We start from the raw sequence: 142,032 nt of genomic DNA on the forward strand, positions 1-142,032 counted from the left end.
TAATAGCAGCAAGTATCATTTGTTTTTTGTTTTTCTTTTTTATGCTCTTAACATTGTTTTATTGGAGTCCTGTCAGCTAGCAATCTAATGCCACTTGGCTACCTGAGGTCGTGGGGTATCGTGCTAAGGTGCAGAGCTTCAAAAGATTGTTCCAAGTTTTAGCTTGCATTTTAATGAAGTGGTCCAGACCTGTAGTAAACTGTTGCACCTTCACGCAAGGCAATGGTGATAAGCTGATCATCATCTAGAACTGTGGCCCTGGACAGAAAATAATTGTGTGTGTATGTGCATGCAGTATGTCTGCATATATACTTCATTATCTCATCACTGTTTAAGGGAAAAATTGATATCTTAATTGTTACATGGCAATGCAGACAGCTGACTTCCCCTTATGTCCTTTATTTTCAACATCTTTAAACAGAGAGGAGATCAGCAGTGCCCAGAAGCCATTTGCATCTGACTGACCGATAGCCCACGCATGCTGCATTAGGGCACAGCTCTGGCACCTGAGTATCCACCAGGGTCTTCCCCGCCTCCCCCTCCACCCCTGATAAACATCATAGCTGCTGGAGGAGAGGTAGGCGTGCAGGAGCTAGTGTGGAGGGTCAACTCTGGGGTCCTCCGGGACTGGCTGGCGCTTGTGCTGGCTGGCCAGAGGGGCTGTGGGGCTGTCTAATTCACAAAATAATCTGAATCTAGACGGACTCCTTCCTGCAACTTTCCTTTATCCCAGAGACGGAACCTCAGTGGGAATAAGCCTATGAGAACGTTTCCATCTTGGCCCTCCCCTAGAAATATTAACCCTTCTGGACAGTAACAAGATACCCCCTTTGCTGGGTGCCAACAGGGAGCCAGCGGGTGCAGACTAGCCCTACAACCCAGGCACAGTAGGACAGCTCTAGCTGTCTCACTGGCACCTTGGGAGACAGATCAAGCAGTCACAAAGGAGACAAAATTTTGAACTGTTGACACCTTTTTTTCCGGTATCCTGCATCGAATCTAGTCTTAGTATGGTTTGCCCTTGCCTGCTTTTTATATGAAGATAGCTGCTTGTTTGCCTCGAGGTGGCGTTGCTGGAGCAGGCATTCCCGCTCAATTTGCTCAAACGCTCGCTGCAAAGGCAAAGCATACTGTTTCCTAAGGTGCTTGCTAGAAAGCAGACTACCAAAACCATGCCACCTTGCCATCTGCGTTAAGTACTCTTACATAGACGCAGACACCTAACTGATAGAATTAGGATACAGCGAGCAAGCTCACAGGGATTTGATTACAAAGAACAACAGTAAAGGGCACAGTTGACTGACAGGTTGTTTTCCTTTTTTCACTATGACTTGTAATTTGAACTGCCTTTCTTTTTCATCTTGCTGATGTAGGGCAACGTTTGCAAAAGCCGAATTTAGCAGTAGCCTAGTTGCCTCATGACATGTCTTTTATTTACTTGTCCAATGAAGTAAGAAGCAGGCATGTGATTGCTCTGTGTATGAGCAAAATTAGTAGAAGAGAGAAACTAGACAGGGTTTCAGAACATGTACAGATCTCCTCCCACCTTGGCTGTAATGCAGTACAAACCCTACAAGCGCTTTCAGGAAAACGCTATTTCTTGTCCCCTTCCCATCAGCTCAAAGCTTCTTATCAAAGGCAGGGAAGCCACACTGTTATTTTCAGCCTTTTAATTTGTTTCTGACCAAGTTGCACAGTAGACATTAGGACTGCGAGTTGCATCATTTAATTGTAGACCTCTACAGCATAGGTATACCTGAGTGTACACATCATTGAGTGTGCACATAGTCAGATGAGTCCCTCCTGTGGTGTCTTCTCCCTGCTTAAAGTGAAAATTTTAAGTGAAATTCACTTATGCTTTCAACTAGCTGTTTACAAACTTTGGACGAGGTTAGTCAACGCAGCAACCTGCAATTTCTAGCATGTTACCCACACATTTGTGAACCACATGCCAAATTACCCATAAATAGACTGCAGAAGTGTATTCCGAATTAGGCATCCTCTTTGGTTATTGCTTAATAGATTTGCAAATCACGCAAGACTCTCCACAGAGGAAATATAACAAGAAACGTCTCTGTTGGGTCCCTGGAGGTGACTATCACACTTCTGAGTGCTGAGTAATGATAGTAATGATGACAATTAATGAAAAGCCATAGCTATGCCCTGAAAAACTCAAAATCCCGCTTCCACCCTGATTTCATCAAACAAGTAGAAAAGAAAATGGACTGTGAAGAGAGTGGTATTGTGGGAAATGCAGACACTCCACTTTCAATGTGTGGTTTGGTTAATTCTTCAAAATTAATAAACCTTTCTTGCTCATGCTTAATAAAGGCTTGATCCTGCCACTTTCCTGTTCAACGGAGCCAGTGAATAGTCCCACAGACCCAGTGGCATACATTCTGACCAAGGTACTATGCACTGTGGTGAGCTTCCTGCAGGTCCTATTAGATTCTCAGACTCTGTTATCCCATGTATAGTGGATCAATCAGATACTTGGGGGTTGCTGGCCAACATCTGGAGTGGCATACCCGCAAGGTATAAAGGTCAGTCTAAACTAGCGTTCCCCCAAAAAACTTTTGTGCCCTCTATTACAGTTCAGCTGGAGAAAAACTTGCTTAAAGTAATGGTGATGCTTTTTTTTTGAAAAGGGAAACATAATTTCACGTTATTTTGTCAGTTAGGTCAGGTATCTACAGGAGCCAAAATCTATAACTAACCTGCAACATTGCATAATACACTATTTTTCAAAATGGAATTTTTTTTCTAGACCATAAGATTTTAAAAAGCCTGTATCAGAGTCCAATACTCTCTGACCAGGTTCTTTTAGATATTCCACACACAGAGTGTGTAATGTTTAATATAAAAGTTTACTCTGAAGGTATTTGATGTTACACGGGATTTTTGATTTAGCAGAGTGACACAGAACACACTGAAACCACAATATAAGTGTATACGCTTAGCAGAATATATCAATTGCAATATACAGTTCAATCACAATACCAACGTGATCCCCGTTGCCGGCCTCTGTAACATGCTCACCGTCACGATGTTGGGCGTCCCCAGTCGCCAGGAAGGAATACGTGGGTTGAAGCCAGCTCGAGCCCGTTCTCTTCCGAATTCTTTTTCTAGTTGTTCAAGTTTTGTACTCTGTGTCGGGCTGAGACGCATATACGCTTCCCCCGTGCTGATCTGGCTAAGTCAGGGAGACGTTCACACTCTTTTGATAAATTCAGGAAGAAACATGTACATCAGTCAATCCACTCCACTGACGTAGCTGTTCACCTAAAACAAAGGCCACCCTCTAGTCCCCTTTGTGTTGAAATAAAGTTAGCTTTCTGTGCAACAGCTGTGGTTAATGAGCCACATCCTACACTATCGCTGGACTTCATGGGGCACCTTACCCTCTGAGCCTTCTCCCGCTGTAGGGGTTATTGGTCAGTCACAGCCTGCTGTCATTAGATAGCAAAACATCAGATTCAAATGTTGCATTCTCATTGGTGGGAATCTTCCCTTTCCATTATGACCATGTCTGTGTATTTAAGTTTAATGGAAAAAATCTCCATCAAGCCTATCAGACTGTGCGTCTCAAGTTCGTGTGGGAAAACTGCAGGATGCAGTGCATTTTATGCTGAGGACACTTGTTGCTAGAGGCAAAACTAACGTGAGTCCCTAGAGAAGGCCTTTTTCCAGAGAACTGCAGAGAGAATGGAGCTCAAGGAGAAAAAGGAGACTAGATAAAACAAACTTAGAAAAAACTCTGACTCCTTGCCCTGTTCCCCTGTGTGCACGCAGCCAGGAACAGACATCTCCAGAAAGTGAGTCATCTCACCTGCATATTTAGGAAGGATTAATTCTGGAAAATACCTGATATTAATGGGAGGTCCTCCTGATGGTGATTCAGTCTCTTCACTGGCATTGATGTTTCCCCCATCATGCTGGGGAAGTGTGAGCCCTTTTATGGTATTTTTCAGAACAGAGGACAAAGCTGTGCCTTATCCCTCCTGGTCACCGCTTTCCACTTTACAATCTAGGCAAGATTTATGGAGGAGAATATGGTCTCTCCTACTCGTTTGGCCGCAAGGCGTTTCCATTTAGATAGTGGCACTTAAGATGATGAGTTTATTTGAGCTAAATCCTGTTCAGCCCACAGTGGTGATTGGGGGCATGCATAATTTTCTCCTGAGAGATCATCAGCTAGAAAATTGCCCCATCTAGCTGATATGGCTATTGTATCCCTGTAGGCAGGAGAAGACAGTAGACTGAGTAGACTGCAGGCCTAAGGGTTAGCCTCTTCTGCCCCAAGTCTCTGTGCAGCAAAGCAGGTTAGCAGCTTGCAGGAGTGGAGTCCACTGCGCTGCTGAGCAGAGATGGCTCTTCTGAGGCTTCCCAGGGGAAAAGAGTTGTAGTTAATACCCTCTTCATGCAACCTCTTTACATGTAATGTTTGAGCAAACAAGGCTAACTCCTTTCACGCACAAGTGGGATTTCTTTCAGCCGTAAAGTGTTACTTAAAGCAATCGCACAAAAATGAGGCATAAGGTGAATGCAATCAATGCTAAATGGGCAGGCTAAGTGCTGCCTCTGTCTTTGTTAGGTCCTTTTCTCTGTTTTACTACTCTGTTCCTCCCATGCAGGTAATCGTGCATCATTCCCATCATTTAGAAAACTTCATTCCCAACTTAAAGTATTTAAAGGTCTATATTATTCCTCTTTTTTAAAATAAGTTGAAGGTTTTCAGTACAGAGCATTTACGGGGGTCAGAAGGGCGTGACTTGCTTCTTAGCCAGTACAGAAGGATGAGGGAAAGTAAGTGTTGCTTGCCAGCAGGTAGATTCACAGCAGGACTCGCTAATGGGGCACGTCAAACAAGTTTGCCAAGGGAATCCCATATTTCTTATCTCATGAATTTAATGTTAATTGCTCATTAAGGGAACAAAAAGACTTTCTCAAACTGTTAGGAAATGCTTCTGTGAAAGGGCTTTTGAATATTCTGAAGCTGTGAGGTGCAGACAAGATGCAATTATCCGCTCTGTAGTGGACCCCTATATTTTTGATGAGAGAAATTTGCTCAGAGTAGGGTTAGTCCCATGTCAGATTGGAGCGAACAAACAAACAGAACCCCAGAACCGCAGCACTCATGATGGAGAACCTGCAAATGTGCTATTTCCTGAGACTATGCAGTCTTTTGCTGGCAACCCTACAAGAGGCAGTTGGCCTATCTAAATTAAGTACTGCATATAATGGAACATAAATTATTCTTGTTAACTTCAATGCGATAATATGGTCAGGGAGAACCAATTGCTTTGAAGCATTTTTTTTTTTTCTTGCTCTCAGAGGGTTCCCTCAGTGAAGGAACCTGTGGAGCTAATATTACATCTGGGAATTTCAAAGGCACTAATAGCATGAGGCACATGATTTCCTTTTCATTCTAATGGGACTCAAGTGTTTAATTCCTTTGGGCTCCCAGCATGGATTCAGAAGTGGCCAAGATGTTGGTACACCCAAATGTACCTCTCTAGCTGGCCCTAGAGAAGACTATATTTACTAAACCACCTATGAGAAGGGTAAGCAGCTCTTTTTCACTTGCAAGAGAAAACCTGTACTTATTTACCAACATCTCATTTATGGGTTTTTTTTTTCCAAGCTTACTCTTAGCTCAGTTCCAGTGTGGTGTTTAGGGTAAGGTTCGTAGTGCCTTTCCGTTTTACACAAGCTACAGAGCACAGCTGAAAATGAGTATAGTCTTTCATAGTCCTGTAGAATATAGTTATATTATATTATAGTAGAATACAGTATGGTAAAGGTAGTGCACGTTTGTTTGCGGTGCTGCTAGAGGACTCCGGATATAAGTAGCATCATCCTTTAGATACATTTACAGACTTATTATCTGGGGAGGGAAGGGGGAGTTCACAGCAAGAATGAATTACAGATCTCTGTGTCCTTTCTCAGCGGTCAATGGTCTCTCTTGTTTCACAGCTGTTGTGGTAACTTTATTAATAACAGCACCGATGTCTATAGGACCAGATTCCGAAACAGAAACCTGTGGGCAGAAAAAGCCCATGCTGCCTGACTGTCTTTGTGAACTCAAAACCTATGGCACTGTTGTGTCCCTCCTTGCTTAGTCTTCCTTCTTCTCTGCAAAGTCCCCTATGCATTCAGATTAAAAGGTGGCAAGTTTCAATTTAGTACCTCTGCGTGGGGTACTGCTATCACTGAGTTTAAGGTAGCAGGCATTTTCTTCAAAAGCGAAGGCTAGTGCAAACAGCACATCTTACCATGTGATGGTGTTGCAAGAAAAAAGTCTCCTCCCGGTAGGATACAAATGCTTGGGATACCAAAAAACATACAGCTTCTGGGCTGCCATACAATACTAACTTTACTTTGCCTTTCCCATGCAGCAAAGGGTTAAACCAAAAACCACCTGACTCGTGGAGCGAGAGCGAGCCGGAGTTCATACCTTCTCCTAATTTGGGGAAGCTACTACCATACTAATATGGATAAAGCCAGACGTATGGGTTTGAGTGGCATTGCCGTCTACCAGGAGAGAGAGCAGTAAAACACGAGGGGTAGCATAGCTCCTGTGCATCACCTGCTTATGGCACTGTCAAGTTACGAGACTAGAACAGACGTCTGCATACCGTAGCTAAAAGTAGCTATTTTACACCTGTTCTGCAGGGTACTGCCCTCCCCTACCAGCTAGGGAATGTTTGGGGGGAAACGTTCAGAATCACAGGATTAGAAGAAAAAGGCAAGACCACGTATCATACTCTTGAAATCAGAGCAGTAAGCTTGTTTGCAGTATTTTCAAAATTAAGTCCAAAGACATAACCATCTCTCCATGCTCTGTTTCTGTTTTTGCCACTTTGGGGCTTATTTTACTTCATGCCTACTCCCACACAAAAGCACATTTGACATCTACAAAACTAGATTCCAGTGCACTTTTAAACACTGTCCTTTCTCTGCCCAAACTTCACCCAAGGATGCCTCATTTGATCATATCTGTCAGGTCACTGCAGAATACAGTTCTACTGATCCAGAGCAGGAAAAAAAATTAGGACTTTAAGGTGAAAGGTTCTTACCTGATTATTGACTTCTAGGTGTATTCCGATGGCTTTCTAGGCCTCTTCTTCAGACTTGGTTACTCTAGCACTACATCCATCTTGCCACCCAGGGAGGACCTGCCTAAGGTAAGCTTGCAAGGGAATCTAATTTCTAATTAATATTGCATTTTAATTTAATAACTAATTGCTTTTGACATGTTAATTTTAAAATGAGCTTTCCCTTGATGAGCTCAGAGAAGAGTATTTAAATAACGGTATAACTCAATTTAAGATCCCCTCCTTTCTTCTTCCCATCAATTTTTAATTATAACTGGGACCCGTGAGCTCTTCCCCAGACTGGCGTGATGGATGAACAGAAACATTATTGCCTAGAAAATCAAATTAAACATTTTATGGACTAGCTCATAGCAACTTCACCTGTACTCTTTAGAAGCCAGGCCCAAGCCGGAGGCTAAATGAAGAGCAGCAATAACATAACTACAGTGTTACTATGTTTGTGCAAAAACATAATTAGCTGGCATACCTTTACTTTGTGAATCTCTCTTTTAATACTTTTTCTGAAGTGACTTCTAGAGATGTTGGCACATCTACTTTTATAATGGTTTGTTAGGCGAAAATGAATAGAGTCATGAATATATACTGAAAGAAAGGGTTGTCTCTGTCCTGTCTGTACAGTACTTAGCTGAAGAAGTACAGGTGCCTGGACCAGACTGAATAGCTGTTCAATTTAACACAATTTAAGTAACAGTGATTTACCTCTTGAGTTGTGACCTGGATTCTCTCTGTTTGCAACACAGGTTAAATAAACCACTGTCTCTTTGAACCTTCATTTCAAGTTCTTCATATCTGGCAGTGCAGTCATCCCTTGCTAGAGGTGATACCAAAGCTCCTGTACGTAAGAGCTGAGCAAGGCAACATCCTGGGCTGGTGCCTTACCCTCCCCTGTTCCAAGGGATGGCCAGCACTCAAATTTCTATGTTTCAAATCCTTCTCTCAGAAGAGTTTAGCTTTCCAGATAAACAAGAAATAAGCCCTTTTCTTCTGAGGCTTTTAAGCCCCAAGAAGAAGTCCAAAATCACTTTGGGGTGCGACTGCTCTGGGAGTCTGCCCCGGACTCTCTCCCACTTATACTCTTGGCATAAATGGAAATGAAACTCCTCAACCCTTTTCTCTTTTAATACAAGCCTTCTCTCTCTTGGGCTAGTACACCTGTTTTTGATTTTCATGTTGTGATAGCTGGCTCTCTAGCAATGACTGCACACTCAGCTGGGCTGGATAATTCGAGAGGCTGCTAATGGAGCAGGTACAGGCAGATTCAGAGTGGCAGCGACAAAATGCTGGACAGAGTGGTGGATGCTACTAGTTTGAAGCTTGACATTCAAGACCATCTAATTAACTCTAGCACTCATCTGTTGGCAGCTGAAGTGCTTCTTGTTTGCAGCTTAGGTCCAAGATTGACATGCTGAAAATATTCTAGAACTGCATAAATTCCTGGGGTTGAGGGACCTTCTCTTTGTGCTAGGAACTGAATATTTTTCTGCCAGTGGTACAAGCTTGCTAACTGAAAAGTTGTTTGGATTTCAGCTGAGCTATAAAAGGCTCTAAGATCATTACAGTATTGTTAGTTAGTTTCTAAATAAGTTTGACTGACTCAGGAAATGGGTATGAATGACCCGCTGGGTGAGAAGAAAAGGAGGCAGAGATAAGGATGGCTCAACTGCAAACCTAACCAGGTTGAATTTCTTTGATCTTCGGAGTTAGCTCAGAGTAAAAGAGGTTGCGTCTACTTTTCCTCTTCTTATCTTTCCTCTTCCTCTTCTTTTATCTTGTTAATGTGGTATAAAGGAAGAAAGACACAGGTGTTTGCACCTTTGGATACCTATTATTGTCTCCCTGAATATACTTGGAATTTGTTCATTTTTACCACACTAGGATAAATATACTTGTAACATACTCAATATTTATCTGTCAGTTCAAACGCTCTTTTCTTCCTGCCTGCAAAGTGAGTCTGCCTCAATAACTCATATAAGCTACCTTTTTGTGGCATCTTCCCCTGATGAGTAGGATTTTTTTGAGAGCTATTTAAAGCAAGCTGCCTGGGAGAGGAGGAAAGTTTATCATAACGAGTGCTACCAAGAGAAGCATTTCCAGGAAAGGAGATCCAGGTTTCTCTGAGTCCCAAAAGGTGAAGACTGAGGTTGAAAAGATGGAGATTATAATGCACATACCAGAGAAGTAGCATGCTACGGCTCCTCCCTTCCAGGTGAGACAGCATCTCCTGCTCCTTGCTCCAGCTGCTCCGCCCTGGCTTGCTAGCAAATTTTTCTGGATTCCTTCTTCCTTAGGTGATTTTTCTTTTTTTTTTTTTTTTTTCCCTCTCCGCTTCTTCAGGCTGTAACTTCTCCTGAACCTTCTCAGAGGTCTTTCATGTCTCTCTCCTTTCAGTTCAACCCTGTAACTAGAGTTTGCCTTGGCAAGCATTTAAGGGCTCCAGAGGAAGGAAACACACAGCTCTCCAGCAAATAGTTACTATCACTTCCTCCCCTGTCTCCGTATCTTCGTAACTTTCTGGTGATGTGTAGGCAGTTCACATAACACATCATTTTGTGCTGCAGAAACACAAGGCATCTGTGGATGGAGTGAAAATGCTGCTGGACAGAAGGCAAATGGATTTCCCAAACTGCTTTTGTTGCTATTAGACAAATTTCAATCAACCATTTTTCTTCTAACAATTTGAAATAAAAAGCTAAAATTCTAGTTATTGTTTCTCGTTAAATGATTCTTGCCTAACTGACATTAATTTTAAAAGACAGGGTGTTTTTTAAAGCTTTCAGTCTAAACAAGAATTCACGTTAGAATATTATAAAGGCATTTTCCCCCCAAATGTCAAAATCTTAACAATTTTCCTACAGTTGTTGTTAGTTGCTTTGAATTTGTGAAAATAGTTAAGTCAAAACAGAATTTTCTATTGCAAAGTCATTCAATTAAAAATAATCAACTGACTGCATGCAGAAGTGTTTTAGCAGTTATGATCCAGAGATGACAAAAAGTTAAGAATGCCTCCAGTGTAAGCGCTTTCATATGCAAATTCATGAATTACACAGAGAAGGCACCATATTTTCTGCTCTTGTAGTAAAATAATGTGAAAAGCCATCGCTAAACAGGTATCAAATGGATATATCTGTAACCTCTGGTTTCAATGTTATCCTAACCTTAAATCTCAAAGTCTAGACCAAGAGATGCACGTTCTCCATGTGTAGAAGCATGACTGCATTTATTTAATGAGATGCATTGCATCTCTTTTCTACAGTATTTCAATTAACAGGAATTATCTGAAAATATAGACAAAACTAACACCTGTTGACTGGGTTTGCATTTATTTGAAAGAGCGCTATACACTGATGAGCCACAAGCTGGCAGCACGAGACTACGCTGTTTGGGTGTCAATATCTTGATTTGCTTCTGCCAACTGAAGAGACGTAAAACTATACACCTACTTCTTTATCGGACTCCTTAAGTAATTCTTCCTTTAGGATAAGGTTTCCTTCAGTACTTGTATAAAATATATTTACCGTTAATAAGCAGACCTTTTAATTCCAAACACTCTAGAGGGAATCAGAGCAGCAACCACACTGCATTTGACTGGAAGCGCATCAAATCCAGTATGTGTTTCTTCCACATTGTTTACTACCAAATCACTCAGAGGAGAAAGTGAGAAACCCCTACAAGCAAGGATTTCTCTTCTAACCTGCTCATTGGAAAGGTTTCTTTAAACTTTTCCCATAGGCAGATGATGATGTTCATCTTGAAAAAAGAGCCTTTCTATAGAAATTCCTTCTGAACTTTTCTTTTCAAACCTTACTGCTGCCCAGATAACGATGAATTTAGACATTCAAATATCCATTCTACCTAAGAAGTCTCTGTACGCATCTTTTCATCATCGATAAGAACAAATATGACCACAGAACAGCATCAAATGCAGCATGCAGACTTTTGGTGGAGAAGCTTTTAAATTCTGTATGACTCCTTATAAATCCTACTGCAGAGAGAAGACGTAAAATCAGGGGAAAGTAACCTGTCTGCAAGATCAGATATAAAAAGTAAAAGTAGGAAGAATAAACGTTAGCTATTGAGATGGTTGATGAAAAGTGGTTAAACAAAGTTAGCACAAAGAACACAGTTTAAATTTTCAAAAGTTACTAGTGTATTTGTGTGCCCTTTTTTGGGGGGAGATAGCTATCCAGCTCTTTTTTTTTTTCCCCCCCCCAATGTGTGTTCTCATGCACCCAGAGCCCTCATGCTGTATACAGTCCCCGTTCACAGGCCCCCAGCTGCCTTTGCTTAGAAATCAGATTGCTGAGTGAGGAGGAAAGGAAGGACTGGTGCATACCTCCATGTGCACCACTATGAAATTCAGAGGAAGCAGAGATGCAGGCAGACTTGGAATCTAAAAATCTCTTCTTGATCTGGTAACATATATGCAGCCTTTTCATCCAGTCATATAGATGTCTCCTGGATGAATTTACCCCTTTACAACGCACCTCAAGATCCATTACAGCATTGAGCCTATCGCTGTAATAGAAATGATAATACTGATATTCAGGAGAAACATTTGCACAGGCTCTGGCTAGCTATAAACTACTCCCAATTCAGCTCCTCCTCCATTACTGTTTCATCATTTAAAGTGCAGGTATAGTTCTGCTCTGCTAATGGGATTAGGGAAAAGGTTCCGGCATCTGAGATCCAGCAAACTGAAATGATGAAGAGTTTATGCTAATTGCTTTTCTACAGATCACAACAAAGAATGTTTTGTAGGTGTGAATGTCATTTTATTTTGCCAGACATAGCCGAATAATAAATTAGAGAGCACTGTAGCTAATCCTAATGGCCTAGTATCTATACCATGATTGCTTTTGTAGGTGCAAAATTAATGCTCACTTAAAGCATGTATGGTTTCCAATAAAGGTATATTTTTCAGACATCATTGGTAGAAAGGAAGGAGGAAAAGTAAAATTCCAATTGCAATTCAGGGGATCCCTTTTACCTTCTCCCACTTTTTTCCCAAAAGGAAAATCTCATCCCTTCATTTCAAAATGCAAGGTAAAGGCATGATGTTGTCCAAGTCCCTATTTCCAAATGCTTTAATTATTCTCTAAAAAGTTTGCTATAAAATAGCATTTTTCATTAGAGATCAGTCAACAAATTCACTTTCAAATATTGTTTTGCAGTTAAACACCTAGGAACACATTGAACAGTTATTGTCTCTGTCTCTCTTTTGTCTCTTTTTTTCGGGTAGAGTGGGAAGGTGTGGGAATAATTCACAAGTGCAGAAGCATTTGCTTCACTTGCTATCAAACAGCAGCTAGCAAAGCTAAGTCACTTTCCGTTTAACGGAAACCACTATACTGTAACTACAAAAACCAAAGAGAGGAGGAAATTTAACATATATGAAATTCTATGGTCATTAAAACTTCAGTCCTAAAGAGCTATTCACTTTAGTTCTAATCTTTGAAAAACAGAGAACCACTCTTTACTAGGGGGGGTTGCTGGCACAGATTCATACTTATTTAATGTGGTTTTGCCTGTCTTCGCACCTGCATTGTTTAGGACTGTGCATGACGCTCTATTTAATAGGGTGCTGTAAGCATGAAATAAGTTACTTTAGAGCTAACTGGCAGGAATTCATCATTTTCTGCACGTGTATATAACAACCTTTTTTCTTTTCTCAGTAAATCACAAGTTTGCTGCATTTAGTACTAATATTGTAAAATTATATAAAAATGCAGCAATTTTCTTAAAGAAAATTTTAAGCGTCTCTATATATCTTGACACTCATAGCAAAAAAAAAAAAATTAGTTGTTGAATTACTGCCACTTTATGTTTCTTCCCAAGAAAGTAGAACCATAGCAAGTATCAACCCATGTGATGGAATTCATCTGCCAAAGATAGATGTGTTTATCACAGGTAGCTGTCTTGCCATTCTTGTCACCACAGAACAACAGACACTTTCAGAGCTGGAGACTCCTCTCACTCAAAAGTGAACGTTTACTGCAGAGCTGAGGCACGAGTACCTGGAAGAGCTTTTATCTATTATCTGTCAAAGGAGCTAAGGACAATGGCAGAGACATAGTTGTCTACAGTCAGGTTCATTCCACCCAAAGGGAGAACTGATTTTAATACATCTATGTAATGAAAAAGTATTAGTGACCAGCTAGCTGCTCATGTGAAAATGAAGATCAGCTCCAACATTTTATGTAAACATCTATGTAAGATTTTAAGTTTAGGGCCTGTAAAGAGTTTTGTATCTGACTGTTCTGTAGAAATAATTCTTGTCATAACTAAGGAGGGAGAGAAGTTTGGGGCAAATGCTAATAAAATATTTAAAGCATGTGAAACAGTAATTAATCCCCAGACCAAAAGTATATTAAATCCCCAGACCAGTATATTAAAGACAGAGATAAGACTGGATAAAACTGAAACACAGCATAGGAACGCTGTAGTTATTTCCAAAACAAATGTTATAAGCCCAGGAAGTAAGCAGTTAACATTGCACTGAAAAAAAAATTCTTATCAAAGGGATTTCTGGAAATACTTGAATACCCAAAACAACCCTGACACCATGTCACTGTGCAATAAACGTACAGTTATGATTAACATATGCTTATAGTCCTGCCTTTGAGTACATTTGCTTTTATACATGAATGCAGTGTTTTTCATTTTTACCCATTGTGGTAGAATAGTTTGAGCACACTCTTCTGTATCTCAAATAATGTAATGAATTCTCTAAGTTTAGTATTTTTGATTCTGAAGAAATTGCACATTCCCAAGATGAACAGTAGGCTTCATTAAAAGTAAAAGGACTCCGACTACAGTAAAATAGAGTCAATTTTACGAGTAGTGAAGTCTAATACATAGTAATCAGACCCAACAGAAGTGTGACAGCCTATTATTTCCATGCATTTAATAACCTGCAGTGTAAATCTTTAAGCTTTTAGGGCAATATTCACTGATACACTCTAGCTGCTATTCATTGCTCTGGAACTGAAATAAACTTACGGTTATGCACTTCCATCCCATTTCATGTATATCCCCTCCACTCATTCACCTGCCCAAACATTTTGCTTTCTTTTCTGTTCCCTGTACTCTTCTTTCTGGCCTCACGCTCCATACACATCCCCCTCTCCCTTTCTTCGTGGTTTCCATGCTCCAAGAATGCAACTAGGGAATTATAAAGCCAGCCATCTGCTGCCTGAATCACTATGATACGCAAAGCACATCTTCAAGGTGACCTACGACACTGCTTAAAGCATTTGAGGCCAACGAAGAATACGATCCCTAATGCTCTTACTCCCACTCAACTAGCTGAGCAGTAGGCTCCCAACAACCATGGTTTAGGCTCCAAAATACGAAGGACGTGTGCTACACGCTTCTGCAGATACGTTCCTTCCTTTTTCTTATTAACACCAAAACCAGACAAACAGCAGTTCTCCATGTGGTGATGCGAGGCTTAAATCCACTTGGGAAACTGGTGGCATCTCTCACACAAAACCCAGTTTCTTCTCGGCCCAGAACATCTGACCGCCCCTTCTCCCTGTGGCGCCGAGAGCCCAGCCCTGACGCAGCCTGTCGGGTCGGTCTCCCTGCCTCTTCTCCAACAGGGCAACTGTAGGGAAGACTCCCATCTTTTACGTCAAACCGCAGCGAGCCCCGACGCGCAGCGCCGCCAGCCTCAGGGCAGGGCGGCAGAGCACGGCCACCGCCTCACCGCCCTCCCACCCTCCGCGAGGGGCGGGGCGCAGCAGGGCGGGGCTAACGGCCCCGCAACGGCCGCGCGGGCCCGCGCCCCGCGCCCCGCGCCCCCCGCCGCTCTGCGCAGGCGCGCCGCGCACCTTCCCCCCCCCCCCGCTCCCATCCCCACCTCACCTCACCTCACCCTCTCCACTCCCCAGCGCTTCCCCTCCTCCTTCCTCCCCTTTTCTGTCGGCCGAGCGCCGCCGCCGCCACCCCCTCCCTCCCCTTTAAGGCGCGGCCCCGCCCCCGCGGCGCTCCCCGGAAGCGGTAATGCTCAGCGGGTGATCCAGGAAGCGGATGAGCTCGCGCGCCTTCCTCTCCGGAGCGGCGCTGCGGGGAAGGGGCGGGGGGAACCGTAACGGCGGCGGCGTGAGAAGATCCTGAGGCGGAGCGCCCGGCCCGGCTCGGCCCCCCCGGCGGTGGGGGTGGGGGGGGGGAGTGTGTGCGCGCGGGAGGAGGGAGGGAGGGAGGGGGAGCAGCGCCATCGTTTCCATGGCGCCGAGCGGGCGGGGGAGCCGGGGCTGAGGACCCCGCCCGCTCATGGACCCCGCCGCGGCGGAGGAGGAGGGCGGGGAGAAGCCGCCGGTGATCTACACCATGGAGAACAAGCCCATCGTCACCTGTGAGTGCCTCCCGCCAGGCTCCTCCCCTTCACCCCCCCACCTTCCCCCCCCCCCCCCCCCGGCCGCCGCCTCCGGGGCGGCCGTTAACGGCTCGAGCCGGGACAGTAACGTGCGGCGGGAACGTTTTGAGGGGGGGAGGGGGGGAGGAGCGCGCCCGGCCTCGCTCACCGTGTCCCGCCCGGCGCCGGGGGGCGGCAGCGGAGCAGCTCGGCTGGGGGTGCTTGGCGGGCGGGGGGAAGGCGGTGATCTCGCCAGGGGGGTGGTGTGCCCGGCGGGGGGGGGGGGGGGGGTTGGAGTGTGGCGGCTCTGCCGGGAGCGGCTGGAATACCGGGGGCGGTTGGGCCGAGGTGCGGTTGGAGCCGGGCAGCGGCCCTTTTTAAAAGGGGGCTTCGGTGGGGAGCCGTGGCTGTGTGTTGTTTTTATGGCTAGTGCTTTGGCTGGAGAAAATGGCACTTCCAAGGTGGTCTGATGGTGGGTTTTGCCTTTTTTGTACGTGTTTTTTGTTTTTTGTTTTTTTTTCTTACTGATCTTCCTCTTTATGGCCACAGACTAAATTTGAGTTTGTTTCTGTGTGTTTCAGGATTATAGTAACAGAAACTAATTTTTTGCTTAGAAATTTGAATATCACAATAAAACTTAAGCACAAACTTTTTTGCCAGTGAGTTTTGTGTAGGTTCAACCTCCATAAAAGGTGTATGACCAGAAGTATGATATCGTTCCTGAGGAGGAGGGATTCTCACTGACAGTTTCCCAGTGGCATTATAATTTAATCTTTAATTACTATGTTTTAGTTTAATCTCTGAAAATGAGACAGCTTATTTAATAAACTGTATTGCATGGTTCCAGTGATGAATTCTTACAGGTATCAGAAGCAGGCTGCTGGAGCATGTGGATATTGATCCTGATCTAAAGTTTGAGTTCCTATGCTGTTATAGCTATAGAGGGTTGCACACAAAGTTCCTTTAAAACAAACACATGAACTACTGCTACTATCTGGCCATGGAGGTTTATTCATATGTGGCCTCAATCCCTGCAAGCATTTTCATCCTTCAGATTTTAAGAACTAGTTCCATTCAGATTGCAGGGAGAGGGCACAGGAAAAAAAAAACATATTTTTATTGTATTTGTCATCTGCCCTTTCAAGTAGTGTTGAAACCTTGTGGACAGACTGATTCAGCAAGCCCCAGTATTCTGGGCTGTGAAGTGCAGGTGTGCAGCTTTTAATAAACTTCTGGAATGTTATTGATGTGTTTGGAGATGACAATTTTAAAATGGGTTGCGGTACAGTGAACTGCTTCTTGGACAAATAAAAAGACAGGAGATAACTTGGTCCCTGGTCAGTTAGCAATATCTCCTAATCTTGGAATGGAAAAGAGGATCAGAAGTTAGAGAACAGGACTTAACTAATAACTTAAAATTTAGTCGAAAAATAAGGAAACAATTTTAATACACTCTGCTGTTTTAAGACACTTAAACAGAAGCTTCTAATAATGAACTTGAATAGCGGAGAAAAATCATTTTTCTCTTTCAGATATTGCATGAATTTATGCTTTTTGAAACATACCTCTAAGGCATAATCATACTCCAAACTATAGAGTTATATATATGTGTGTATGTATATTATATACTTAAATCTATAATGCTTTTAATATAAAAAAAAAAAAAAGTGACTGAGTTCAATTTAGGAAAATCTACTTGTTTTATCCAAAGGTAACCAACTTTAGTTGAAAGTAACTCTATCAGCAGCGTATGAAACTCCATACTTGTGCTTTATCAGTAAAACACAGTGAATGCTTCATGGTATGTGTTATATGAATTTATGTACTGCATGTAAATAGGAAATATTTCCCAGCTGTGTATTGTCATGTTACAGAGTAAGCATCTGTTGTTATGACGCATGATGCAGACGTTGTCTGCATACCATTATCGATCTGCTAATTGTAGCACCCCCTTCCCTCCCCCACCCCGCCCCAGCCACATAATTCTGGAATTGTATGGTTTTTTTCATATTGTATTTTATAAATATGCTTTTTTCCTGCCTCCTCTTTTGAATATGCTTGATGCGGTTCATAAGCTAACATCAGTGCTATCTTTATTGATTCCTTGGTCCTCACCTACTTCAAGACTCTCCTGAAATCCATTTTCCTTCAGGTTAAACACGGGAAATATACATATTGGAAACATCTGAAGAATGTTGTTGCCTCCCTTGTAGGTGCTATGCTTGTGTTCAGACTATGGTGGAATGATTTTTAGGTTTGCTGTTTTTACCTTGTTTTTAGAACTGAAGTGTTTGTGTTTGGGGTGTGGTGTGGTGTCAGTCTTTACCACTCCTGTATGATTTGTATCTGTAAAACTAACTTTCAAACTGTCAAAGTGCATGGAATTTTATCTCAGGCTTGCTTTTTTGTTGATAACCGCAATAAAGGATTCTGGCCTCTTTCTTTTTGAATTCTGCCAAGAATTCAAAATTCTAAACATTAAATTTCATCAGGTTTTACTCGAGCCCAATTATCGGATGTTAAAAATAATTATTAATTTCATATAGTGAATCTACTTTGTGTTTACAAAAGGTTTTGGAATCATTACAATATGATATGATAGCAGCATATCTAGAAATGGGGTATGAGGTGAACGTTATGTTAATCATTTGCATGCCTCACTACTGGACTAAAGAAATCATTTCTGGAGCTATGAACAAGCATGACAGTAGTATCATTACTGATGGGGATTGAACTGAGACAACTGAATTCATAATATAAAGCTGATAGAGCAAAAGAGATGACTTCTCTGTTGAATGTAGTAATGGTGACTTGCTACTCCTCCCTCCCCCTGACTAAAAACTCTGCTTTTAGTGGTGGCAACACATTTTACTTCCTTCCTCCTTCATCCAGAGGAGAGGAGTGTTTAGAGGCTATGGAATTTCAAAAAATGCATTCCACAAAATTATGACTTTTATTTGAGGGAATTTTCTGACAATTATACTGCAGGCAATTTATAAACAGTTGAAGCTTGGTCTTCCAGGAAAAGAATTGTTGGTTCAATGTTGATTTCTTGGAAGACGCATTCAAAACCTCAGCATTAGGAGCTGCTTGACAAATACAGCTTTGCTTTTGTTTTGTTGTCCTGGTTTCAAGCAGTCTGGGATGACTGTCCCACCTAGCAGGTGTACGTGAGGGGAAAACCAGAGTTGCAAGGAGAGACCAGTTTTTAACTATATGAAAGAAGAATGAAGGTCAAGTGAGGCTGTATCTCAAACTATAAGTATTTCCTTTTACTACCAGTTTTAGGTTTGCTTCTATCAAGTAAAAATTCATACCATTATGTACTTCTCTTAACTTTTAGTTACTTTTAATAATTGAAAACTGTTAAGAGTTGTTTTTTTTTTTTTTGAATGAATGAAACTTATTTTCAACCTCATGCATATCTGAGTGATATTCTGTAAACAAATGCTTTTACTGTACGTTGTAACTCATGAACCTCCAATAAATTTGAGAATACTCTGAAAACAGTGCTTCTGTTTAGGACAAAACTGGCGCAGGAAGCCATGCTTTCAAAGCTGTGAGTTAGTCTGTATTGTAAAATAAGTAATTAATTGCTATATTGGTAAGATCCTGAATTCAGCATTATTTGTTCCTTAATGTTGATAATTCTCTTACTAAGTTTATGCTGGTCTATGGATACTTCAGTATATTTTCAAGTGAACTTCCCCTGTAGACTTTTGCAGATGTACTCTATGCTTAACATGGAGATGTATTTAGATTAGAACAGTTATCTTTTTCTGGATAGGTAAGTAGGTCTTGGCCCACAGGTATGTTCAAAACTTTAAGCTTGAATTTCTAATCCCCTAGTCCTTAGGGGTAGAAGGAGGGTCGGACTTCCAAGGCGCTAATGCGTTTCATTGCTCCTATTCAGAATTGGAGCGTTTGAGTAGTGTTTCTGTAATTCACTTACAAAAACCCACATCAGAATGGAAGATGAGTGTATCTGGACACCTGCTATTTAACAGTTGTAAAATTTTCTCCTTAACAGAACTGCAGCTCTCTGCTGGACAAAAAGGCAGCAACTGTTGGAATAAGCTTGCAAAACAGTTTAAGAAAGAATTCAAATCTGTTCCCTGAAATATAAATTTCAAGGGGAGTGTAGGTAGGATAATGTAGATACCTATTCTTAGCATCTTGACTGCCAAGTGAAGAATAGAAATCTTCTCAAACTTGTTAGATTAGTAATGTACTTAATACGGAGGTAAATTTTTTTTTCTTTACCTCAAAGATTTTTTTTTTTTAGTGTTTTATAAAAAAATATGTTTAGGAGCAAATGCTAACTTATAAGATAAAATACCTTGCAAGATGAGATGATTGCTCAGAAACGCTAACAAGCAAGAAAGATGAAAATAAACTTTATAACTGACAACTAATACTTATGTTTAGAATTTTTTTTTTTCTTTGTAAAGGCAGTCTTTATTTGTCTGTTCTTTCCATCTGTAATATGCTTCTATAGACTCTAAAGACTAGGACTGATATTCTGTAGACTCAGTATCCTATACTGAAATACAGCAAAAATATTTTTTCTGATGTTTAAGAATGGTGGGCTGTCGGTGTATGTTTGTAAAAGATATCACTGGCATGGCAACTCCATCAAAACAGTCTTAAGTTTCCCTGTATGTACTGGCTTGGGACTGCAGAAATTAAAATGGCAACCTCAGTACAGCTTGTGTATTTGACAATTGTGAATGCAGTTTTTGTCACTACATTCTTATGTAAGTACTGCAATGTAATAATTTTGGCCTAAGGCTTTGTATGTAGGTGTATTAGCCTTATATTTATGGTGTCTGTATTATTGGCGAAAAAATAGCTTTTAATAAAGTTTAGATTAATGGATTTCAGTTAGGAAAATTGCCTAACTAAAAACTTTTAGGAAAATTTTCTTTGGGCATACCATATTTTGTAAGTGTGAAAAACTAATATATTCACAGAAGGATGCAGTTCCTTTATCTTTTCTCCCTTTTCTCAAAATGGCAGTACCCCATTCTTCTCAGTTAGGTCTGAAGGCCATGATGACTCCTTTCCAAATTAGTTTGAATTTTTATACAGTCAGTCTTTACTACATTGTGAACCCAGTGGGGAGCCTCACTGTCCAGCTGTGGTCACGCTCACTCTGGCATGTTGCCTTTCAAACTGTCGTTTCAAGTTGGTACCAATTTATCTTCATTGCTACAAGAACCTGTATGTTTACTAAGTGATTTGAGTCAGTTTTGAGCTTTCCTATTGCTGTAGAAGTATTATTTTTTAGCATCATTAATGGTGTGGGGTTTGTTTTGTTTGTTTTTTGGGAAAAGGCAACTTGAGCAATTGCATCAGATGTCACAAACTGAGGTATTTTCTCTGAAATGATGAGCTGGCAATCTTTTAAACAATGCAAATTACCTTCCTTGAAAATCTAAACAGTGTTAGTTCTCATGAATCGTGTCTGAAACTTAATATTTCAAAGACTTTCTGAGATTATATGAATGAATGTTTCTTGCAAATAGGTATCGGCCAAGGGTGTGAATGAAATAGTGTGTCCTTACCTGGTTGATTTGTGTTTAAGTTATTAGCTCTGTCTTTTATCCATACAAAGAGCAGGTTGAAGGCTCAGATGATCCTGCTAAATGAAGTAATTTAATAGGTTTTCAGAGGTTCCCTACCAAGTTACTCTTTTTGCAATTATTTTCATGTAGTCCTTACAATTTCCATATTGGTTTGTAGTATCTGTTTATATGTTGTATGTGCCAAATATATATTTATTCTCACTGTCAGTAAGTACTCTGTCCAAGTAGAAAGAAATGTTTGTATCCCTTAATATGTCTCTTTGTAGAGAGAGTAGGATGTACCACTTTCATCTAATCCTTCTTGTTGAGAGGATGCTGTGATACATACAGCAGGAGCAAAGCCATCAGAAGAGTTGTTACAGGCCTGAGAATGGAAACCCTTTGCCAATATCTATAAGATGAGCATAAACAGAAAAGATGAATTCGATTAAAGGGGAAGTAGGAAGAGTTTTATGTCGTTTTGCAGGCAAAATAAACGTTCACCATTAAAAGATCCTGTTCTATTACTGGAAGATCTTGTTTCAAAGTTCTTCTGTTATTAGTAGACAGAGGTAATAGAAGGTGGGCTACATGTTACTTCTTGTTTGGTACAAGTGCTTGGAATGGTTTGCAGCTGGTAAGACCCTTAAAACAAACCAACCTATATCGTATGTATATCTGTATTTTCCGTCTTCGCAAACATGACTCCTGTATACCTGTAGGTCAGTTTTGTTTTCTAGTTGATACAATGTTATTCTGTAGGTATAGATCTGATTACATATGTCATAAGAAGAAGAAACATGCTCCTTATTTCTAGATTTAGTGATGTAGTAGGAAGTAAGGATTTAAAGATTTATGAAAGATTTTTCGTTTGCGGGCTCCTAGTGAATCAAGTGAGACTTCACACTGCAATCTAGCTGTCGCCTGCTTCAATTTTTAGACCTTTTTTTGAAAAATGAACCTTAAAGGGGAGGGGCAGCAGGGGAAGAAACACTAAAAAAAAATCCCTTCCAAACCCTCAGGTGAATCTGCTTATAATAGGCTAGTGAATTTGAAGCATTCATAGCAGAACTTTTTACCAAAAGGAAAATACGTCTCATCAGAAAAGATAACCCTGAGTGATGTTTGGCAATAAGAACAAAATAAGCCTGTGCCAAAGTGTAATCTTGGATTGAGCTTGTTTAGAGGTGCTTGGAGCCTTTTATCTTAGTCCATAGGATTTGTTGTTGTTATCAAAGTAAAATGTTTGCCTGCCTTAGTCATCTGACATCAAGAGTCTGTTCTTCTCACACTGCCTGTATTGTTAGTGGGTTAGAATAATTTCTTCCAGAGGAAGATATTAAATTGTGGTATATTCAGATACTGAATAGGTGACAAAGCCTGCACACATCTAGAATTTATGGAGAGTTAGAAAAAAACAATGGCTTCTTGATAAATGCCTAAAACCACCAAAATCCTCAAACTAAGAAGTGCCAGTATTTTATTGTTGTTTTATATCAGACAGCTGTCACAAAGTGAATGCTTGTTTTTGGGGGGGAATCCTGGCGAGATTGTCATTCTGGTTCTTGCCTCATTCCCATATAGATTTCCATCAGATCAGGTGTATTGGACTGAGGTGGAGGGATGGGAGGATGGCTGCTTTGACTCCATCTGCCAGAACATCAAGGAGAAAGATAAAAGGGGAAGAATGGAGAAAAGGGAAAGGTGGGGCTGGTGGCATATGAGTTTAATGGGCAGTTTGAACCTTCACCTGGTCTTCTGGAGCTATATTGACTAGGGTGCTCACTCACCTTGGCATTATGCTATAACCTAAACTGCAGGTACTTTCATACTAATTAAATGGATGTTAGTTGCCCATTTCGCTTTTTGGCTTAACATAGTTTTTAAAATTTTTCCATAGCAGAGGTTTATGGTTATGAGCTGCTCTATAGAGATACAGCCTGCTCTGGACAGTAGATTTAGATAATTTTTACTGAGTTTATGTAATGAATTTTTACGGTCAGGTTCACAATCAAGACTCACGTGGGTAAGTTTTGTTCCTTTTTTGCCTGTCCTGGCCATCTTAACGTTTTGGACTTCGATTTGATGGATGTCAAGTGTTTGAAGGCCATATAAGTGTTTTTAAATTATGCTGTCTGACTTGGTGTTTGAAAAAGGCTTATGGTAAAACCCTTTAAGGTTCCACCATGCTTCATTTGTTTGTTTTTTGGACAGATACCCGTTTGTCTTGATTTGTTTGCTAAGTGTTTTCATACACGGTGAAGGCATGCCTTCTAAAGCTTAATATGGTGGAAAGAAAGGAATCCTGCATGCTCTCTCCTTTCTTCCCATTCTCCAGAAGTGTTTGTCTAAGCTGTATCATTTGAATATTATTGCTTTCTATTATTTACTTAGTGAATTTAAGGGTTAACACTTTGCTTCACTTGAAGTAATTCTGTAATTGATGCCACTTCAAGTATGGGATAATTCTGTGCTTCCTTGTGTTGTATGCGCATTGATATCCAGATGGGGAGTGGATGGATTGAGACATACCTGCTACAAAAGCTGAGATGGTGATCTGTAACCCAGAGGCTATGGATTGACAGATTTTTCTACTGTAAACAAAAAAATAAAAGAAAACAAATTAAAAAAAACAAAGAAAAACTGAAAAGATGTGTTCATTTATATTACAAATTAGAAAAACTATAAAATATTTTTAAAATGTGTAAATGAGTAGGGATGAAATAGATGAAATATTACATAGTTATATCTGATATTATTTTATTTATAAAATACTTATATTAGTCAAACTTGGAAGAATATAGTAAAACCAAAGATGTGCCCTTCCAATCTTGTTTTCAGTGGTAAAGGATGACTCCTTCATGTTACCCCCCCAGTTATCATTTCTATTGGGAAACTGAGGTCTGGTGTTTTGTTCTTTCAATTCTAAAATAAGAAAACCCTTTTGTAGTAGGCTTCTCTGTTTTAGCCATGAAAGGATTCCAGAATTACTTTTCTTTCTCATGTATACACATCTTCCATCCTCCTCAACAATATTTGGTCTTCCTTTGTACTTTGGCTAGGAGTGACTTTCCTCCATTACTGAAAATTCCTCAAATGAGGACTGAGTGTTGAGACCCATCCACTGACATGAACTTGCTTTGATAGCATGGTGCTTAGGCATCCTGCCACATTATTCTTTCTTAAAAAGAAAAAAAAAAAAAAAAAACCTTTGAAGCAATTCTGAGTTTTCTGCAGGCTTTTGGATTTACTATAAATTTGAAGTCCAGGATTAGTTGTGTTTTCAGAGCATTGTCTCCAAAATTCAGTTACACGCAAGAAAACTTTTACATTTTTCGCATTACTAACTAGTCGTCTTGATGTTTGTCCTGTGTCAATACTGTGTTAATCTTGTCTAGTGATAACTTCGTTTTTAATGCTTTTCGAGGTGAGTTGGCTCAATTTTACTGATTACAGTAGATATAGGATCCAGTTGAGCAGAACTTCAAATCTTGTAATTCTTTGGATGTTTTGTAATATTTTATAGAAATATTTGTTCTGTGTTCAGAGATATCCAATGTACTTTGAATTGTAGGTCCATTCTTCCTTTTCCTCTAATTCTTGAGGACAGTCTTGCCTTGATCATAAGAGATGTTCTTTTGTGTGTTTTATATCTTGAAAGCCAGCTCAGGAGGAAAAAAACAACCTAACTGGTTTTAAAACTAATTTATTTTTTCTTAAATTGATAATCTGATGTGGTTATCTGTAATAGCAGGATGCTTAAACATCACTATTTAGTAGTTCCTCTGTATTCTGGATCAACCCTTTTCACTCGAGATGTTGAATTCTGGAACCTTTTTTTTGTGGCACCTGTTGGATTTTTAGGGGCAGTATAGAAAGAGTATTTTGTTAAGCTCCAGAGGTAAAATATAAACTGCTGCTTCAGTTTGGGTTCCAAGCTTCATGGATTATCATTTGATCTGGTCAGCATGCTGTTGCTAAACCACTGAGCTGTATTTCACTTTCTACAGGCAGTAATAAGTTGCAAATCAATAGACTGTTCTCCAGGCCTAGCTCACTGCGATATTGTAACTTGGTATAAGGTAACAGAACGATTAACATTTGTTTCACTATTTATTTTAGACATTTGTTTATAGTCTTAAATTTAAGATTTGGTATGGTAATTTGGAATAAGATGCAGGTGAAGAGCCGAGAATAAAACGTTTGTTTTGAACCTCTCTGGAGACTTAAGACTAAAGCACTAATAGTAGAGGGTTTTTTTTAAGCTATTTTAGGAAACTGTATCACTGAATAATAGATTTTGTGTGCAGAGGTTTAAAAAAAATCTGGCTTTGCTTATTGTAGCTTTTAAACTCAGACTGTGTTTTTTTATTATTATTATTATGCAGTGATAATTATACTAATGGCCAGTAATCAAAATAGTATATGTAAGAAGATTAGGAAAAGGTGAGTGGTCTAGAAGAGGGTTTCTAAAACAAATTAAGACTTCCTAAGCTCCTGCACAAGTAGTTCTGGCTCTGTGCCAGGATATGTGATTGTGTGATGGGAAGGAGAAGAAGGGAAGTCAGGTACCTCTCCAGTCATAGTGCCCTGTTTCACAGAAAGATAAGAGCATCTGTCTGTTCAGGTTGAGCTATGCAACAGAGAATGACTACAAAAGGAAACAGAAGGACAAATGCCAGGAATTAGCAGAGTTGCTTGTATACCTGTTTAAAGTCTTAACTGGAAAATATAACTCTTCAGCTCCAGAGATCCTGGGGGAAGGAAAAGAAGGGAGAGTGGAATGAATGCAGCCTCTCTAGGAGGAAATAAAAGGTTTCTATTAATTTGTGGTCTGGGGTAGAGGGAGTGCAGCCAGGCAAAGATGAAAAAGGCAGTGAGGAGGAAGTATGGGGAAGAGAGCAATAGCTATGATAACTTCAGAGCAACATGCAGATGAGAGATCTAATAAGTGATACTGCTAAACTAGTGGGCCAGATCATTACCCCAGCTTTAGACAGTGCACATGACATAACAGATTTTAGAGCTATGCTGGAGTGGAGTGGAAAACATGTTTCTGACCTTAACTTCTTTCTCATTTGGATGCATCTGTTGGCCAGTAGTCAAATGCCACTTCTTCCCCTGTTAAGGATCGTGAAAGACTGTTTGCTGGTGTGTTGAACTAGTCAGCTTGTTTTCAAATATGTCTGACAAAGCACTTTGTTCCTCAGACTACTATCCCTCTACTCAGGGATACTGGTACCGGTACCCATCATAAGTTGGAAGACTTATTTTGAACCTATCTCCCTATCATTTTCTTTCAGCACTTTAAAGAAAAGAACAGAATTTAAGAGTTGGTATCGGTAGGCTCCTGATAATACATATTTTTGTGTGGTGGACTATACTTTTTGTTCTATTTCTTTTTTTATACATAGAACATCACTGGAGTAACTGATTTAATGCAGTTGCTCACAACCTGTGAGTTGTCTCAGTGCTCAAGTGTGGCACAAAGCCCAAGTGATTAAAGCTTAGCCAGATCTGTTGCTGCATCTGTGTAGGACCAGCTCAAGGGGACCTGCATATTGTTAATGGACCTGACCTTTCTGAAGGCAGCAAGCACAGGCCTACAGCGGGCAAGGAGCCACTCTGTTATTTACAGCGTCCCCAGAATAGTGGGGAGAGAGGGAGAAGAGTAGTTGAATCTGGTAAGGCACAGAATTTTGCTAATTTTCTCATGGTAGGCACAGCTACAAAGATGTGAACCACTGTCTAACCAGCTTTCTGGGTTTTTTTAAAACTAAAATCTTGAGGTCTTTAAATGTACTGTGTTTAGCTACTGACTCTGACTGAAGAGTTATTTGTTTGTTTTTTTTTAGCGTTGGACCAGCTATATGGGTGATATTCTCGCTTCCTAAGAGTGCACTTTTCTCATTGGTATATGGTTATGTAATAACGTGGAAAATTGTAATAGGAATTATAAAACAGTATATTTATTATGTATCTTGTTAGTGTGCTGTATTAGTCTTGTTGTAAAGTGTTGTATGCTGTGTGAGCATGTGACTTTAAAAAAAAAAAAAAGTCTCGGTGCTAGGCTTTGGTTTCCACGTAGCTGACCAAATAACATCTTGTTTATTGAAAACAACTATAGCATAATTTATTAATATTTTCTGTAATTTGTACATAGTGTAATGAATGAATGTCTTTAACTCTTAGGTGCTGGAGATCAGAATTTATTTACCTCCCTATATCCTACGCTTTCTCAGCAGCTTCCAAGAGAACCGATGGAATGGAGGAGGTAAATTAAAATTTTCTTCCTTAATACTCAATGTGTGTTACTAGACTTTGGAAAGTGTGTATTTGTAGTGCCCTAAGAAGTTCTTACCATGAATTGAGTAGAATATGGCAACTTAGTTGAGGAAAGATGACCTTAGTCATGGTTATCAAATGTGGAGCACCTGAGGGCAGTGATTTACACGTTTCAGTTATGCTGAGCTTCAACTTTTCTTTAAGTGAAGTTTTGTTTGTTTGTTTTGGTATATGGCTTGTTGTGCTTCAGACGGTCGTGTTCTGAAAGTAACAGGCTGTTTCTTTTATGAGAATTTAGACAGAATTTAAATGAAATCAGATATAACTTCCTGCCAACAGTTCACTGTGGCTCACTTTTCTGGTGGGAAAAACTATTTTGGGAATTTGATTATTTTGGAACTTTTCTATTTTTGGAGGACCTAGAGGTATAGAACATTCTTTTAATTAAATTGGAAAGCTTTTAGCTCCTGTTCTTGTTAAGAGTCTCTCCTGTATTTCAGGTGGTATCTAATTTTAGTTAACTTTGTACAAGTCAGGTGGCAGTAAGCATAGTTAGTGAGTTTCCAATGCCAGCACATTTCAGTTTATTCTTCACCAAAATTCGTTTTCATTTTTGTGTTCTGCTACATAAATGTCTCGTTCACTAACTCCACTTTAAAAATTCTTCAGGTCTTATGGCCGTGCTCCAAAGATGATTCATCTAGAATCTAACTTTGTTCAATTTAAAGAGGAGCTACTACCCAAAGAGGGGAATAAGGCTCTTTTGACCTTTCCCTTTCTTCATATTTATTGGACAGAATGTTGTGTAAGTATTAGGAAAATATCATGAAAGACGGAGTACTTGGATTTAAAAATGAAATTGTTTTGACTTTCTGCTTGCCCTCTGTGGTATTTTTCATTTGCTTTTCATGCTTGTTTGAACAATGAAGTCCATGTTGCATAAGCATGTGTACTCAGTGTGTATGAAACTTTGTCAACTGGAGTACTTTTTACCATAAGTGGTGTTTGTTGGTAACAGTGCTTGACACTGAGAGGACATGCTTTTGAATAACCAGTTTTCAGTACTTTGGTACAAAACCCCTGAGATCTAACAGTGTTACTGCAGTAGCCTAGCACACATGCTTCATAGTATGAAAATGTGACCAGATTATTTCAGTTACGATCTACTGACTAGGTTAAACCTAAATATATATATTTTTACTTTGTCTTCTCTATGTATCTGGTGTTAGTACTGGTCAGCAATCTAAACTGGGCAAGATTTGGAATGTCTTAATCCTGTTTATCTGCAGTTCACTGCTTGGTGGTTGTCCTCTGTTGTGAATTAGTTGCACAATTAAAGGACAAAGGTGACACCTCTGTAGGACCAACCCAAGCTATTGAGGACAGCCTTAAGAGTTTTCTGAATTGAACTATTTAAAAACAACCTGAATGTCAAAAAAGCGCTAAGCAATAAGGAAGACTTGTGTGGGGTTTTTTGATTGTAATAACTTTAAATGGTTTAAGATTTGAGTGCTGTTAGAAGGCTCAAATGTCACAGTTCTGTTGGAATGTGAGAACAGAATGGTTAAGCTTTCTAATGTCAAAGTAGGTTATGTTGTAAAGTTTAAGAACATATCAAGTAAAAGAATTTAAGAGTTTTAGACTCTTAATTTCAGTAATCTAAAGAATTATACTATGCCAAATACCAAGATACATATGCTATTAACCAAAATACTTGGAATAAAAGAAACTAAAAGCCTGTAACGAGGCTTACCATACTTAGACTCATTTGATTTCTCATTTTCACTAATTCCATATGATATTCCTCTATATTTTTCTTCTATTGGAACAAAATTTACCTTTTGGAATTGTTCAGAGTGTTTGTTTTGATGATTCACTGCTGCTTATCCTAGGACACGGAAGTGTACAAAGCTACTGTCAAGGATGACATCACCAAGTGGCAGAACGTTCTCAAAGCTAACAGCTCAGTGGACTGGCTAATTGTAGTAGTTGAGAGTGATGCCAAGAAGAAGAACAAAACAAATATCCTTCCCCGAACCTCTATAGTCGATAAAATAAGAAATGACTTCTGTAACAAACAAAGTGACAGGTAAGGATTCTTTTACTTGCAGACACTTTAACCTTTGACTAGCTTGCTGATTGATTAAAAGTGCGGGTTCCTGTATAACAGGCTCCTAGGTCACTTAAAGACCTTCCTTGATGTCCAGCATTCAAACTGATGCTACCGTTAAACCTATGCTTTGGAGAAGATGAATACAAGCAATAAAGGGGAATTTTTATTTTCAATTGCTCTTGGAGTAGTGATTGCTTTGAATCTGTTTCAAAAACCTTTTGAGTATACTGAAACCTCTGTCTCGTTAAGAGAGTTAAGACGATAAGGGTAGTAACAATTTGTTTTTAGAGCTTCAGATTTTCTTGTATGTTTAGGCGCTTGTAAAAAAAAAAAAAAGAAAAAAAATGTTACCAGAACTACGGGTAGTTGGAATGAGACGGGAGGGGAATATGAAGCCAATAAGGGCTTATTTTTTACTACTATTCTTTCTACCTCTTACTTAGTCAACTCTCGACCACAAAGTGGAAAATCCAGCTTCAAGTCCTGTTTCTTAAGTCTTTTTTTATTCAAAGGAAAATAACTATGAAACCATTCCTACTTTTATTATAAGTCAACAGAATACCGAAATCTTAATCTGAAACCAACTCTAATAAATACTTTCTTCCTTATTCCAAAATATTGTACAGAATGGATTCTGCATTATGTTTTCCTTTTTTATCTCAAAAATTAACTTTAAATGGAAGATTTTCCTCACAAGAATGAATGACAGGATAAATATTTGAAGTTAAAAGGGTAGATGAAAGCACTCGTTGTACCTTAGTGTAAGCTGACAGTGATTGGCAAGTCATCATGTTGGAACATGCTGTACCTTGGCAGCACTTTCTTTGTATCTAGATGGTATTGGTATGTTACAGTATTATTTTGGCAAATAGTATGAACAACGTTTGTTCGATTTGCTTTGATTTCTAACTGATTGGCTTGGATTAAACATTTTGCAATAGGATAGGATGATTTTTCTAACTAGGAATGGAGTTCTGCCTGGGTGAGGGATTTTCCTGTCTCTGGAGACATTCATTCTTCCTTTTTGTGTGTGTTTGTGTGTGCAGTAGTAGGAAAAACTAAGGAAGGGAAATATTCTGAGTAAACTTTAGCCTTATCTAGCATACAGAATGTGTAAAATAAGTTGGTGTCTTGCAAGAATATGCTATGAAGAATAATTTTAAATGACATAGGAAAAGCTGGCTATATGTGGTCTAATGGATCTTGATTTCCATCTAGTATAATCCTTGCCAAGAGTAACTATAGTTACTGTTCTGCTAATTGCATTTCTAAGCAAATATTTTTTTCCTTGCATAGCTGTAGCCTTACCTTTGTTTAAGTAATTAAAATAATGTAGCCATTATTTACTTAAAAAAAAAAAAAAAAAAAGTAAACATAACATCCGTTTTGTGGAAAGCACGTAAAGCTTGTTCTCATCTGAGTATGTTAAGGCTGCGATAGCATTTATGGAGAAGAAAAAAGTTACTGACCTTGTTTCTTGTTCTTTTCTCTTTCTTTTTTTTATCAGTTAATGTTGCATGAAAATCCCCATTTTTGTCCACTGAATACAGTCAGGTGTGCAGAGTATTTGGATGTGTATTTATATATGATTTTTATATGTGAATTTTATGTCTTATACCTCCCCCAAAATAATTTTAATCAATCTCTTTACAGATGTGTGGTACTTTCTGACCCTTTGAAAGACTCTTCCCGTTCTCAGGAATCTTGGAATGCCTTCCTGACCAAACTCAGGACGTTGCTTCTCATGTCTTTCACCAAAAACTTAGGCAAGTTTGAAGATGACATGAGAACTCTGAGAGAGAAAAGAACTGAGCCAGGCTGGAGCTTCTGCGAGTATTTCATGGTCCAGGTAAGAGTCTCCCTTTGAAGAACAAAGCGCTTGAGTCCTAGTTTGAATAATGGCTTTTTTGTAATTGTTGGCTATTTTTCTGTGTGCGTTTTTTATGTTCTGTTTATTGTTTGGGGGGAGGAGAAAAAAAAGATGGACTAGTATAAAAGCGGCATTTTTCAGATCTTCTTTGCAGCAGGTTTCTGTTTCATTGTAACTCTGTACAGAATCTTTTCAGACGTGTCAACTTTTATGAACCTAGACTAGCAAACTCAAGGAGTGTCTATAAAGTGTTTTAGTAGTTGCTCTTGAATATTAGATTTATATTCTATTTTTGTGACTGTGCAAAGACGCTCAAACTTGTTATGGCTATATAATGGGAATATTACTATGCTTTCTTTGATTAGATTAATATCAGTATGCCTGGAGATTGTTTTCAGAGAAAAGTCTATTTTGAAGTAATTCTGTGTAGAGAATGTCCTTGAGTCTCAGATTTTTATGCTTCTAAATATGTCTTATTTTAGCTGATGTAGAGAAAAGCAAGATATTCTTGAGCAGTGGAACTGAAAATCTTGATTCCTTTGAATTTGTCCGGTGCCTGTACGGTTTTTCGCCTCACTAGTTCTATCTCACCTTCCTATCTCCTTTGACTTCACGCACTGCCTCTTGCATGTGAGATATCCATACCCCTCAAACATTTTACACCAGCAACTTCAGCTCCCTTCTCTGTACTTAACTGAACTTTTGTTGATGCTGCAGCTGCTTCCCTCACAGTGTAATCGGAAAGAACAAGTTTTAACTATTATGGAAGATGAGGCTTCAGCATTTTTTTGAAACTCAAACTTTTAATAGCTTTATCAACAGTATCTTGCAGTGACTCAGGATCTGGATACACAGTAGAATTAGGTTTGAGGTGTGTAACTGTAGCTTCCTTTGAACCGTTTTGTGTTAGGAGGAAATGATGCATCAGTTAAAATGGCAAATTATCCTTTGTGTGTGAGCCCTGGAAGGGGATGAAAAATGGAAAATACGGTTCCTGCATCTCTGTGTGGATGGAGGCAGGTTTTAATACAAAACATAACTAATATTTAGCATGCTGTTTGTATTACTTGCTTGTCAAAAGGAAGAACTGGCCTTTGTCTTTGAGATGCTGCAGCAATTTGAGGATGCGCTAGTGCAGTACGATGAACTGGATGCCTTGTTTTCTCAGTATGTTGTCAACTTTGGGGCTGGTGGTAAGTGTCCGAAACCGGTAAGTATTAACTGTGTTAGTTTCTTCACTATACTCCTACTAAAACAAGCCAGTGCTTTGGATACCACCTACGTGAGAGTAGGAAGATCGTAAGTTACAGTGAATTACTGCTCTTGCGTTATGCAGTATACAAACTCATGTGGACATCAGTTTTACTCACTTAAAGTTTTATTTTTCATCTCTGAGGCTTAAAAGTAATTTTTAATGAAAACTCGCCTTTTGTTCTTACTCGGTAACTGTTACAAAAGGGACCCTGAACCTGTAATTATCTAAGGATTGATTTGGCTGGGATACAGTTGCTGTTCTCACAGCTCACTGCTAAGTTATTTAATAAAAAGCTTCCTGAGTAAGTGCATCTGGGTTTTATTTAGGTTACATGAGAAGTTTCATTCAGTCTCATAGTGATTACCAACTGTGTGCTTATCTGAACTACAGAAGATTTCATTTAGCTTCAAGAAAAATTATTGTGCAAGAAGTATCAAATAATTAGAAACTGTATTTTACTGAACTAAAGCATGTGTTGTTAAGTAATAACTTGAGTAAGGAACTTGCTACGACTATGCTAAAATTCTAGTGCTGGAATAATTGCAGTGAAATGTATTTGTCCTGACTGAACCGGAGGCCATGCCTGAAAGTGAGCGCACATCTATCAATAAAGGCTGAGTAAGAAATACTGAAATAGGTAAAGCTTGTTTGTTTTGAACTTCAGGTAGGCTTAATTAGAGAAATGCACTATAAATTGATGGCCACTATACTAATAACAAAGTTGCAGTTAAGGCAAAGTGTACTTGGAGTTTGAATGTTATGAAATTCAGGTGTCTACTTAGCTATGGAAGTTCTTTTTTTTAGTCATTAAGCTTATTGTATAGAAAAGTGACGTAAGAATCCAGCTTCCAACCTCTGGGGGGAGAGAAAAAAGGCTTGGATTGAAAGCAGCGATTGATTCTTGGATATTAACTCTGTTTACTTAGATGGTGCAAATTGGCTGACTTTTTTTTGCCAGCCAGTGAGGAGCTGGAATGGATTAATTCTCCGAAAACCCATAGATATGGAGAAGAGAGAGCTAATTCAGAATCAAGAAGCTACTCTACTGGACTTGCGTAGCTACCTATTTTCTCGCCAGTGCACGTTGTTAATCTTCCTGCAGAGACCCTGGGAGGTTTCCCAGCGAGCACTGGAGCTCCTTCACAACTGTGTGCAAGAACTCAAGTTATTAGAAGTGAGTCAGTGCAATATATTCCATTATTTATGATTTTACCCCCTTATGACCAAACAGTATTTTTTTTAGGTTTAGGAATTGCTGACCAGAACACAATAAGCATGGCTATGAGTTGTCAAAATGATGCTGTAATAGCAGGCGTTTCAGATTGTAACAGGGCTAAAACTGAATGTTTTATCATGAGGATGTCTCTGGAAAGGAATTTAGAGACATCTCATCCCGACTAAAAAAACAAACCTGTATTTAGAGAATTCTAGTTTTCACCCAGAAGGTTAACTTCTTATTCTGAGGCTGGTAGATAGTTTATTTGCTGCTTTCCTGCATTTATTACTGATCTCTTGAACTATATTTCCAAAAATTTGAATCCATGTACAGTGTTCTAGTGAAAAAAATGAGGACAGGGTGATTAATATCTTGACATTGAGGCTAGCAGTAACAAAATGCAGTTCAGAACTATAAACAATATCTACAGTAGTGCTTCTTACTGCCATGTCAGTTGGTCGCTGTTTTGACCACCTTTTGTGGTTCAGAACTGATGATTCCTTTTGGTGCCAACTAATGCTCCTCAGTGTTTTGCGTGTGTCGCTGGCTATCTCATCCTTTCAGAATAAAAGGAATAGACAGAAAAAAGTGACTGCACTTGGATTTTATTGTCATAATGCATGCCTCAAAGATATTTTTCTTATACTTTAGTTTCTACTGGTATTTTTTAATCCTCTGAACAGGCTTTTTAAAGGATGTCGTTTTCTAATTATCCCCCATGTATGACCACAGATAGATATCAATTGAAATACTTTCTTAAAAACAATATAATGTCCAGCAGAGTATTTCTGGACTTCACCTTGTAACTCATGCGTATCCTTAATCCTGTGGATTTATGATTCTCTCTTAGTTTTGCCTATGCCATCTTAATAGTACCTGCTAACTTTTGTCTGCCTAAGATACTGTGCGGTAAGTTGCGTGGGTTAGCGTGCCTCATTTAAAAATGGAGAATCTACCTCAAATTTGTTGCCATTTTAAATGGAACGTTCATGTGCTCTAAAATAGACTTGAAATTCCCCTACATAATCGTTTATGTATATATGCACACGTGTGTATATGGGTTTCGAGACTATCATGGTCTTCCTCCCCCCCCCCCCCCAAATTTTTTTGTATTGTCTGTGAACAAAATTTTGAGACACCATTATTCTGATTGTGTTCCAGATCTTTAGTTATACCAGTTTTTATAATGTTTCTTTCTGCTTAGAACCTTAGACTCATTTCTGTCTTTTTTTTAATCTGCTTCTTAGCACACATTCTGATTCTGTAATAGGTTAGGTGTATCCTTATAAAAGTACTGCAGATATAGAATTTTGTTCTAACTCTGCTTTCCTTGGGATTATTTTCTAACTTTTTGGAAACTTTCTCAGCGCTAATGTCTATTAGTTCTCTCTTCCTTTGCTTTCATCCTGATGAGTGTATCAAATGTAATTAGCATGATCACCATTTAGTTGCTTAGCCAACCTTGCTTTATGAACCAATTTAGGTATGTTATTCAGGTGGAGTGAACAGTTAGCCCATTTTTGTGTAATCTTAGAATAAGCTGATCTTAGAGGATCTGTTATGTTGTATCAAGAGAAGTATAATGCTGGAGTATTTTCTGATCTGACTAATATTTTTTTCCCAGTTAATGTTTTCTCTTCATCTTCAGGTGTCTGTTCCTCCTGGAGCATTGGATTGTTGGGTATTTTTGAGTTGCTTGGAAGTCTTACAAAGAATAGAAGGCTGCTGTGATAGGGCTCAAATAGATGCGAATGTTTCCCATACAGTTGGTTTATGGAGCTATGCCACTGAGAAGGTGAGCAATTTATATGTTGCAGTAGTAGCATTATAATTTTGAAGTAGACCACTTGTTTCTGTGGAACAGATTGTGCGCTTTTTTGTGAAACTTTAATGCATGTTTCTGTGTATTGTCTTGACTCTATTCTAGGTGAAACATCCAGTTTTATGTTCTGCTTCTCCACAGACAGACAAGGCTTTGGAATTACCAGTGTGCTCAGCTCTCATTAGAGGAGCAAAGGATAGGAAGAAATGTTTCATGTCATCACACTGTGTTCCCTCCTTAGTTTGATAAAGATGTGCTAGTTAAAATCCAAAATAGTTTCAAACTTTCACAATCCCTGTCAACTGAGAGGAGGAGGATGTATTTCAGTTATTACAGGAGAAGCCAACCGATTTGGATGCATTTACCTTTCTCAATCTTTTTTATTCCAGAACTTTAGAGATTACTGTAATCTGTTTAAATAATTCATTATTTCTTCCATATATTATTATGACAGTAATAGTTATCTAACTTTACTGAAGAAGTTAGGCTTGCTGGCTTGTGGAAGAAACAAGTAATGACTTACAATTTTTCACTTACTGCACCTTAGCATAACCTGTGGAAAAAGTCTTTGCTGAAAGCTATAAAAAGCCCTTTTCAATTTGATTAAGCCCCTTCCCAAATTATGTAAACGTGTTTTCAACTTTCACTTACTCTATTTCTATAAGAGAGTTCATGTCTAAAGCTGTTGTTACTTCAAGCTACTGAAAAAGATCACAAGAAGCTCCAGAAGTATTACAAAAGCATAGAAAGAGTCTCCCTTTTTAAAAATAAGAGAGGGAGGGGAGGGACTGCCCAAAGATCAGAGTAAAGGAAGCAAGCAAAATGTTTAAAGCGAGGATGAATGAATCGGATCCTTCACTTGCTGCTTGTGTATTTCTAAAGAAGCTCTGCACTTGCGTTGGGAATATGTTAGAAGAGCTGTATAGGGGAGGAAGAAAGGATAAAGGGAAAAACTATAAGATAATGGGTAGGAGTAAGATGGAACAGAGTGAATGAAATGAATTGAGAAAATAGTGACAAAATGAATTAAAAAGAATAAAATAGATAATGGCCACACCCTTTTTAGATGATGTAGAGCAGTATGGCAAGCTGAAACCTTTTTATTTAAAAGGAAAAGTTTTACCTTGGTAACTGAGTTACACTGAATGAGTTACCAAATGACCAACAGAACTGATCTCCATTAAGATGGGATCTTCTGCTAACTTCAGGGTATAAAGCATACCAGCTGTGGTCCACAAAGAATTTTATTGTAGCTGTGTATTATTATTCAGCTTAAACAGATGATCAATACAGCTCACAGTGTTATTCGAGAAGATTTTTATTTGGAGTACAATACTTCAGGTGAACCTGCACGCTCATGTAGTCTGTGTGCTGGGGATGTCTGCGTATCTTGATTATATGTTTTTCAAACTTTTATACTGAAATACAGATGCAGTTTCTAGAAATTTCTTTGGTAGTAACGGCCAAATATCTCAAGCTTTCTCTGTGTAATGTTTATATGGAGAAATAGAAGGGTTTATTCTGATTTAATGTTCTGCATGAAGGTAGGGGTGTGTGTATATGCATGTTAGTAACTTACGTTATGTACAATTTAATTCTTAATAAAATTTTCTACTTTTTAAGTGAGAAGCAGTGATTTTTTGAAAGGTTCTCCACCCTCTTCCCAAGAAGCAACTTTTAATACATGTTTTATATAAGCAGTACAGTATGACAGCAGTATTTCCCGTGGAAATGTCTTGTCTTGTAGGAGTGGTGTGGTAGGAACCAGGTGCTTGTTTTTGGAGGTTGATATTGATTTTTTTTTAATAGCCTTTTTTATTTTAGCTAAAATCTCTGGGCTATCTGTGTGGACTTGCATCAGAGAAGGGGCCCAATTCAGAAGATCTTAACAGAACTGTTGATCTGTTAGCAGGGCTGGGAGCAGAACGCCCTGAAACAGGTACTACCCGGAATGTATGCATTCTTTCTGGTAACACATTGTCTTAAATACCTGATGTATAAATACATCAGTGGGGATGATAAGAGTTCAGTTGGTGGTTCTGTATATGTAGGGGTACTTTGAAACTTTAAAAACAAACAAATCCCTCCCCCCCCCCCCCCAAACTCCAGTACTTGGAGAGGTGAATGTCGTGAAATGCCATAGGGAGAAGTTTGTATGGTTGCTATACTCCTGCTTGCCTTTAGTCTGCTACGCTGAGTATATCCCATGTGCACACCAGAAAAAGTGAAATAGCCTTTCTTCACCTTTTTTAGAATCCGGGGGAGAAACTCGTGATCTGTCTTTAAGTGTTGGTGACGTTTCCCATGTAAGATTAGTTTTAGGTTGTATTCTCCCGCTAAAGTGAAAAAGGGGGGAGGGGGGGTAGTTTAAAATAGGAATGTGTTTGTGACACCTCTTGTTCTCCTTTTTTTTTTTTCCCAAAGCCAACACCTCACAGAGCCCTTATAAGAAACTTAAAGAAGCCTTATCGTCTGTAGACGCTTTTGAAAAACACTACTTAGTAAGTATAGTTCGGGGGTATTTACTTTATAGATTGATTAGGGCCAAGTTTTCCAAACCTGAAAAGTTAATGTTAAAAGCATAAATCTACATGTTGATATCCAAAGTCATTGCTTGCTTTATGTCTGAACGCACCAAACTTGATTTGTTGTGTAACTGGAAACCTCTCAACTCTGGGCCTCAACTCTGAAATTTTTGGCTTTACTTTAGTATTTGCTCTTACAGGGCTGAAGGTTATTATCCCAAAGTATGTATACTCAGTTATTAAAAAAGACAATGTTTTGGCAACCATATTTTGCCATCCCAAATTCATAGTTATTTACGTCTTCCCCAGAAGTATATAGATGTGTGTCAGTCCAGCATTCTTTCAAAGAGGTTTTAAACTTTCATTTTGCAGTGAGTGTTATGTGACTTAGGTTCCACTGTTGAATTTCTTATCTAAACTATGGGACATCTGTGGATATTGGGGTTGGAGCTGCCACAGATTGTTGAAAGATTAAAAAAATCTCGTTGCACATTAATACCTGTGTTATTTCCTGGCAGCTCCCTTATTGTGGAGTCATTGTTTTGAGAGGTTTTTGTTTGCTTTTTAGTTTTGTTTTTTTAATATGACTGTCATAAGAGGATTTTTTATAAATACACACATATATATACACACACACACGTATATGTATAGACAAAAATTTTTTTGTCTGAAACTGCATGTGGTTGCACTACGGGCCTTAACGTTTCCAAGTGAAAAGTTGGAAGAAAACTGAGCAGTTTTTTTAATGTGAAAATAAAGTGGTGCTTATTTTTATAAAGTTGTTAAGGGAAAAAGTCTCAAAAGACTTGGTGTGAGGATATCAGATTTCACTTGTACACTTTATTTTTTGATGAAACTGGATGGGTGGGTGGACCAAAACTAAGATTTTGGAATTGCTAGCTGTTCTTGCATGTTCAGTTCCAACTTGCACCTGCAGATCTCTTAACTTCAGCAAAATCTTCCAAAACTTAAGAAATTTTAAGTCAGGTCTACGAAGCTTGCCACTGATGGAATTGCCATTTCTGTTTGTGCTTCTGACTGCGTTTTTATGCAGCAGAAATTCAGAGAAGTAGAGATCAGATACTGTCCTATCTAGTTGCTACATAATTATATAGAATTTATGCACATCCTTGTTTTATCTGTGTATTCAGTGAAGGGAAACACAGCTGTATCTGGAAATTTCTTTAATTTTAAGATGGCTCTTTGCATTTAAAATTATCGTGAGTCTGCATAGTAAAATGTAGCTCTTGACAAATGTTGAAAGCAGGAAGTTTTGAGCTGTTAGTACCAGGAAAGCTTTGTCTTGTTTCAGTGGCTAGTGTTGGGCAACAACTTCAGTATCTTCTGTAAGACTGTCGAATCATCTAAAAGTGTGTTGGCTTGTGCCTTGATTTTAGAGGTTTGTGGTTATTTGTGTATATGTAACTGGCATCTGAAACCACTAGCTTTGAGGAAGAGATTTGTAGCTGCTGCTATAAGCTTAGGGCAAGTTAAGGAAGATGGCATGTAGATAGTGGCTGCATGAGAAATTAAGCTTAAAGATGGCAGTGAAACTGCAGCTCAGATCGCATAACTTCAAGGAAAATTCCTTAAATGTTTGAGAAAATATTTAGTCCGACTTTTACTTGGTATTTAACATTTAATTATGTGTTGGCATATCACTTAAAGAAGAAACTTACATATGTTTGTAACTTACATTACATGCAGCCTTAGTGAAAGAATCATGTATTGTGTTCTGTATGTAGGTTTCTTGAAGTGTGTGTTTTTTTTGTTGTTTGTTTTAAGTGTTAATTGTGAGTCTCTAGGACAAACTCTCTAATGATGTGTTAAATATGATACACTGTAGTGTATCCTGAAGTGATGCACTATGCTAGCCTGCAGTGGTAGAGTGATGGGATGTAGTCATTGAGAAATAGCTGCTTTCCAAGAAAGTTAGGAGGATTCAAGTGCAAGTAATTATTTAAAACTGTGTCTAATTTATTTTTATGGGTTTGAGTTGCCTCATCATATTTTTAATAGGCTTTTTTTACTACTTATAATAGAGGTATGGGATGATGACCAACTGTATAACAAGTAAAGCTGACTTGTTGCAAACTTTTCAAAAGTGTGTGTTGGAGCAGGAATAAACTTTTAAGTGACTCGTTGCAGTAACTTAGTTACTGGCTGTGGGTTTCTGTGTGAAATACCATATAACTACTAAAAATACGTAACTACCTTACCATTGTTTCTTTTCTTTTAAACAGGATCTATCCCATGCCACCATTGAAATGTACACAAATATTGGAAGAATTCGTTCAGCTAAGCTTGTTGGGAAGGACTTGGCAGAATTTTATATGTAAATGAATCTTTCAAATGTCGTAAATGCATTACTTCTGAAAAGCTTGACTGTAAGCTGTGAGGAAAATAAACTGTATTTTAAAAGGGATTCATAACAGTATTTTCATGAAAACATCTCCTAGGCTTCAGGCTGCCTTACACCAAAAAACTGGAATACCAGCAGTCTTTTTTTTTTTTTTTAATCAAACCATAATTCTTGCCTCATAACTTTGTGCTCTATAAGTATCCTCTGTTCTTCATTTTGATCCTTTGTCTCACTGGGGAGAGAAGGGCAATGGGGGGAGAGACTAGGAGAGCTAGCTTTGCATTTATTGTAAGCTTTTATCTAATACGATTTCTGACTTGTATAGCATCTCAGAGGTTTTATATGTACACACACACAGATACGTGTGTCTATTGTACATATGTTTTTGGAGGCTACTCATATTCCTGTTTGAGGTTATGATTGCAAAAGTTTTTGTTTCCCCCACTGTGAAAGTTGCAAGTGATTTTTTTTTTTAATTGCGCATTTCCAAAGATATTCTGTTGAATTCCACAGTAAAGTTAAAACACAAAAGGATACTGTTGCATTGGCTTTCTGTTTTTTATCTAAAATAACTTGAGGGTAATGAGTGTTTTGTGGCCCTTTTATGTTGGGACATGCTTCTCCTATAGGTTCGCTAAGCCAGTCTGATCTTCTAGCTGCGATGGATCCTCCTAAATTAACTTTGGCTGAGGAGATAAGATTAAAGACTACCATGGAGTGATTGTACAGTGATAAAACAATGCTTTTTATTAAAGCATTTTCCTGCTTTAATATTGTTGAGTAGCATATTTTTAGTTAACTGTCAGAAGAGTTTGAGATGGCTGTATCGTGAAAATGCATTTGTGTGAGACACTCACCTCAGTTGCTTTACTTGATGGTAGATCTGTATATGAAGTCTAGTTGCAGTTCTACGTAAGTTACCAGCAAAGTGAGTAGCATAATGGTTCGCTGGATTTTGTTCTGCATTCTTATTCACTTTTACTCTTCCATTGCCTTTTTTTTAAAAAAAAAAATGTTGAAAGCTTTCAGGGCCACAAAGGTTCTTATATCACTCCATACTCTTTATTTCTTTCTTTTTAAAGGAGGAAGAAAGGTCCACAGAAAGCAGAGGTCTATCTTCAAGGAGCACTGAAAACGTACCTTGCTGAGGGCTGGGCGTTGCTTGTCACACATACAAGGAAACAGTTAGCGGAGTGTCAGAAACAGCTTGGGCAAATAGAAAAGTATCCTCTAAAAGACAGAGCCAGAAAATCGAGGCTGGAGAAAATGACACTTCTGCTTCTTTTCTGACAATATTTTTAATTTTAATTTAATTTTAATTTAATTAATTAAGAGTAGAGACTGCCAAACATAAGACAGCTAGTTATTTCTAGTTTTTGTTGGTGCTGTTTATTTGGGGAGGATGATTTGGTCCTTTTTTTCTTTGTTTTGTAGTTGTTATTTTAGGGTGAGTTTTTTTTGTTTTTTAAACACATTATTCACTTTAACTCTTTTACGGGTGGCAGGTGCTCTCCAATTTTAAATGCAGCTAGACTGTAAAAAAGCAGGAGCAATGGGGATAGTGTGACAGTGATAGTGTCAACAAACAAGGTTTTGTTTTGGTTTTTTTTTTTTTTAAATGTTTCTGTTTGCGCTTAGTTATTGCAAAAGTTTGTAGTGATGGGTTTTTTCCCTTTTGGTAAATGTGGCATTTTATTTTTTGCCTGTATCAAGGAGATAATTTCTAAGCTTTTTTTCTATAACTGCTGCTACCCTTTTCCTATATCTGACCTGTCAAGGACTCTTTTGGCATTCATAATGGTGACGTTTTCCAAAAGTTAAAACAAGCTTGGAAGATGAAAATCTTGTGGTTTTTTATTATTATTTATTTCTGGCTTTGATCTCTGCTTTGTGTGGAGGGTGTGGGGGAGTTTATTTTTAAGTTATGTAAAAGCTATTTGCTCAGTTTTCCATATCCAAATGAAATCTTATGCATAAATGCCATATAAATGCACACTATGTAGTAGGTCTAGCGAATGATTTGGCCCAATCCTAATGTTTGGCAGACTTCAAATTCTTAGCTTTGCTCTCTGTGTTATTTTCACATACAAACTCTGTCCACTGTACCTGTGTGTATATATATAATTTTTAATGTTAAATCTATGCCTACGTTGACGCGCTGTTGCTAAAAAAGAGGACTGTCTACAAACTGGCCTTGGCTACTTCATTGTAGTCATTGTGACATCAGAACCAGATGCAACTTCAGTTCTGCTTTTCATTTTAGCCTATATGATGTTGCCTACGTTTAATAACTAAAGTAACATGATTCTAATCTGAACTGTATGTTGAGTGCAGGATATTACATGTTATGGCAAAACTGACAAATTTGGATATTTCTTGACATTCAAGGGGGGAGAAGAAGGGTACTGCTTTCATTGATGCCATAGCTTTAAATAAAATTCCTCCAGGTGTTCCAAACTGGGGAGGTCAGCTTAACAGAGACTGCTTTCTGCAGGACAGTTCTTGTGTAAATTGCAAGGATGAATTCAGCTTTTTTGATGGTTCTTCTGGCTAAAAAAGTGTAGGTTTTTCTTTGCCTGAAAAGTGACATTTTATTCTCTAAGTGACAGTACTAGAGATCTTACTGTAACTGAAAATTGAGTGTTTTGTTTTTTTTTTTTTTTAAACCACAAGACATAAGCACTTTGAGTGTCTGGCTCCTTTAAAAATTCTTCAATCACTTAAACACTCTTCAGTTTTATGCTTCAAAACATATATTTTTAGAAATGCTGAGACAGTAATATTGTAGTCTTAGCTAAATATTTAAGTGAGCGTTTGTATCCCCAGCACTCAAGACTATAGGAAGTGCCTTATGACTTAGTTATGGTAAACGGTACTGTAACAGCTGTCAGATTCTCAGCAAACTGATAGGGCACACCAGTAATATTTGATGACATTCTAATTTAAAGTTATTTAATATAAAATATTGTGTAGTGTAGTGCAACACATTGGGGCTTTAACTTACATGCTGCATTTATCTGTTATTGTCAAATAATGAATTTTCAATGCTTTGTAATCTTTTTAGATATAAAAAAAAGATTGTTCAGGTTAAAAGGATCTATTTTAGAAGGTCAGCTGAAAAGTAAAGATTCTGCAATATTCTCAAATGATAGTGAATCTTCCATTGTTTCTTTCCTAAAGAAAAATTCTACTGATGATAAACACAGGTCTTGTATCACAGATTAGAAAAATCAGTGCTTGAACTGTCTCGTTTTTGGTCAAATTTCTGCAATGTTATATGTTTCTACCTCATGTTTCCTTAACTTAGTTAGTTATCTTCAAACAAGCAGCCTTTTAGCCAGTGATGATCACTTAACAGAAGATGAACGCAAACGCTTCTGCCACGAAATTCTAGATTTTGACAGTCAGCAAGCAGAGAGTCAAGGTGAGTCTGGTTCCTTAATATGTAAAGTTTAAGTTGCTGTAATCTGATCTACAGGTAGATTGAAAGGTGTTTTTCTGATTGGATTCACTATTTTATGTACAACTTCTGAACCAACATGGTTCTTTTCCTGTCATCTCCAGAACATGTATAAAACTTTTGAAATATTTGTGTATATGTATTTGATAGAAATGGAAGATGAAATGATAATTAACACTTTCTTTCTGAATACCAGAAAACCTTTATTCTCCTTCCCTTATCTGTTTCTCTTCTTGAGCGACTCAACATTTATCTTTTTTTTTTTTTTTCTTCCCAGTTTGTAACTTACCTTTATTCTTGCATTTCTCTGGCAGCTCTGTGGTCATAACACTTCTTCTGTTATTGAATCTGTTCCTGCCAACCTGTAGCTCGATATTTTCACCATGTTCCTTTTCCCTTTATTTTTCTGTCTGCTCCAGCAATATTTTGTCCTCAAAAATTGGTCATAATCCAAATTCACGTTGAGTATGTTTTGTAGCTCTGAAGCCTACTTATTTCTTATGCAATTTTTTTTATGATGAAAGGACATACCATAAAGGTTATGTTATTTCAGACTTGCTTCTTGTACAGTTTTTAGTACTGCTAGCAGTATTGGTTTTTTTTGAAAACCGCTTGAATGGTGAAGACGATGGCTCAAGGTACTAGTTTGATCATTAGTTTCATGAACTTGTATTTGCTGTTAGTTTATATGGAAAGTTTGTCGCTTGATAGTAGTGTTCATCTACAGCGCTTTTAGTGAAACGTTAAATTCCCACGTAGACATCTCTCTTCAGTTAGTCCTTTTAATAGCCTAAATAGTAATAAAAATACTAGTAGGTGCCTGGAATTGTCAGAAAAAACTCTCGGCATCGTGAATCTCCGTTTGCTTCTATGCAAGATAAAATTTAAAATAGTGACATGTTAATTTGTTGTGAAAGGATTCATTATAAAAAGACTTGGAAGTTGTTGGTGTGTTTAATTTTAGAGGTTAATACTTTGAAACTTTTTTAAAAAGAAAATAGATTTGCTGGTGTTTAACAGCATTAGAGAAGAATAAAATCCCTGTTTTTATCTTTCCAGGTCAAAAGGTTATACTGTCTATGCACTCCTTTGCACAGTTGAAAACTCTACATTTTGATCCTCCAAATGCTGTTGTCCATGTGGGTGGAAAGTTGTCTATTGAGCTGACTTTACTGAGCCAAATGCCCATCCCTGTCCAAGTGGATCAGATTGCTATCTACGTTCACTTCAGCATTGAGAAAAATAGTTACAGAAAAACAGCTGAGTGGCTCACTAAGCACAAAACTTCTAATGGTGTAATCAACTTTCCAAGCGAGGTCACAGGCTTTCCTTTGTCGAGAAACAGCTTGCCAGCATTGGAGTTAAATGATATGTATGAACGCAGTCCTTCCGATAACTCTTTGAACACAGCAGGAATTATCTGCAAAAATGTGCACATGCTGCTGCGAAGGCAGGAGAGCAGCACTTCTCTGGATATGCCCTCCGGAGTCACTCTAGAAGATGGGGCTCACATGTTAAAATGTAATGACTTAATACTGGAACCAGGGATCAATAAAATAACGTTCAAAACTCAGGTATGTTTTTTATAATTGAGGCAATGTAGCACTCGTGAAAGAGAAGAACTGAAAGCGCTTGCTAAAGAAGAGCCTAGTGTTGACAAATGGTATCTATATTGCTTACAGCTTTGTTGATGCTGTTCCCATTGTGGCTTTCTCTTTGTTCTAGACCTTAATTTCTCTTGAAGCAGTGCAGTTGTGTTTGTGAGTTGGTAACTGTCCTATCTGCCATCACTAGAATTAGATTTCCAAAACTTATTTCAAAATACCTACTTCATTATTGCTGCCAAAATAAAATGGATAAGATCATATACAACACGTTTTGTTTTGTAACTCATCGAGTTACTTTTTTCAGAATAATGTTCAAGATTTCTGATGGGAACACATTTCTAGCCTTTAGTAAGTGAATATGTAATGAAATTTGGCTGGTAGCTTTTTCACTGTAGGGAAAGGTAGAATATACTTTGTTTAGCAGCTATAGTACACCTTCTACATGCAAAAAAGTTGGCAAAGTAAACTGAAGTTTGAGTATCTGAATCTAGAAGATGTTGGAGTTACGGTTACTCATACAAATTTAATCTTTCCTGTAGCAGTGAGTCTTTATGTTGCATTTCCCTTCGTTATGGAAGATTAAGATAAATAATGGAGGCAAATACCTATGAAAACGGGGAGTAAGCATCTAAATGCCGCCTTTGGAAAATGGAGTTAGAGATCTGCTTTTGCCACATGGTGGTGTTGTGAAACTCCTGCAAACGCCCACTTATGCGTGCTTTCTTGTTCAGCTTAATCTTTTGAAGTAATGTTCTCTTTCTTTCTTTTTTTCCTTCTTTCTCTCCACTTCTCCTCCTCAGCAAATTAAGAACTCCCAATAGTTGCCAAAACGTGTGAGGATAGTATCGCTCAGCGATTCTAGTAGTAATGTAGTGTGAACATGAGGACTGATTGCTGATTTCCAGTTACTATGCAGACCCTGAGTACCAGTCCTGATTTTTACCACTTAATTATGTGGTCTTGTGCTTTGCTCATCTATTTTATTATTATTATTTATGAAATGGGGAAAAGCGTGTACCTGGTGACTTAGTTCTAGTAACTGAAATGCCAAGCATTCTCAGAAGTGAGACTTCAGCATCTATTTGGAAGTCTAGCAGTAGGAGATTTTGGGCACGATTGTCTTTTCTCTTCTTTATTGCTTGATCTTTTTCCTTTTTTGTTGGGGGGAGGGTACTTCTGTTTCCCTCCTCTATAACCCTTTTTAGGAAGGTATTTAGTAGAGTTCAGTATTACAGTAGTGAACCTTGGTGTGGAGAAAACTTAAGTGAGAAAATTCCAAGGAACTCAGTGTTGCATCTGAAAGATTAACGAGAGATGGGACAGCACAATGATGAATGTAACAGCTGTACCATAGCGGCTTCATTTTTCCTAGCACTATCCATCATATATGTTTGAAGGGGTATGGATTCGATGAAGAAATAAAAATATTTTTTTGGTCATATATGTTATAATATGCCTGCTAGCTTTGGCATTTTCTGGTTGCTTTAATGTTAGCTTTTGCTCCCTTTTATGAAACTCATTTTGAAATGAGAATCTTCATGTCTGCTTTTGACCAAAAATTGATAGCTTGGCAGTGCTGGCCAGGAGGTTTCTTTCAGCCGCCTTAGCATATTTTAGCTATTCCATTTCAGAGATGTTAACCTTCTCCTTTTTTATTAATTTTCATCTTGCCGTAGAGCTTTGTTTAGTGTGAAGCCAAATGAAGTTTCTGCAGGTTGACGTGCTCTGCTTTCTGTTCCTCCAGCAGTGGGGCAGAGAGCGCTAGAGAGATGTGCCGCTTACATGTGCGCGCTCATGCTGCAGAGCTTTTGTGCATAGCAGGTATCTCAAGGAGGTTCAGTTCAAGTCCCTGTTGACACAATAGGAACTAGCGGTCTTGTCATTAGAACTGTCTCTCTCCTGGCCTCGTTTGTTCAGGTTTCTGATTCTCCCAAAGGACTGGGACGAGCTAATGGGATTTGGAGGTGTTAGAGGTCTGGTGGCTGCAGATGTAGTTTTCTGTACAAATAAATGTGTTTATAGAACTAGATCTCAAGGAAACCTAACTGTGTTGGATTACAGAGCTGTCCAGAGAATAGAATTTTTTTTCTAAATTTTGCTGGAATAATGCTTAATTGCACCGCTTCCACAGAAAGCGGAATGACTGTGCTCCTAAGATGCAGAGGGAATTTGATTCTTTCTGGTGGTCTTAGGCTGATGTTTAGCATTATTTATGCTAACTGATAGTGACCTTTCAAATTTAATCCCTTTCATTGTCTTTATTCAAGCTTTAAAGCAGATGATAAAGTAATATGTAAGTTCTTCAGGCTAGTATTTCCATCGCATGCTGATGTTTGAACAATGTATGTATGAAAGACTTCATTTGTGCTTTTCTATTAAGAAGGCATTCGAGGGAGATGAAACTTAGTGTCAGTAATTTCAAAATACATAATACTGAATTTCAGTTGCATTTGCTTGTAAATAACTATGTTTAAGTGAGGTTTGAATGTTAAGTTGTTCCAGCTGTTCTCCCTAGCCTTTAATCCTGTTCTTTGGATTTGATTCTGCCCAGCATCAACATTTACATGCTACTAGTGACACTTCATCAGATGGCCCACGGAAAAAGAAAATAGTGCCCATTCCCTAGCAGTAGTAGCTAAGAGCAAATAGGATCACAGAATCACAGAATGGTTTGAGTTGGAAGGGACCTCTGGAGATCATCTAGTCCAACCTCCTTGCTCAAGCAGGGTCACCTAGAGCATATTTCCCAGGATCACATCCAGACGGGTTTTGAATATCTCCAGCGAAGGAGACTCCACAGCCTCTCTGTGGGCAACCTGTTCCAATGCTCTGTCACCCTCACAGTGAAAAGTTTTTCCTCAGGTTTAGGTGGAACTGCCTGTGGTTCAGTTTCTGCCCGTTGCCTCTTTGCCACACTTTGGCCTTTGCTTCTGACACGCCACCTGTTCTAGTCCCAGATTCCCAGCAGGGCTCCTTTGATGCACTTCAGTCCTGACTTGCAGCCTCTCCTAACGGAAAGAAAGAATAAATATACTAGTGGATGATAGTGTTATGGTTTTGCTTTTTATAATATTGTTATCTTTAAAACTTCTAGAATATCCTTATTAAGAGTAAGGGAAGAGGTTGAAGTTAAATGTGTAGTTCTTTTTGTAATAATTTGCATTGGGGCTGGGGGAGAAGCCTATAAAATCAGTAGGCTTATCATGAGCTGAAGGCTGTGCCTTACACAAATGTTGTGGTATTTTATGAATGTCAGCCAAATAAGCTCTTTGCGGCTGCTTGCTAAATATAATTTCAGTAGCTAATAAATATGATTATATTTTAATGTGTGTGGCACTTGGAGGAAAACAAACACCCAAAGAGCAACAGTTTGTCAGGGGAGTTACTGTATTAGTTACTGTGATTATTGATATATGTGAATTAACATGACACTTGTTCTTGAATCAGCCAGCACTCTAGACCTTATATCTTAATGGGGGGAAAAGGTGATCCGTGGTGGAAAATTTTGTGACTTATTCCCAGAATAATTTTTTTTTTTTAATTAATAAAAAAAACAAATTATCTGTTAGAAATGAGCTGAGAAACCTGCTTATCTCTTAGTAGAGGGTTTGTTCTAAAAGTGCTTGCTAAATTGAAAAATCCATTCAAATGTTTACTTCCAAGGCCAAAGAACCTGGGACATACACGCTCAGGCAGCTGTGCACTTCAGTGGGAAAAGTACAATTTGTCCTTCTTCATATATACCCAATTGTGCAGTATGATGTATATTCTCAGGAGCCTCAGCTAAAAGTGGAACCGATGACTGGTACGTACAGTTGTTACACTGCAGTTGTATTCTCTCTTTTATCACAGGAGTAGATAAAATGTTTTTCATCTTGAATTTTATTGAGAATAATTTTGCCTTGCTCTTAACTTTGAGCTAGAAGTTGAAAATAAACTCTTATTTTTCAAATTACCAATCAAGTATGCTGTGTCAATGATAGTATTCAACAACTAATTTCAGAGTTCAGCTCAAATTTGAAGATGTAGTGTCACTTAAATATCGGGCATGAATTGGCCTCCTACGTAGATTGTAAGTGAATGTTTTAATTCATAATTGACTGAACTTCTTGTTGGCTAATTTTGTGACACTGCAGTCTCTTTGGTACTTTAAAAAAAAAAAAAAGTCATGAGAAATGAGTTTTTCTTCTAGAGGTGATACACTCAGTACAGATTTCAAAATTTTAGGTTACCCATTGCGTTTGTGGTCAGTTGAGTACTACCTGTTGTAGCATTTGTTATAGCGTATTACCTGAAGTAAATAGTGATTTTTGATCTGTAGCTATAAATTGAGGTAGTAGGGGAGCTGATAATGCATTCTGTGCAGCCATTCCAGGTACAGGCATTGCAACGTGTGGCAAAGGAAGGACAAGCATACTGGGGAGAGGGGAGTTAATCGAGTTAGCTGCCCCTGTAAAATTGATGGTTATGATTCAGATCTTTTTGAATCTGGGTGCATATTGGCATTCTAGTAATCTTGATTATGTAAGTACAGCATGTGAGGGTGACTGGCATCATAGGTGGAGAAATACAAAGCTGTCCACAACCTGCAGAACTTAAAAAGCTTGGCAATATCTTTCACCGAGTTCTATGCTGCTGGAAACAGCACAGAATGTACTGTGCCATATGCAGTATGTGAGCAAGCTAATCTAAACCTAGCTCAGGTACATCAGCATGGAGAAAAAGGTTGTCTCAAGTCAAGTGACTGAAATTAGCTCTTGGATGGCTTAACACGTTGCATAACATCAAAACCCAAAACTTTTAAGTTACCCTAATGTGCATGAGAAACTGCCTGGGAATACTTGCTTGCTCGCAAGCATCAGCGGCATATTGTCACCATCGAATAAGGACTTTTGGAATACATTAACAATATCTGTTTTTTTCCTTCAGATAGCCTTTTGGCTGGCATACCACAGAAGGTGAAATTCACAGTAATTACTGGTCATTACACCATGAAGAGTGGGGATACTTTGCAGCTCAGTAATGCTGATGCCATGCCTATTCTGTACCATCCAGAGAGCAAGGCAGTCATCTATTCCAACACAAGAGGTAAGCAGTGGAGTGAAAATGAACTCTTTAACGAATCAAAAATTCAGTAACCCTGAAGTAAAACTGTAGTTATTAGTGTTAAGAATGCTGATACTGTCTTTGGGTAGCCATTGTTAACTGAAGCTATTGAGGGACTTGCAAGTCAGCACTTCGGTGCTAGAAAGGTCTTAAACTTTCACCCCTAATAAAGCAGTAGCATGAACTTTCAGCAGACAGCGGGACAATTTTCACTTTCATGAGTGAAGGTCGATAGCTATGGAGAGGAAGCAACTGTTGAGATGAGCATCTTTTGTGGTTTCCAAGTGAGTTATGGTGATCTTCTATTCCTATGCAGGCTATGTTTTAACTAGACTATTTCTACTGTAAAGTAATCTAGGTAGGTTTTTATGTAGTGCTCTATGTAAATGAAGTATTTTCTTCAGACAGAGTTCAACTTATGCCGATGGCATCCTGGTGAGCTTGGGTAGTGTACTGTCTTCTCAGTTGCTCCAGGTGTACAGTAGTTTTTACATAAATGGAGAGAGCAGTGTTAATAGACTTAATAAAGTAGAGATTAATTGAAGTAGGATGTACAGAGGCATCCTATATATAGTATTTTAAAAATACATGATTACTAATCAAAAATACCGATGTGTATGTTTTAGTAAGTGGTAAGTTTGTTTGTGAAATGGAATTGTGAGACTAAGAAGCTACAGGGTGATGTAAAAATGGCAATATGTGCCAGATGACAAACTAAAGTAGCTCTTTATCTACTTTGAATCTTGGTATCAAATTGTTATCTTTGAAGCTTTCTTGCATATTGGAAGAGACTACTAAACTGAATGTGTTGGTTACCTTCCTGCGGTCTTTGAGAAGAGTAGAGCATTGCCAGTGGGAAATTGTGAATAGCAGGGGTATTGAAGATGTGAAGATTATAGCTCGTTTGAGGAGATTAATGTGGAGTTAGGTAGCGTGGTTTCTGGTTGCTGATTTTGCAAGAATGGAGATCTTGCTAGTAGATGCTTATAGTGCCACCTATTTTCTATTGCGTTTAGCTCTTCAGGGTAATTTTTTTTTTTACTTAATTACAGATTTAAATGAAAATTGGGAAGGGATGAACAGTTCTAAACCATTTTTTCCCCATTCTGCACAACTACAGAAAAGATCTCGGAATCGTCATTAAGGATTCAGTCTTCTGAAAAGATCACGAGCATCAGTTTGCCAGTGACTCCAGCATATCATGTGATTGAGTTTGAATTAGAAGTCATATATTTGCCATCAACCCCAGAATTTGCAGTGGAGAGAGAAAATACTGTAAATAAAGAAGTTCATAGGAAAAATAGAGAGAAGCAGAAACTGGACAACCACATGGCTACTGTTGACCAAAAAGTAAGGTGACTTTTGACATTGAGATTGATTTGATCACAGGGGCATACACTCAACAAAATATAAGTTGCAGTGTTGGGGAAACTGGTTGCATAGACTTGATTTAATGGATATAAATGCAAAAATCATACCAAATGTTATAAATGTGAAGAATAGATGAGCAAAAATATACATTGTACTTAATATATGGCCAGCTGTTCCACTGGTTAGCCCTCTAGAGAGTTTTGAGTAGCCCTTTTAAGAGTTTTGGTGTTCCAGCACTCATAGTTTGTATAGGATGAAGGATACTCCTGTCTTTGTGAAAAGTGGGATGGTGTCTTTAAAAGGGTCATGACTGAGATCCTCCCTTCTGACTCATGGGAAGGATGTTTCCTCCACTTGTAGAGCATCTGTACGCTGTACTTGGGCAGTACAGTATAGAGTTTAAAGCTGCCACGTGCTTTGGTTGGAGGTAAGTTTTTCTCTTAATTTTTGCTAGAGAGGGTGAATAAAATAAGCACTGTAAAGACGCTCTTTAGTTAACAGCAAAATAAACGTGGAATCATCACCTTTCACAGGGTTACTCCTCGCTAAAATTGATTGAAGCGTACTGCTCTGTATCCTTGTGTGTGAAGAGCAGGAAAAAGATGTGCAGCTATAGGCTGACATTGCTAAAACAGAAACGTTACTAAAACATGTGATCTTTCTCTGCATATAAAAATGTTGCTTAGTGTGTATGCTTTACGATTGGAAGCAATGGCACCAATCAGGGTGAAATTCTCTAGTTAAGTGTGCTGCTTAAAGCTGAAACAAATATGTTTGATTTATATATATAAATCAATGTTAAGCTTATACTTTCATATATTGAAGTATTATAAAGATATTGCAGTAATATGTCTTAATAGCAATTTATTTTATACTGACATTTTATCCAGCATTCAGATGCTGTTGGTGTTGTCACTGTCCTCTTTTCTTTCTTGTATTCTCCTTCCTATCTGTTTTTGACATTTGTGATCTTCAGAAGTAGGTATGATCAGTTTCCACGGAAAAGTTTCTTCTGGGTTTCATATTAGCTCACAAGAAAACGAAATACTACTGTTCTGTCAGATTCAGTTTTGACCGTGTCCCCCACTCCTTCTGGATGCGTGATTAGATCTAGACACTTGTTGAGAAATCTTTGGTTTTGAAATGAGGAGAAAAGTAAAGCGTTATGCCAACAACTAAGAACTGTGTTCCCTTTTTCCTTTAGGTGACCATTGATTGTCCTTGGTCAATATACTCCACTATTATTGCATTAACATTCTGCATACCTTTTAATGCCAAGCATTCCTTATTGTCAACTGGCAAACGGTAATGTACTCATTAAGTATTTATTGTTGCTTTCCTCTTACAAACTAGGAAGGTTGAGTTTCATAAGTAATATTTTTAGTCAGTCTCTCTCTCTCTCTTTTTTTTTTTTTTTTTTTTTTTTTTAGTTGAGGCTTTGTTGTCTTGCACCTTCCCACTGGAAGCTTATTTATTTCCTCTGGTGCACTTTCCTAGCAATAAAAGAAATATGTGGTTTTGGCCATTTTGGAAATAAGACCACAAGATAAATCAAGCTACACTATTTCTGTGTAGTTATTTGGTTTCATTTAATATGAGAGAGAGTATTTTACAACCTTATTTCTGCACTCTCTTAAGTATAGTTATTGAGGAAAGAAAAATAAATGACCTGCCATTCTGTTTTTACTTGATTTGTGCACTTTGGATACAATTCTATGGACAAGTACTCTTTTAAGCATAATTGTTCAAATTTGCTACTTAATTCAACAAATGCTGTATCTTGGTTTTTCAGGAAATATGTGCAAGTCTGTATACAGAATTTGTCAGAGCTCTGTTTCCAGCTTTCAGACAACAGCCTAAAAAATTCTGCTAGTTGTGCAGATTTGCAGCTGGTACCTCTGAACTCTGAATCTCAACAGGTAAAAACTCTCTTGGTGGTATAAGAGCTAAATATGGAACTTCTCAGTGAAATTATTAGCATTTCTGCATATACGTTTTGCAATAGGTATGGCTGATAATTGATATATTGTCAGATTTTTGCAGTCTTTTGAGAGAGTAACTTTTAATTTTAAAGATGTTCTGGGAAGCATTGACATCTACAGATCACAGATTAAATTCTAAAACGTGCACAAGTGATTAGGTTTCCAAACTCTTCCTTTTGCTTTTTGCACAGAACCGCATTCCTGCTTGAGCAACAGCTATACAGATGTAATGTTAACAGTGATGTTAGTAACATTAATCTATTGATCTTACTATAGCTGCAGTTAATGTGCATGTCATTAGCTTATAGGAGAAGAAAACAGGCAAGGGACTGTCTTGTAATTAAAGACAGTTTGGGACGTGTTTGAGAATGACTGACTAAAAGATGGAACGGCTACACTACTGTAAATCTCACTCAGGTTAAGTGAGAAAACAGTTCCCTGAAGTTTCTTTGAGCCCAATCTAAATGTGGTATGAAGTTGGTCTTTCTTGATGACTAGCAAAATGATATGCACTTCAGCTCTTTCTTACCTTTAACATTTGAATAAAATATTTTTCATAATTATTTTGTGAAAGGTATTCTTCTCAAACACTTTTGATTCTGACAGTGAAACATCTTTCTCTCTTTAAGTCTTGGACAGTACCCATCTAATTGAAAGACTTCACTAGCAGTTAATGGTTTTGGTTGCGTATTTTCACTGATTATTTATTTTATACTGAAAAGGAAACTATAGTAATGCCAGAACTGGCATACACATGTAAACATGTATTTCTACTTCTTAGAGAGGAGGGAAGGAGCTGATATTATGAACAAATATTCTCTTTCAGGTCATATACAGTAAGCAATCAATATTCTTTGTATGGGAATTGAAATGGACAAAAGAGCTTCCCCCGTCCTTGCAGTGCCTGTTTTCAGTCAGCTTTTGTCCAGCTACCTCTGAAGAACAGTCCCTTACCCTGAAGCCGTTCACTTACGAATTCCAAGTGGAAAATTTTTTTGTAAGCATTCTTTTGTATATCCAAATGTTAGGAAACCCCATTCAGTTAACACATGTGAAAGGGAGAAGCCAAAAATATGTTGAAAATCTCTGTTTATGTAATGAGGTTGATACCTACGTAGGATTGTTGGAAAGCTAGTTTATTGAACCAAAAACTAAAGGGGAGGTGGAATTGTGTACTTACCACTGGAATCAAAAAAAAAAAAAAAAGAGAAAAGAATTTGTGAGAATTTCCTTGATCGTGTTTTGATTTTTGGTGTTGGTGGCATTCTTCTGTGTTTTCCCCTCCCTATACTTGTGCTATTGAGGCCCTCCTTAGACTAATGAACTGCCTTCTGCCCTGCTGGCTTAAGGCAGCCATCATCACCAAAGCAAATGGCTGTTTCCAAAAATCTTTGCTGTTGAAAGCATTTGAATCGTTTTAGTAGTGCTTGAGGTGAGCTCTTCTAATGAAATATATAGGGTTTTTTAGGCCATTACCTGAAATGTTTCTTCTTTTTATTCCTTTGATCAGCTAGGAAGCTTATAGCCTAGATAAAACTTCCGATTAAAAGAATTCTCTTATTTAATCTCATTTGTAAATTCAGTCTTGTGTTGTCCTTTTTGATGCTTAGCTAAAAATTAGCAAAATGAACTCTTTCATATGGTTAAATCCTTTTCTTGATGCTTATTACAAATTGGCACTGAGCAAAATTGTAGGCGTTTGTTTACCTAGTGACATGCAGCTAGCAACTGTTGGCACTTGTATTCAGTATCTTTCTGGATTTAGTTCTGGGGAGCTAAATGTGTTAATGATTTTTGTAGAAATTTAATTTTGTAGTAATTAAGAATTTGTTCTGTAACACAAACACCTTCATTCTGGAAACTATGATGTTAAGAGTGAGGTATTTTCTTCTCCTGTATTACCCACTTTTTGAGCAATGTGACTGGAAAGTGAGGAGTGAGGAAACTAAAGTTTAAATAATAAAAAGATTGGTATCCATTTAGAAGTACTAAAAGGTTTGAGAGTTAAAGTACAGAAATGGAAGGAAAAAATGTGTGTTTATTGCTGCTATCAGAAACAATTGTTTGAATTGGATTTGATTTGCTCATTTGCTCAAACTGAGCAATGTTAATGAAGTGAACGTTACTTATAACAGAACCTTGCTTTAAAAAGATGTAATAAGATATGGATGTTAAACTTTGTACTGTATCAATTGCCCAGTTTTATTTAAACACCAATAAAACACCCCTTTTTTTCTTGATAACAGCACTGTTTTTTTCCTGACAGACATTGTATAATGTGAAAACTGAAATTTTTCCCCCGTTGGGGGCAGAGTATTGTAAAACAGGCTCACTCTGCTCTTTAGAGGTGTCAATTACCCGACTTGCGGATCTCTTGGAGGTTGACAGAGATGAAGCATTAACAGAGTCAGATGGATATTGTACAACAAAACTGATGTATGAAGGTAAGAATGTTTCTTCTGATCTAACTCTTGAGTATGTTGGCAAGATTCTCTAGTAATTTTGTCCTGATAATGACATGTGCCAGACCTTCCAGGGCCATTGTCTTGTATTGTGTGTATGGCTGCTCAGTAAAGCAGTTTGCATTTCATTAGTCTGAAAACATATATATATATATATGTGTGTGTGTGTGTTTGTTTTTTCTTACTAATCTGTCCTAAAGTAGAACATAAATACTGTTTGGGCTGGACAGATGCTTCCTCGAGGCCGAAGTGCATTGGTCCCTTTTGGGTAGCGCTGATTTCTTTGCACAGCTGTTTATGTACAGAAGTCTGTGGCCTTCCAGATATTGTGAAAATACTAACTAAAAAACGTTTTAAAACTATACTGAGGGCTCTCCATTGTCAGAAAAGATCATCATAGTATTTTCTCTCTATTCTTGCAGTTGTTGACAACAGTAGTAACTGGGCAGTCTGTGGAAAAAGTTCAGGAGTGATATCTATGCCTGTAGCACCTCGAGCAACTCACAAAGTCCACATGGAAGTGATGCCACTCTTTGCTGGATATTTACCCTTTCCTGATGTCAGATTATTTAAATACCTCCCTCATCATTCTGCTCACTCCATGCAACTTGATGCTGGTAAAGCTATCTTGACTACGTGGCTACTTACAGAAATGATTCTGCTTCTTCCATGCCCTTGTGTTAGGAGGAAAGCAAGGGGAGGAAGTGTATCAACCAAGTGCTTTGAGGTTCTTTAGTTTCTTTCGCAGTTCTGATTCGAAATTTACAAAAAGCTGCTCTAACAGGAATATTGAATTCAGGTTGTAGCCTTACTCTGAGAGGGAATACTAAACTCATTGCGTTTTTATATCTTTTAAAGATTACTGCATAAATTAGTTAACACTAGTTGATAACTAGTGATTAGTTATCGCTAACTGATTTTTCATAATCAAATGAAAATTCACTTGATAACCCTCAATAATCCCGAGGTTTCATTGTTTGTAAATTGTGCATCTTCTGGGTTGTCTTTAACTTTAAAACATTTTCCCAGTTTTTGGGAAGGATTAAGTAGGAAATAGAAGAGCTGCTGAAAACTTGTGGCATGTAAACCAGATTAGATCAAGAGTTTAAATTACTACAGCTACCTAGAGTCTTCGTTTGTATTGTTGAGCAGCTCCAGAGCTGTACTGGGGGCTCACTCATGCAAGCAACTTTCCATTTGTCAGCTGAGCTCTGGTAACTGCCAGTGTGCACCATTCTAGCCTGTGACAAATGGGAGGTAATGCTGCTTAAATTTTCCTTAGATGTAACAGTGTGAATTTTATTTGTTTCTGCTGCTGGCCAAAAGTGTGCACAGACTGTTAATTCAGCTGAGATGATGAATAACTGTTTACATGTGGTAAATTGACTGTGTGTCTGAGCTCTGAAATGGTTTTAAGTCATTTAATCACTTCATAGAATGAATTTGTGGGTTTTTGTTTTCAACAGATAGCTGGATTGAGAATGATAACTTGTCTGTGGACAAGAATGTGGATGATCAAGCTGACAGCAGCAGCATAAGGAGCAGAGGTAGCTTGCATTCTGCAGCTAGTGGGGAGCACAAAGGTTTGCCAATGCCTCGTCTACAATCCTTTTCATCTGGTCAGGTCTTCAACTGCAGCACCGGAATGCAAATACTTGTCATTCCCAGCAAGGACGACCATGTTCTGGAAGTCAATATCACATGACAACTTGATATAAAAACAAAGAAAACAACCTTTAGAAACTGGATATGAAAGCACTTTAGAGGGTCATGACTTGATTAGTCTTTGCTGTAACATTCTAACTTTAACCAGACCTATGGCACTCAACACTTACTGGCCATGGAAGCACCAGACAATTGTATCAATTCAAATGTACAGAGAAGCTTGTGTCAGCTAGTTTATATTGCCACTTTAGTATGTTTTGTGTAAGCTATTGAGTTTTCTCCCTTCAATCACATCCTGCTGGTAAAGACGCTTGCTGCAGTTGATCCTTCATGTAACTTGAGCAGCCTCCAGTTTTGCTGTTTTTAAAAAGCCTAATTTCTGTTCACAAAAAATTTTCAGGTTGACATACAGTAAGCCTTGCAATGTGGCTATAATTGACTCGTGTGTGCCTTTCCAGTCACACGACTGTCTGGTTTTCTGGACCAGGGTAGCCTTCAAAATTTCTGAAAAAATAAGGTGTGATTCCTAATCCCATAGCATCTAGAAGATGTCAAAGATTAACGAAGTCTTCAGGGAAAAAAAAAAAAAAATATATATATATATATATAGTCTCCTGTGCATTGATTTATAGGAATTACACTTACCCTAAGAAACGCTTGGACATATGTCCCCATATGACATCCCAAGCCATTCATTTCTGCCATACCTTTTGAAGATCATGGCCCTTGAACTTAAACCAGTGGCATTGCACGTGAGTAAATACAGTGAATGCTCATGGGACCATTTTTTTTCCCTAGAGACTTAAATGAGCAGATGAACATCTTATCGGATGCATTTTATTATGTGCTAGCTTGTTTTTTTTTTTTTTTAACCAAAGTTGTTTTTTCTCAGTTTCCCCTGCCCTAATTAGTGTTTACTTGTTACGGGCTGCAGAGCCTTTTTTTGGTTTTGTTTTTTTTTTTTTTTTTAAAAACTTTAATTCCAGAGTCTTTTGAAAGTAAATAATGCCATTTAAAATGAAGTTTACTTCACTGCTTCCAGTCTAGCTATGGGAGAAGGAGTAAGGTCCTCGAAATAAATCACTTCTGGTCCAGCAAACTGCAGTCATACCACACCAACTGATTATTTTTCAGTTGTAAATTTTAATGTACATATGGTTGACTATTTAAATAAAATTACAAATTAACTGATGTATTGTCTGTATAAGTTGCACCAAAAATCAAGGATAAAATAAATGTGTGTTTTTATGGTGTGAAAGTCACAGCTTGTAAATATGTGTAGTGTTTTAAACCTTTTCCAGCTCTCAAAAACTCTGTATTTTTGTATATATGTGTATAGCAATTTCTCTGGAATTCACAGATAAAGATGGGAAGGAGGGTTAAGAGGAAGGGAGGAAGTCAGCATGAACTGGTGTGTCCAGGAGATTTGTGGCCTCTCTTTGCAAAAAAATTCTATTCTGAGCCTTAAAGGGATAACGGGAATTTCTTCAGTTTAATAGGTCCTTAATACAACTCATCATAGGGCAACAAAAACAAAAAATCCTAATATTTGAACCCTTCTTTTTGTCTAGTAGCTGCCAGCTTTCTGTTTTCATGCTTCCTACATATTTTAGAATTTAATCAGTTGCATGATATAATTATTCAACATCTTGGATTTTTAAGTAATAATTTACAGATTTTTCCACATATGTGCCAGAAATACAACAAAGCATATAATAACTTGTTCACTGATGTAGTAGAACTTTTTTTTTTTTTTAAAGCATCGTTTTTCCTTATCATTGAAATCTTGTATTTAACTTCCAACTTTTGTGTACTTAAATGCCTGGAAGAACTATTGCTGAACCTTAACTGAACAAAATTCTGTAACTTTTTTAAGGCTTTCTCCTTCACTGAGCAGATGTGTCACGTAATGTGTGGTGGGTGGCTGGGTGTGTTTGTTTTTGATGGCTCATCCTCTTGCATAGTTCTTACCAAAGAAAGATACTGTTACAATTTAATGATAGATTATTGGGATTCCTGAGTTCCCAGATGAATTTCCTTTATTAGCATTTATGTGGCTTGGCTGTCTGTCCCAATTTTTAAGTTGGGGCAAAAATTTCAGTGTGATGTGACACTTAATCAACCTTTCATCACAAAGGCTTAGTGCAATTATTACTGATTAGAGGCCAGACTTCTGCAGCCATGATGGAAGAGGTGGGTTTTATATAAGAAAGCTTGCCGATGTAGCATAATTGTGAAGCAAAGTTAAAACATGTAACTTAATTTCATTATTTATATCTGACATGTAAATACAAAAGAGTGTTTAAAAAAAGAAGATGTAATTTTTGTGAATGTTGCAGATTCACCTGTGACTGGAAAAATTACAACTTCTGATGTCCTGCTTCTGATATTGAAAACTGTGCATTTAATGTGAGAATGACCTTTTCTACTTGCAGTTCTATAATGTTGCATTGTCAGGAGACTCCACAGAGGAAAACTGTCCCCCTGTCAAATATCTGTCAGTAAAGATAAATATATAAAGTGGGGAAACTGCACATTAGACAGATTTTCAGTAAATTTTTTTTAAAACTCAGGTTCTGCTAAATTATACAGGGAAGAAAAAAATCTCTTTCAAAAAGAATGGCAATTAAATTGAAAGCAAGCATCCTACATTAGTTTGTGTTGTTTTTTTTTTTAAATCTAAATAGATGTATAAAGTAGACCTGCTAGTTGAAAACGTTATTGTATATGCATCTTCTTTCTGTGAAGGAAAGCCCTTTCTCTGTGGAAATCATATTGTTTTATCCTGGATAAAACCCAAAGCATCATGTAGTGTGAATGACTGCTGTGATTCTTTGACTGGAAAAGGTAACAAGTTAGTGACTTTGACACTGCAGGTACTATAATTAATTCCATTTTCATGGTTTACTATCAAATCATTTTTCACATTGTTCTGTAACATACTGTTAGATGACACGCGTTGTATTAAGATTGTTTAATGAAATTGTAAGCGTTACAGTTCTAAATATACACGTTTTAAAAAGAAACCCCACTTCTCTGGTGCCCTTTCTCCCCTTCCTCTGGTGTTTGAAGAGGTGATTTATGTTTCCTCCTGCTCGAGCCAAAACCGGCTCTTGAGGAAAAGCACCGGCCCGGCGCCGGGCGCCCTCACGGCGGCCGCCGGCGCATGCGCGCTCCCGCCCCCTCGCCTCCTGCTGCGGCGGAAGGGGCGCGGCGCGGCGCGGCGGGTGCACGCGCGCCGCTCACGTGGGGCGGCAGCCATGAAGTTCGCCTACCGGGTGAGGGTCGCGCGGCCGCCGCCCGCCTGGGCTTGCGGGCCTCTTCGCCTTGCCCCCCCCCCCCCGGTCCCGTCTTTAACCGTTCCCCTCTCTTTTTTTTCCTCCTCCCTGCCCTGCGCAGTTCTCCGGCCTGCTGGGCACCGTCTACCGCCGCGGGAACCTCAACTTCACCCGCGACGGCAGCGCCCTCGTCAGCCCCGTCGGGAACAGGATCTCCGTTTTCGACCTCAAGAAGTCAGTGAGCCCCAACGGCCCGATCTCCTGCCCCGCGCGGGCGCGCTGGGCGGGCTGCGCCCCACCCGCGGCTGTGGGGGCCCGGCCCGAGGGGCGGCCCTGAGGCAGCCGGCGCTACAAGGGGCGGCGGCGGCGGGGCGGGACGGGACAGGACAGAAGTGCTCCCTGCGCCCTCGGATCCCGCGGGCCTAAATGAAAAGCTGGGCCTTGTTTTTCTCGGTACTGCGCGGTGTGGAGGTGCAGCTGGGAAGGGCTGGCGTTTTCCAGAATCTTTCGTCTTCCCAGAGTGTCCTGAAAGGTCTCAGGCTTAGTGTTAAAGGCTGGAGGTCGCCTGGCAGAGCAGCTGTCAAGAGCTGTTGCGGGGCGCAGGTTTTTCTGTCCTGAGGGAAGGGTAGCGTAAGTACGTGAAGCAGTATTTTGCAAACGCGAGGGAAAACCGGCTTCTGTTTCATTTGGTGGCACAGTTTCCTTGTGTTCTTTTAGCTTTGTCTCCTAAACGGGAAAGCCTAGATCTGTTATCTGCCTTTTCTTATAGGCTAGTGTTGTGACTGACGCTTGTTCTGCCGGAATCGTGGTTAGGGGTCTCTCTGTTGCGTGTTTGGTGTTTACAGGGTTGTGACGTTTGAGTACTTTGATATAGTGTTGGAGGTCGTACATCTAAGTTGATTCAGTGGCCCTGTGGTAGAGATGAAACTGTATCCAATTTACCCAATTTATTCTTTATTGTGTACCCAATTTATTCTTTATCTGTCTCTTTCTTGCAGTAATAAGTGTGAAACGTTCCCATTGGCTACACGGCACAACATCGTGTGTGTGGGGCTCTCTCCAGATGGAAGTCTTGCCATACTAATTGATGAAGGTATTTGCATAAAGGAGGTATTTGCTTTCCAACAGCGTGAAATAAAAATATGCTCTGAAGAGGAAAGCCTGTATTGCTAGGTACTCAGCCTTAAATGAAAAAACACTCTGTTTTAAAAATTGCGTTAGAATCTGAGAAAAGTGTCTTTATTTACAGAACCTATTTTTTTAAAATGTAACTCAGAATTCTGATTGTATTTTTCTTCTAAGTGTTGAGCACGCTGTCTTGAAAAGTTTCTGAGAAAGCACTTTCTCTTTTCAGAAATTAAAAGGTAAACTTGCTAGGGTTCTCATTTCTTTGGGAACGGAATAATTTCCATAATCTTTTCTTTTCTACCCTTACAGAGGGAGCTGCCTTGCTTGTCAGTTTAATCGGTAAATCTGTAATACATCACTTCCATTTTCACAAGCCAGTGCACAGTGTCTGCTTTTCCCCTGATGGCAAGTAAGTGACATGCACGTGTTTTAGAACAAACCAAGAGAAGTCACCTCATAAACTAGTTGTAATTAATTAAAAGAGTCTGACTAATTAGGGAATGATATTTGTTAATTCATATAGATGAGTTTTCAAGCTGAGCCAGGGCCAATATTTCTGTGGAAGCTTAGAGGGGAAGAGGAGAGGAGTAGTGAAGCTTGGGAAGTAGACCCTGGCTAGAAACTTGCCTTTCACAGGTGCTCTCTACAGAGGAACGCTTAGAAGCTTTACTGTATCTCCTGACCATTCTTCCATGTTTGGGGAAGGTGTAAGAGCCCGCTTTGGAGCAGTCAGTGGTGCAATGTTGTGTGAAGGCACTCACGGCGGTGCAGTTCACTGCTGACTTGGGTTAGTGTGAAGTCGTGCCCCTGAAAGGGACGTCCTTTTGTAAACGGAGGGCCTTTCATGTTCCTTGTGTCGTGGCTGCACGGTCACTGAGCAAAGTGTGGCAGCATAAATGTTAGATGTGACAGAGTGGTGAGAGAAAAAAGTGCAGAGTGCTCGTTTTGGCACCAGCCCTCAATGTGATTGACTTAAGATGATTGTGAAACCACAGGATCAGTTTTTGCTTAAACGTTGAAAATAAAAAGTACTATATTGTTAGAGAATTATATTGGTAATAGGGCCAGATTAGAGGATTTGGGTAATAGGGATGCAGATGCTTTGTGTCAGTGAAAGTGGCTAATATATGGAGATTAAGACACGTGATGAAACAGAATATCTCATTTTAGATGCTTAAATATTTCCTTCTATTATAAGAATTCCTTTATAAACATTTTGTTATTTGACCTAAATCATTTTACTTAGTTTTCTGTTGCAGTGTAATACATGAACTGTATCTGTATTCATGAAATTGAGGGATAATATCAGCCGGTAAATAATTTAGGTTTTTTAATTCTAAAGAAAGCTATTCTTTAATTCTAAAGAAAGGTTTTCTAAAGAAAGCTGTTGTTATCCCTTAACACAAAACCCTTTTTCATATAGCTTTGTTTCATTTTACTGCAGTGCGTACTGAACAATTGTTTTAACAGATTTGTGTGCAATTCTGTTTCCCCCTCTCCCCCCATGTGATAGGAAATTTGTGATTACAAAAGACAACGTTGCTCTTATGTACCATGCTCCTGGGAGAAAAAGAGAATTTAATGCATTTGTTCTGGACAAAACTTACTACGGTCCATATGATGAAACAACATGTATTGACTGGACCGATGATTCCAAGTAAGTTGTTAAACTAAAGCACTACCTACTGTTTCCTGTTGTTAATATTGTTGTATGCATGTTTTAGTCCATTTTCTTTGTTCTAAGGTGTTGTACTACCTGTAAAAATCCGTTTTGACGTTTCCATTTCTCATTGTCTCTTGAATTAAAAAATATGATCAGACAGACTAGAAAGGATAAAAATATACGTTCTTCCTTGAAAACGCCCAGTTAAGGGTGAACATGGTTGACCCTCTGAACGTAATTAATCTAATATACCTCTGCTAGAATTGCCAGCTTTAGAACTCTGTTGGGTGTAGAATTGCTGTGTAAGCGGATGACTGGTGTCTTTGCGTTTAGAATGTTCTCTGCTCAGTGAAAAGTCTTGCAAACCAGCGCTCTAATCAAAAGTGTCTTTTGTTTTGCAGATGTTTTGCTATAGGGAGCAAGGACATGTCAACGTGGGTGTTCGGAGCAGAGCGATGGGCAAACTTGATCTATTACTCGCTTGGAGGGCATAAGGATACAATAGTAGCGTGTTTTTTTGAAGAGCACAGTTTAGATGTATGTACATAATCACACCAAGTTCTTAAATTTTAATGTTAAAGTAGTTGTAGCTGTGTCATTTATCTGTAGACAAGGATGCTGCATTCCGGGTTACTATTTTGATAATATCCCAGAAATTAGAAGAAACTTAGGTAATATCTCTTGACTCATCTGCTTTGATCAGGAGTCTACAGATTTAGTTTCAAGGACTACTTTTACGTGAACATTCAAAGAAGTAAACGTTAAAGGAAGAGGAGAGTGAGTTATTGAAAATTACTCCAGAGAAAAAGTTATCATTTTAAATAAACAAAAAAAATAGTTAGCTGTAATTCAGAAGCTGGCTACCAAATTGCCTTCTGTCTTTTCGGAATTCACTGAAGGCAGAGGAGAATAAATCCAGGACAAATGAGTTCATTTTCCAAATCAAAGTGTCTGCGATGCTAGAGCACTAAGTAAAACGTCATCCCAGTGACAGAATGCAGACTGGCTGCCCCTTCTACAGTTCTATTTTTATTATAGCAGGGTAGCAGATTATGACGTGTAGATATTGCGTGTTCGTAGTAGGTTTATGTGTTTATATTCTAGCTGTACACAATTAGCCAGGATGGGGCACTGTGTGTGTGGCAGTGTGATACAGAGCTGGATGGTCTGAAGCCCATGCTCCCTAAAGATGAAACTAAGGAAAAGAGTAAAGCAAAAGAAGATGAAGAGTTTACTGAAGAACCTCTGGGTGAAGAAATTCGTGGGAAAGCCAATCCAAACGAGCAAGAGACTAGAGATAAAGTTAAATATTCTCGTGTCGCAAAGTAAGTGATTTACATTTTTCGAAAGACAAAATTATTATGGAGATTTATTATATTGGGCTTTTTTCATCCTCTGTCCCTCTGTTGAAGTGGTATAAAACATGACTCAGGTTTTAGTAATTCACTATAAATCTCATTATAGATGGTTTCAGTAGAAGGAGCTGTTTGTCTTACCTGGAGTATATGAAGGGCAATAACCTTCAGCTTCAGAATAACAACTCAAGTGTTACCTTTTAATCATACAGGAAATACTGACTTAGGGTGTATGTTTTAGTGTATCTTCTAGCTAAGCCTGGAGGCTGTGAGTTTTCGCACAAAGCGATGGGTTAACTTCAAGAGGTGACAGCAGCATTTGTTAAAGATATGTAATCAGCCTGTTCCTGTCATACTTAAAGGTGCCTTTCTGAAGGGCCTCTCTAGCTGTTCACATCAGGAGATACATATCTTAGAGAGAATGACTGAGCCTGTTAAGGTAGTCACAACATTTTGCCTTGCTTGAAGAAGGCTAGCCTTCATTGTCTCTTTAGTTAGCGGAGTGAAGGGGAGATGGGATGCTTTCGCAGGCTTCTGTCCTCAGTCTCTCTCTGTTGACTGTAAAGAAAGCCGAAAGAAAGTACCCTGCCCCGGCTGGAATGAGCCTTTTTGAACATTCCTTTCAGAGAGTAAAGCAATTTTGGAGTATATAACAGCTGTACAATGCTCAGATGCTCTTTTGTTTGACCATCATGTGATGCTTATCTGTTTAATTCCACTAAAAGCTACAGATACGAAGAAAACGAGGAAGAACTTCACCACCAGGCGTTCACCACAGTGTTTATGACTCTAGTTCTTCAATTACTTAATCTGCAGGAGAGCTTAAATATGCAAGGATAACCACTGAATTTTAAAGCCACAGATGTTGGCATTAGATGACAAAAAGGAGATCCACAGTGTAGTTCCTGTGTGGTTAACCTTAAGTGCCTTTCACTGCAAGTCGTCAGGTGTCACTTCTGATAGATTAGATTAATTTACTGTAGCCATTGTAAGCATTCAGGGAAGGGAAAAGAAAATAATTAGTTTTTCTCTAGCAACGTAAAATTCATTCAGCGATTCCCAGAACTACTGCTCTTTAGCTTTATTGTAGGACACTTCCAGAATATTTGCCCTGTATTGAAATGCAACTACAACAGCATACTTTTCTTTCACATTTAGTTCACTGCTTGCTTTCTATTTTTTTGATGCACAGGTATTTTTTTAATAAAGAGGGTGATTTTAATAACCTGACATCTGCAGCTTATCACAAGAAAACACACCTTTTAGTCACTGGTTTTGCCTCTGGAATCTTCCACCTCCACGAGCTTCCAGATTTCAATCTGATCCATTCCTTGAGGTGAGGTGATGGTTTGTGTGTGTGTGTTTGTGAGGGGGTGAGGGGAGTGTGAGAACACATGATGTTTACCAGTGAAGGATGAATATCAGAGTACAAAAATCTTTAACGTGAGCATCTGTTTAGTATCGTAATTGCATTTCTGGAAATGCAGAAATGTTGTAGTTCAAGAAAAGCAATAATAATTGAAAGACTTATGTAATAAATGCCATACCAACTGCGTTCCATAGCTTATTACAGAAAAGCAAGGACCGAATAGAAACTCCTGATTAATTGTTGGCCACAAATTTCCTTAAAGCTTTAGACGCTTCACTGTCTGATGTCAGTTTCTGTATAGCAAATAAAAATAATAGTGAAAAAAATTGTTTATATGTGAAATTATCTGCAAATTGCCTCCAAGTTGAAAAATGACACTTTTTTTCCTATCCCTGTATGAAGCTAGCTAAAGAATGCATAATTTCCCTTTATGAAAAAATAGATTTTTCTGGAATGTGAGGAGTTTTAATTTGTACTGGCAAGTATTTCTTTATCTGGGATTGAGATACACTTTCTTCCTTCCAAACAAGATAGTATCTTTTTTTTTTGATGTCCTTGAGTATGAGAAAGGATAGAATTGTTTGCTGCTTTTGATTTTACAGAGATAGAGAAAGTCAGTAAAGTAATCAAAGATCTTGCTTGAACAGAGGAAATCAACTCTAGTTTCTCAAAACTTATTATGCAGAGTTTGAAAATGCAAGTGTATTTATTGAGTGATTCTTTTACTTCCAGTATTTCAGATCAACGGATAGCTTCTATTTCTATTAACTGTACTGGTGACTGGATTGCCTTTGGATGTTCAGGTTTGTAAATTGGTTGGTCTGTATTCATGGAAAAAAATAGAAATGCTGCCGGTATGAAAGCCCGAGTTCATCTCGCCCGCCTTGATTCCAAATATTAATGTTTTGTTAATACTTTAGATCTCATCTCTGTAGTATCTGAATACAGTAAAGCATATATCCCTAATGAATTTTCCCTCGCAGAAGTCATGTGATCCAGGGAAATACTTTGTTGACAAGGAATAAAAGAAAAAGGAAATGATTACTCTGAGACCATATATGAATATTAGAATAAAGCTCATATCCTTGGAGTATAACTTAGTGTAGTTTATAATATGCTCTCATTCCGGGCACAGTTTCTCTTCCCTGGTTGCTGCTTCTTGTATGTGGCATTTTACAAAGCCAGCATTTCTATTCCAGCCCTGCCTGTAATGGTTTGCGTTGCAACCAAGACTGTGCTTTTATAAGCAGTCCTGTTTCTTTTTCCAGCTCGTGTGTTAAAGGAAAAAAAATAAAGGAGATGGTAGATTCTTAATTTTTAATACCTCTTGAGCTTGAGAAATGAAGAATGGGAGAGCCTGAGGGTTGTCTTGGGTATTCAGTGTAGTGACCAGTTGGTGAGGCCAGTTGACAGTCGGATCGGTCAGATCAATTTTGGTTTGCATTAAATATTTTAGATTAAAAATAGTCTGAAAATCAAGCTTTATATTTTTGGCACATTTCTAGTTTTGACCGTTTATCAGTGTCTGTTTGCTAGCAAAATGAGTTGATAGCACTGCTCTTGTAGAATTGAGGATGTTAAGTCAAGTGACAACTCCTGGTTGTTGAGGAAAACGTTAAGTTGAACTTTAAAAGAAAATGATTTGTGTTAGGTTTGATTAGGTTGCATAGCGCAGCGTGACTGCATCAACCTTTTTTGTGTTGTGTGCAAGTAAGTGTTTTGTGGCTTATATTTGCTCGGTCCCATCAGTGGTTTCATAATTTTGGCTAATTCGTCTTTTGTGTTTACAGGTCTGGGTCAGCTCCTGGTATGGGAGTGGCAAAGTGAGTCTTATGTGTTGAAGCAGCAGGGCCATTTCAACAGCATGGTCTCGTTAGCATATTCTCCAGACGGACAGTACATAGTAACTGGAGGGGAAGATGGGAAGGTAAGTGAGACAATATTATTAAAACATGAGCTTAAGTCCTTAAAAACATAGAAAACGGCTTGAATTCCCGTTCTACGTAGAGAGCTGTTGCAGTAACTGATATGAATTTGTATTAATTTTGTTCTCATTTTTCTTAATTTTTTTGATTCTTTTTTTCTCTCTACAGCATATGTATTTTAACTTACTATTGATATCCTCTGCAGATTGCATCACTTATGCTTTTTAGCAGATAATTCTTTAGTGATTGCAGATTTAGTCACCATAAGCACAGAAAAATGTCAATTCATCTGTGTTTATTTACCTGTTTGTGGTAGTTCTGTGATATATCAGGATGCATGAAGTTCAGTTACCCAAATTCAGCGCTGTTAGTGGTTGGTTTTGGTGTGAAATTCTTACTAAGTTCTTTATAATAAAGTTCAGTTTCTTAGCATTTTTTTTCTGAAATATACTATTGCAGAAGCTTGCTATTTAGCAGAAAAATTAGCTTGTCATGGATGGCTTGTCTTGAAGTGGTAGGTTAGGCATACAGTTACTGTTTTTATTCTGAAAGAAGATTTGTTGTAGAGTAATACTGGGATCTCTTGCAATGTAATTGTAACAAATACATGGCATCTCTTGACCTCCAGTTTTGATGGGGGGGGGGGGGAGGGGGGAAATGCACTCTCTCATAGTTTTTGCCATTCAGATTTAAAACTGGCCAAAACTCAGAATTCTCAAATTGCAGATAGGTAAACTCTGAACCTTTTTTTTTTTTTTTGGAAAAAGATTGAAATAATATTGTCCTTTGAACTTTCTGGAAGGCTTCACAGTTGGTTTTGACTTTGAGTGTCTTAGCCATGGACAGTCCAAAGTATGGGAGCCTGAGATGCCCAGCAAGTGCTATAGTACTATAATTTTCCTTGAAAATTAACTTTGTTTCAAAAAATTTTTGACTGTCAGATGTTCATGTTGTATATGTGTCTTTAGGGGTTTAATGATAAAGTATGGCTTTTTGGCTGGCTGGCTTGCTTGCTTGCACAAAATTCCTGCTGACTGAATTGAAAGTCCCGTTTCAGAGCAACACACAAAAACTGGCTTTTGAATTTTAGAAGAACAAACCCATTGTGGAGTTTTAGAGCTAACTTTTCTTTACTGTTCTCTACTGCCTTATCCTTCTTTCCTTCCTAAGCTTCTGATGCAGCTTCTAAGAAGGCTTTTCCTGTCTCTCTTGCAGGTGAAAGTCTGGAACGCTTCCAGCAGCTTTTGCTTCGTCACTTTTACAGAACATACCAGCAGCATAACTGCTGTAACTTTTACTTCCAGCGGTTATGTCATTTTGAGTGCTTCCCTAGATGGAACAGTGCGAGCCTTTGATCTACATAGGTAACTCTTTATAAAAAAGGGTTTTGGGTGTAATTTAGTCTTTTGCTTTCATCCCCCGAAGTCCAGTGAACTGCTGATTGTTGGTTTCAAGATCAAGTTGCATGAATGCGAGTCCTGCTTTACTGTAGTAGTTAGGAAGCCTATCGCTGCAGATAATACTTATGAACAAAATTCTGGAAGGTTTTTTTTATTTTTTCTCGGAGAAGCTGGAAATTCAGTGAGATTGTTCTCTGGCTCTACAACTGAAATTGGCAAAGGCACCTGTCTAATTGACTGTCGGTCATAGTTTGTTGTAGTGGTAGGGCTATTATAATACATGTGTTCAGAACTGGATGTGTAAACCTCATGTTCTCTAAAGAGTGGACATATGTAATGTGTAATAGAAGAAAGCCTTTGTGTTTGAGTATTTTTGGCTGTCATTTCTGCAGAGTTGATACCTTTTTTAGTCTTGGACTCACAGTTGAGGAGTTGCGTCTAACTTCACGTGAAAGATTTTTTTTCTATGTACCTTTTTCTGTTTTTCTATATATTAATTAAAAGATCTATTTCACATTTTAAATTCATGTAGTTGCTTTAAAAGACTTTACAAGTAAAATAAAATGCTTGGGGTTTTTTTGAATACGTTGTTAAAACATCTATTTAGATCTACTTAAAATACTTTTGTAATACATTTTCACGTTTACAACAGATACCGCAATTTCCGCACCTTTACTTCTCCACGACCGACTCAGTTCTCTTGTTTAGCTGTGGACTCCAGTGGTGAGATTGTGTCAGCTGGTTCCCAGGATTCCTTTGAAATATTCATCTGGTCAATGCAGAGTGGGAGACTGTTGGATGTAAGGACCTACAATTGTTAGAGTGCCTGAAGTTAACATAGCATACATTATGAAGATTTTAAGTACCTTTGGGATTAGTTGGAGGGTTTTAATTCAATATTAAATGTTTATTGTGTTTCTATTTAAGAACTGGAGCTAAACCACTTTATTCCCAGCATTTTTTGATGTATTGTGTGGAAACTATCAAGCTCTTTCTAGCTGATGAATGAACACAAGCATTGCTGTGCTGTCTCAGGGGACAAGAGAGTCTGCTCCTTAGTGGTTCAGAGATTGTCTTTTCTCTGTATTTTCTTTAGGTAATGAAGAAATTTTAGGTGCAGTCCTAAGGATCAGCACAGCCTGTGGACAGTCTTTCTGGAGCAGAGTAGGGGAATGCTTGCTTTTGAATAGTTTTTTTGTGGTGAGAGTAGATTTAATAATGGTGGGACACAGTACTCTTGAGCAAATCGAACTCATTTGTCATTGTCAACTCTTTAGTGGTGTTGTTCATATGATCGCAAAGTAGATGAGTACAAGTGATTTATTTATTTGATTTGGAGTGTAGCTGTTGAATGCAGATCTTTAATAGTATCTCCACATGCACTTGAGTGGATCTCCAGTGTTGGGTTTAGTTCCTTTATGTGACTTATTTTGGAGAGGAGGAGGAGCTCAGTGTTTGAAAAATCTGTGTATTACTTTTATTCACAATTGTTATTAGTATGCTTTCTTGGTTATTTTCAGCTGCAGGACATCCTGAATTCCCAGAGCAAAGACTTGCTTCTTAGCAGTTCCTCTGGTGGCTTTGATAAGGAAAAAAACCGCCGTGTTCCTAAGTCTTAGTCTTCAAAGTGTTTTGTCAGGGGAAAAGACAATTATTGGTTTCAGTTACTTATGAGAAAGGCTACCATCAGATCTTCTGTGCACGTGTGCATGCGTAAGAGTGGTTATAGATGCCTTTGCAATAGTAGCACTTCCAGTGAAATTTTTTTATAGAGTTCTGAAACTAAAAAGTTGAGCATCAGTGGTGTGTATCATTCTGAATGTCTACAGGTATAGCAAGTTAAGCATGGTTTCATTGCTATATTTAGCTTTTGTTCAATATAGAGTATATGAATTTTGATTTCTTTTGCCTAATTCCATGTTATCTTTTTTCCTTTGTTAGGTATTATCAGGTCACGAGGGCCCCATCAGCAGTTTGTCGTTTAACCCAATGAAATGTGTCCTAGCTAGTGCCTCTTGGGATAAGACTGTCAAGTTATGGGATATGTTAGACAGTTGGAGAACCAAGGAGACTCTAACATTGAACTCAGATGGTAACCTTTGTTTCATCCTGTGTTGAATATATAATAATAATAATATCAAAAATATTTGGAGGATGTCTGTATTTGACATATCCTGTTGCTCCTACTTTTTCTTCGTAAACCAAAAGTTGAGATTTTTTTTTTTAACAGTACTGAGCTCATAGCACAAAAATCCTTGCGTTTTTTTGGCCACCTCTAGTTTTATAATACCGAAACATTGTGTTTGACCCAGAGAAAAAGTGAAGTCGCACTTCTTGCTCTAAAGATTCTTTTGGTAGTTGAGATAGAGAGGCTACAAAAATGTAAGGTATTTTCTTAGAAAAAGATTTGACTGCATTTTTAATCATCAATTAAATTCTCTGCAGTTCTTGTTGTTGCTTTCCGTCCTGATGGCAAAGAGCTTGCAGTTGCTTCTTTGAATGGACAGATAACATTTTGGGATCATGAAAACGCAGTGCAAACTGGCTCAATTGAGGGAAGACATGACCTTCAGATGGGAAGAAAGGAGCTTGATAAAATAACAGCCAAACAATCAGCCAAGGGAAAGTAAGTAGATTAGATAGCAGTGAAAGAAGGATGCCACACTTGCTTATGCTTTTGAGTTGTTTCTTGCCTTTTGCTTTTTACACGAGGATTTCAAAGTGCGTGTGCTGATTGAATATTTTGATGTTAGTTTTTAAAAAAAAAAAAAAGCATGACTTGATATCTGAAGAGATCCTTTTTGTCTTTTGCTGTGTTTAACCCCGATCAGCATCGTTCTGAGCATCTGTTACTTTTCATCAGTTACAGCCTTGTGTTGCCTGCGTACTAAGAAGTTTCTCATATCAAGTTGTACATTTGGTAAAAGTGATAGGACTTTAGGTGGATATCTTGTTATGTAACTATTAGCACATAACAACTAGTGTGTAGAAAGTGATTATCTTTTAGGAATGTAAATATGCTCTGTTTTCTTACCCATTAATATGAATGTGAAACAATTTTAAAAGGCAAGCAGTTATGTGCTATCTAAAGCCTGTAAGGTGGAAATCTTGCATTTCATTCCTCTCCTTTCCCCAGATCCTTCTTTTTCTTCCATGCTACTTTCCCTCAAAACAAAATAAAAAAAAAGGAAACCGTCACTCGAAAAACATGTAATTTTTAGTGATGAGCTCATCTGCCTTCTCTTTAAAACATGCTGTGACGTTTTTCTTCCAGCTCTTCTGACCATCCTTAATTTTCTATAAGATATAGTTGAGAGCTCATTCACTAAGCTGCCACTTGGAATCAGAAGTATGGAAGCACTTGAGAAAAGCTTTTTGAAGTTCTGAAGTGTTTTTGATTCATAGTAAAGAACCAGTAGTACTTGGTCACGGTAAAGCTATTTCGTGTGATAAGTACGTATTACATGAATGAAGAGCTCAATTTTTTTTCCATAGAATTATTATTATTCCATGTTTTTACACTGTACTCGCATCCGTGAGCTCAGAGGTGGCATTGAAATTAACTGTATTTTTTCCCCTAGATCTTTTACTACACTGTGTTACTCGGCAGATGGTCAATCTATTCTGGCAGGTGGATTGTCAAAATTTGTCTGTATATATAATGTCAAGGAACAGATTCTTATGAAAAAGTTTGAAATCTCGTGCAACTTTTCTTTAGATGCAATGGAGGTATGTGTCAGTGTGGGCCAGTTTTGTTGTTTTTTTTCCTCAAGACTTTGATTTTGGTATTACATCTTGTTTAAGTGGAATCTGTGAATGTTTTTTTAAGTGTGGGTTCACTTTCTTGATATTGGGCAAGACAGCTGTAAGGAAAAAGTGTTTCTCAGGAAATAAAATTAACACCTGAAATTCAGCTAACCAAAGTCTGCTATACTGCAGTGTGCTTGTCTTGAACGTGCGGAACTCTTAAGCGTTGTTTAAGTCGGTTAGCAGTTGACTTAAAATTAATGAGATAATACGAAAATTTAAATAGCTGATATTTTATACTAAGCTAACTTTCCCTGGGTATCAGTTGGTTGTGTTAACAAAGAAGCATAGGATTTTGGATTTTAGAGTGGGCACAGGGAGAGCATCACTGACAATTACAAATTCAGTGAGTCCCTGAGTAACACCAAATGCAAAACTATTAAGTTTCTTTAAAAGTGAAGTGAATGGTGAAAGGCATCAGAAGTTAAGAAGTCTTATTAGACTTTTTTCCATCTCCTTACCGTGAAGGATAATGATTACTCTAGTGCTCTCGTGTTCGTTTTGGGCTGTATTTGGTTGTTCTAAATACGTTTGTTTGACAGCAGTGATACGTGAAGCAGCCTTCGTTCCAGTGCTGCCCTCTGTAGTGCTAGCATAGTTCAACATACAGCTTAAAAGAGTAGCAGATAATGGAAGTGAGCCAGGTAAAAAATAATCCTGAGGTGGAGGTGGGGATTAAAAAAAAAAAAAAAAAAAAGGGGGGGGGGGGGAGTCCTAAACTTCATTTGCATAGCTGTCAGGCTAGACAAGTGTTCTGTTAGCACAATGCAGTTATGGAGGCTGAAGGGAGGAAAGAGGAGGAAGTGGTGGATGTATTAGGCGAACAACAATATAATAATGTGCAGCCACAGTCTGAACTGAGTTGCGTTATTCTGAGGCCGTAAGAGTTGAGCAGTCTTGATTCTAATCAGTAGTTGGGCACTGCTGCCTGCTATTGTGAAATCCTCAGTCTTCTCCGCAAATTAGGAGAAGCTTTGGGAAGAAAGTTTAAAGAAGTAATCACTAGGTAACTACTGAACATCTTAGAGAATTTTCAGTTAATCCAGATACTTGAAAGGAGATTCAGTATAGTGAATGGAATGTTTTTCTAGGAGTACCTAGATCGAAGAAAAATGACTGAATTTGGCAGCATGGCTCTGATTGATGAAGGTGCTGGAGATGAAGATGGTGTTGCTATTCCTCTTCCTGGAGTAAAGAGAGGTAAGTCTGCTTATGATAAGTAGCTGACTTTGGGCTTTGCTTTCTTGATCCTAGCTTTATGTGAATCATAACCTTTGACCTAGGTATTGAATATGAAAGGTTTGAGTTGTCCAGCTCAGTTTTCTAGTTACGATTACTGAATGTTCTGTTGACACAGTGATCTGTTTCAAAACTTCTAAGTGCATGTATGGATAGATCCTTTTGTGTAGAAGAAGCACTAGAAAACAGAGGGTACTATGGACTACTGAATCTGGGACCCAGGAGACCTGAATTCATTTTCCATTTCCTTGCTTTGCCTTTGATCTCTCCTATGACAGTGGGCAAATTCTAGTCCCACCACTTCATTTAGTTTATTTTAGCTGTAAGATCTCTTGGACAGGGACCGTCCCTTACTGTGTCTTTCAATGCACCAGTTTTTGGCATATTCTCCCTTATTTTTCAACGTTATGATAATAGCATAGTTAGAGTTGACAGCTGGACTGTGAACATTCAGTGGATATTTAAATTCGCTTCTAAACTTCTCTTTCAGGTGACATGAGTTCTCGACACTTCAAACCGGAAATACGAGTGACTTGCCTGCAATTCTCTCCTACAGGTGAGTACTGACAATGAATGTAGGATTTTTGCCTTCCACATGCAACAAAAGAGTAGAGCAATGGAGGAGTAAGAATGAAGTACCGTGGAGATGATTTCTCCAGATGTTGTGGAGTGCTCCTAGGTTAGTATCTGGTTCCCTGCAGAGTGGATAATTAGAAAATTCAAGTGTACGTCACTTTCAGCCGGTATTTTGCACAAGAGTTTTGTCATTACTGTCAGGCCTATCACTAACGTGTGGTTTTCCGTCTTTCTCGTGTTGTGCAAGCAATGGAGTGTCATCTGTTTATCATTACTCTTGTGCTTCCATCCTCGAAAAGACAGCTATTTTCTTAGGTACTGTTATTTCTCTTTTAGGACGAAGCTGGGCAGCCACCACCACAGAAGGCCTTCTTATCTATTCATTGGACTCTGGGCTAATTTTTGATCCTTTTGAGCTAGATATTGATGTCACACCCAGCAATATACACAAAACACTGCATCAGAAGGAGTACACTATGGCTATCATTATGGCCTTCAAGCTGAATGAAAAGAAGTTAATTCAGGAGGTCATAGAGGCTATACCTAGTACTGAAGGTAAGTGCATCTTCTGTGGAATTTGACTGAACTAATTGTAAGCAGAGATATGCAAACCAAATAAATTGACGCCTGAAGGGCAGAGGTTTAGCTCTTTAAAAAAAAAAAACATACAGTGATATTTAAGTACTCCGGTCTTTTTATTTGTTATGACGTAGATGAAGACTAAGAAGAAGGAGACGGTTTTATCGATCTACTACAGGCACAAACTGTTCAGCTCCTGTGTGGCCTACTCTTTTTTTAATCTCAAGGATATCACTAATAAGGATAAAGCTCCGTTGGTATCAAGCTAGAGGAAAGAGACTAAACCTGCTTTGCACTGTTTAGATAGGATGAGTTTCCGAAGTCACTGTTTTAACTTACATGCATAGTTCACACAATGCACTCTTTACTCTTGTAGTGCATACAGGTAGCTGACCGTACTAACAGAAGTCTTGCACTGTCTCCTGGTTTGATTTCACTGTTCTAGTTTATCTAGCTGCTTTTGAACATGGAATCCAATCATGTCCAGATATTGCTATTAGGTGAATGGCAAGCTTAATGTGAGTCAGCAGTGTGCCTGCATGGTGAAGGCAGCCAACCACATGCTGGGCTATACTGTCACAATTTTAGTCAGCAGCTGGAGGGAAGTGATTAGTTCCCTCTATTCAGTGAGACCGCATCAGGAACAGTGTCCAGTTTTGCTCTCCCCAGTACAAGAAAGACATTGATATGCTGGAGCATACCGTGGAGGACCTTGGAACTGGTTAGGGGTCCAGAGTGCATGACAGCTGAGGAGAGGCTGAGAGAGCTGGTGCGTTCAGTCTTAAGAGGAGGAGGCCGAGGGTGAATATTTTTACTGTCTTCAAGTGCCTAATTGGAAGTTACAAAGAAGGCAGAACCAGACTCTTCTTGGAGGTGTGCAATGACAGGACAAGAGGCAACAGATGTGAGTTGCGACCTGGGATATTTTAATTAGATATTAAAAGATTTCCATGCTGGCGGTGGTCAAACACCTGCAACAGGTTGCTCAGGGAGGTAGGTGGAGTCTGTCATTAACATCATAGTAACATTAAATCATATTTTCTTAGAGGTTTACCTCACTGTTGTTACCCCAGAGAAAAGTGATTATTTCTTTCCAGTGTTTTATGTGTAACAAATAAAAAATTCCATTTGGTCAAAACATGCTCTAGTCTGAAATTGGATGTATTCCAAGCCAATCACTTTGTAGGATTTCTTACCTTATTCCCTAGGTGGCAAGCCTAATAATTATGTATGTCAGAGTAAATCATCTTTTGCATATATGTGTTGGCATAATAGTATTTTCCTCTGTCTAGCAACACTTAATTATTTTTTTTTTTTTTTTACTGAAGTTAACCAAAAATCCACAGATGTATATAGACAATACCGGATATGAAGGCAGGAGCCAAAACTCCAGGAGCAGAGGATGAGATATAAAAATTTCAGGCCTTGTGGTCAACAGTAGCAGAACGAATGCGTGGCTCCCGCTTAGAGAGGAAGGATGTTTTTCACTGTTGGACATGAGATAGAGCAGTTGAGGTGGCTGGAGAGAATAAAGGTTGATTATTTGTAGAGAGGATCATGGATAACGAGATCATCAAACTTACATGTGAGATTATTTGGAATGGTTGCAAAGTCATACTCCTTTGTGCTGCCCAGTTGCTAACAGCATTCAGATACTTCTTCGGTGGGCAGGCATCCTTTTCAAGTGTCCTTTATTGCTTCTGATTATTGCACCTAACTCGTTCCACTAAATGCAGAATTCCTGTGAAGTCAGAAGCAGCACAACTTTGGTAAAGTCTGGCTATTCCAAACAAGAAGGAAAAGGTGGAAGTAAAAGTTCTGAAGAGGAGGTGGTGGGGTAGAATGTTTTGTTAGAAGGAAAATTGTTATGGCAGGTCTTGGAGAAGAGGAAAGTTGTTAAGCTCTTCCTTTTAAGTATAGTAGTGACTGGAAGGTTCAGATAGGGAACGACTTGCTTTCTGAGGGGCTGTGGTAGTGTGCCCTGACATACAGTATGAGACTTCAAATAGTTCCCAAGAACATGTTCTCCTCTTCTCCATATCCTTTCCAATGCTATCTTTCATGTTACTCCGTAGTAATTCAATACTCATGTCTATGGGGTTTTTTCCCCCTTTTTTCCACAGTTGATGTTATCTGCTCATCGCTCCCGGATCTGTATGTGGAGAAGGTATTGGAGTTCCTGGCCTCTGCCTTTGAGATATCTCGTCATTTAGAGTTCTATCTTATTTGGGCTCATAAATTGCTCATGCTACATGGACAGAAACTGAAAACAAGGTGAGCGAGCTCTTGTGGAAGTCAAAATGCTGACAGACATTTTGAAATGTCTGTCAGCCTGGGTGTTTCTGTTAACAGTTACTGAGATTCTGGATATCCTCATACACAACAATTAAAACTCTTGATTATGCAACTTCTGTATTAACAGGTGTGTGTAATAGAATTGGAATGCCTAGTAGGATTTGTGAAGATAAATTGCAAAGGCAATTTTCAGATGCTACAGATAAAACTTTGCATAGGTTGCTAGCATGTAAATGCATGAAGATTTCAAGGGTGCTAGCAAGATGTGACGGAATTGTGCTTTTAAACAGTTATGCATATTGAATATAAATGAAATGAAAGACTTTGTGCAGGTACGGACTGCAATTTAAGATTTTCCTTGCGATTGTAGCATGCACTGTTCACTTCTTAGTACTCTGTTTTCTTACCTGGTTATTTTGAATTACATGGTCTTGCCCTGTGAACTGTATTCAGCTCAGCCCAAGTAGGGAGTTTATAGGCTTTTTGGAACAAAAATGCAAAATTAGGGTGTGACAGTAAGTGAGAGGTCAAGTAGCATCTGAGAGGGAGTCCTTCAAATTAAAGTAACAGTGCATTTGTGTAATCCTTTGCTTGTTGCAGCCATTGATATTAATGTTTGAATGACTGAAATGACCAGAACAAATTATCTCCTTTTTTGCTGTTTAAGTAGAAGTGAAGAGTTTGAATGAAATTCTTCCTTGTTTGGAGAGTAGCATAGTATTTGGAAGGAATTGTCATCATTACAGCAAGCAGAATCAGTTCTTTGAGCCTAAGTTTGACATTGGAAGAATGTTATTTCTGGCAATAATGTGCTATAATAATTGGTACAATTAAAAGTGAAGAGCTTTTGTTTATTTGGTATCATTTTAAAATGTTCATATTTAAAAGTTAGCCATGTATGCTTTTTAAAATTTTGAGAATATAGAAAAATTCTAGGGTTCCACATGTAACTATAAATGACACTGTAAATTGTACGTTTTCTCCATTCAAGGTCAGAGAAGCTGCTCCCTGTGATCCAATTTCTTCAGAAAAGCATCCAACGTCATTTTGAAGATGTTTCCAAACTGTAGGTATCGTCGTATTCAAGAGGTTTAAACCATAACCCTTTAATAAAGCGTGGAGTAATTTGGGGGCTGCAGAGGGTATAGTATTAGAGGTTTGAAGATGGCTGCCTTGAAGAGGTGCCTTTATTTTAGGAGAAAAATGAAGTTATTTTTATTTTTTCTTTTTTGGAGAAAAGTGGAATTATTTGAGGAGAAAAATGGAATCCTATTTTTTATTTTTACAGCTGTGAATGGAATATCTACAATATTAAATACGCATTGGCCATTTCGCAGCAGCGGGGCATGAAACGTCTGGCAGACACATCAGCGGATGAAGACGAGGTGGATTCTGACAGTGATTATATTATGCAAGATGTTCGTCAGGAGAATTTTAGTTCGTAGTGACTCTTCATGAGAGGAAGAAAAGAGAAAGTAATTTTATGCAGTGGTATTCACTGAGACTGAGTGGCCCTTATAGAGGCATAATTTCACTCTCTTTAACAGCATGGACAGAGTTACGTGCAAGTTACAGAAATTGGTTAAGGTTAGGACAAGCAGAGTGCCTATCCATGGTATACTTTGTGTGATCTGTGAAGTCTGATGAAGTCCCAATAATTAGGAAAAATAACATACCTGTACCAATGAATATGGGAACAAAGTTACTGTGCTATAAAACTTCCCCAGGGATTTAATTAATAATCTGAGAGACTATGGTAAAGGTATCTGTTTGTAAATTGCCAGTTCAATAATGTAGCTTAAACTGCAAGGGATGGAATGTGTTACAGATGTTCATCTTTCCCTCATGAAAGCTCTTGTTTTGTTTTTTAAATGTTATTCATTAAAATATCGAAATCTGGAAGTTGTAGTTTCTTTGCTTTTGTGAATTGGCATGGGAATTGGGTAATAATGACATTGAGGTCCTGAGTAAAAGAAAAAGATATGCTTGGAGTGCTTCCAAGCCACATGTTGAAAGGGCTTTGTTAATGAAGATGTTGCAAATACTAACACTGAGCCCCCAGTGATTTTTTTTAAAGTGTGTTTTGTTCTTCTGCATTTGTTTTCTGGTCTCTTTCAACTCTTGGAAGAGAGGGGAGATGGGATATTGAAAACTGCTGCAGGAAAAAAGTGTCCAAAACATGCAGCAGACACATGCAGTCAGTTTGTAGGGTTTAATAGGTAAATAAAGATGCACTTGCTACTTCAAAATAACTACAACATAGCATTTTTTTTTCTTAGGGTAAAACGTTTAAAAATATCTTCAGTGGTTGGCACCCCCCACCTCCAGGAGTTTTCAGGTCATGCCTGTTTTTCAGGGTGTCAGACACAAAAAGGGGGGGGGAGGGCTGAAGAAGTAGTGGGGCTGGAGAGAGATGCTCGTGGAAGATGGTCTGCAGTGTTGGGTTGAGACTTGGACTTGCTTGTTGTCCTTTGCCCCTCTGCCTCCTCCCCTGCCATTGTAATAGCAGAAGAGACAGAAGAGAAGTGGGACTAGAGGGAAAAGAGCACACAAAGAACGAGAGAAAATCCATCTTGGGATCCTTCTCTGACACGCATAAGCCAGCGTGCAAAGCATGATCACGTTATGTGACATACTAACACAATTGTTACTTTGTAAACCATCTTACTGTTTTCATATACCTATCTGTGCTTTATTTTATTTTATTTTATTTTTTTTAAGACAAGATTCATCTCCCTAGCTTTGTGGCCCGTAGCAGACAGGCTGTTACTTGTTCCGGGACTGTCATGGCACTAGCTTTGTACGTAAAATAGGAGTTGTGCTCTTTATGAGGCAGCCTAACTTGGTCCCTAAGTTTGTATTTGTCCCTTGAGCTCACAGCATTACAAAACACAGCGTGTGGAGAAAATCCAAAGAGAGACGTGCTTTGGGGTTATTTCACTCTTCATGTTCAAAACATTTCTGAAGATGATAATTTTGCAAATTGTAAGTTCCACACAGGCCGAGAGCCCTGGGGAGGGGGCGGTGTGGTATCAGCACTTAGGTAGAGCTAGGGACACGTTCTGCTCCTGCCAGTCATTTTACTTAAGCTATTACGAGTCTTTAGGTTATCCAGACAAATCTTACGACACATGTGAAAGCCAATAACATTTTCCAATATTAGATTTTAAGTCTGGTAGCTCCAAAGCTTGGCTTCATCTTCGTGCGCGTCTGCACAGGTTGTCGGCCGAGTGCAATGGGGTTAGGCTGTACTCCTTTAACTTGTTTTCCCCCCTCCCTTCTTTGGAAAGCTGTATTTCACGAGATCCTAGAAGGCAAGCGGGGAGGCCGCCTTGTCGTCTCGCCGCTCGCTGCCCTGCGTGCGGGCCGTGCGCCCCGGCCGCGGGCCCCCTGCGCCCTTTTACCTCTGCGACTAAGGCGGCGCCGCTGCCCTTTGGCTTCCAAGCTGCTTTTGCAGTGAATGCCCACCAGGGGCTGGCGGCCGGCCGGGAGGTTTATTTTTAACCGAGCGGTCACAGCAAACCCGCCGTGCCCCGCTATCACCCTCCCGGCCTCTGGAGGCGCTGCCGCTAAGGGCAGCCTCCCGCCGCCCTCGGCCCGCCGGGCTCCCCCTCGCCGCCGCCGCCGCCGCCGCCGCCGCCGCTGCCCGTGCCCGTGCCCGTGCCCGTGCCCGTGCCTGTGCCCGTGCCCGTGCCCGCGGCGGCGCGATGCTGGCGGCCGGCGGACCGGCCCTGTGGGCCGCGCTGCGGCGGCCGGCGCCCGCCGGCTTGGCCGCCCTGCACTGCTCGGCCGGGCGCCGCCGCGCCGCCCGCGTCGCTGTGGTGAGTAACGGCCGCCGGGCCGCCAGGAGGGGGAGGGGGTGGGTGAGTTTTTTTTTTGGGGGGGGGGAGGACATCCGGCTGCGTCTGGCTGGCGGCGGGGGCCGGGGGAGGGTGTAGCCGCCGTTACGCCGCTGCTGAGGCGGGAAGCGGAGCGGGCTGCTAAGGCGGCTGGCGGGGTGGGGGGGGGGGGGAGTGTCGTCGCCGAAGGGCGTCGGCTTGATGGCGTGAAGGGCGAAGAAACGGCAGGGCCGCGCTGGGGGGAAGGAGGCGGGTTTGGGGCAGGGGTGTTTTGCGGCTGGACGCAGCGCAGAGAACCTCGAAGGCCGCTGCTGGCCGGGAGCGCCGCGGGCGTTTTGGCAAGGCGCAGCGTTTTACCTGCAGACTAGGGAACAAACGTCGCTGTTGACATCAGCGGCGTAAATTCCTGAGCGTGGCAGGAGGCAAAAAAAAGCGTGGACCTTGCGAAATACATTAAAACAAAAGCCAAAATGCTTTTCTTTCCCCCAGACCTATAAATAAAAAGAGCAGATAAAAAGAAGCCAGGCTGTTGAGGGCTGAGGATGGAATAAAGGTAGAAAATAACCCAGGTTCCCTTCAGAAATTAAAAGCTGCTTTGCCCGAGATTTCTTAGAGGAGGTGGAGGATACTGAGAAAGAGAGCAAAAGCAGGGTAGCTAATGGGGATGAGAATACAGATGTGGAAATCACCCCACCCAAGACACACGCAAAGCCTCCAAATCTAAAACTTCTCAGGGCAGAGGCCTGGATGTTCTCCACTCTTGATTTCAAATTTCCTCTAGCAAAAACTTTAAATAAATCTGCTAAGAATGACTTTCTGATTGGAGAAGAGCAAGCGTATTTATGTCGAGAGAGAAGAACAAGTGTATTTGCAAAGGAGGAGAAGAGCACTCAAGAAGATAGTCCTGTCAGTTTAATCTCCGTATTATGCCGGCCTTGAGAACGTGTTTTGGAAACAAAACAAAATCTTAGCACAAAAAAGTGAGATTGTTGTGTTGAAAGGTACTGGTGATGTAAGGCTGGAGGTTGACATAAGTATGGAAAAGGACGGAAGCCTTATACAAGAGGGAGCTGGGCGGACTGCTGCAGTAGAACAAGACAGAAGGTAGTCACTCATGCAAGGTCGTGCAGCTGGGGATTGGTAACAGTAACTTTTTCTGTGAAGTGATCACTTACGGTTTTCAAATAATGATGAGGAGAGAGAGCTGGGTGCATTACGCAGTAATGATATGGCTGTTTGCCACCAAAGTGGTTTGATAGCAGGGTAGACCAGCCTAATTCTAGGCAGTGCATGTCCCAGAGAAAGAAAATAACGTCACTTCTGAAGGCAGTGGTGAGACCTCCGCTAGATCGTTAGTCTCTTGTGCTACGGAAGATAAATGAAGAAAGCGGTGTGGGTGAGGAGATGGAAGTCCGTGGCATGAAAGGAAGATTAAAAGAGCAAGCAGTTTGTTTAAGCTAGTGAAAGGAAGGTTGAGACAAGCTGTAGTTTCCCTCTAGAAATATTTTGGGGAACGTGAGTTGGCAATTTAACCTAAGGGACAGTGGACACACAAGAACTAATGAGGAAGAACTGGCCATATTCATGAGTAATTAAGTGGGTAGGTTCAGTTGGAAAGTAGAAGGAGGTTCCTAAATATCGGAGCAGTGAGATTTTAGTTAGGATTAGCAGGGACCAAAAAACTAGTTTTAAATGAGATGTTACTCATTTGGTGAAGGTGATTGTAGGATGTCAGGCCTGTGATAGCTGAGGACTGGATGGTGTGTCTGAAAGCTCCTTTCAGTCCCACGTTTGTAAATGTGACAGTTATAGTTGTGTCTGTTTATGTGTCTGCAATTAAAAACTTATTAAGCTCCTGAAAATAGGCAAAACCAGGAGGAGAGAGAATAAAGTTAATAAATGGAGATTCTTCCACAGGATTTTCAAAACCCACCACAATTATTTATATTTCATTTCAGGAACTAGAGAATTCTTTAGCTGTTTTTTTTATTTTGTTTTGTTTTTGCAATCACTTTTTTCCTTTTTTTTTTTGTGTTAATATTTTATCTCTCCTACTTTATGAAAGACTCCCTCCACTCATACAAAGATAGCTGATTGCTTTGTGTGTTTTATGCTCCTGTGTGTATAAACAAACAGAAGTTGAAAATTTGAAATCATTATTACTGTGGTAATAAGGAAAAGTATGGCTAATGTAGCATACTTGGATTATTGAAAATGATATAGCTACTGATCTCTGATGTGGATCCTCAGACAGAAAGTCAGCAGCAGGTAAAATAGCATATCATAAATGCAACCTTGAAGTGCATTTTTATCCTACTACTGTTTGTTGTGTGTCCAGATGAGAATGTATTTCACAAGGATAAGGACGCCTCATAAATAAACTTATGATATTCAAAATAACCCACTACATGCATAATGAAAACACACCTAAGACTATCATGTCCATTTATCAAATCTGAGGAATAAATGCAGAAGCAAATAAAGTAATATTAGTTATATCTGAGACCCGTGTGTGACAGATAACTATAAAAAGGGTATACTGGTTGTGCAGTATGTCAAACTGCAATACCAGGGCTAGCAGCTTGATGTTGACTGGCTTGATAAAGACCTTGTTCCTAAGGGTGTGGATTTTTTTTTTTAATCTCACAGGGTTTATGAAAGATTCTGTAGGAAATTTTGTATCACCTGAAATAATTTCTTAATTTTCTTACTGCAGGTCCTGTCCGGCTGTGGTGTCTATGATGGCACAGAAATTCATGAGGCCTCAGCGTAAGTTGCTTTCTGTAACTGGCCACCAAAAGTACCTACCTGCTTTACGTTAGAACGCTCTGAATTCAATTCTGCTTTCCGTGGGCTGTCAAAATTACCCTGACAGATTTGTGATGGTTTTTCTTCATCAGCCCATGAAGCTTCACGGTTTTCTCACAGCTTGATGAGAAATCAGGCTGCTTCCTTGCAGTACACAAGGACTGTCCAAAGATCCAGCACTTCATATGCAATGCCAGAGCAGTAAGTTTGAGAGAGAGTGTCGTTCCTTCGGGAACAGCAATTCAGTTTTCCAGAAACAAGCTTAAGCAAGATAAATAGGGACTTAATCACCTTGAGCTTTCATTCCTGGTCCTCAATCAAATGCCAGAATTGTTAATATTCAAGCTGAATTATTAATTCAATTCAATTCTTAGTATTTATTTCTAAAAGATATTTGACATAGACCTAGGTTAAATATTCACCTAGGTGTGCTACTTGTGGGACTCTTCTGTAAGCCTGAGGTCTTGCAATTAGAAAGAAAATTTTTATTGTTCCTTGTATAAGAGCACTGAATGATAAAAGTTGTTGTCACTAGCTTGTCTGTCCTGTCCCTGCCTCCAGATTGACTTTTTTTTTTTTTTTTTTTTTTTTTGCTCTGAACTCGAGTGTTATATAGAATGATTTTGCTGCTTCATGCTCAGTATGTTTTGGTAAGAGTGGGATTATTTCCTCCCCTTTTTTCAAAATTTGGTGGAATATTTCTAGCAAGACTTAGGGGCCAGATAAAGCCTCTCTTCTAAGGTTCTCAGCGTGTTTTATCTCTGGTTTTGTAGCATACTGGTACACCTTAGTCGTGGGGGAGCTGAGGTTCAGATGTATGCTCCAGATGTTCCTCAGATGCATGTCATTGACCACAGTAAAGGGCAGCCAGCTGAAGCTGAGTCAAGGTAAGAACCGTGCTTAATCTGTTCTGTGACTCTTGGGTCTCGGTCTCATACAAGCTAGGAGTTCTTCAGACGTAGCATCCTATAGGTGATCTTGTAGCACTTGCTGACTGGGTTTTATGTAAGCTGGCATTTTGTTGGGAGAGAAGGGCTTGAAGGCCTTTTCTGGAGATGACTGTATGCTATTACTATATCCCAATGCCTTCATTTTCCAGTAGCAGTGTTCTAGAAGCAGCTAGAGCTTCAATTATGTGGTGCCACTGTTCGTCTTGCTTCTTCCACCGCTGACTTCCCAGCCAAATCTTTCTTTTTGCTCTGTTGTGCACAAATGCTTCATTTGTCTCATTGTTTAATTTCTGGTTCTTCAAGGAATGTTTTAGTGGAATCTGCAAGGATTGCTCGTGGTAAAATCACAAGCCTGGCTAAACTTACTACAACAGACCATGATGCTGTGATATTTCCTGGTGGATTTGGAGCTGCTAAAAACTTGTGAGTGCAAGTAAATATTGGACTCCTTCCTTATGACTCACACGCTAAAAACAGCAAGCAATAAATGGCTTTCTCTAGTACATATGTAACCCTACCTAATTTACTAAGGAAAACTCCTTTCAAAGTGTTGGAATTAAGTGTTCAATGTCATTCATGTTGGTTTCCAGTTCTATTTCTTATTGGCACTGTCGCATTTTAAGTTTTCCCAATGACATTGGTCAGAGTTTTAGAGCTTAGATAATGCATAAAAAGTCATTTTCTCCCTACCCTTGGGCTGTGGTGGTTGTTTGGGGGTCTTACTGAGGAGTGCAAAGGTAAAACTTTGTAAGTTTTGGGTATTCCTGGTATTTTCCTTCTGTTTCTTCATATCCAAAGTGCCTGGCTTCCAAAAAGTCCTGTCTTGCTTTAATAACAGTAGAACAATGACTGGCTCAAAAAAAAAGTGCCATGTGTTAGCCAAGTGGAAATCATGTGTTAACGTTCTGATTGTCTTGTTACTGACCTGTCCTTTCGTTGGCTTTGAAAAGCCTTTCCTGCTCTCTTTGCGTGTTTTTGGTCCCTGATAAAATTGCCGTTCTGCTTCTGAGTAATCTTAGAAAGCTGATTTGATAATGCTTATTTCTACATATTTATCTTAAGTAAGGAGCTTTTTGACATACTAGAGCCTTAGAAGAGCGTCACTTTCACTTAAGTAGTGCTGGTCTCCTACAGCATTTTTCAGCGGCCTCTTAGAAGCTGCTGCTTTTGTGATGGCCCTTGAGAGCCAGTCTCGGGGCTGGTAGGCATCTCTGTTTGTACGTTTGTGCTGAGGTATGTATAAAGTTTCTCCTTGTGGCAGATCTACCTTTGCTGTTGATGGGAAAGATTGCAAGGTGAATAGCGAAGTTGAACGTGTCTTGAAAGACTTCCACAAAGCAGGCAAACCTATTGGGTACGTATATAAATTGTAGAGGGGCATTTATTTGATAGTGTGAATGTGGAGACAAAGTATGTCATGTGGAAATGTACAGCTGTTAGTGCTGGAACTAGAAAAGAAATGTTCAGTTTCAGAAATGTTCAGTATCTAAAGTGTTTTTCAAGATGTGTGTGTGTAGGTGTTTGTGAAAGATGAAGCTAAGAACATGTTGAGCAGAAGTTGCCTTTTGATGTCTTTCAGATTTGTAAGAGCATGTGCCTTTGCATCCTTTCAGTTATGACTAGGTTTTGAAAGAGTGCCATCATGGAATCTCTCTTTTATAATTCTTTTTTTTAACAGTCTTTGCTGCATTTCACCAGTGCTGGCAGCAAAGGTTCTCTCTGGTGCTGAGGTAACTGTGGGGCATGAAGAAGAGGAAGGTGGCAAGTGGCCTTATGCTGGAACTGCAGGAGCCATTAAAGAACTGGGAGGAAAGCACTGTGTCAAAGAAGTAACTATATCCTTTCCCATGAATTTCCATGCTGAGAGACAACTTAGTAGTGTGTTATTACAGTAGTAAATACATACAGGATCTGTGCTTTTCCACTTAGTGTTTAGTGGGAATATATAGTGTATATAGCATGTGATATGGTGCATGATTTGGCAACGTTGTTTCCCTCACGCAGCTGCACAGTTAGAAGTAGTGCTCAGCTGTTTCCGTAGGACACCTTTGGACACCCAGTAACACAGGCAGGCCGGAAATGCTGGGTGAATTTGCACATAAAACTGGCATGAGTCACAAGTGGTCAGTTTTCTTTGAGACTTTTTTCTTTCTCCAAAGGCTAAAGCTATGATCAAACAAACTGTACAGTTTCCTTACAAGCAGTAAGTTTCCCAAGTTTTCTTGCGTTTCTGAATAACGTTATTCCCACAGATTGCTCTTGCAGTGTTTGTATTTCTGGCAAAATAACTTTCAATATTTCAGATTATAGGTTGCAGCTGTTTTTTCAGCTGGACAGTGATATATTTGGAGGTGCGTATTTAAGGGGTAGTAGAATGGTAAGGTTTTGTCAATGGCAATATATTTTGCGGATAGCATCTGCGAGTGAGGCATAGACTGTGTTTTCCTTAACTCCTCTTTACGAAGCTCACGTGGATGCAAAGAACAAGGTGGTAACTACCCCAGCATTCATGTGTGAAACAGAATTACATAACATCTTTGATGGCATTGGAGCCATGGTAAAAAATGTGCTAAAATTAACTGGCAAGTAAAGTGACTATTTCTAAAAGTAAAACTCTAGAAATGTTTGAATTTAGGGTATAGTATCAAAAAAATGGACCAATGGAAACATTTTCACCTGCTTTTCCTGTTCACGCTCTCATAAGTGCTGATATGAAACTGATTCTTTCCCAGCTGTGGGAATTTCCAAGTGCTTTCCAGGAGAGGGGCCTGCAGAACGGCTCGCAGAATATAAGCAGTCTGGCCTGAGACACAGAGCGTTTCCTTGAGCTTTTTCAGCTGGAGAGAGCTGTGTGGATGTGTTCGGAAACCGTTCATCACATGGCGCAAGGTCAAATCATTTCCATGAGGGCAAAAAAAGAGTAAAGGCCTTTCCAAAGCTGAGGGCAGATGTGTTGTAGGGACACAGTAGGGGGAGTGGCGGTGTATCTAGTGGGCTAAGAATGGGAATAGAGAAGAAATAGTGCGTGGTTCATGGTTCAGGCAACTGGGCCCGTATCTGTGAACTAAAAGCCAGAATCAACTGTGGTGTAGCCAAGGGAACAGACATCTTCCACATCCTCATGTTACCTCAACATTATTTAAAACATCTGTGTTCTATTTTTCCATTTTAAGGAACTCATTTCCGCAGAGGAGCCATACTGAATATTATCAGCAGGATACATCTTATGTGTCACAATACTAGCATTTGGAAAAATCCATTGGCCCATTATAGCTAAAAAAGGACTTGAAATGAAAGAGAGAATAATCCGCTGATGTGACGCACAATTTTGTAAGATAATGTCCATGTTAAAGTAGTTGCATGGTTAGCAGTGGACAAAAAACAAATCTCAAGTTATCCTCACTTTCCTCACTTTAGGGTGATAAAGCTTTCTCCAAAGAAATATTGAATGTGTGAAAGAATGATGTATAAATAAATTAATTTCTGCCTTTATCTCATCCTTGTCGCTTCAGTTGTGTTTGATAACTGCCTCTGATAACTCCTGCTGGTTGATATATTCTAGCAGTTCTTCAGGACTCTTTTTCTTTACACTTCCTCTCTTTTTGTCTGCTGTTTTTCAGTTCTCATCATTTTTGAAGAATTTTTCCTGTATAGAGTCCAGCTGAGTTCCCTTTCTCCTCCTCCAAGTTATTTGTTACCTTTCTATTCAGCAGCAAGCAACATTTCTGAAATTAAAAATAATTAAATTGGTACTCCTTATACATCTTTTCAACAGCTGGTGTCATAAGCCAGATATCTTGCCCTCGGTTGGCTAAACCACCACAATTTACACCGTATGCACGAAGCCAGTTTTCAAGAATCTCAAATCTTCTGTTGTACTGTCATTCCTTGGAAGGTTGTAATATGGACTGGGAGAGTTTGTGGTTTTCTTGTTGCCAGCTTATGCTCTCTTACTTTGGTTACTGTGTGACATACGAATGCAGTAAAAATATTATGGTTATTTTCTCATCCCCCCTGCTTCCCATGGTAAGAAAGCTAAACAGCTTTTGATGTGGCCACTGAACTACTCTCTACTTACTTACTATACCAAATGCTATATTAAAGCTCTTGTTACATGGCAGATGCTAAAGGGAACCTCTGCTTTTAAGGGACAGCTGCGTATTTCAAAAATTAAACATATGGGCCTCAGATTGGCCTGAAATACTGTAAATGCTGTCTATAGCTGGAGGCTCACTAGAGGTTTGAAATGTGTTTATTAGGGGGAACAGAGAGGAGGAATGAAGCTTAAATACGAATAGTGAGAATTCTCAGCTTGCCTAATCTGTGTTGCTGGGAGAACGGTTTTAGATTCTGGAGCCTCTTAGCAAGTGATTTATTTTTGTCACTAAAAAAATTATCTGTTGGGCTTTGGAAGATTTGAAGTTGAAGTCAAGGGTGGACACTTTTCCTTTTCAGGACTTTCATAGAGATCCTGGCTAGCATTCTGTCTTGTGGAGATCATGAACTCAACTGTGGTTATGAACAAATCCTGCACGTAAAACAAGTAATCACAGTGGCAGACATGGTTCATAAAATGCCAATGCCAATGCTCTGCCAATGTATAATTAAGTGCAAATAAAGACTTTCTTTTGTGGGATTTGTTTGTACATTAATGGATATTTGTGGTATCAGTTTTATACATGGAGTCCTGGCAGGATGTGGGAGAGGTCTGAATGTCATAGCAAATATTCAGATCTTGTTTGAATCAAATAGAGAACTTTCAGTATCCTATGTATAAAATGTACAGAAGACATGCCTTTTAAAAAGTCATTACATCAGCGGGACTTTTAAAAGAAGCTTAGTAACATCAGGAATTTCTACAAACAGATGGAATGAAACCCCTGGAGTAGAACCGTGTTAACACTGATGCCCTTGTTAACAGTAACGTTATCTGCTGTGAGAGTGATTTAAACTGAGCTGAACTCGCCTACCCCTTTCTTTCCCTTCCCCTCGGGTGCTCAGAGTTCAATCTTCCTGTTGGCTCCCCTCAGCATGACAAGGCTGTTTGCCTAGGTAGGTCTCATGTCTAAAGTTCCTAGTAAGGGCAGCTGTGGTGATGTAAAGTTTTCCTATTTTCTTGCTTAGGTTCAGGGGTCCTGAGAATAAGAGATTTTTTTAATAGTAGCTACCATCACGCCATGTCAAGTTGTTGCAAGCTGGCAGGAAGATCATCTAGATGTTGCCTCTTTTTACAATCCTCTGAGATTCTTTCTTGAATCCAGATACCAAAATAATGAAGACCACTAACAGTCCAATGAGTCCCTTTCTAAGCAGATGCAATGTTGGTCATGACGATCCCTGTCTCGGTGACTTCCAGGCTGGAATATCCCACTGTCTTATGCTAAGGATCAAGTGTACAAATCGAAAAGTTCACCTAGTTTGGCATGACAGCTAAATAACACAAGAGTTACCAGCTAAATAATAACAGCTAAATCATATGAGAGCATAGTTTGCTCTAAAGTGGTAGTCTCGAAGACTGTCTGAGGTTTAGGACTGTGAGTTGTAACTGGAGTACCTAAGGAACCAGCTCCTGCTCAGTGCCTGAAACTTTTCAAGGTGGTTCATAGGAAAAATGGGTACCCAAAGAGTGTCAGTGCTGGGAGCTTAGGCATTTGGTAGGGACAGGACAGACTGCTGTATCGTGAAGAAACCAGAGGCAAAATATTATTTTTAGTAATGGTCAGGTTTTAGAGCATCCTTCTACCCTTCCTTTTTTTTTGCCATCCGGATAATGTTTTTTACGGGAGAAAGAACCATGCACCAGAATTAACCTTTCTTTTTCTTTTATTTGTGAGATGTTCTGATTCCAGAGTGATGTTCTGAACACAAACCTTCAATACACAGGTTTTTTTTAAGGTTTAATATTAATAAAAGATCACCTAACTTTGGTTAAGAAAGTTCTAAGACCATCTTCTTGGTTTTCAGCCAGCGTAAATTTGAAGGGAAATTCCATGTGTGTGTGGAGATTAATAGAAACATTTGTCTGCCACTTTTGGATTTTCCCTTCCTTTTCTATGGCTGTTTGGAGCTGCTAAAGGGTTTGCTAGTTTCAGCCAAGTGGACAGAAGTTTGATTAATGTGTTTCGTTAAATGCCATCAGAAATAAGAAGTGAAAGAATATGTCCTTTTTTGAGCCTCCATGAGGAGGCATGTTGTGTTTGGCTTATGGACCCTATGATTTTTGATGTGCAGAAAGCATTTAAGAGCCTTATGTTACTGAAATGGAGTGGTAATAATTGCTTCTCCTGCTTGCAGTGGTTTTCTAGTGATGTGATGGGGTTAATTGTGGCAGGGAGGAGTTGTTAGCTTTTATCAATTGTGTTTCTGCCTAATCCATTTTGCCCTCACTGATGATACAGGCATGAAATGTTTTATGAAATGTTTCTCTGCAGAATGTTGCAATGACTTGTTTCATGGATGAGTTTGATAAGGGTCCTTTTTTCTTGTAAAAGCAGAAATGGGAGTGGGGTTTGTGATGCCGTTTTAGTTTTTTGCTTTTGGCTAGAAGAGACAATCTTTTGCATGAACCAAGTACCAGCAGGGGGCACTTTGTGAACAATGTTCTGTGCAGGTTTTCGCTTCCTTTTCAGGCACAGTATTCCAGCTGTTTTATATATAATGTTTTTGCGTTGACATTTTGGACACACAGAAGGAAATCAAGGAGGTATTGCTTCCCACTGGTTTAGCAAAAGTAAATAGAAGTTCAGTGCCATCTTAATGAATGCATTTGTTCAGCTGTCTCGCAAAGACTTGTTTCTTCAACACTCTGAACTCTTATTTATCCACATGAAAGGGTAGTATAAAGCAGACTTACATGTAAAACCTTCCCTTGATATAACTATCACTGAAAAAAAGAGGAAAAATGTAATATAAAGCCATAAAAGTGTACAGTGCCCTCCCCCTTTTTTGTTTAAACAATAGTGCTGTCATAATTGAGATGACCTAAGTGCAAAGTTTGCAGACAGAGACTTTCATCAGGCCGACTAATACTACTGGAAGAAAATGAACTGTTTCTTCAAGGGTTTATGTGTTTACAAACTATCAGTTTATGTGGGGGTGTGTGTCTGTGTATATATCTATATGTATATCTATATGTATTTTTTAATTTTTATTCATTAAGAATGGCAGTTTAAATAATCCTCCACCTGCAAATAATTGAGAGCTGCATTCCAAGGCTTGAGTCTTTGGTTTAGGCTGTCTTTCTTCTTCCCTCCCACAGCTTGCAGTGGCTGAGAGAGAGCCTATTTGTTATATGAGTCAGCCTTAGCCCTCAGCAATATAAAGGAACTACTATTTGGCCATCTTTTCCAAGATGATTTCAGTGGTGGTCAGAATCTCTCAGGCAATAGACAGTGAGATAGGGGAAGAAAAGGGACTAAACTTGGACAATTTCAAAAGTTGAAACAGAAGTTCAACAAGGATTGCGTTACCCATAGTAACATAATTTCCTTCTGCTTGTCTGAAAAATAATCATCTTCCTGTCTATTTTCAATACTCTTGAGTTCTGTTGGTTAAATTGCTGAGTGGCATGCTATGTGAATGACTGACTGCAGCCTTAGCTGAAATAACGGTGGAAATTCTGCACCAAAGCTTATTGCATTCATGTCTTGCTGGTGATCTATCATCTGGTCCGCTTCTCCCACAGCATGTAGACCTGAAAGGTGCTCAGTGAAAACCATTAACTAGTAAAACTAGACTTGCTGTAAAATTAGACAAATACAAGATGAGCACACAAACTTTTTGCTTCTGTCTTACTAGCATCACTGTCAAGCATGAAAAAATAAACTTACTTTTTCTGCCATCCTTTTTCAAGAATAACGCACAAGGATCCCTTTTAAGAATTTCCATCCTGTGGCAGATGATCAGCCTGTGCCCTTGCCGTATGCAATCTATAGGTGCAGGCCATCAATGTACTGCGAGAGAAGTAGAGATTCCATCTTCTTAAACGCGCAAATTGTTTTGGTGCTCCTTAGTTTTTAAAGCTAGCCTTAGTTCATTTTGAAACTCTTGAGACCACAAGAACCATGTGCTGCTCACCTTCTGCACGTTAAGTGTACTTTGAGACATTTGCTTAGTGGGTGATCACCTAGGCAAAGAAAGTAAAAGTCATTCAAACCTTCCCCTGCAGTCTCAGAAGAAAGATGAGTGGTGGTATTATGTTATCACTGGGAATGGCTTTAACTACAACTTTGTGAAAATATAATGAACGAGGATATGTAAGCATCCCAAATGCCATTGCAAATCTAAGTCATAAAAAGTAGTGTTGTAAGGGGCATCCAGAGGTCACCCAGTCGGTCTTTTCCCACCCGTTATCCCTCTTGCCTCCATCTGCTCACATGCTTACTATGATTCACGTCAGTTTGCAAAGGCAGGAAGAATCACTTCTAGTGGTGGGAAAGGCTCAGGACTGAGGGAACTGGGCCTTCCTCATAAGCACCAGCCAGCGCAGTGCCTGCTCTTGTGCGCATGACTAGCCTGTCCTTTTGTGGCTGTCCCTCTCTGCAGCAGTGCGGCTGTGTTCCAGCCCTGCGTGCCTGCATAAAGGTAGTTAAGCAGGTATTCATCTTCTCGCCCAAGAACCTTTTGCGCATGTGTAGTCACACAGCTTGCACCTGTGATTGGAGGTGCTTGCTTTGTTTGCATTCCTCAACACCTTTTGGAAAGTGGATGGTTTTTAAGCAGTTATAAGGAGATATGAGGAATCGTATTGTCCTTGAGATGAACATCGGCAGCTCAGACTTTTGGGACTGGAGCAGACAGACCTGTACAGATCCTACTTTTGAAATTTTTGATTGCACAGGGAGCCTGTCAAACTCTAAGAACACCTGGAATACAAATAAAGAACTGTTAGATATTGTACCAAGTGATTATTCTCATCATTTTTTTTTTCAGAATGTAAGGCTTTATTTTTAACTAACTCTTCTGTTTTGAAAAGTACATATAATGAGACAAAGAGTGTTCGGAGGGTGGGACAAAGGAGGCAATCACGGTAGGCATGTATTTTCGTATTCAAATCTTTCTGTTAAACGGGTCCCCAGCTGCTACACTACGCTGCTCTGTCACCAGGACAGCCTGGGTACCAACTGAGCTTCACTGCTGCAGCAACGCATGCTGCATGTGGCATTTTGTCTGTTTTCCTCACCGTGGTGAAAGGGCCACTTGCCAATGAAAGTCAAATATAACAATCATCTCCTTTACCTCAGTGGGTACTATTTTAAGCACTGTTTTATTCAGTTCCTTTCTTTGCAGAAACAACCCTTTCCTTTGGAAAGAGGATGGAACTGCTTCGAATCACAATGACTCTGTGTGTGTCCTTTTGAGTCACTTTCCTCTGCTCGATGGCACATGCAGAATGACTGCATTGCACTCACTGCTCTTCATGCCAAGCCAGGTGTGCAATTCTCCAGACACTTCTCACTTCTTTAGTAGCGCAGTTGCAGCAGCTCTGGCCTGACACAAAGCTTCTGTACTTTCTCGATGCTGTTGATAAACAGGATCCTTCCAATCTGAACTTTACCCCAGGCCTCTTATGCTACTTGCATTGAACATTTCAAGGAACAAACCAATTTTGTCTTCATGAGTAACAGTTATCATTCCTTGACCAGTTTTTAATTACTTTTTTCATCTGAAGGTACCATTTGTAAACAAGAAACGCTGTCACAATATCAATCTTTTATCAAACAGTTCTAGCTTAAGAATATAGCTTTTGCTTGATGATAACATTTACTTTTCCACCTTTCATGGCAAGAAGAGAAAATACTAAATCCAGTCTTCTAAAGCCTTTGACTTATCTAGAAGTGGGTTTTGAAGAATGCAGCACTTTCTTCCGCTGCACTGAAGTTTTCTAACCTCCATCATCTTCATCTGTCAGCTGTTACCCTTCTGCTGAAGAAATAGTTCACTTCTTTTGGGGAAAAAAAATCACTACTGATAGCTATGTCTTTTAAGAGTAAAAATAGAAGCTAAAGTTCTGCAGGCTCAAATTTCACAAGGTTTCACAAAGAGAGCCTCTTCCTACTTCCAGTTTTTATCTGACACAGAGGGTAATTACCCCTTCTCCTTTCATTTTTCTCGAAGGACTGCAGATGGGTTCTTAAGCAAAAGATCTCCCTAGGGTCAGTTATAACATGACGCTGTGGCTTTGTAGGTCTTTATCTAAACTGAAGTTGTCATTAAAGCAAAGCCATGAAATACTAAAATGCTCATGTTGACATCACTAAAACTGGGCTTCAAGAAACAAATGAAAAGCAGGCTTGCCACCTCTGAGTCTTACTGCCTTTGGGTTTTTTGAGCACCAAAATACAGGACATAAACACCTAGTGCTAGGTCTGTTTTCAAATATTGGTGTCTCTGTCATGTGGCAGTGGAGCAGTAGTCATCGTAACCTTGCAGAGCTATTCCGTACAGCAGGGTCCTCTGATGAGAAGAACTTCCCAAATGGAAGTTTAGCTTTCCCAGTCACAAATGCCAAACCACCAGTGTTACCAGGAGATGAGAAGAGAGAGCAAGTATATCTAGTCTTTGTGCCTCGCCAGGACTTCTTGGGGAAGTCTGACCGTGATCTGAAAGATTAAAATAGAAAAAGTCTTCATGTAACTAGTGGTTTGACAAGAAGCACATTTGAAATTCGTGTGGCGGTTTACTCGTATATTTTGCGTGAATCCATTGAGTGAAAATTGTTTAAAACATCAAGTGGATTTTGATTCTCCTGCAAAATTCTGCTTTGTGTGTGTTTTTCTAGATGGCAAAAAAGTCAGTCTCAAGGGACTGTGGCAAATAATTTTCTTTCCTTCACAGAAGAGGCACAGACGCTCAGGAACAATAAATGCAACGTTCATTTCTGAGGTGACTGAGAATTTTTGTTTGATGTCTTGACAGAACAAGAGCTAAAAGAGTATGCCGTACATTATCATTCTGGCTAGTCAGGGCTTGACAGGCATTTCTAGTAAGTGTCCTTAAATAATGGTAGTAAGTATTGAAAAAACTAGGCCACAGAACTCTCAGATGGTAGTAGTTACACCACTGCTGGTACACAAGCCATTGCACGGCCTGGCACAGAGCAAAGACTTCACCCTTGCCAAGGATGGCTTCTGCAACCAGTGCTGAGGATGTATGCAGATGAAAAGAGATTTTGAACCCCTGACTTAAGCAGTAGAGGCACTTCTGCCATCACTGTTTAGGTCAAATGCCTGCTCTGGAAAGATGAGGTTATATATTCCTGTAATTCTGTGCCGCTTCCTAGGCTGTTCCTATTGCTGTAGTGTCTCAGCCCTTTCAGCTAATGCCTTTCAGTGTGTCAGTACCGTTAAGGTATCACGAATATGGGTTCTTCCTCCCACTCTTTCTAGCAGGAGTGTATGTAATGACACGCAAGCAACCAGTTCACGTCTGGTAGTCCTCAGTAACACTTTGAGGGAAATGTAAGATTATAGCAAGTCTCCTGTCCTCTTGAGAGCTCTTCCAGACTGATACAGACTATCGTTTTTACCCAGAAACTAACTTAGAACTCTTAAGTTTCTATTGATGCAGAAGGAGTCTCCCAAGAAACCCAAAGTAACGGGAAAATTAGGCTTTTTAATATAGTTAAGGAAAAAAAATCAACCTAGCAAACAAACAAACTGAAGTGAAACCGAACAAAACTTTTTCTGTTGTATATAAAATAAGGAATATCTACTGATCTGTTTATAATGAATGCAAAGTGTGGGAATTATTTGTGCATACAAATCTCTCTTTGTTCTCAGCAGGTCGTTTAACTTCCCAAGTTCCAAGTGCCTCCCAAACTAGAGAGTAATACAAACCAGATTCAATTCCTCCCTCTTTCTGAAGAAATTGCTGGAAATACAAAAACTGGGAGCTGAGACTATGATTTTCTTAAAATAATGTTGGCAACAGGAAACCTTTTTTCGTTTTATAAAAAGAATTATGTAGCAAAAGCTAGGCTTTTCTTATCTCCTCCATCTCCAAGGCCCCTAACACAGAAACCTTCAGGTGCTTGCAAGTGTGTAATCCAGTTTGTTCTCTTATAGCAAAACTCAAACACTCTTCCTTCTTGCAATCTTTTTTTTTTTTTCAAACAAAAATATCTTTTCATGGTAAAAATTGTTCCCGTTGAGAAAAAGTTGTCAGAGAGTTTTCCACTCAGTCAAATATATATACAATTACCTCCTTTAAATACACACATTTTTACACTCTTTCTATTTCTGAGAAACCTCCATTGCTACTGCATTAAAAAGTTTGACCTTTGATAGTTTCATATTTCCTGTGGAAGGTGACAGCTAGAGCTATTCTAGCTCTTGGTGTTGTTGTTTGTTTGCTTTTTTGACTTTTGTAATATTATAACTTAGTGCTGTTAAGGCATAAGATACCATCCGAAATTTAACCTCGTATTGCTTCAAGACCTCGAAGCCAGTGAAAGGAGCTATCCTAGGGCTGAAGATGATATTTCCTGTAATTTTTAAAGTTGTTTATTGCTTATGCAGTACAGGGCTGAAGTCTTCTGCATGATTATGAGCTGAAACACTGCAATGTTGGATCTTCCTTGGTTTCTTTTTGAGTTCATTGCTGCATCATATCTTGATTTGGCTCTAACATCTTGTGGCCAAATTTGCTACATTAACTGCCATAATATATCCTTTATCTACACTAAGTAAAATGAAAATTACAGCCACTGATTTTTAAATAACAAAATGTTACAGGTTTGATAATACCTATTTAAGATTTTGTAGAGATAATATGAATAATTTGTGTTACAAGCAGGAATTTTATGGGAGAAGTTACTGAGGATGACGTGTAAGGGCTGGACAGCCCTTATGTATTATATTCACTCAAGAAGTGTTTCCAAATCACCCTAATGTAGTTCTGTGTTATGACTACATTTAGACTTCAGCATCTACATTATACTTCAGAATTGCCTTTGGATGAGATCCACTTCAGTTTTCCTGGAAGAATGTATGTGAAGCCATCAATCATGTATTTTTAGCACATTTATGACTTTGTAACCCAAAAACACTCAGATAACTTGATCTGGTAATTCATTCATGCCAACCTAATTTACAAAGGCCTTTTCTGAACTCCAGGAGCTGAATGGCTTCCACATTGCTTGTTTTTTATTGATTTTTATGGTGCTTATAATGCTAAGTACCTTTATGGACTAGGGCTCACTAGCATTTCAGTAATTCTCACTATGTGCTAGGTCTATGTTAGTGGTGAAAATATTCTTTTCTTGTCCTGGAGAGCTGTACTGAAGTTTGTGTTTTGCTAGAATCAGTAGGAGAGAACAAGCACCAAAAGTCTCTTGCACTCAAAAGTGATTTGTTTAAGCTTAGCACAGGAAAAGGGTACCAGTAATTGATCTAAGGGTTAGTCTTTTTTTTCTGAGAAAGAATACATTTGCTAAACAAATTGGAAGTTTAAATATGGTCACAAAATTAAGTCAGAGCAAAAGACACTTCACTCCTCCCAAAAATGAGATGATGACAACATTTTGGTTCTGCATTTTCAAAATGATCTTTTTTCATTTTGAAAACTGCAAAACATTTCACTTTTAAATTTTCTGAACAAAAGTATTTCACTTTATATTTCAAAAACATTTTCTTTTAAGAATGATGTGCATATTAAAAAGGACTTTAAAAGGGTTTAAATTGCTTGAAAATAAAATAAAACATTTCTTTAAGCTAAGTGAAGTGTGTGTGGTTGACTAAAATGAAAGTTTCCAGCTGATTTGCTCAAGCAAAACAAAATCTTAAAAACCCATATTTCGTTTTGACCTGTATCCCCTTTTTTAATTTGATTTTTCATTTGGTCAGTTGGTCAAATGGAATAACCTCTCATTCTACTGGCCATGCTTCTAGGTAACTCAAACATCTTAGCTTCGTATTTGGCGTTATTCAAGCACGTCTTACTGTCTCGCTCATTTTATGAAGGGAGAAGAATAATTTTCTTATTGCAGGAGTCCAGCCTTGCCATCAGATCCAGATCTTCCAGCTACAAGTGAAAAGGTAATTAGCAGCTGTCTGTCTTTGATCTGAAATGGTGAATGGCCTGGACTTTGGATCCAGTTGCCAGAGATGAAGCTGATTTTGATTCACAGATCCAAGTCCAAACAATGCAAGAAACTCTCCCATTCCTCTGGGGACAAGGGAGATGCAGGACAATACAGAAACATAAATAAATAACCAAACGCTGAAAAATCTAGGAGACCTCATTACCCAGCAATGGATGCTGGAAAGGGAGGGGGAAGGAGCCGGGGCTTGCCTCCAGCAGTCCTGCTGCTTCTGTGGATATGCAGCTCTGAAGCTTTACAAACACACACAGAGGCCTGTTTTTTTCCCTTCTGCCATCTTACTTTTCCAACAAAAGTAACAAACAGAGGGGAACTGAGTGGAGATTCACTTTCGATTTTGGACTCGTTCCAATCAGTGGCTCTATTTGGGTTGTGTCAGGAAGAATTGCTCCCCTCAACTCCCTCCCTCTGACCTGAAAAAAAAGTCTTACCTGATACATAGAGTTTAATTTTAGATTTCTGTGTTTTGCTGAAGGGAGCCCCAGTCTGTTTATAGATGCAAGTATATACAGCTTCATCCTCTAATCGGACATTGGAGAGCTGTAGGGAAAAGTTGCCATGCTTCACCTCATCCAAAAAAAGACTAGTTCTGCCATGGTAGTTTGTATCCTGGCCCACCAGTGAATCTTCTCCATTGTGAAAAAAATGCACTAAGATAGACTCTATCTGCCAGTAGACCTTTGAATTGGAAACATCCATCTCCCCAGGAGAGGGGATGGTGCAAGGCAAAATGACAGTTTCTCCAACGAATGCATAGCACGTTGTGTCTGGTTGACCTGCAATAAAAAGCAGACAACTTGCTCAGTGGGCATCAGAGATGAGGACACCAGGTTTCCTGTAAGTTGACTTCCTTACAAATTTATTGCCTCTCTTCCCAGCCTCCTCCTCCCCTTTCTTCCACTCATGTCCTTCTACTCCCAGACATGGAGGAGGCAGCAGGTGCTGTGATGTGACCTGAGGCCCATGTGGTGTGTGCTGATTGCCCCGCCAGCTGAGCAGATGTTGCTGCATGCGAGCTGCATTCACTTCTTCAGTGCTAGCACTGATCTGAGTTTCCTTAGCTGAGGACTTTTCTCTAGTTTCTGGGGATCTTAGTCTTGGAGATCAGGTGTCAGATTCAATTGAAATTAGTCAGTTTGCAAGGGGAGAAAAGCATGCAGGGAAGCGAAGATTGACAGACAACATGACTAAACAAGTTTTGTTTTTGTAGGAAGTCTGGCTACACAAAAGGGAAGTGTGAAAAGGGTGTTATATTGTCAAGAGAAGAATCCTGGAAAAGTTTGATCTCCCCCGACAAAATCTGGCTGCAATGAGTTATCTAACAGAGCTGACAGGAAGGTTTTGTAGATGGCAGGAGTAGGCTTCTGGATGCAAATGGAATAGAGGCCCTTATGAAGGCTAGCCCTGAGGGGAAGGCTAAGGTTATGCTGAAGTCTGACTAGGTGATATTATGTGAGGTTTCTCACTGAGGACCTTGACACACCTGAAGGACTGGAATGGGGAGTTTCTTGGCCAGAAGACTGAAACCCTCCTGCAGGGAGCACCAGGGATGGTGGCAGCCTGCTGCTGGGGTGCCTGAAGTGGGATGGGCAGTGCTTGTCTGCTTTGCCTTGTGAGCTCTATGTGTAGGATGTGGCCTTGCACAGGTCTTTACCCTTGAAAAAATACGCACTGGCAGTGGCTTTCACTTGCAGATGTAAGAAGCAAATGTTATTTTTTTTTAAAAAAAAGTTTTTTTTTAAGTTCTGGCAAGAGTTTTAGATTATCAAGGTGAAGCTGAGTGCAAATTTAAACTTTTTATATAGATAAACAAGGATTTCTGTAGGGAATATACACTACTTCTTCAGTACCATGTTGTAAGCTATGATCCATTATTGCTGTCAGAAAATGACTCTTAGCTGAAAGTTCTATCATTGTTATACTGAATTTCTGTATAGAACCTTCAACAGGTAAAAAAAGTACCTAAAAAAAGCCAGACATAGCTGTGCTACAGCGTGGCTTTTCAGCAAGAGATGGGCTAGTTATTTAGCAAAGCACGTAAAAAACGGGGACTGCAACTGCCATAGGCTCACAATCTGGGGTAACTTTCAGCTCTTTGGTCACTGTACTAGCCCCTAGATCCCCTTTCCCTGAGTCTGAAACAAAACCAATAGCTGGATTTCCCTTGGGCTTCTTATATCCTTGTGGTCAGATTTCTATAAAGAGCCTACTTCCTTCTGTTGCTACATGGGAATTACTCAAGGACTGGTGTGCTGGGCGGTGCGCAGAAGGTGGTGCAGGGAAGCTCATAAAGCCTGAGTTTTAGGCCATTGATGATGGCACCTTTTGTAGGGCAACCAGATTTGTGTATTAATTATGTACTGCCTATATGGTGGAATCTGAGATGCCAGTAGGAGATCTGGAGTCTGTCTTGTTTCCAAATGTGGAAACTTGAGTCTGTTCTGTTCACCGGGCTATGAGAATGCTACCCCAGTTCTGACAAAGAAAGCGAAGAAAGATCTGGGAATAATGGATTAAACAGAAAAATGCTCCAGTGATAGAAACAAGGCAACAGGGAATTTTTTCTCTGGTGTTTTTGAGTATCTATGAGCTTGAATTGAAATGCGTTAGCCTAACAAGGCAACATCTTGATTTCTTACAGGCACTTCTTGCTTATATTCAGAAGTAAAGGGTCAGGCTGTCTGCAATCCCACTTCCTTGCTCAGAAACACTGAACTTGTGGTTTCTTATTTTAAGGGGGAAAAATGAGCCATAGGGTAGTTACTTAAATGCCTCAGGGTGCTTGCAGGTGTACTGCTCCACTGAAAGAACACAACTTGAGTGGCAACAGGCTTTTCACGTTGCTCCATGGAGACATACGAAAGTTCTCTTTTAAAATGACAGTCATGTTCCCAGAAGAGAGGGAACAACTAATTCAAGACAAAGTATACCTTTCTGAGCCACTGCAGCACCTTCTGAAAGCAAGACACTCCTGAACAAATAGAATATTCTTGATTACAGGCAGAAATATTGCTGAATTTAAGCTTAAAATGGAAAAATTGCAGGGAGTTGTTCCTGTAGCTCTTAGAAGACTCCTTTAGCAGTACATACTAACATATCTTTTTCATATGAAAGATCATGACATCTAATATACACAAGGCCAGAAAACCAGCCGTGATAGAACTTGGCAGCGTACGTGCAAAGACTGAGAGCGAGAGAGTGTTCCAGAGAGTGGCCTGCACAGCCTGGGCCACTCATGTGGTTGGACCGCAGTCCTTTCACTGATCTGGTTATCCCTAGAGAAAGCCTAGCACCTTAATAGATTTAAATACAAAACCAGATGCAAGACAGTTGGGGTTATAAAGGTGACTTGGAATCTGAATCTTCAAAATTATGGAGAAGGGGAGTTATTCTAAGGACATGGTCAGGATAAACTTTATAGGTAGAGGTCTGTGGGCCTGAAATACCTAAATCTTGAAACCACTCTTTCCATTATAGCGTATCTGAAAGCTATTACCTATACCTTGTCTTGGAATGGGACGAAATGCATTCAAAGCAAAGCATATTTCTGTTTTGCTCAGCTCAAAGATTCTCACTGGATCATTATCATAATTGCAGTTTGTGTGTTCATGTGTAGATATTTCCACAAATTCCTAGATGAGTATTATGGTATATTTACCTCTGGGTAGAGATGCAAACAGTAGGCAGGCAACCATCCAAAGAGCAGGCTCCCTAATAAAGTGAGAGAAATAGAGAAATGCTGAATGTTTTATTGGAATGCTACAGCAGAGATCAAAGGCTTTTTCTCTGGCATAAACTATGCCCTGTTTCACAACTTCCTCATCTGTGAAGAAAATCTGGATAGAAATCTGCATGGATTAGAATCCTTGTCTTGTTTCATCTTCTAGTCTTTGGTGTGGATCACAACTTTTCTCTTTACATCTGAGCTTTCTCAATGGCCCTAAGGGGATGTGGCTTCAGTCACAAACAAACACCAGGTCCATATTTCCTTCTTGCGTTCTCATGTGGGCGAAATTAATTGTATATACAGTTTACTCTTGAAATTATTTTTCTTTGATAATGAAACCAAATTCCCTCTGCCTCCAAGCTTCAGCTGCTCTGCAACAGAAGAAAAACTAGCTTACCATTTCATTTTTGTGGCTTCCCAGTTGCTAGGAATCGTCCCACGTCACTAACTTCACCGAATACTTCAGCTGTGACTTTTGCCACTACAAAAACAAAAGAGTGAAAAACACTTTTTCTTCCCCCTCCACAAGAGCTTCTCTAGAAGGGAATAGGATGTTTACTGCACCTAGTGCTTGGTTTGCTGAGGTTCAGTCTTTTTTCTTTCCCTCTGTATATACAATACTAGGAATTTATTTTTACATGTAGGATGGATGTGAGTCACAAGCCATGCAGTCGGTGACCAGCCCTGAGCTTTCAGCCCTTTGTAGGGGATTCTTCTATAGCCAACTGGGAACAGAAAAGATGATGAAACCTAATGGGTGTTTAGTAAAACCATATTTTTCAAGACCTATAAACTCTATATCCCTACAACTCTACCAACTACCATCCAATCTGCACATCCACCAACAAAATTCAGTCAAAACTAGTAAGCCTGTAAGGAAAATACTGCTTAAAACATCTTTTTAGTAAGCTCTCTGAGGAAGCTGTTAAATCAGATACATTCTCAAGGAGGCAGCAACCAGAGAGTAGATTTGGGGCTCCCCCGCTCCCTGTCCTGTTCCTACCTCCTCTGAGCACCTTACAGCTCATGGAGTACAACTACATGAGTGATCATTCCTCCCCAGCATGCTGCAGAGGTGGTACTGACAGTGGAACAGGTGGTTTAGGCAAAGGGCGTCTTCTCTTCCCCCTGGGCTGACTATATGTGGGGAAGCTGATGGTACCATTCTGCTGCCTATATACTTCAGGTGAAACCATGTTTCCTCGAGTAAGCAAGGCCCCAAGGGCAGCCCCCGGGGAACTCTCTCATCCTACAGGGGCTGGAACTTGCGTGCTCATGCTCTAAAATCCAGTCACAAGAGGTGAATTTCTGTGCTTCCCCCCTCTCCCTTTGCAGTCAAGCCTTGGTTACACTTCATTTATCAGCCCCTTCCTGATACCTATTGCAAACCATCTGGCTTCTCTGGCTTCTTATAGCAAGCAGGAGGCAAGCGTCAGCCAGGATTCCTGCCCTGGCCCTAGATACGCCTCCTCCCCACTATGCCTCTGGCTGAGCTGGACTGCGAAGGGTTGAGCTTGGGTGGTGACATCCAATGGATGTCTTTTGTGTTGGAAAGCTCGAGGCATTTCCTCAGGAGATCAGTTCCTCTACTCTTATTGTAGTAGAGCCTTAAAATATTCTGCTCAGCATGAGTGACTTATTTTTGAGAGAGAGTGGAAGGCTACTGGTGTGCTTTGTTGCTCGGTTTTGAAAAGAACAAGCAGAGGATGTGTAGTGGCTGGCGTAATTGGCATAGTTAAGTACCATGAAACCTTTGCCTGTTTGAATTGTCTCATGGATTAAAACCAGTGTGTTCTGCATGTTTCTGATGAACTTCTCCTACGGTTATCTCCTTCCCACTTGTAATAGTTACTTTTCCAGACAAGGGTATACATTTATGCTAAATGCGCTTATCCCATATGTGTTTCCTTCCTGTCTTCCTTTAGTAAACGAAACTGAGATACTGACAGTCAGTTTTATCTACCTGACTAGTCCTCCATGGTGCTTCAGAGTTTAGCCTCCCCCACCTCAGGCAGCTCTGTAGAAAAATACCATCAGCAAACCTCTTGGCCTGGCACTGGGTCAAGAGCAAGGTGAAGCTGGAGGGAGCATGACTCCACACTAGCTTGCGCTTATGCCAGAGCAAGTCTTGCTCTAGGCCTGAAGGAGGGCAGCCTGGCTGCTGGTGCTCTGCAGCAGTGCTCTGTAGAGCTGCCGTAGCCATGGCCACCTCTTCCTGTAGGTAAAGTTGGTCTTTCTGTTATCTCCTTATGCAGAAGGAACTCAAAATCTGGTAGATGTGACCAACTAGCAGGTCTGTGTAAAGTAGCAGACAGGAGTGACCCAGAAGCCAGATCTTATAGAAGCGATGCCCTTCCCCAGGGCCGTCCATTTTCTAACAGTTTTAATTCTGACTTAAGAACCAATCAAAGGTGTTTTTTCCAGCCAAGCCTGCTTGTTTGCATGTCTAGCTTTGACTAGTTTACTCCCACAGAGTCCCCTTGGGGTTTCTAGTTCTCACAAATGTTAGTACCAAAGTCTGGCAGGGTTGGTGGGGGGGGTGGGGAAGTGGGATCAGACCTGCAATACCAAACGGCATCCAAAGTACAAGTGACTTGCTCACTTTTGCCATCCACATCCTTCTGTTAGTTCCCTATGGAAGTTTAAGCTTGTTCATAAAGGTGGAGTAAGGAAGGTCTTGTTCTGTGAAGTAGTACTTAACCGCATGTGTGTTTTAGACTGTTTTAGCTGGAGCACCTGCCCCTTACTTTAGATTAATCTATTGTTTTGTTGAAATAACATTCCTTTCTGGGTTGAGCTGACACTGCTTGAAATGGCAATGTTCACACCCAACCTACACAAGGATTGCTAAACTGGAGCTCTGTTCCAGTCTCTGCACTTCACCTGGTGCAAGATGTTCCAGTCGCTATATGGATGAGGGTTTAAAATGAAGAGCTTCTATTTGCTCTTTCACGTCTTGCCCTTTTTAAATGCTAGCTTAAATGAGAAGGAAGTTTAGGAAACTAATGCTTTTTTTTCCTTGTCCCTTTTTTTGAAATTTAAAAATCGATTTACTATTCATTTGATCCTGACAAAGGAGTTATTTAGACTCATTTTTCAGAAGCTAAAACAATTAACTGAGTAAGACTTTGCAGTGAAGAATCATTACTTTGTATTTTATTTCTTCAGGGAATATCTCTCTTAACACACTAACCTATTTAAGACAAACTAAGGCATGCAAGGCAATTAAATCACATGACAAAACTTGGAACTTCGTGGCAACCTCTGTCATCTAATATTTGCATCATGGGTGGTGAGTCCATTTAGTGAACAAGCTAGCTCAGCCCTGCCACAAATGAAATCAACCAAGTAGGCGAATGAACAAATGTTCCAAGTGCCTGTAAAGTAGCAGGACTCTGTGTCCCAAAGTAGGTTAATTCCTGTTGTGTTGATCCACGAGGGGGGAGAAAGAAAGGACATAAATGCTCCTGGTGAAGCCTCACCTCCCTTACAGAGAGGTTAAGAAAATAGGTTAAGAGAATGATATTCTCTACGGGTGCCATGTTGACCGTGGAAATAGCGTTGCTACAGTTAAAGCATGGAGGACATTCCTCTGTGAACAGCTCTGCTGGTTAGGACCGCTGCGATCACAAGAAGGGAAAATGGGTAGAAAAGGGTAGAAAAGTTCTGCCCAAGTCAGGGGCCCGTGTTGTGTGCAGGTGTCTTTTCTTTTTTCTGTTGCCTTAAACCTTGCAGGCAACTGTTAGATTGGAGGCTGGCAGTGACCACATAGCTGGAGCATGATCCTATGGCACACCTTCATACTTCGTATACAGCAAAGAACGATCAGTTTGGGATCTAGACCAGAAAGGACAGCTGACCTAGGAACTGAAGGTCTAGAGAGGGATTGTGAGAGGCTGTTATGGGACGACAGGTCGAAGCAAGATGCTGGCCAGCCTGGGAGGGAGGTGCTGCAGCTGGAAGCCTTTCAGCACGGTGGAGGTATCTTTGCATGGTGCTCGCCAGGTACGATGCTCCGATTTAAAAGCTGTTGTGGACTAAGTGGATTTAACAATTTGGATGTTGTATTGAAGGGATTGATTTGTTTGCCAGCTTTTCCACTTGGTTTGCCAACCTCCAGTACTGGCTGAGTAACGTAGGTAAGACACTGAATGAACGGTAATACAAGCTGGAACTGACACGAGCAGTCCTGAAAGGCTTGGACAAAAGCGCATCAGAGGTGAATGAAAACCGTTGCCAAGAAGAAAACTGCTCATTATCCACCTGGCAGCACTTTGTGGCTTAGTTGCTGAAGTGCTAAAGTATTTCTTCCCTCTCCTTGTGTACTTCTGGCTTTCAAGAGCAAGTATTACACTCACTGGTCACTGTTACTAACGTTTGTGGGAGGGTGTGGTGGTGGTGGTGGTGGGGGGGGACTTCCTCCCTGACTTGATGAAATCCTGGCAGTGCCTTGAGCAAAGAAATGCCAGCCTACTATTCTTCATCCACCTTAAGGCCATCTTCTGTCATTCCTGTTCCTTAAGTGCTGTTTGCTCATATAACCACCCAGTCCTGTTACCCTTGCTAGTAGAAAGCTAATGAGTGAGCTTGCAAGCAGAAATTACAGTTTGGTTTGTTGGAGAAAGTTCTTATGATGCAACTGTCTGTACTGAAACTTGGTGATTGTTTCTGGTCTGATCTTATCTGAAAGAAACCTGTAAACAAAATGTAGCATCATTCAGAGAGCTGTCCTATAATTAGTTGAAGGAAAGATACCTCAAAGATTTCAGTGGGGACGTGCTGGTGGGTATCCAAAACGATAATGGCTTTCCCTTTTTAGGGTTTTAGCTTTGGCAGTAAATGATCCCAATCTGAAAGTAACTTTCTGGGGATTGCGAGAGATGGAAGGTGGTTCTCACGCAGCCCAACTGTTGTGTAATTCACCCTCATAGCTTCGGGCAGCTGGAGAAAGTGCCCTTTGCTTCCAAGGGGAGTGTCTGGAGCTTCAGGCTACAAGGTGTGTTGTGAGAGCAGCCAAGCCCTGCACTGGGATCTTGATTTTCAGGTGCACTGTAACAAAGGTGATGTGTCTGTGGACCCTGTGGATGGAGAGGCTGGCAAAGACAGCATGTGCCACTCGTGTAAGGGCGTCTGAAGGCTCATCTGTGTTTTTGTTGTTTGTTTTTTAGCATAGTCTGTAGCTGTTTAAAGCTACCCCGCTTTGTCCATGGGTGTCATGCACTCTGTTCACGCTTCCCTTCTTTTCCGCCTCGCCATGCTCCAGCCACACCTCCCGTGCTGTGGAGGTGGTGGGTGGAGTGCTGACTCTGTGCTTGCCTGCGTTTTTCCCCGTGCTGCTGGAATTTCCCACTGCCTACTTTTCCCACTGCCTGCACGGGCTTCTTATCGTGGGCCATGGTCAGGCTCTGGGGCAACTAGTCGGTTTGTTACCGACTTTTTAGAGCAGACACGCATTTATTTCATCGCAGGGATAGAGAGTGAATGAATGGTGGTACATGATTCACTCCCAGTGGAAAGCTGCGCCCCAGACTGAGTCCTGTGTGCTATGTTAGGAACTTATACACCCACCCCTTTCCCTGGCTTTGAATAAATGGTTCTGGTAAGGAGAATTATCCACATGCACAGAAATAAGATGGATGTGGGAACAGGAGTTAAAAATTATATATGACTTGAGTATGCAAGATTTGAACTCGCAAACACCTTCCCAAAGATTTTTGGGGAAAACAGCAGAACTTTGGATGTGGCTGACCAAAAAGGGAGTATGTACAAGTTAGTTAGCACAATCTAGTTACCTACTCATTCCAATTTCTAGATTTTACTGTTGATTTCAGAATAATTTTTCTGTTAGCTCTCAGACTGAAGCTGTTTGTGGCTTTGAAAAATGGGAAGGGTTTGAGTGGCTCAGGGGACCAAAGCTAAATGTAGCACATCTCACTACAAGTTTCAGAAGGAAGGAAGCATGCTCTTGGTACACAAGCAAGGAGAATTCAACAGTGATCAAATGATGCTCCACTCTTGTGGCTATGCAGTGCTTTCATGTTACGTTTGGTCTAACTTAATTCCCAGAGAATCAAGATCCATATAATCCACTAACTTGTCATTTCTGAGGAACTTTGGCATCTGTCATCTACTGGTTTCCCTCAGGTAAAGATCAGTCCATAGGTGAATCATATGTGTATGCAGATCCTTAAGGCATCTCATGGCCCTGCTGCCTGTAGGTTCTGTGTTATAGACACAGTGCTCCATTGCCACCAGTCCTGTAGTTTTCAGTAGTGTGTTTGCATCCTGTTCTTCTAAAAGGTGCTTTGTCCTCTAAGTGAGATAACTCTTGTACTAGATTTAGCAATTAGGTTTCCAAAACTCTCCACTGCTCTGCAGAAAGCAAAATGGCAAGGCAGTACCTTTCACTCTGTTTTTCCCCCCCCCTTTTGTTTTTCCTGTGGGCAAAGACTCTTGACTTAGGGAGCAGTTTCTGCCCTCTTAAAACCTAACCTGTTCTTGACCCCCACCTAGTCTTTGTTGTCCTAAGTCCTCCTGGGTTTCTGAAGGTTCTGAAGGTGCGTGGAAGCTCAGGGAGCATGACCTAAGCAGTGTATGCTGTATCCCACCCTTTCACCCAGTAAGCACAAGACCAGGCAGACCTATTCCCTGCGGCTAGTGATGTACAGTGGTCTCATGCCCTTTTATGAAACTTCTAAAGAGAAACCAGAAAGTCATTGTTCCTTTTTGCAATGCCTTTCTGACAGCCCCAAAGAAAGTTCCTCTTTGTCTCTATTCCTTTTTGTTCCTCTGAGAGTTTCCGCAACTCTTTATCTGTCAGTTCCAGCAGAATGTTTTTTCTCTTTTGCTGAATAATTTATTTTACAGAAGAATAGAGAGCTGGTCTTTTAAGAGACTGCAGTTGCATGAAAAAGGTGTATAAATGTGGGCTTTTGTTTTTTCTTTTAGAAAGCCTTAACGGACTAGATCACAAGTACTAATGCAAACAGAGGTGAGGGTTCCTTCAGCTGCATCAAAAAAAAAAAAAATATATTATATATTTTTCCCTCTGGCTTTGAAGGCAACTCTTGTCCAAATATCTGGTTCTAGTAATCTCTGACTCACATCTTGTTTTATTGTTGTATAGTTTCGGAAGAGAGAGATATTGCAGCATAAAATGTAAACATGCAAATAAGGACCTGAATTCTACATTGCAGGCTTTCTTTCTCTGGTGGTCTGCTCAAACTGACCCTTAAAAATCAGTGGTGTTACCTGATTCTGGAATAGTCTATTCAAAAAGCAAATAGCTAAGCCCATGCCTAGATTAACTTATTTAAAAGAGTCCTATAGACATGAATAAGATTACCGAAGTCAGTAAAACTGTATTTGCTGGATTAACACAGCACTGATGCTAATATTTCCAAACTGGATGATCTGAAGCTAGCTGTGGAAAATGGTTTTGAAGGGAGATATGATGCAGACTGGATTACTAGTACCACTTTGGAGTTGAGAGTTCAGCCTCTCTGAAAGTGCCATGTAATGGGCACCTAGTTATTGACACAATCTTTGAAAAGTTCAGTCAGCCCTCTCACGGCCTGTATGTGTAAAGGTTCAAGTTCTTGCTGGCCCTATGCTGAGGAGAAACATTTATAGGCTGTATTAGGGTAGGACGGAAGAGTGACATCGAGTTATCTCATTGCATTCCTCTGGCCCACTCAAGTACGTGAACTATTTTTTCTTTAGCCAATGTGCCAAATCATATGAAGCCCTGTATATAGCCTCTCATAAAACAAACAGCCAAAAATAACCACAACGGACTGACATTCATGGGAGGTTCTTGCACCCTGTGGGTGTAGTCATAGGTTTTTCTCCTTACTCCTTTATGTCTCCCTCTTGGGTAACTAGTCCTTTCCCTCCCACTATAGTTGTTATTTGTTTTTAAGGGGTTCTGTGCAATCTGGATTAGAGGCTCCCCAAATGAAATGACGCCTTCTCTTTGGAGGATTGGGTCTTTTAATGCTGCTGGTGATCTGTTGTGCGTAGAAACAGCCCCGCACCAAAAAAAATCTCCACCTAGATGAAGCTTCTGCAAAGAGCTTGCAGCTCCATTAGTATGATGAGCTAAACTTGCCTTTCACATCTAGATCACAAATCTCAGAAGGATTTGAACTTGTCCTTCATTACTAAGCCTCTCCAGAGGGGCCAGGATGCCTCCATATGTGTGCACGTGCAGAGCTCATCCAGGCTTCCTGGAAAAGCAGACGGAGCAGAGGATTGCTGCCAGAGACAAGGGAAGGGATGGAGCGGGGCTTGAGGCTGAAAAAGGGATGGGAGAAGCAGGGTGCTGCCCCCTGCTACAGAGAAACTGGTGTCGCCAGAGCAGCAGCTGCCCGACGTCTAACTTAGTGGGGCTGTGGGTGATTTTGTCTGGTGCATGCATGGAAGCAGGCACGTGCCTGACCTCAGCTCCCTGCTGAGCATCTAGGTTATCTCAGCCTTCAATGTCCTCAGCTGCTCAAGGCTGATAGGTCTCTTAAAGCCCATGAACAAGATTTCTTTTTCTCATTTTCTCCATCTCATCTCTACAGTGACTTGACAGAGTGCAGCTGAAGGGCCGTAAAACTCTTCCTAGCTGAAGGACAGGGGTTATAATTTAACAGTAATTGAGTTGCTAGGGGTTCCTGCCTAGTGTGAGTTGCGGTCTGTTTGTTACAACTTCACAAATGGCTAATGCACTGCAGTAGGATGAAGTCTACTGGAAGAGGAGGGGAGAAAAAGGGTGGAGGGGAGAGGGGCAGACTTGCACTGAATTAAACTGAAGTATAACTTATGGGGAACCTTAGCAAAATGAAAAAAAAAATGGAAAAATACATTTTCGGTCACTTTAAAACATCTCATCTGGCCTAAAACAATGCATGAATTTCATTTGGAATCAGTGAGTATTCCACCTGAAAATTCATTTAGTTTTCCAAAGGATTAAAATACATCAAATGGAGTTTTATGGGTTTTTTTGAAGAAAAACAACATAAATTTGTTATCTCTGAATGGAATGTCCTGACTGTTGCTAACATTTTACCTTGTCCTACGCATTATGCTCTATAAATGTACTATTCATGCAAGAGTGACGTATATAACAGGTCTCCCTAACTGCCCTGTGATTAACTGAAAAACTCTGGATTTATGTGAGTGCACATGAAAAGAACTGAACCCAAAGAAAGAACAGTATTGTGCTATTTATACTGTAAAGCTGCAAAAAATATTATCTTTTTTTTTGAAAAAAGAACCTGTCAGCATTTAGTGTCATTATTTCATAAATATTTGTGATAATGGCTTTAGCTGTCTATTACTCAATACATTATCCATTTAAAAAGTTGTTGTTTTCTTTTTTTTTTTTTCAGTCAGCAGCTGTCTTTCACACCAAGCTAGGGTTATAAAACCCCCACAGTAAATGTCATCAGTCCAAAGAAAAAAAGAGGAAAACTCCCTCCTTTTGAACTTTCAAATTAATATAATGGATAAAGCCTGGTCACAGGGAGAGAGGAAGAAAGGGAGATTCTGGGGTACTTTCCTAGGAAGCAGAAGGGAAACTATTTTGGGCTTGAAAGACTACTTTCAGATGATCGTCTAGTCAATAAAATGTCTTTATTATTTTTGTTTGATGTCTTATCTAGGAGGAAGTGTGACATACTAACTCCAGAGAATTTCCATTCTTCAAAATTGCTTTCCAGTTTGATACTGTGAAAGCAAGGAAAATCCTGGCCTCCAGACGCTTATTTTTGCTGGCAACCGTTGCCAGCAACAGGCTTGAGGGCTTTACATTCTGCCAGTTGCCCTTCTGGATAGTGAGTCATGTGTAATTCCCTCTCCTCCTACCTTGCATTAATTTGTGTATTGGTCAATTAAAAAAACCCTCTCATCAAAACAAGATGATGATACTAGTGATGCATATACACAATTCCACTTAGATACAGTGATCACTTAGTTTATTTTTTTCCTTTATCAGACCTATTGCTAGAGAATGCACTTACTTCCTGACTCATAACCCTACAGTTGGTTGAATTCCTATTTCTTGATAGATGAGAGCAGGAAGAAAGTTGTGTAGCAGATGAAGTTCAGAGAGTGATTATAAGTTTCCTCTAGAAACCAAGAAAACCCAAGAATACCCAAAAGGACTGGTGAGATAAATGAGACTAATTATGCTGTGGCCTTTGCAGGGTTGGACAGGGAAACACTGGGAAAAGTGGATCTGAAAATGGAAGCTTGGAGTGCCAGGGTGAGAGGAATTTAAAAACCTTGGATTGACCAAGGTTGATGTAACTTGCCTTGGCTCTTCCCCAGGGCACTGCCGGTAACTTGCAGCTGAACTGGCTGAGCTCTGTCTCTTCTTGGAGGGTGCGCGTACCTGGAGGGCAGACCTCTACGGTAATGGCTGGGTCTGAGCAAGAGATGCCACCTGACTTGTATCCTGGGTTTTTGCCTAAGCTACAAAATGCATCTTATTGGACATGCTCGTAAGCAACTGTTTGTCATAAAGCTTTTATGTCTCTGGGATTGAGCAAAGGTATTAAACTCGTTGATGTCACAGCCACTGAACCCAAAGCAGTTATCATCTGCCTGAGCTGACCTCTCCCAGAGGTTAAAGCAAACGCGAAGATGTCCTTTTCTTATTTTTAACCATTACATTGGCAGCCTTTCTTGAATAAAAAACCCAGCTAAGTGCAGTAAATGCAAATAACTAGGAAAGGGAAGAGTTGTTCCATTTACCAGAAGCCTGAGTTAACCTTCTTCATAAGTTACCCCTTGAAATGCACAAAGTACTTGCTGAGTATAAACTTTGCACTAGTAAGAACTTTGCATTAGGTCTTAGTGATTCAAGGACTCTTGAACCAGTGATAAAAATGAGGCTGACAGTTGCCAAATATTACCGGTATCAAAACAAGAAAAAAAACCCAAAACAAACAAACCCAAAACTTCCTACCCAACCCCTGATTTTTGAAAATATTTACAGATAAAACAGAAGTCTACATAGTCTTTTAATCCTAGTTGCGCTGGTAAGAGAGCTGAATATATCTACTTGGTTTTATAGGCATAAGAATATTGACATCCAGTTTAAATCTGTCCGTCAGAAATGAACAGAAATAGGCCCCTCAAATAGCCTGTGAGCACTTCATGCTTTTTTTTTTTTTTAAATAAGGTGTAAATAACGGTTCCAAGTGGAGAATAGCCATGCATTGAGTTAATGGGATGTACATACAATACAGAATATAGAACTATGTTGAGATGCTCAAGTTATTTTGCCCGGATGCATGAAGCAGAGAAATCTGGACAACCAGTTTGAGAGCTGAGATAAATGTATACTATTTTAGCGAGGCTGAGGGTAAAGGAAATATTTTGAACAATCAGTTTGGATGAATAGGAAAAAGATAAAGCAGGTATCATAAGCCCTTCCTAAAGCTCCTGCAGAGCCTCTACTCTGAAATGTTTCTCAATAATCTTAAAACTTTCAGATTTTGTTTCTAATGGTTGGTTTAAACAGCCAAGCTGTTTTAAGATTTGAAGCACTAATCTCTCAAGTATTGTAAGTGCGGTCAGATCTTGTTTTGTTTCCACCAGCAAAAGTACTTTTGTCTATTACCAATGCAATAGCATTGCATTTTTCCTCATCTGTAATCATGACCACCCAAGGAGGTGCTGGCCTCTTCTCAAAGCAGCAAGCTCAGGTTTTGGAAGCAAAGAGAGGAACTTCTTTCTTTTAAAGTGCTTTGACAAACTACTTATGTTTGCTTCCTGTAGGTGTGTTTCTATTCAGACACGGAATGAGGCAGAGGTGGCATCTTCCCATTTTCCCTTTTATAGGAAGGACAGTGTACTATGCCCGTATCTGCCTGCCCTCTTCTATAGGTAGATGTAGGAAATCTGAAAGTGATTTCATTTTCAGAATAGTGCATGGCTGTTTTCCTTTTCTGTTCTAGTTCAGTGTCTTCACTTTCCTGTTGGAGACTGTGTAGTCCTTGTGAATGATTTTAGGTGGGGGCTGTCTTTGGCTGGAGTGCTGCCCTTCTAATATAGAAGATGACCCTCCCTCAGTCCTGCTTGCATGGGGATGCCCAAAAAAAAAAAAAAGTTGGTGAACTACTTTGTAATAGAAGGGTCTCTTCTTCTCTTCTTCATCTGGAGAAAGCAAAGAAATAGGGTGAGACAGAAGCCACAGTTTTCTGTGCTGTCACATTTCCTACTGCAACATCCTTCGGTGACTTAATTTTCCCATTACAGAATGGCACTGGCAACCTCACAAGTCTTTATTTTCACATGGCACCGTTAGTCACTTTTTTTTCTTTAGGATCCTGCTCCTTGGAACATCTGGCCGCTGACTTCTATACTAACATGTTTTGAATGAATAATGGGTTAGATTTCACGTACTTCTCAATAGTAACTAATTCTAAAAGCCCTATCACAGCTGAGGCAGTAAGAAAGCAAGCTTAAGGTTTTTGAGCTCAGCTTCTCTGTCAGCTCAAATTTCAGTTTCGAAGTAAGAGCTCCTGGTCTGCTTTGAGGCAATGATGTTGTCTCAGACAAGCTTGGAGCTGTTAGAGGCATAACCCAGCAGGAGCCACAGTCTCATGTCTAGGAAACTCTGGAGAAACCACTGTTCAACTGCTGGGCTTGACCTTGCTGCTCCTCCTCTCCCCAGTGGCAGGGAGTGACTGAAATGCCTGAGATGGTGGTGTGATTTAGCCATATGATGAAAAGTTAAGACTGTGTAGTGGGGCAAAGAGCTCCAGGAGTGGACAAGGTGTTGCTGAGGAAGATAGAAGGATGATCTGGGCTAGTCTTTAGAGGCAGTCTGGTTCCAGGAAAGGTCCGAGGTGGAGATATAGGGTATGATTCTGAAGTACAGGCCCATTTATCCTACCCTACCACATTTACACATGTAGTACCCTTTACATTTCTGGCCCTTTAAGCTAGCAGATGCATTTATGCCTTTATTTTTTTTTTTTATTTTATTTTTTTCAATGTTTGTGCCCTTCTAGTGGCTTTGCTTCTAATTAGCACCTATATGCAGTAAAACTACTTTGTACGGGATGACGTCAATTGTGCATGCTGGAAAAGTAGAAGGGAAGGCTAATTTGATATCCATGCTATCCCTAGTGTTTCCTATTGTTACTGCCAGAGATGAAGCACTAGGCTAGACTTGTCTAATCCAGCAGGGCACTTCTTATTTGGGCAAGAGCTGTAGCTCTCATCTTCATCTTAAAGACAAGGTAGGAGACAACTATGACAATAGATGAGGAAGTTCAAATGATGTTACTAAAACGGAGTACAGGTTATATTGCAAAGCATGCCCTAAGAACATAGAATTACTAGCAGTCAGGTTGAAAATGCTTTGCATTGGACGTTGTCTTCCCAAACAGAATGACTGCGGTGAGGGAAGACAAATTGTTATTCCATAACTGCTACAGGAAAACTACATAGAAGTGCATGAGACAGGATCTCAAATTCTCATATGGATTCTCTGATGTCTCATTTTGCTGTTAAAGCTCGTGTGATACCTCTCTCCAATAGAAATTCTCTGGACTCTTAGAAGAGCTAACTTGATGGGGTTGTTTTGGTTTTCTCTAGCCCCAAGGAAGGTACTAACAGAATTTTATCATCTGCTCTTTCTCTTAATTTTTGAAAGACCTGTCTAATGGCTATGAAGGATGCTGAGAAGAGGAGGGAAGAGTTGGACCGCTGCTTCGCTTGATCACATAAGCCTCATTTCTCTTAAGAAACCAGGTTGTAACCAATTAATCATATCTTCAAAAGACTGGCTACTACTTTCTAGGCTGTGAAAAAACAGAAACGTAAAGATAAGACAGCTTTTGAACTTGATAAATAGAAGACAACAACCCTATATACCAATAGATTATAGTTTAGAAGAACTGTGTGGGAGATCCAAGTCCTAAAAGTTGCTGTAAGAAAGAGAGAGGTTTTCAATTGCTCTTTAGTTTGCTCTTCTAAGGTGATATAGTTCAGTGATTATGGAGTTCTGTTAGCAAACTGTCCCATTTCCCCAAGGGGAGCTTACTTTAGTTGTGGTGCTATAATCCTTTCACCAATTGTTCTGTGGTATTAAACACTCGGCAGCTGAAAGAAGGCTATAGCTGAAAGCAAGCTAGAGAAATAATATCTGAAAGCAACTAGATGGTGTCAAGTCTATGAATGCTACCAAGATGTCTTGTATTATAATAGCATCTGATGATCCCTTGGGAGTGGATGATAGAGTCATGTTAGGTGTTGTGGTGAACACTTTAGATATGACCCTGGGCACACAGTGCCTTAGCAATATGAGTCACTGGACTGACTTTGTACAATTCTGCTACAAAGTCAGCTTGCTAGCTAAGTAGCCAGGCTCAATCTATGCTAGCAGGGCAGTGAATGGGTAGCTGCTGCCATCTTTTTTTTGTAATTAGTAGTTCACCAAATTTAACCCCTCTCATTATCAGAGATGCTGAACAGAACATTAAGATGGATATGCTGTGTTAAGCACAGTGGTGAGTAGTGACTTGAAAAAGAGGAGCATCTTGTGCAAAACCACAAGCTTTCATACTGTGAAAGATCAGCCTGACCTCTCTGTGGTTCTACACTTTGATTATGGGAAACCCCCCGTGAAAATTTAGGTAAACTTAGATTTACAGAATATTTCCAGTCGGCCCCAAACTGGAAGTTGAGGGTGTGAAATGCTCAGCCCAAATAAGGCTTGCAATTTTGGCAGTGCGTGGCACTGACCTACAATTTGGCCTCTAAGCCTCACCCTCCTATGGGAGAAAGTAAGCCTTGTGATCCGGTCAGATTTTCAGGCTCAGTATATAGGAATGATAGGTACGGTCCAACATCTTGAAATTAATGAATTGATCAAAAGCAAAATCATCTCAAATCCTGTGGGGATTCAGTCCTGCACAATGGGACTCTGTACTGAGCTCCCAATTTTGCCAACAAACAGAAGGGTCTCCTTCAGGTGAAGTAGGCAGTTGCCTAGGGCACAAGTCTGCAAGGAGCAGCAAGAGTCCTAGGAAACAGTAGCCCGCAAGGTAGAAGGGTTGGCAGCTACTCTTTGAGGAGAGCGTGAAGGAAGAAAGGCAGCTTCTCCACAGTCTTTGTCTTACCCCTTCGCAGTCCTTCCTGCTCCCCCTTGCTGCCTCGTAGTAGGGGTGACTTCAGTCCTTGCCCTTCTGGAGCAGCAACATTTAGTTTTACTTATTTTCTTGAAGACTCAACTGTCCTCTGGCTGGAGCAGCCCTTGTGTGTGTGGGAGGGGCCCTGCTTAATCTCCCTTGAACACTTAATTCTTCCCCTGCCCTTGGCTAACAGCCTGTGAAGTACCTTCTGATGGCAGCTCTCACAGCAGGGTTTTTTCCTCTTGTCTGATCCAGGCCCAGTAGCACCTCTGTAATGGCTGAACAGGCTGAAGCTCCACCGGTAGCGATCTCGTAGCTCTGGCAGTGGAAGCAGCAGGCTCAGCGCCTCCAGCGGTGTAACAAAGATGCCAGTTGTGCGTAGTAGCAGGCTCCAGTGGCACGTCTGTTTTGGTGCCCTTCAGGCTCTTGATTGGAGTTACGCACAAAGCGATGAGTCCTTTGCATCACCTCAATAATTACTTTTCTTTGGAAATCTAGGAATCTGTAGGCTGGAGTATTACAATGATTAAAAGCTCTGTGACACTGATTTTGGAAACTGTTCAGTAGGTGTATTGTTTGGCAGCAAACTGCTAGTTGGGCATATGATGTGGCTTAGAATATAAAGGGTACAAAGATGTGCAGTAGTGTTCCAGCAATACCAAAAAACAAGATGTGCACGACTGGAACTCTCCTCTGATTTACATCCCCTCATGACTCTGCACCCTCAGGCATCCTCTCCAAGAATGTCAGCCAACCAACCAATATAATTTGCGAGCCCACCCAAAACTGAGCGACCAGTTATAATTGTGTAGTTTCAGGCCCAGTCTTCTCAAATATTTCTCTGTCCATATGTCCTAGAGCCATGACTTAAAAAATTCTGGGCATCATAGTTGCGATATGTTTAAAAGTTGTGCACTGTCAGACCCCTCTGGCAGTCTCTGCTTTAGTGATGTTTTGAGGTGCATGTTTTACCCAAATCAGATGACTTGAAATCTAAGATTTTGTCTCTGTTTATTGTATGCTTTCTGAGGACTGTAAACACTGATGAATAGCCCTGCTTTCTTTAATTCAGTGCAAGACGTGTGGAATACCAGGTGAAGGTTTTATACATGTTTGTGCATATGTGAGAGATCTCTGAGTTTGTCTTCAGGTTTCTCTTATTAGACAATCCTGACACTCCTGTAAAAAAGGACTAGTTTCCTTATTCAGTCCTTGCAGAAATTTCATTTAAAATCATGGGCCAAATCCTTTGAAGTGGTATTCGTACAAGTGCTGAGGATGGATTACAGAAGCAGGTCCATATTTGGCTAGTGTCTTTGGTAATGCGTAGCATGCTGTGGATACTTTGATAGGATTGAAAGGTTGAAAGGTCCAGGCTTACACATCTGGAAGTACTTATAAGTGTTTTTGTGATACAGACAAATCTTCCTAAAAGACAACGCTGTTCAACGTACAGCTGTTACTGCTGGAGTGAACACATGCCTTTCTGTTTTGTTATTACATTTAGGGAAGTGGATACTTCTAGGGAGAGGTTAACAAAGACACAGCTAGGAGAATTTTTGGTCATTATGAAATACCTCTCAGTTTTGGTCTTAACAGATGTAGTAGCTAACTAAGTATTCATACGGCTCCTGGCAAGAGATGTAGGGCTCCCTGAGCCATCCCTCTTCCCCACAGCTTGACTGCCACAATCCACATTCTCTCCTGCCAGAGATGTTCTGTGAAAACCTTTTGGATGGGGCCAAAACTGAGGTTCTGAGCATTTGTGGCAATGAAAGAGAAGACTTGGGGCCTAATGGAAGTGACTGCACTCAAAAGTCCAAATTTTACAGAAATTCTTATTTGGAAGGATGGAATTCTCCCATTTTGATTTGCTTACTTACAGAAAGAGTTGGCACACGCAACGAGAACTGAAGTTGATCAGTCTCCAGTGACAGGAATGGGGACATCACCTTCTGCTTACCCAAACTGCATCTTGTTATTTTGGCTGGGAAAAGAAGTGGGGAGAGGAGAAAGTGTTTAAAGGTGTTTACTGTGCAACATACTACAAACCTTGCTTTCACGAGAGCAAGGATGTGACATCCTCAGACAATTTGAAAGTACAAAGTGCTAATTGATTAGGTATGGCATTGGACTGGGTTCATTTGCTGCCGCCATCTGTCTTGAGGACAGATTATATTGCTAGCAAATGAAATATGTTGTTTGGATTTTTAGCATGCTTCTAAAATGTGTTAAAAGCTATGGCTGCCCTTCCTGTAAACACAAATGTCCGTTGTCTGTGGGTTATGTTATGGAACAATCTCTTCCCCCCCCCCCCCCCCCCCCCCGTTGCTGACATGTTTGTAAACGATTAACTAGCAATTATTAGGTGTGATTGTTATTGCGCTCTGAGCTTTACCTTGCACTTTGTTTAACAGTTGTCAGTAAATGAGTTTAATACAATGAAGTACAGAGGAAGTAATCAAATCCTGTAAACTTCAGATGGGCTAATTTTGAAGCACTTCTACTAAATACTCACAGAAATCTTCTCTAGATGTTAACATGCCAATCTGAAGTCTGCAGTTCAAAGCCCTTACACCCCTGTCCTACTTCCAGATGGGATTTGAAGAGCCTCATTATTTACATTTCTTACAGTGCCTCAGATTTTGATGACCTCAGAGCTGACCTTGGCATTTCAATGACTGTTTACTTAGACTGAACTTAATAGCACTACATACTGGTCTGTCATAATCCTTCATTCAAGCTGTAAACAGTTATTGGGGAGAAGAAGTCAAGGTGGCAGCTGGAGGAGGGCAGTGAACTGTTTAGAGCAACTCTAGAGCTTTTAGGGCTGAAGCAACCCATGTTCCTAAATTATAGGTTAGGGCAGGTAAAATGTCTGAGAATTAGCTTTGCAAAGCCTTGCAACCACCCAGACTCTAGGTCTACCCGAGAGGAAATGTTTTTCCTGATCTAAAAAAGGTGAGTTAGCAGCGTCTCTGACCTGCACTTGGCTGCTAGTGAGCTGCTGTTGGTGTCAGCCATGAGTTGCATTACTTCAGCTGTGCCCTGTTTCTTAGAGCTGCTTCCCTCTGCCAAAATCTCCTGTAACACAGGCTAAAAATGCAAGGAAGGTTGGAGCCAAAAGAGCACTTTTATGACCACTGGAGATGACCCTTGACGCAAGGAACTTCTGAGTAGAAACTGACTTATGCCTCTCTCAACACAAAGAGAAGTCAAGGAAAATGGGAACCAAGACGCCAAAACTGAATTTTAATCAAGGCTATCCTGTCCTAATTCAGTCTCTCCCTTCTGAAGCATGGGACAAATATGAATTTGGGGTGAGCTAAAGATATGCTGCCAACCCTTTCAAGCCAGCAGGGTCGCACAGAATTATGTCAGGTTGTGCTTGTCATGTTACATCTAGATCAAGATGTTCAAATACAGCTGCAAAAGCAGTATTCAGAAGACATATGTAAATCAGTATGGTGATTTCATACCATGACCACCATGAAGCTTGCAGCTGTACTAAGGTACTCAAATGAACTGTATGGAGGCTGAGCGAAGGACAACCTTTTAGGATAGAAGATTGTTTCCCATGAAGAGCTTCAAGAGTCTCTCAGCCAGACCTGCTAAACTGACAACTCCGTCAGTTGTTTAATTAGACTGCTTTGCTTTTGGTTTGAGAATATTGAGGCTTCATCCATGCTGCGGTGAAGCCAGATCCTGGTGCAGTAAAGTCAATCTGTGCTCAGCAAGACACTGCCTCCCTCCTTGGCCTTAGTAGACCCTGACTATGGGCCTAAGAGCTTTTTGTGGAGTTGAGTCCCCCGGAATATACTTACTGGGTGGACAACAATGTTCTAGTGCAAACAAAAACACTCTCCTCTGCTTTTTCTCTGTGGAAGGAGGAAAGAAATGGGGGAATAGTTAGTAGTATAAGTGTTATAGTATGGAGACTTGCATAAGTTTTAATCAGAGATGAAACGTTGGCCTCTTGTTCTTTGGCTTGGCACAGCTATTTCCCAGATGGTCTTGCAGAAGTGACTTTTTCAGGGAAACTTGTTAGCATCAAAGTAACTTGGTTTTATTTTACTCCCAGCAGAGGACTGCGAACATACAAGACATGCAGCACAGCATGGGTAGCATGTATGTTTTTTTGGCAGTGCAGAACTTGGCGTAGACAGCAGTTAGTGTGTGTCTGACCAGCCTGTGCCAAACTCGGAGCTGCCCCAGGCAGCTGACTGCAACTCCACTAACTAATTGTGATTGTGCCAGCCGCAAGCAAAACCCAGCTCGCAGCCTGAGTAGATGGAAGCATTAGTGTGAGTGAGGGCGCAAGGAGTGTGCAGGTGTGAATTAACCACGGCATGGCCCTTAGTGGGTATGTGGTAGAGCAGAAAAAGCAGCTGTGCTCCCCATCACCATCTCTGATCGTCCCTTTGAGTTCACAAATGCCTCTGGACGTCTTTCTGCCACCCTTCCCCTTTGGAAGTCCTGAATGTGTATGTTGGGGTGAGGGGGATTAGGGATGGGACATGAAGATAAGGCTGAGAATCTCCTTCTACTTTTTTGTTTAAAGGAGGAAAAATGCCTATGCCCTGAATTTTCCTTCATCACAGCTACCTGAGATTCTCTTCTCTGGATAGCAACGTGCATTTCAGTAAAAGGGAGCTGTCACCTTTTAGGAGGTAACAGAGTTCATAACTACTAGAATGAAACAGAGATTTTCAAGACAGTGCGGTTTGGGTTTGTGTCCATGTTGTCTGCATGTTGGTTATATGTTGCAATGGGAAAGAAAAAGACAATTCCAGCTTTTCCAAAGCCAGACAGCTAAAACAAGCTGGTTCTGCAAATGTAGACTGTAGTCAGTTTACATACGCTCAAGGATGCAGAGCATGAAATTCAGCAGCTCCCTATAAAACCTGAAAAACCTTACTCTTTTTAAATAACAAACCATGTGTGAATTGGGCTGCCTCAGCAAGGGAAGTGTAGGGAGTTCTGGATGCACTTCTTGTTCTTGAAGTAATAATAAAATAATCCGCTTTTCTCAGATGTGATAGCAAGACTCTGTTGGCTGTAGCTCAAATAACACTGTAACTGTGGTGATGACTGACCTCATTTTGGCAAGGCTGCTGAGAAAAGAGCTAAAAGGTCGTTTGCCTTTACAAAAAAAGGGTTGGGTCGGAAATTAAGCACATGGCACTGTATAACGTGGGAGACTCAGATGCTGGGAAATGACTCTGGGAAGCCAGAGGTGAAGAAATTATGTTCCCCCTTTAACCATACTTAGTTGAGAAATAGATTGGGACTCTACAACTACACAACTTAATTCATAAACTGGGGAAAAAATCAAATGAATATCTGTGTCCTTTACCTTGAGTCTTTCCAGCTGCCTTGCAGGGAAATTGAAAGTGAAATAAAATAATACAAACCCCCTGAAACTTAACATATGCACAGGAGGCACGATAGGGAAATACCTGCATGCAAAACTAAGTTGTAAAAATAATTAAAAAATGCAACGCTTGTATCCTCTACATTTAATTTGAATATTTTGCCCACTTTCTGCAAGCCCCTACAATCGTTAGTTGCATTCTTGAACTACCCCAAGCAAAAGCTGATTTGCACCAGTCACCTGCACTCTTCATTGTTAGCGCAAAAGTGAATTTGGAATGGAACTGGTAAACTGCAGTGACTGAAACAAAATACTTGAAATGGAGCCTTGCAAGAGACGTTAAGCCCTGCAGTTTATCCACACCACAGGAGCTCTTCATTAATGTCTACTGCTCAGCAGATGGGCTGAGCAGTATCCAATTCTACTTTCAAGGAGTATATTGTTAGACGGATCCTGTAGTCAGAAGTTTTGCTTTTAGCAGCCTATTTGCTTTTAATACCTTGTAGATCTGTACAAGTGGCATTTTACCGCTATTGAAATCTTGCATGTTGTCTTATGTACTAACAGGGCAAGTTTCTCAGTGCAAAGTGAAGGTGGTTTGATTCTGCTGTTTCACTAAGAGTAAAGAGTAAGAGGATGTGGTAAAGCACATCATATTTGGGCAACACATGCTGGAATTTATGCACAAAGCTTAAGAAGGTGGAAAGCTGACTAAATTTGTTTGAGACCTTCCCTGCCAAACCTGCCAGAGATGGACGTTCTGCGACAGTGGCTGAGCTGAAGTAGTATTTGTTGCCAAAGGTGCTATTATCTTGTAACTAGAAAAGTTGTGGTTGGTTGAGCTCTTTTGGTGTGCATGTGGAATTTTTTTCTGTGGTTACTTTAAAAGCAAAAACAAAAAGTGGTAACCCACAGGCAAAAAAAAACCAACAACCACCACCAACAACAAAAAAAGGAAAAAATCCCTATGGCTTTAAGGTACTTGGCTCTGGGATGTTGGGAAATCTTCTCTGAAGTTAATGTGGTCATGTTCCTTCTAAGAAGTTGCATAATTTAACATGCACAAAGACAAAAACAAGTCTTCCATGCCTAGAATTTGTCTGATGTGGCGTCCTTTGGCTAGCTACGTATTGCTTGCTTTTTGAACAATTTCTGTTGGGGAGAAGCAGAGCTGTTCTGAGCAGTGTTTGCCCTCCTAGGGGATAATAGGCACGCTGAGACTTTAGTAGTTTAAAACATAAATACTTATTCTAGTACTCCTACAATATATTATATTTGCTCCATTTTGTGATGTTGTCTTTTTTCCCTGCTCCCTGACTCGGCAGATATCCTGAAACTAAGGCATACAAACTCCCTTCCTTTCTTCAGTCTTTAGGGCACCAGCGTGAAGACTCTGTGCTAGTACCTGTGTGTGTGTTTGTGTGTATATTTTAATTACAAATGACTTTTTAGCAACTAGCATGAGGAAGGACTGGCAGAAAAGTCTACACAGTGATTGCAGTCAGGAGGGTTTACAAGGAAGAAAATATAGCGAAGATAAAGTGAAAGGAAGCTGAGAGCTAATTCTAGATTTAGTTATTCTATAGTCACAAAGTAGACATTCCTTTTAGTGATACTGAATGCGACTGTAAATACTGAACAAATAAAACTATATGAGCAGGGAAGGTAAAAAAAATGGCCACAAACGCAATTAAAAACCCAAGCCAGTATGACTCCAGGTATACCTCTGCTACACAACGTGTAGGTGTCTTGGACCAGAGCTGAGCAGCCAAGGATGCCCGTGGGGCCTTGTGCCAAGCCAAATTCCTAGCTCAGGCCCAGGAGCAGCAGAGCCTCGTTAACGTGGCAGGGAGCTGCAAATTAACGACTTCTCCGTCAGCGCAGTGAACTCATTCAGGAGCCGCACTTCTTCCAGGCGGTGTTAGCACAGGCACCTCCGCACCATGCCCCGCCGTGTGGTTCAGGTGCACCCTAAGGGGCTGGGTTGCTTTCAAAGACCGGTAAGCAGATGTGAAGCCAAACGAATGCATGAAGTCTCTGAGGCTCAGATCGCTCTGAAGAACCTGACGGCAAGCGTGCCTGCAGCTCTGCTCCCTACCTGCCTCCGAAACGGTCGCTGTTCTGCGCAATGTTTCACTGCGTATGTATTCAGTGCGTGCCTGTGTATCACGGCAGCAGTGCTTCTCGCCGGTCAGAGGATCGTTCCCTTCCCCACCCTGCCTTTCCCCCCTTTCTCTCACCTGTAGACATACGCGTGCGGTGTCCAGCTGCCTGAACCGGACTGCCACCTTCTGTGTATGCGCAGGGACGCTTAACTCCCGCAGGGGAGAGGTGGCTCCATAGGCTCCTCGCCCGCCCTGGAAGGGAAGGTTGTAGTACACTTCAGAAAAAGTGTGTAATTGGGGTGCGTGCGAGATGGAGACCTTTTCAAAGGATCCTTGAGTACGAAAGGGGCCTGGGATTCTTCTTTTTTAAAAAACTGCTAACATTTAGAGGTTTTTTTTTTTTTCCCTAACACTTCAGTGAAAAATCTGAGCTTGGCTTTTGATAGATCTTAAGTAGCAGACATCATTACAATCATGGTGAACTGGAGAAAGTAAAGAGCTTATTCTGCTTCCTGGTCATCTCAAGCAAGTGAGGGTTTGGAAATCAAATGAGGTGGGGAACAGAGTTAAAAGAGGAAATCTATTGCAGGGGAAGGGAAATTAGTAGGAGAGCAAATAAAAACACACTATTCTAGTTAAGATGAATTCAGGGCAACGGAATAGCCATAAGATGCAGGCACCCTTTACAATGATAAGTGAAAGGGACTAGAAGATTTCCAGGGGCAGCTGGAGTACTAACATCTGGGCAGCTTAGTTCTTACTGCTTGCATTCTCAGGTTTAAAAACAAAACAAAAAAACGGCCAACAACTCCCTAAAGAATTGGCTACACTGTGGTTTTTTTGTTTTGTTTTGTTTTTAATAATCCATAGGTTTCTCTTTGAGTAAAATGTTCTCTTATTTTTCTGGAGTTGCTTCTCTGCAACTTCTCTGCAGGGAAACTGTCAAAAACAGATGACACCAAAAGATGTGTCTCTTGAAAGGTATTATACATTCATGCAATCTTATTTTAGGCTCTTTATAACTGGAACTAGCACACTGGAGACTTTTTTTTTTTTCTTATATCATTCATCTTTGCAAATATTTCACTGGCCTGGTCTGCATTATGGGAGGAGAGCTTAGAGATGAAAAATTCCTACTGCCACCAACCTCTCTTTCTAGAAATATTTAGTTTCTGTAGAAGGAAGAAATCTGCAATGAACTCTGCCTTTGCATCGTTTTGCATCGCTTGTGCTTGTATTATAAAGGTAAATTCAAAAGAATAGCAATATTTTCGATGTCATGAAGACTGAAATCTACAGTTGTATGGTTTCACTGTGCACTCAAGGCTTGGTTTTAGTCCAAAAAAAAAAAAAAGGCAAAATTTTCTAGCGTCTTTAAGGAGCCAAGTACAGATGTGAGAATTTGGGCTTGGTAGCATCAGTTGTTTTGTGTCTTTGGACTGTGTTTCTCTTCTGCCTTCCTCTCTCCCTGTATTACTTTGGGTACAGTTGCTTCTGTACCCAAAGAAGTACAAGAAGAGACAAGAAGAGACAAGCTATCAAGAATCTCATGGGTTGTTTCACAGTTTAGGACAAAACTGATTCAATAAACTATTTTAAATGGGAAAACTTGTTTTAAATGCCCTGATGTACATATGACTGCTATGTATATCTGGGATTTGTTTTTGGTGGAAATGTATTCAATTACTATCAACTCTCCTTCAAAACTCAAGGGCAAGAAGTTCTGCTAGTGAAATCTGCCTTTGCCTCAGTATCTATAAACTGTTGTTACCTGATTTTTCTAAGTTAACACTTAGGATAGAAACCAGAGTGACTAATGACTTGGGTAAATCTTCTTAGCCTGATTGTTGCTTGCCCTCTTGTCCTTTTGCTCTTGCACTTGATTTCTTCACTAGTTGCAAATTAAGACTGCACGTTTTATGTGGCACTGATTTGTGTGTGTCTTGCTCAGTGTAACGGGACTCCCTTGAATGGAGATTTTTAGGTGCTATTGTAAGCTGTCAGTTTGTAAACAGTGACTACTCAGAACCTGAAAAGTTAAGTGGGGTTTCATTTTTGGTGTGACTGGCGTGCTGAGTGTGTTGTTTGAGTCTTTCCCCTTATTCAGCTTGTGTTTTGAGGAGGTATGTGCGAGTATTTGTTTTCAACCTAGTATGCATTCCCTGAACTTCATTAAACTGAAATTCACACTTTAATCAATGTTTCTGCCTCCATGTTGGTTTAATGACTAAAGAACAGTAGAAAACAAAGAGGAGAAATGAAGGCACAAGTGTACTCAGTGAGTAAATTTAGTCTGAGATGCCTTTTGGGGGTGTTAGGTGAACCAGAAACCTTAGACTTGCTTTCCCTTTGCATGAAAGTGCAGCCCCTTCGGTCAATCAGTTCAAGGGAGTGGAGTGGACCTGCAGAGCAGAAATGTTTTAATTGGGAACCTCGCACGTTTGTATTTTTCCTCTCTAGTGATCTGCCACTTAAAAAAGAAAAAAAAGTTGTCTTGTTTGTTTGCTTTTTTTTCCTCCCTCCACACCCACAGTGTCTGAAGCAATTGTGAAAGAGCTAAGCCAAAAGGTCATATCCAAGCTCCTGCAGTTCTAGCACTTTCTGATACAAGACAGAAAACTTGATCTTTTTTTACTTACCTACGTGGAATTTCTCTTGATATCCTGCCTGAGATTGCTGAGAGTCAAATGTGCTACTCCGACGTGTCCCTGTGTTAAATGAGGAACTGCTCAAGCAAGGCAGGATGTGTGAGGCATGACTCAGACCTAGGACGGCCTTTCTTGACTAACTGAGGAATAGAAGGAATTAGTGACGCCACTCTCGCCACTCGCTGCAGCATGCTCAGCTGACACAAGACTTGATAGCTACCACTTTACCAATAGTAAAAGCTCAGGAACATTCGATATTTCACCTTTCGTCCCTTCTTTGATACGCACTAAGCCTTGCACTACCCAGGCGAAGAAAGTGTTGCTGAGGGTCAGAAATCCTGAGGTGCCACACATAGAGGCAGCGGACTTAACAAAAACATGAAGTAGACCGCAAACGTAGTAACTTCTCTTGTGAAGGTCTGTCTGCAGTCTTTTAGTGGTATGGCATTTGTCTGATTTTTTTTTTCCTTTTTTTTTAAATTTTTTTCCCCTCCTCAATGCAGGAGGATGGTGTGCATGCTAGAAAAAACACTAAATGAGTTATGCGCGTGTGTTTTTTTTTTTAAACCCCCCCCCCCCACCCAAAAAACTTAGCTGCCTATGATAGTGCAAAGCTCTGGTATTGCAGTCATTCCTAGATGTGGAATATTTACATCTTGTCATATAAAACATATGTCCCTGCTAAGAAGCATTTCTTTGCAAGATGATGCCACTTGATGATGTTCAGAAAAAGGTTTTGGTAAAAAAGGTAACAGCCTCTAAGGAGGCTGTTGCCTCCTTAGATCAAGCATACACTTGCAACCTTGCTTGGCTCTTCCCATTAAGAAAATGATTTTCAAAAAAACGAAATCTCTTTTTACAATTAATTTAACTGATGCATATGCCGAGTTCTTGTATCTGAACACAGAGGCTACCACTTGCAGTTTCCAAGCATGCCTTTCCAGATTCTGCATTGCCAAAAAAGCTCTTTTACTTGCCCTGCAATCAAGCCCTATTGTCTTACTAGCGTTCTGCTTTTGATGAAAGAGTACAAGCAATGTTTAGCCCTTGTGTTTCCAGCTGGCCCTGGTGGAAACGCTTCTAATCCTCCCTGAGAGAGCTCTTGCTCACATCTTACTGAGCTGACTGGCAGCTTGGATGTGGGTGCCTGGTACACTCTGCTATGATCATTCATAAAGAACTTAGTTTTCTTAGTGCATTTGCTAGCATGACCATCACTTCACTGAGGTTTCACCGAATATTGTTTTATAATCGCACATTTGCACATCTGCAGTCCAGAAATGGAGTAATATTAGGAGGAGCCTGTTCAATTATCTTCTCTAAACTACTGCTTTCTGAGTAGTCCTTCCTACTGCTTAGGAAGCTGTAATCCTTCTGATACCTCCCTTTGTCTATTTTAAAAAGTGTTTGCATATTAAGGTTGTATGTGTGTATGTATAAATATATATCCTAATTAATATATAATGCACTGTTAGTGTGTTGAACTTATTTTCATTATATAAGCGTTCCCAAAAAGGCACGCCAACTGACTAAAATAATCAATATTCCAAACAGTCTGTTCTCATTCATCTCAACTCCTCCTCTGCTTAGGTTACACAAAGACCTAGCTATTTAGTCATGTTAGATGAAATAAAATATTGCTATCTAAAACTCATGTACAATAAATTGCTTAAACTTCAGTGCAAGCCTGCAAGTTTGTTTTTTGTTTGTTGTTTTTAAGTAATAAGCCTGAAACTGAAGAAACTTCAGAAAGTCATTTTTCATTATGCTAGAATAGCACAAAAAAAAGAAAAAAAGCACATTCTACTTAATGGTATGAAAAGAAACATTTTATTAATGAATCAGTTTTATGATAGTATTTCAGCAATACACAGTTTCTCACTCAAATAATGCTGTGGAGGAATCACTCACTCCTTTCTGTGGTACTGATGATCCCATGTATTTCCTGATGCATTTCACTTTTGGAAAGCTTTGACTACCTGATGCTACTCACGCTAGCTTTGTGGTAAAACAATTCATGCAAGTTATTCTGGGTCTGGCACTGAAGCACAACAGTGGAAGACTTCTGAGGGTAAAATTCCTGCCAAAGCATAAAAACATCTGTGACTGCACTAATGTCATGAGAAAGATGTACTTGACTTCTCATGCTTTTCCGAAAGCTCATTTCTTGATAGAATACTAGTCTAAGAGCTCCTCTTATGTCAAACACAAAGCACAAGCATCATCTGAGTTAACACAACTGTTGAAATCTTTGACTCACAGATGCTATGTCCAACACTAAGCAAGAGAAAAATCACTCCATAACTGAATTCAAGATTTTTAAGGTGTATCCATAAAGCTTCATTTGCAAATTCCTTGTTCAAGTGCTTGGAGTAGGTCTGAGACACTAGGTAACCCACCCTGAATTTAAAGCATCAGCTGAGGCAATTCTTTGGTGTCATCAATCATTTGAATACCTTTTTTCAGTACATAACCTTTAAAATCCTACGCTACTACATACTTTGGGTTTTGCTTGGCTTTAGTCTTTGAAGACGTGTACTGGCTTTGTGGTTAAGTACCTTACATCATATAGCAAAAATCATCAGAACTGAAAGCCCACTCTTCCAGCTTTGCATCTAGGTAGGCATCCGGTACAGTGTCTTCTGTTCCATCTTTATCTCTCTTCAATGCTGTTCGCCTATCCTGCAGAAAGAGGTAGCAGATTCAGCTTACGAATGGATTCTTCCAAAACCGCTCAGTGTGTGTGAAAATACAGGAGTCCCAGACATGTCTTCTAATGGTCTGGAACAAAGGTTATATGGCTGGAGGGCAGGGCCACGTGGTTATTACTCAATTTTAATTTTCAATGTTCAAGACAACAAAAATGTGCCGTTCCATGGTGAGCACTCACTAGGTTAAACCACACCAAAACATGTAGGTTTTTTCAAGCTTACTAATGGTTCATGTGACAAAATGAGCTATTGGTGATCATTTGTGTTCCAATGCACTACACTGGGTGCAATTAAGTAAGAGATAAAATGAAAAGCTGGCAAAAGCATGATACTATTTTATTCAGTCTTTTTTTTCTGTAAAGATAAAAAATCATAATAGGGTGGAGAGGACCTTTTTTTTAATATTTTTTCTCCCCCTCCATGTCTGTTCGCCATAGCCCTGTTGAACTTAGCGTGGATCAAGTCACCTAAAAGAGATTGCTGTTATCATGGTTATACAATTTGCTAAATGTTCTACCAAAACCCAACTGTAATTTTCCATGGAATGCAAATATTGTCAAGAAAGGCCATCAAGTTGCTATAAAATTTGTAAGCTGATTAATGCAGTAATAACCATTGCCTAATGCCTTGTTGGTTTTGCAATCTCTGGGGCTGCTCAGTCCAGTGTTTGGAGATATCCAACAGATTAGTGGCTTTTTCGTGCTTCTTTTACATTGTATAACTTTTTTTTTTCTTTTTTTTCCCCCCTCCAGTAGTATATCCTCCATATTTGCTAAAAGGCTTCCAACAGAAGCAAAATATGGTCTCCTTTGTAGAGCAGAGAAATCAACTTGCCTTGCTTGTCTTCTCTAACTGAGTTTTGCTAAACCTTATTCACTCTGAGTAGAAACAAAAAGGCTGTTTATATTAGGATAGAGAGTGCTCAAAATCTGTGTACTTTAACTGCTGTTCTGGGTTTGGCCATAGACTGAAGCTCTCCAGCATGTGAGAAGCATTTCTAGTTGTGACTGATTTCTCTTGTTTACAGTTCGTTTGAGGTAATGCGCCATTCTAGTTCACCGCATCACAGAATGGTTGAGGTTGGAAGGGACCTCTGGAGAACATCTAGTCCAACCCCCCTGCTCAAGCAGGCTCGCCTAGAGCACGTTGCCCAGGATTGTGTCCAGATGGCTTTTGAATATCTCCAGGAAAGGAGACTCCACCACCTCTCTGGGCAACCTGTGGCAGTGCTCAGTCACCCTCACAGCAAAGAACTTTTTCCTCATGTTCAGATGGAGCTTCCTGTGTTTCAGTTTGTGCCTGGTGCCTCTCGTCCTATCAGTAGGCCCCATTGAGAAGAGTCTCGCCCCATCCTCTTGACACCTTGCCTTCAGGTGTTTAATAACTAGAGCTCTTACCGCAGAGTAAGAGAAGACAGAGGTATAGAAGAAATAGAGAGTGCTCATGTTGGCTTTCAAATCCCTTGAGCAACTGCCCAAGTCCTCTTCTTGTGCAACTGGATTGGTAAAAACTGAAGATTGTTTGTTTGCAAATCAAGAGGCAGCAGTTAGTACTGTAATAGTCCTAGACCGAAATGTTCTTTTGAAACCTGACAGTAAGAGATACTTGGTAAGAATTATGCCTGCATGGCTGAGGCCTATTGACCAGAATGTGCAGGCAGAAATAGAAACAAAAATTCAGCTTCACTGTGAGAAAGGAAAGAGAATGCAATTGATTTTTTTTTTTTTTGCTACTTTTGTCAGTCCAGTTCTTTAAGTGATATAGCTTCCAGGCTGATTGATTAGTTGCTGGTTTCTCTCTTGGGTAACTTTTTCTGTTCTTTTGAAAAACCCTGAAGTGGGTGGCAGCTTGAGCATTCAGGATCTCAGACACGCCAGTGTGGAAATTCATGCCTTTTCTGCCAATGCATTCATGATTGTATATGCCACCAGGCTTCTGGGCTTTCCTAGGGAACAGCAGTGAGCGTTGGGAGGCATTTAAAGTGTACATTGCTCTGGACATCTCTGCCTTCTTCCTGGCACAAGCAGGATGCAATCTCACCCACCTCACTGGCTGGTCAGGGCAGAGGCTGAGCGGGCCCGGGGTGATACCTACTAACGCTGCAGCACGGGGAGCCTGAGTGAAGCCTGACAAACCTCATAGTGAGCAAACTGTTGTCATGGACTTGACTCATCCTTTAGCTGTGTGTTTACCTTTCTAGCTTCCCTGCTGCTGACTTCCCCTCCCAACTCTCCAGCCCTCTGAGTGATTCAGTGGAATGTTTTGTTGTGTTTCATCTCTCTTCACTGGACTCTGGCGCAGTTCGGAGGATGCAAGTCTCTGATGCTGCATCTCTTTCTCAGCCTCTTTTATTTATTTGTTTGTATATATATGTATACACACATACGCATACGTGTGTGCGTGTGTGCATGCGTGTGTGTGTGTGTGTGTGTATTCAGCCTATTGCAGTGACTGCTATGCTATCCTACCCTGTGCTGTGCTTTGAATTCTCCTCCTCCCCGGGACTAGTTCTAGTACCTGCCTCTGCTGCTGAGAGTATTTCCATACAGCGCTGCCTTGCATCAGGCATACTCTTTGGCAGTTTGTCTCAGCTGAAGTAATTCTGGATAGCAGTAACAGAAGTTAACAAGAAAAATCTCTTGGCATGCTAATGTCCTGGCAAAACACAGATTGCACCAAAAATAACTAGACCTTTGGCTCTAGTCTTAGTCTTCACAAAGCTAAATGTGCTTTGGCTTGCACTTAAAGCACATATCCAAAATTATCTATCATCTCAGCCATTTACCATAGTTTTTTGGTTCCCTTTCATTGCTAGTGCAAGAAAGAAGAGAACCTGCTGCCATTAGAGTGGCATACATATATCTCCTTAACGATGCCAAGAAGCATCTTTTGGGGGGATGTTGGTGGGGAAATGACTGGTTGTCCCTGTCACATGGCAGTGCATTGGCTGGTGTGTGGGCTGGCTAATCTGCTCCTTAAAATCCACTTGTGGCTAGAAGCAGAGACACTGCCCAGAGTGGTCCAGGGGGACCTACTTAAATAGAGGGGCCTTGAGATGCCACAGTTGCACGATGCAACCAGTGCTGGCATGGTGCTTGCTGCATGACCTGTCACTTGCTTTGTTCTGAATGCAGCTGAAGACTTGGTCAGTTTCTGGTTTTCTCCTCAAGCTACAGGGAGGAGTGGGGCTTAGTGCTGTGATGGGAAGAGGAGGGTACACCAGGGCGGGATGGATGGGGGAGAGAGGAAGGGATGTGAACAGATGAGATGGGAAGGGGAGCACTCAGAAATGAGAGGTGGCTGGTGCGACAGCTACTCCCAGATGCTGCCTGTGGAAAATATAGATCCTTGCAGTCTGGTTGGTCCTATGAGTCAGCTGTAGTCTGGGAGATCCCCCTCTCTGGGCAGGGTAGCCTGACACATTTCTTCTTCCCTCTGCTTCCATCATAGAGGATTTGGAGTGGCCCTGTGCAAGGTGGAAATTTTTGTATGTGGTACCAGGCACTAAGCGTTAAAATATAACCTGGTGGCAAAAAGGCCAACTGCCTGGACCAGGGGTATGACTGGGGAGACCTGGCCCAAATAAGAGTCACAAGGCCAGTTGTGGTGGAGAGCAGGGCAGGACAGTCTGATCCTGTACGTGGTGCTGGCTTGGTGAGGGTGGGGAGCAGGCTGTGCTCTGTCTGGACATGCATGGGGAGCACACCCATACCCCATCGTCTGTCACATACCTCAGCCAGCTCATTTACTTCTCTAATGCAATATTTGGGAATGTAACTGAATTTCTCACTGGCACTCTTAGCTGTATAAAATGAGCACTGAATATCTGCCTTGTCCTCTCCATCAGGGCAGAGAGGTATGTACTTTGGAAGTACAACATAGACACAGAAATGTCATCTACAGTCCTTCAGAGATGCAACTAGTCAGATTACTGCTAACCAGAGGAATGGTTCTTTCATTTAGGCATGGCCAGGAAACCATGAGCTCCAACAGCAAAAAACCTTGAAAGCTGGTTTTTGCAGGATTAAGTAAGCTGTGTGGTATCTTGCCTGAGTTTTGCTGAACCGAATACGTATGCTTCTAAACCTAAGCAATGAAACTGCTGTACCCATAGATGTAATCCTCCATGAGCTATGCCCCTTCCTTTTCAGGCCTGTAATGTGCACATATTCATTTTATCACTCTGCCATTGAAGAGGAGCTGCCTGTGGCATCCCTATGGTTCAGCTCTTACTCTGCCTTCTAGGAAGACTGTCGGCTCTCCTTTATTCCAAATTTGGCGGGGGGTGGGGGGAGGGAGGAAGGGGGAGAGTTGTTTTGTTTTGTTTTTTTCTCACCATACCTGGTAGTCTATCTCTGTACACTAGCCTTGAGATCTGCACACCATCCTTGTCTTATGCAACTACTGACTGTCACGGTGGCTTGAGTGTCCCTGGGCCTTGCTTCCTCTTGGGCAAGGTAGTGCTAAGTGAATCATAATGGTTTTCTTAAGGCACACAAACCTTTTTTTCCTCTGATGCCTTTGACAGTTTGGTTCACGCCTTCTCTAAAGGGGAGACACCGTCCTGGGTTGACTGAACCGTTAGCATGTGCTGAGACAAAATGTTCAGACTCTGCTCCTTACTTGGTAGGACTGCTCCTGTCGCAATGGAGAGGGCTGGGGCGCGAGTGACTCCCACCATGCGGCCACTCCAGTCGCCATGGCAAAAGGACTCTGGTTTCCGATCTTGATGAAATTTGAGCTTTGAATGTAGCATTTCCGAGGAGCACGCGCAACTCCGGCATCTCTCTCTCTTTGCTGGTAACGGGTTGTTGGGTGTTTTTGTCACTTGCTCGCTCTCTCTCTCTCTCTCTCTCTCTCTCTATCCTTTTGTTGTTGTTGTTGTTACTGGAAAGGTGTAATATTCTGTAAATATTAGTGTCACTAAAAAAAGTTCCCATTTCACAGATGTTATGTGTGGTCCTCTGGCTCTGACCTGTCAGAAATCAGTCTAGTAAGGAGAACATGGTTCATTTTAGGCAACAGCTGCTATGCTGTGAGGGTCCAAAAGCTTTCCTAGCTTAAAATCCTGTCTCTGACAGTGACCTGTACAGAGAGCAGGGGAAGGATAACATCATAATTCTCCAGAAACCTTCCTGGCCTTGACCTAGAAACAAAGCATCAATTTTAGCTCACTTTTGCTGGAGGAAACACAACGTCTCTTACGGTGTAAGTTTGGGCAAACTCTAATAACTGGCAGTTAAAAAGTTTCTGGTGTTCTGTCAACCCACACAGAGAAGCGTCTCCAGAGGGCAGAGCAAGTTTTGTGTTGTCTTGGTGATAAACAGCAACACTAGTGTCAACATGTCCCCTGTTTGTGTGTGCGTGCACGCGTGTGTGTGGCAGTGAATAGAACACAAGTCTCTTCTCCTTGAAAAGTAAGAAGTCTCAACACAGTGGTGGCATGCAGACCCTGTTTGTATTCAGTCTATAGCAGCTGTGCCATTCAAACCAGGAGAGGCGTTCATTGCAGGATGACTGTCTTGAGCCATGTACTTCCTCACTCATCCCTCTGCAAAACCTGACCTGCGTCTGGTACTCTACTCCATTGCACTTACCTCTGTGCACTTACACCGATTGCTTGCATGGAGTTTCCAGGCAATAGGGATGTTGTATGGTTATTTGTCTACAAACCAAGTGCTCTATTCCATCCCAGCATCTGGGTGTGCAACGACTAAGATTGTAGCATGCTTCGTAAAATATGCAGAGAGTGATGTGTAGGAGGGCTGGGCTGTAAAGCCAGGCTTTCACAAGAGGGGAGTCAGGTTTTGTTTCCAGCTTCATGCAAATGCCTGCTTGGCTTCTACCTAGGTGCATAACCTCAGTGATTTCCTTGCTGAGTGGAGCAGCATTGCCTAGAGATGGAAATAAAAATCTTTCCCTTTTTTCCCCTACTAGTCCCACTGTAAAGGCTTCCAAAATGTATACTGATGGGGGTACACGTCTGTGCACGGCATCCCACATGGCTGCAACGTGCTCAAGTCATAGTGCCAAGCTTTGTTTTTGCAGACACGTGACCCGGAGGTATGCTGTTTTAAAAGCAAAAACTGGTTCTTACCAGAGAAGGCATTTGGCACTTGAAACATCTGCCATCTTTTCCCATGCTTTGAAGACCCACTAACATGGTAAATGCAGCAACAGAAACTGGTGGATGTCAGCTGTTCCTTTTGCCAAGTTTTCCATTTCTGAGGAACTGTTTGATTTTCTTTTGTGTTTGTTTAGATTTTTTCTTCCATCCAGATATCTTGTGATGCAATAGGAATTGCTCAAAAGTGAAGCTGAAATATGTTGTATGCAATCCGTTAGCACTCATCATGTTGCCAGAAACACCAACAAAAGACACTAGCTCTTTGTGTATGAGCCTGGTGGGTTTTGTGGTTGATAATTCCAGCCAGCCAGAGCATATGCTTGTTAATGAGAGCCCTCCTAAGGGCTGCTGTAAAAAAAAAAAAAAGAATTCCTACAGTGAGTTTCTTCTCCAGAGGACTGGTGAAGTATCACTGGGCTGGAACAAATAAAAAGATTTTTCCTTTTCTCTCTTCTGCCTTAATGCAGTGGGATACAACCTTTCCAAGAGCAACATCTCGATAGACAGCTGTCTCCCTCATGGCGGACCTGAAGAACTCGATCCCCACAGGCGAAAACGTAAAACAAAACAGAACAAAAAAAAAACCCCAAACCCACTACAGATATGTAGGGTTTTTTTGTGTGTGTGTTTTTGTTTTATTTTGTTTTGTTTTCATTTGTTGTTTCTCTTTTTACTGCTTGAAGGCACTTTATCTTCAGAGCTGAGCTGTTGTGCCCTGGCGTGCTAGAGCTGATGCGAACGAGCTGCCCTGTTGCCCGCAGGGTTGCCCGTGCACTAATTAAACGCTGAGCCAAAGCCTGGCACCGCAGCCCCTTTGCTGGCCCCCCGGCTCACCTCTGCGATCCTAGCCCTCGCCGAGCTGAGTCCTTGGCTTCTGGGCAGGCGTTTTGCAGCGCGGATGCCAGGGAGTCTGGCCGAGCTCCCTGGGGCGGCTGGCTGAGTGCCTGGCGGTCTCCACCGGGTGCTGGGGCTGGCCGGCTCCCTGCCTAGCTCCGCGTAGAAAGCAGCAGGTTATCCGCAGATAAAATGGCCTGCCCCTGCCCCAGTGGGTATGCAGCTCAGGAGCTGGAAGAGCTTTTTTTTTTTTTTTTTTTTGAATCGTCTCTTCCTCACTTTAGCTGCACTCTTTTCCACCCAAATAGCTGATGATTTTCACAGGAAAGGAGTGTCATTTTCAGGCCAACCCTATTGACTGGTTCAGCAGATCAGGAACCAGCACAGAGCTGGGTTTTTCCTCATGATCCTGTTAGGAGGATTTGATAATGTATTACAAGTAAGGGGACAACCCTTCTGTGGTGCAGGTTTGCCAGATAGATATAGAGATATCAATATAAACATAGATAACTAAAGGAATGGCTTTAAAAGATTGTGCTTATAAGACAACTTCTGGCACTTTGCTGACTCAGAACTTTAATGTCACTGGCATCTTATTAAACTGATCTGAGCTCTTTGTCTAATAAGATGATAAAGCTGCTTTGGGATTGCTTTGTGTTATAAAGGGACCTATAGCGCTTTGGGAATAGTTTAGACACTTCACACTTTTACCCCTTGACTGCCTTTTTGTTGCTGTAATTGAAGTAGTGATGTATTTTGGAAGTTAGATAAAATAACACGGATAAGTTTGGTAAAGAGATGAACCAAGAGGAACAGAATTACCTCTAGTCTAGTATGATGGTATGGAATATAGATTTTTGCAAGCAAACCCTGATTTTTTTTGAAATTGCAAATTCAGCCTCTTCAAAGTTATCACATGTACGCTCTCTGTGATGGTGTAGATTTCCTGGCAGGAGAAATTAAGAAAGAAACGTTAGCACTTCACACAGGGGTGAATGTTGCAGAGAAGTAGACTTCCCAGTCTAGGCAGTGAAAGGAGGAGAGAAGAATGGCTCTGTGTGCCCGTGGTGTGAGTTCAAGCTCCGAGTCAGCTGTAGACTTGCTTGACACTGGGCAGAGGACTTTTGTGTCCCATTTTTCCAATTATAAGATGGCCCGAAAATAGCACTTCTTCATATCACAGGAAAACAAACTAGTGCTTTGTTACTAAACAATTGGGAATTAGTTTGGGTGAGCTGGGAGGTCAGGGTAAGACTGTGTTGAAACAAGAATGTATATTTCTACATAGCAACCACGTGAACCAGCCTAAAGTGGGAGACGAAGGTCCTCTCCTGACCAATTACTTCAGCATTTGATTAATGGTAAGATCATGAGTAGTTCACATGGACTTGTGTTTTGTGGCATGGGGCATTGGTTCTGATATGCTGCTAATGCTTATTTCGTGGTGCCGGCAATGCCTAAGGTGTTGGGATCATTCTCATTGTGTTGGATGATACAAATGAACGTTTTGTGATGTAAGTATCACCTGAAAGATGAATGAGGAAGAGACTAATAGTTTATGGTCTTTAATTCCCGGGGCTACCAGGTGCAGGGGAGATAACCTCAAGGAACACAAACTCAGGCACTTTGTTATGCAAACTGCTAGGATTTTCAGCACTGTAGCTGTCTTTCATAATCCTCAGAGAGGGACTAGTTTATAATGATTCCATCCTGTATCACCTAAAGAATATGTGGTGAAGGTCCTAATGTCAGTTCAAGCATTGAGAGGAAGATTCCCAAAGGCCTAACTTCTGTAATGGAAGGGTTTCTCTCCCTAAAGTCCCTCTGAAGTCAGGCTGAACTGAATTATTCTTTAGAGCGGTTTCTCCTTCTGTGGAAAAGTGAGGGAGGCTACAGAGATTACCCCATGAGGGAAATGTGGACTTTTGTGCATAAGTTCTCCTCCCCCTCCCTGAATGTAAAAAAGGATCGACTTCGTAATTTGAAAAACAAGCTTCTAATAAAATTTTTGATGTAGCACAAGTGGCTACAGTATTTGGAGTCAGGGCGCTTGAAGTGAAAAAAGGGTAAGTGTTTTTGGGTGAAAGAGAAATTTCAGCTCTCACAGGTGAAAAGATTTAAATAATAAATTTGACTACAGGAAGGATGGATTCAAACCACTAAGTAGCAACATATGTTCTCTCTCGGGGCTTTCCATCTGTGGTTTACCAGCCATGCCACAACGAAAGCCTTTCGCTTTTCTGTGAAAGTGAGTCCATTTCTTAGAGTCTTCCCATAGAGCAGCATCAGGCGGTGCTTTCCTATGCCTGTGTTCAAGTTGCTTGGGACATACCGTTAATGTAAACTGGTGCCTTTAATAAAAGAAAAGAGAGCAGTGTTGGTGCTGAAGTGCATTGCCTGCCCTGGGCAGTGTGGTGAGCCAGTTTAACATCGGGAGGCGGGAGGTGCTGGTTGTACCTTTGCTCTGCTGTCAGTCATTCAGGTGGGCTGAGAAAAGGATGCATCAGCTTAGCACTGCCCTCAGGCCACTGCATGGCTTTCAATTAGTTCAAGGTGTAGTGCTGTGGAAACCAAACAGAGCAAAGCTTGTCCACTCTGTGTTGCATTGATCTCTCCTCATTCTGGGGACTTTGGAAAGGAGCACTCGTATGCCCTGAACTAATGTGGCTGAGAGTAAAACTGTCAGTTTGGTTGGGGGACCTTGATTTGGAGTGACTTGTCTTTACATGCTGATAGATTTAGTCAAACATCTAGAAGAAAAATGAATAGATTTTATTTGGAATACAAACATGGTGTGTGGTGACAAAAACTCAGTTACTACAGAATTTCCCAGACCTCTGAATGGTAGCAAGCAACTGTCATCTAGGATATATTTGCCTTCAGAAATAGCTGGAAACCTATGGATTTTGCAAGAG

At 40.2% G+C, this 142,032-nt stretch overlaps 5 protein-coding genes and 1 long non-coding RNA gene across 14 annotated transcripts in view; 3 read left to right on the forward strand and 3 right to left on the reverse strand.

The window, feature by feature from the left end:
* Positions 1-1,669: 1,669 nt before the first annotated feature.
* Positions 1,670-15,161, reverse strand: LOC138061785 (uncharacterized). The gene is made up of 3 exons (XR_011135697.1): positions 14,990-15,161; positions 3,040-9,689; positions 1,670-1,819 (listed from the first exon to the last, which is right to left on the reverse strand). It is a non-coding gene; the product is annotated as an uncharacterized lncRNA (long non-coding RNA).
* A 174-nt stretch (positions 15,162-15,335) lies between these two features.
* On the forward strand, positions 15,336-59,333 carry TRAPPC10 (trafficking protein particle complex subunit 10). 3 transcript variants are annotated; one of them, XM_068915517.1, is made up of 23 exons: positions 15,336-15,474; positions 27,234-27,315; positions 27,996-28,131; positions 29,219-29,415; positions 31,093-31,288; positions 32,391-32,502; positions 33,491-33,738; positions 35,429-35,575; positions 37,427-37,541; positions 38,027-38,103; positions 40,371-40,462; positions 41,572-41,712; positions 43,801-43,913; positions 45,009-45,523; positions 49,220-49,361; positions 50,486-50,644; positions 51,783-52,012; positions 53,238-53,338; positions 53,826-53,952; positions 54,842-55,012; positions 56,282-56,459; positions 56,900-57,094; positions 57,944-59,333. In XM_068915517.1, the coding sequence occupies exons 1-23, from the start codon at positions 15,393-15,395 to the stop codon at positions 58,180-58,182; spliced, it is 3,795 nt and encodes a 1,264-aa protein (XP_068771618.1). In that variant the 5' UTR covers positions 15,336-15,392; the 3' UTR covers positions 58,183-59,333. The 3 variants fall into 3 exon arrangements, with proteins under 3 accessions (XP_068771618.1, XP_068771627.1, XP_068771636.1); XM_068915526.1 differs by lacking the exon at positions 54,842-55,012; XM_068915535.1 differs by lacking the exons at positions 56,900-57,094; positions 57,944-59,333 and having other exon boundaries at positions 56,262-56,435.
* A 2,003-nt stretch (positions 59,334-61,336) lies between these two features.
* PWP2 (PWP2 small subunit processome component) lies at positions 61,337-80,658 on the forward strand. 2 transcript variants are annotated; one of them, XM_068915625.1, is made up of 21 exons: positions 61,337-61,420; positions 61,542-61,654; positions 62,419-62,513; positions 62,858-62,957; positions 64,062-64,205; positions 64,613-64,748; positions 65,316-65,536; positions 66,759-66,902; positions 67,668-67,738; positions 68,726-68,862; positions 70,076-70,224; positions 70,913-71,060; positions 72,202-72,352; positions 72,706-72,886; positions 73,842-73,989; positions 75,159-75,267; positions 75,797-75,862; positions 76,219-76,437; positions 78,585-78,735; positions 79,748-79,822; positions 80,045-80,658. In XM_068915625.1, the coding sequence occupies exons 1-21, from the start codon at positions 61,403-61,405 to the stop codon at positions 80,199-80,201; spliced, it is 2,733 nt and encodes a 910-aa protein (XP_068771726.1). In that variant the 5' UTR covers positions 61,337-61,402; the 3' UTR covers positions 80,202-80,658. The 2 variants fall into 2 exon arrangements, with proteins under 2 accessions (XP_068771726.1, XP_068771734.1); XM_068915633.1 differs by having other exon boundaries at positions 61,353-61,420; positions 62,419-62,593.
* A 1,805-nt stretch (positions 80,659-82,463) lies between these two features.
* Positions 82,464-89,845, forward strand: GATD3 (glutamine amidotransferase class 1 domain containing 3). The gene is made up of 7 exons (XM_068915701.1): positions 82,464-82,577; positions 85,312-85,364; positions 86,177-86,290; positions 86,657-86,776; positions 87,615-87,707; positions 88,032-88,188; positions 88,815-89,845. The coding sequence occupies exons 1-7, from the start codon at positions 82,464-82,466 to the stop codon at positions 88,941-88,943; spliced, it is 780 nt and encodes a 259-aa protein (XP_068771802.1). The 3' UTR covers positions 88,944-89,845.
* Positions 89,846-95,271: 5,426 nt separating this feature from the next.
* LOC104147159 (ICOS ligand-like) lies at positions 95,272-130,823 on the reverse strand. Of its 6 annotated transcripts, none has more exons than XM_068915757.1 (9): positions 129,437-130,823; positions 126,933-127,049; positions 121,202-121,305; positions 119,524-119,827; positions 104,579-104,662; positions 104,113-104,165; positions 100,886-101,230; positions 100,294-100,375; positions 95,272-96,954 (listed from the first exon to the last, which is right to left on the reverse strand). In XM_068915757.1, the coding sequence occupies exons 5-8, from the start codon at positions 104,584-104,586 to the stop codon at positions 100,332-100,334; spliced, it is 450 nt and encodes a 149-aa protein (XP_068771858.1). In that variant the 5' UTR covers positions 104,587-104,662; positions 119,524-119,827; positions 121,202-121,305; positions 126,933-127,049; positions 129,437-130,823; the 3' UTR covers positions 95,272-96,954; positions 100,294-100,331. The 6 variants fall into 6 exon arrangements, with proteins under 6 accessions (XP_068771858.1, XP_068771827.1, XP_068771817.1 ...); XM_068915726.1 differs by lacking the exon at positions 100,294-100,375 and adding an exon at positions 123,143-123,196; XM_068915716.1 differs by lacking the exon at positions 100,294-100,375.
* Positions 130,824-141,868: 11,045 nt separating this feature from the next.
* ICOSLG (inducible T cell costimulator ligand) overlaps positions 141,869-142,032 on the reverse strand; it is a 15,090-nt gene continuing 14,926 nt past the window's right edge. The window contains exon 7 of the mRNA XM_068915643.1: positions 141,869-142,032. This exon is cut by the window's right edge and continues 2,460 nt beyond it. The gene's annotated coding sequence lies outside the window, so the exon portion shown is untranslated.

This window comes from Struthio camelus, chromosome 1 (genome assembly GCF_040807025.1).
Source record: "Struthio camelus isolate bStrCam1 chromosome 1, bStrCam1.hap1, whole genome shotgun sequence".
Taxonomy (NCBI): Eukaryota; Metazoa; Chordata; class Aves; order Struthioniformes; family Struthionidae; genus Struthio; species Struthio camelus.

Coding starts and splice junctions, on each gene's coding strand:
- TRAPPC10 (XM_068915517.1), top strand. CDS start 15,393: ATGGACCCCGCCGCGGCGGAGGAGGAGGGCGGGGAGAAGCCGCCGGTG. Junction 32,503..33,490: donor TGTCAACTTTGGGGCTGGTG/GTAAGTGTCCGA, acceptor CTGTTTACTTAG/ATGGTGCAAATTGGCTGACT. Junction 41,713..43,800: donor CAGCTTGGGCAAATAGAAAA/GTATCCTCTAAA, acceptor TAACTTAGTTAG/TTATCTTCAAACAAGCAGCC.
- PWP2 (XM_068915625.1), top strand. Junction 70,225..70,912: donor CGAGCCTTTGATCTACATAG/GTAACTCTTTAT, acceptor CGTTTACAACAG/ATACCGCAATTTCCGCACCT. Junction 75,863..76,218: donor CCTGCAATTCTCTCCTACAG/GTGAGTACTGAC, acceptor TTTCTCTTTTAG/GACGAAGCTGGGCAGCCACC.
- GATD3 (XM_068915701.1), top strand. CDS start 82,464: ATGCTGGCGGCCGGCGGACCGGCCCTGTGGGCCGCGCTGCGGCGGCCG. Junction 82,578..85,311: donor GCGCCGCCCGCGTCGCTGTG/GTGAGTAACGGC, acceptor TTCTTACTGCAG/GTCCTGTCCGGCTGTGGTGT. Junction 86,291..86,656: donor CCAGCTGAAGCTGAGTCAAG/GTAAGAACCGTG, acceptor TGGTTCTTCAAG/GAATGTTTTAGTGGAATCTG.
- LOC104147159 (XM_068915745.1), bottom strand. Junction 101,231..104,112: donor GTTTGCATCTCTACCCAGAG/GTAAATATACCA, acceptor TTTTTATTGCAG/GTCAACCAGACACAACGTGC. Junction 96,955..100,885: donor AATTAAACTCTATGTATCAG/GTAAGACTTTTT, acceptor TTAATCTTTCAG/ATCACGGTCAGACTTCCCCA.